Below are 123,874 nucleotides of genomic sequence, written 5' to 3' on the forward strand. Positions count from 1 at the left end.
GAAAGTTTAGTTTAGAAATTTGTTAAGAAGTGCTCCCTTGATTGGTCAAATGACACAGCAACCTTTTTTATTTATTTATATTTTTTTTACGTTTTTTTCACATTCTTTCGCAGAGCTTATACTCCATTCTCAATCTCTCTAATTTTATATTTAAACATTTCTTACAATGTAAATATTATTAATTGCGACATCGTAAGCAAAAACGGAGAAGAAAAGTGATTCGCAGAAATTAACTTTTCAAAATAAGTGGTTAACGCTTGCGTGCTAAGACTTGATGAGATGAATTTCGAGGATATTTTCCTGAGGGAACGTTCGTAAGGCCTGTATTCTATGAAACAAAACTGAAAAAAAGTAGACTGGTTTCTGAAACATACGAAAGAGCGAGAGAGAAATGAAAAACCTTTGTTGTAGTGTAAGTGGTCATGAATAAGCTCTCCTAAAGATAAGATGATTCCTAAGTATTGTTTAACAATAAGGCTTTTGTATTGGATCAATTGAAGCTAAAGAGGGCTTTATGGATTTGGCCTGTGGTTCGATTTGCCTACCCTTGAAAGCGACACTTCATCCTATGGTTTGAATAATATCCCTAATTATAATCCATCAAATATTTTCGCTCGCGCGCGATTGGTCTAAACGCCTCACGTGACCGAATATACCCCAGCTAAAACTGGGGAATATCCGAGGATATTCCCCAAGTGATATTCCCCAATTTCAAAAACTTCAAGGAGCGTCAAGTTTGCAATTAAAATGAATGTCAAGATGGGGGAACGGTTTGCTTTTGTGACAGAAGAAGAGATAAACCTGCTGGTCGATAAACCAGTACCAGAAAACAACATACGCTCTAAACGTTTTTGACGGTAAGCTGTTCGTAAACGAAATGTTGAAATACTCAAGCTCGTATTTGCGACATTTTCTCTTGGTTTGAACTCTGTTTAACAGTCCATGAATTAAAAATGTGATAAAACTGAAAAATATGAAAGGCGAAAAGTTTTAGCCCATCTCATTTAAGAGTATTTATGGTTTTCTTTCAGTCTGGCGAAATGAGAAAGCCATCAACAAGCTATTAAACGAGTTTTATTAATAAGCTCGAAGCTCGCTCACACGACGGCAAATATTACAGTTGTAATTCAATGAGAGTAATTCGTGCTGGCCTGGATATAAGGAATTTAAATAACGAAAACATAAATTTCAGTACTATTACTGACAGAGTTCAAACAGGTAAAATGATGCTATCAATGCTCACCTGGTCGAGATCGCACGCGAACATAAAATCTCGTCCACGAAACAAAAACCAGCCATGATACCCCGAGATGTCGAAATTCTCTACGAAGAGAAGCAGCTTGTCCTACTCTCGAGCAACAAGTTTAATCCTCAGTGATTGTGAACGACTTCGTTGCTGGCTCCATTCAATGTCAAGTTAGCAAAGAAAGCGCTTTGATGGAATCCAGCAAAAACAACCGGTGGCGTCGTATTCGACTGCAGGTTCAGCTTCGATTTCTTCACAGGTCGTTTTCGGCTAGCAAATTCCACAATTGTATTTTCGATATAAAGTGCTGCTCCAATTGAACACGAGATAAAGGAAGAGAACGACAAAGCGCCGGCTGTTTCGTTGACGGCAGTTTACACTTTTTACGGAATGCGATACTTTACAGTTTTTCGCTTTCAGTGATCTTTAGCTTGTTTTTGAGAGATAGTTAGATTCCCTGTAACGTTATCCGCCACTTGTATCTTGCTTTTGTCTTTCACGGAATTAAACAAGTTTACTTTCCTTTCAAATGTTCTACCTTTTCCCCAAACAAACGCTTTCGACCTGAAGCGAAATCTGACGTGGAGATTTTGGAAGCCAACTGACAAACTTTGACGTGATTGACATATGACAGAATGGCAGATCCTGCCGATTCCCGCGAGATTCCCGCATGTTGCGAAAAATATTTGAAGGATAATAAACACAATAGCCTCCATTTGACTTTAAAAATATGCTCAGATATTTGTCCTTGGACATAATCTGTTCCTTGAAGCTCACAGTTTTCCTCGAGCTTCGCTCTCGGAAAACTGTTCGCTTCGCGGAACAGATAATGTCCGCGGACAAATATCTGAGCATATTTTCGCGCCAAATGGAGGCTATTGTTTATATAACCACAAATATCGAAAGAATATAACTTGTCTTGAACCAGAAAACATTCCTCTGGCGAATTATCACGAAGCTATGACAGCAAGCGACTTGGCTTTGTTTTTGAATCTTGATTTTAAGACTTGTTAATGCATGGTAGAAATGTCAATTCACCTGCAAGTCCCATCCGCTGACAAAACGCCAAATTTATACTGTCACGTTGCTGCCACAACTGTGTCCTATAATTGTAACGTGTTAAACCGAAGTTATTGCACAAAGAATTTGATTGGCCGATGCGAAGTGAAGCGATGACGCGCCATTTATTATAAGCGAAGGAGTTGCTGGTACGAGATGCTAATATAAACTTTAAAATTACACATAACGCTCATGAGCAACTGTTAAACACAGCTGTTGTTTAGCAGTAGGATTTTTAACCTATCTGGGGAGTATTCCTGCCTGGGAATTGGCAAGCGTACAAAAGTCCACTGAGTGATTCAGTCTTTCATCGAACAAGGCTCGGTAAGCTTATCCTTAAACAATTCAGTCAAACGACAATAGCTGTCCTTTTCGTTTTAGATTTTCTTTCGTATGAGCAAATTATCAGTTCGATCTTATTCATTACGTTTACAGTGGTTCGTGAACCGCAGTTTTTCGACCTGACTTCTAGCACGGAAATGGTCTGGCTGATATCGTATGTCCCTATACGTCAAGGCCCGCGTTATGTCTCAGACACACTGGTTCACAGTTGCTTTGTAGTGTTGCAACCAACATTACCCTTAAGGATTCTCATACGTCGCCGTGATTGATTGGCAGACAACCCAAATTGAGACCGCTCGAGAATCAAATGAGTAGTAAGGTTGACTATTTAACAACAAAACGTATAATTCATCAGAAAAGCACAGGCGAATGAAAGAGAAAAGAAACAAAAAAGATTATTAACAATGGAGTAATTCTAAATGAACGTAATCCAAAGTAAAGTAGGTTTTTACTTTTGAAGTTATCTATCACATCGAGGACAGCATAAAGTAGACCGAACCGTGTCCTTGAAATGTCCTGGTGAATGGCGCAAGCCGACAGGAGCTGATTTCCGAAAGAGTCCAGTTTTTATGTACTGCAAAGTAACCCAACACGACTTCCGTGTTAATTCAATCTCAATTATTTTGTAGAGAACTTTATTTAGTATGCGTTTGGTCCGTAATACTTATAGAAAATGGGGTTGAGCGCGAGCGTTTTGAATCGGGAATCAACAAGTGTAACTTTTTTCTTATTCTTCACCAGCATCGTTCAACGAAAATTCGCTGATAAAAGGATGGTACTTCAGGATGACCCAACACACAAACTCCTGGCGAGTTACGTCACATAGAAGGCGTTAGGGACCGTTCGACACCCACAGCTAGAGGTAGCGTTCGATTTACCGTATTCTTGAGTGGAAATAAACGAAGTATTTCTAGATTTCTCCGTTTACTGAGGTCAATTTGGAAAAGCGTCTCAAAAAAACTTTTGCTCACTTTTGCACGATTTTCAGGACCATTTCGCATTCTAGTAACTCCCAAAATTTTTACAATGGAGTCACTTTGTATACGGCTTAAATGGGAAGTATCACTCGAAATTCAAAACGGCTTCATTGTTTTGTAGAGACCATTTCGTATAATTGGAGGAAGGTTAGTTACAACCCCAATATGCGCTTCACAAAAAGCTGACAAATTACGCATTTCTTATCTATGAAAAATATTTTGTCGAACCTTCCCCGACATTATCGAGGATAATTTAACTCTCATTATCAATATTGTTACCATTATCATTATCATTAGACTATAAGGCTTGATTCCTACTTTCAATATAACGATCATAATCAAAAGAGCCGTTGATGTCGCTTACGTTCATAAGGACACTGATGATCATAATCACAAGAAAATGATCGATCATTTTATTATGATTATAATTATGCCTGTGGTTGTCTGTGTTGCTGTAGATCATAAGAACCTTCTGGTCGTGATTTTGAGTTAAAACCATGTTACAATTGGTTCATAATCATAGTCAATTGTAATCTCTACATTTGGAATTTCTATTGTTATGGTGTTGTCCAGGCTTCCGTTTGTATTGCAGACCATGCTAAATTTTACAGCTGTCTATGTTAGTAAAAGCATTATGACAGAATAAGGACGGTATAATAACCAAACATCAGTGGGCAAGTCCACGAATATTTGCTTGTCTCTAGTCGCTTTTTCCGAACCCAAATTTCTCATTCAGTTTTTTGTCGAAAGTTTAGCAAAGAGCATAGTTATAATAGAGCGGTTTTCAATCGAGTGTCGTAAAACCATAACCAAAGTAATTACTCTGGCCAATCACAACAGACACAAACAGCGCTGTGAATTTATCAGAATTCAAAGCCAATACATGAAACCAGCGTCAAGCGCGGGAAAATGCGTGCGTGCGAGTGATGATTGGTTTTGGTTTTACATCTCATTGGATGAAAAAGTGGCGCGGGTTTTGTCAACCAATCACAGAGCGTAGTAATGCAAAACCAAAGCAAACGAGCAACTACTTTCAAAACTCAATGAAAACCACTCTAAAGGGCAATAGATATAAAGGCAGACAAACTTCTGAGTTATATACGTCTTGTTATCATTTTTCACCTTTACCGTGCACAAATGTGTTGGAGCAACTGATCAATAGAAACGTTCCTATTAAGATCTTCAGCTTTAGTTTGAACGTTAAAACAAAGAATTGTGTACGGTCGCGGCCCTTCCAACATAAATTGCAGCACCATTGTTAGATTGCAAGGTTTCATAACCAGAACCTCAATTAACTATGGATAGGAAAGAATGAATATGTTAACGTCTGTAAATCCATGGCACGCTATACTGCTCCCAAAGGAGAACTAATGTGTAAGTATGATTTTGTATTCGCAAATGGGATCCTTTACAACTGAGTAACAGCTTGTGCGAAACTCGTGCGCAGCCATTTATTTGTTTATTTTCTTCTGCATTAGCATGTTGTTGCAAAAAGTGTTTAAATTTTTCTGACCTGTTGACCAATATCTTACTCGCAGCAGTTTTTCTGGACTGGAAGGGTGGAAGTTTTGAAATTACAATCTCGCATAGAAGATAAACTTTGATCTCTTTCATACTACATCATCATTTCAATCTATGATCAAATTTAATTTGCTCATAGGTTTCCAAACAACAACTATTACCATAGCAACGGTCACGGATAGCCTCTCATTTCAAAGATAGTCGATTATCTCGAAATTTAGTTTGACACTTTATGACGAAACTTTAGGGATTTAAACTACTCAATCTAGACAACTTGTAGACGAAATTAGAAAAACAAAAAATCTGTAAGAACGTTTTCAAGTAAATAATGAATCAATTTTTACGAGGTGAGTGTTGTTTATTCCCGCATTTTTCACCAATATCTCTGGCAAAATAAAAATTGACACTTTGTCTTGTCTGTTAAAAGGTCTTTCCTCATAGAAAAACATTCTAAATGTATATTGAGCTTCATGGGTGTCTACGAATTTAAGATATTTATGTTTGAAAACAGTTAAAATAAAGGGCAAATGAATGAGAAAGTTCATACTTTGCATAAATCGAGATATCTTTAAAATGCCTCCACAGATTTTTCTGTTAAATTGCAAGCGGTTAGAGTAAGAATTCTTTTCGACATAGGGCCCGAGAACCGAAACCGGTGTTAGATAAGAAGATTGAATCTTGGGCAAGTTTCAGTCGTTATTCGCTTTCTCCGAACACAAGAGTTTTATTTTGTTTTCTGGATCTATTTCACATTTATCATAACGTGAAGTCCGTTGCTGTGTGCATGCGTGAGGTACTGGCCATACCGCTAAGCTGAGTACGGTAAAAAAACTAATGTTGCTTCTTTAAATTGCAAACGATTTCAGTAAAATCCGTTTTCATTTCGTTGGTTTAGAATTCATGTAACTGAAAGCAAACATCTATAAAAGTTCACATAAAAATAAGTGATTTTAATTCCTTTTTTTAAGCCAAACAGCTATTAATTCGTGAAAGCTTACTAACGCTGGTAATTAGTAATAGCTGCCGTAGAGTCTGATCCCTATCCCCGCTTCATTTCAACGAGATCTTTGTCGCCTACTTAATCCCGTAAAATAAACATTGCATTTTAAAGGTGCAAAAATTACCGTACGCATCATACCTCCGTTTCATTGTGATTTTAATGCTTTTTGTCTGCCTAAAATCCTTCAATGTTAGGAACAATGTTAAAAGCTTTTAGGAAATATGTCATGAAACAAGAAGAATCGTATAAGTAGCTATATGCAACCACTTAGCTTGGCTGTTTTTGGTGTCCATTGAAACAATCAATTAGAAGAATTGAATACATGCGAAATTGATGTCTGCGGTACATTAGTGGAACATCAATGGACTGCCACGGTTATTGCTGCAAAGTAGAAAATTCAGACTTAAAAGCATTAAAAGTCTTATTAATAATGCGTCGGCGAGCCGCCCAGTCGATTAAGGTGTAGCTAGCAATTTTCCGCCGAAGGATTTAGTGGAAAAGCGAGCCAAGATACTTGTTTTGTCATAGAAGAGCGCAGGTGTTGGTTTTCAGATTTGCGCAATCGGTCGCCACAGCCATAACTCTTACACGATTCTAGGGGAAAAACAAAGATCAAACTGATTGCCGTTGATATTTTTCAACAGGGCGAGGTAAGGAATTAGTTTGAGCTTTGCAAGCAAAGTTCGAGTTGCAGCCAACAAAACGTCTTAACTGATAGGTATTAGGGGATTCGATATTTATTGCGGACAATTTGAACTCCAGTTGTGAAGAAACACTTGTGGTCGTTAGCTGCAGTCTAATAACTTTTTATTGATCGGATAAGGCAAAATGATTACGGCCACTGACAAAATAAATATGGCCGAGATCAAACCGTTTACAATGAGAGAGTTGTTATCAAAGAATCCAGGCAGTGCGAAGATGAGTGTTTATATAAACAAAAAAAAATAATGATTTCTGTGACAAAACGATCATTTATATACACTTTAACCTAATAAAACTAAGGGTTCAGAAGGGATACTATGTCGTTTACAAGAAAAGCTTGTTTCATTTTTCTTGTTAGTCCTAAATGTTGAAGTTTGTCAGAAGTACACAAGGTGTACTCCTCCTTAATTACACATTGTAAACGCCCTGAGGGCATAGAAGGGACAACACGACCGGTAATCAAACACTGATTAAGAGTTCACGTAAATCTCCCTAAGGCCCTGTAACGGAAAATATTTAAAATTTTAAAGCAAAGCCTGATCATAATATTTTGGTTTTTCTGTTCAGTGTTACATAAAGAGGTTTAAAATTCAGTGTGGAACGTTAATTGGGCCTTGTTTTATTTTATTTTTCTTTTTTGTAACTTGTACAGCAAACGACCGTCTTACACAATACGTTTTCCAAATTCTTTATTATTTAGGTAACAGGGATGGCGTAGTAAGTGGTGAGAGCACTTGCCTCCCACCAATGTAGCGTGGGTTCGATTCTTGGACTCACGAAATATGTGGGTTGAGTTTGTTGTTGTCTCTTGTTCTTGCTCTTGTTCATTTTGTATGTGATCTGGTTTCCCCTCTCCTCAAAAATCTACCTTTTCAAATCCCAATTCGATATGGCAAGTGTCCCCAATTAGTCAGTGCTCTGTGCTAAGTAAAACGACATTTTCAAATATAGTGATTTATTTATTTATCGATTTATTTATTTATTTATTTATTTATTTATTTATTTATGTATTTATTTATTTTAACTCCAAATTCATTCTCATCTCCGGAATGTAAGTTAACGTGTGTAAATTCTTTTCTTTGGCGAAAAAAGGTTTTAAAATCGAAGTTTTCGCTTCTATCGCAGAAGCTTCATCAGTGAAAACGGCTTTTCGTCTCACCTTTTTATCGGATCACGTGATAAAAGGTGAAGCAGCCAGGGCACTGGGGAAGAAGCTGTGAAAGCACACCAAGCAACCGCTATCGGCGGTTCGAAAACACCTGCACAGAACGGGACACCCAGTTCACTAGGAACAGACAGAGAGCCTAGGGATTTCAAGCGCGAAAAAAAAAAAAGAAGAAGAAGGAAAAACCAAAAATAAGCGATCTTTTTCGATTAGGAGGAACACCCTGAACTGAACTGAGTTGAAGTCAAGATAAAGGTGTCCGTCCGTTTGACAGAGGTAGTTTATAAGTAATTGTGGGGGGAAATATGGAGCGACTTATGAAACTATCCGATTAATAGAGGGTGTCCACTTAATACAAGTTGGACTGTATTTATTTATTGTTTAGCCTATAGTCAAGATTACAGACCAATTTCCTCCTGCCTACCCAGGAATTACCCTTAGTCTTAAGCCCCAGAAATTAGGTCTTCCACAACCCCAAGTTTTCTTACAACACAACTGAACCAAAGTCAAAAACCTATTTTCTGAAAAAAAAATGCTTTATGTAACACAGTAGCCGAGGCAGGAACTGCGTCTTGTCAGAGTTTTTCGTTGACTGCACAAAACGATATGTCCTGATAAAAACATACTTTCGTGCGGCCAACCTTCTGAGTTCTGAGTTGGAGCCGAAGTTACACCGATAATCTTGTGCGCGTGGTTAATCGCCTGAGAGAGAATGGAACCGAGTGGGGTGGTTGCTTTGCGTGATGCGGAGAGTTTGGAAAGCAGTTTATTGTTAAGCCTAATTAACACCTGAACGCCCTATTCTCCAGTCGCTTTTTTTATCTTTTCAAATCAAATCTCACTGGCGTCTCACGAAAATTAAAAACGCTTCAAATTGTCAAAAACATGAGCGGACCAGAATACGTTTTTGTGAGGAATCTATTCTCCAATTCAATTTCAAGATCTGTTATCAGTATTTTCAGTTGAAACACAATTTTACATTTTGAATTTTTTCTCTTTTTTTATCACTTCGAGTTACCTCTAGCACGAGCACCCATATTTGATAAAAATGTGATCTGCTAACAAAAAATCACACGTTGTATTTGACTGCACGCGTGCTCCCCCGCGCGGAAAAGTCTTTGATAGTTTGTTTTTCTATTCCCTGCCGTCTCACAACAGACAAAATAAACAGATGTTATAGTCCTGCTCTTTATTACCTTACAACTTCCTACCTATTACTTATTTAACGATGGTCTGTTTTTTTAGTGTAAGAATAGCTCATTATACTTGCCGTATCAACTACCACTCGTGCAAAAATTGACAGAATTTGGTGAAAACATTTGACTTAAAAGCAACCGAGGTAACTCTTTCGTTATGAAAGCGGTGCATTTGCAGGGGTTAACAGTCGGTTACTCATTCACACGGCGCAGCCATTCCTATTCAAACAGGGAGCTATTTTGCGGATAAAGTGAAACGATCAAACCGATTACTCTCGTCATCTTTTGACACAGGTAAGAAAACGGTTGGAGTGTTTACGAGTTAAAGTTGGAGTTTGTCTTAAGAACTAAGAAAAAAGCCAAAAAAACTGCCCACGATTGGAGCTTCTTTTTCAGTAAACGCTCCTTGCCGTATGTGTAGACTTAAAACCTCTTGTTGATAAAAGATAAGATAAAAAAAAAAACGCTTCAGGCAATTGATTAGCTGAATATCGAGGTCTAAATACAAGAAAATATTTATTATCAAGTTGAATATCAAGTTTATTATCAAGTTGAACAGATTTTTTTACAGCATAGACTGTCATAAAATCGCATCTTCCTACATATACAATTCAAAGTCATATCATGACATCCCGACAAAGCCAAAGGGACCATTTGACGCGTCATATTTGGAATTCAGGTGGATAGTTGCCTTAAAGGGGAAGTATCACGCAAATTTACTGTCATTTCAAAACCCAAAAATGTTTGTCTGTCAGCAGAAACAACGAAATAATTGTCAAGTTTATTATAAATTATCACTCCAGTGCAATAAAACTGTTGATTAGTGCCTCTGGCCAGAGACAGAGTAGGCCGGTATGGATTGAAACTTGAAAAATGTTAAGCTTATGTTTTTCAAGTTCTCGTATTTTTGCTTCCAAAATGCGCTAGAACAGGTCACGAGTTGTTCCTTTCAGGAATTGAGTTGATTTCTTTCCTCTCGTCATTCCAGAATTATTTGACAGCTGATTGAACGTCTTATTTCATCATTTTTAAAAAAAGATATTAAAAACCCCGTGATACTTCACCTTTAAGTTGAAGCGCTTTTCAATTCAGGTGTCGTAAATCCCTTGCATTCTCTTTCAGTTAATTCTGTGCTACTACACGCTTCGAGGTAAGGCGATTTTCAAATCAGTGTCGCAGGTCATTACGTTTTGCTTTACCTATCCCTGTTGACGGGCCTCTTTTCCGACTAACTGGAAGAGAAAACAACACCAATCCCGGAGATCTGCTTGGCGGAGTTTTGGAAAACACCCAGGCTGAATTCGAAGGAAACCATTTTTATTGTTTATTGCTTGTTGGCATGCCCGTTCGCAAATTTTGAAGCTGTGGATATAACGATTCCCTTTAGAAGAATGGTTGTTGTAGTATAGTCTTTACTCTCTATTTCTGAACTGAAGGAAGTGATTCAGTTTACATTCCTTCTCCTGTCAACATGGTCAAAGAAACAGCAGTTCAAGGACTCAGTCCAGAGGCGAGATCACTAGATTCTATACTTGACAGTATTTGCGGCGTGCGTCTTGTGTTATTACAGTGGTGAACAAGGGAGAGGTACTGAGGCCCAGGGCCCCTATTTATTTTCAGCGAAAATAAGGCCTGGAGGATGACAATTTATTTCAACTGAAACTTTCTCACTCTCATATATTATTATTCTGTTTTGACAACTCCCTGCTGGGTTCAGCAGACTAAACACCGGATGTCACAACAGGTTTCATTACTTTACGTCTTCCTACTTAAAATACTTATTTTCCTTCTTTCATTGTTGTCGATATGAAACTTATTTCGAGGCTTTATTTAATATTAAGGCCAGGTTTTTAATTCAGAACAGCTTGACCTCGCAGCATCAACACCAGTCATAAAAAGAAGCTACCAAGGGGCCCTCTGGAACAACAACTCGTTTCCATTGGATACTGTTTCTAGTAATCTGCTTGTGGCCATCTCAAACTGTTTCTTTTCGTTTTTGTTGCTTTTTAGTGTTCAGGAAACGGAAAACTCACTGTCGACTTTCCCCGTCCGTCCTAACAATCTCTTGACTTCCCTTGCATGGGAATCAAATTCAGCTTTCATTCCTTTTCGTTTTATTTTTTATTCATATATTCACCAAGGTATTTAGTCATTCTGTTTGCTTCTCTCGTTCAAAGGGAATTTACATTTTAGCGACTCCAATTACTAATTTGAGTTTTCGAATAGCTTCAAATTCACAGCAATATTAGTGACGTGAGGCAAACAGCATTTATCATTAGCTTCTTTTTAAAGCTAAGCCCCGCTTTGTTTTTACTATAGTTACCATAACATAATGGTTTCTCAAAATAAAATTGGTCCAACATCCAAAAATTAATATGTGTCAGCCACTTGAATGCCTGCCAGGTGTTTACAAATTGCACTGAATTACCATTCAAATTGTTAGAACGAGACAACTGCAGCCGCTTGGGTCGGGATTAAACGGAGCGTCAAGTAGAATCTTGTTGTTTGAGAGGCACTGAAGTTCATCCTCAGAAATCACCAGAATACACAACCTTGTTTATCAGTTACTCGTGGATTTGCCATTCGAGCCATTCTACTCTCGAGGCAAGAACGAAAAATTAGCTTGTACATGGCAGTAAAAGATACTTAGATCTCCGGAAAATGAGCACCGAAAAAGGTAGGAGGTAGCCTTTCTCATCATCGATCAAAAAAGGTTTTCTTCCCAGTCGGGATTCAATTCTTGCGTCCTCTTGGAAAATACGCATTAACCAAAACGTATAGTAGCATCAAAAATTGACGGTTTGCCTTAAAGTAAGCAAAACATACGATAAAAATCCCTGTTTTAGGGCGTCCTACGGCATCTTCGACAAACAGATAATCAATAATTCATTGGAAGTGCTTCTGCGCTGTGAAAAAACAGCAACTCTTTACAGCTATAAAGATGAATTTTACGTTTCTTCTATTATCTTAGCGTCTATCTGTCCACTTCTATGCTACACGACAACTCATAAAAAACTCCAAAGTTGTTTACAGTAAACATCCGTGATTAATTTAGCTGTGTTAGAAATAGATCAGTTTAAGATATCGATGAAAACCTTGCGAGGAAAGTAAACTTTAATATAAATTTTAGACATCACTCTCTTGAAATAAAATATTGTTAGTCAATAAATACTTCGACGTGATGATTTCAAAGGTGGAGTTTCCGAGGAGAACTTCGAACTTTTCAAGATATGATACCCGGAAAATGGAACGCAAATCGTTGTCGCTATTGAAAGAGAACTTTTTTTCCCACCAATTGACGTTTTGCGACCACTAAATAAAATGGTGGTTGTTCTTGTTATGGCCGTGTGGTTCTTAGCTAAGTTGGTGCTGTGATGTTCAAAACTGCGAGCTAATTGTCCTGCCGATGTTGTGGTAACAAACACATAACAACTGAAAGATAACAAGTAATATGTGCGTGTGTTTTGCTCTGTCGTGGAGTCTTAGTGCCTGAGAGAAAGACTGTTGGGACTTTTGTCGGCTTAACTGTCACGTCATAGTAAGAATTTTTACGTGCGCCTTAGATTTATGACCACGAAAGTGATAGAAAACTAAATTGTCCTGAACCGAGTGCTGATCGCTTTTAACAAAGCTTTTATTGCTTTTCTATTAGGACGTTCGCAGGTGACCCTTGATTACTCAGTAGGGTTTAACTTATTTCCAGAAGAATTGCGGTTCTGATCTTATTGATAATAAGATAATGGCGGAGGCGCGACCGGCCGTGCTATTGGCCTGTCTTTAATAAAAACGGGGCACGCGCGTCGCTATTCTCTGGGAAAATTGCGTGAAAAATACCGCTGGATCAAATGTCTCCCACGATTGATGTACTTAATGATGATATAATACTCAAGCCTTATTAAGATTCTAACCAATTCCCAATGGATTTTTCCGCAGAACAAACGCTACCAGCGAGAGATAAAGTGGAATTAAGAAACATTACATTTATTATGGACATGGACGGCCACCGACGAACAAACTGTGCGGTTCAGCCAAGTAACTCGTGTAAAAGCGGCGCGGGAAAGGGCCCCGGTCGGAAGTGGAGTACAGCTCGAAAACCATCAACCAGTAAGCTTGAAAATTTTGATCGACAGACAATACAATCTTTTAGAGACGCCGACACAGCCAAGAAGTACTTCAAGCGGAGAGCAAAGATGTTGTCCTGTGCAGCTTGTGTTATGGGACTCTTCGCGGTTGTTTTGGCCCTCGTAGACATTGAACTTACAATCCGTGGCATAGATACCAGCGAAGATCTGTCACCAAACGATTTAGGTGTTATTCTCAATAATCCGTACCGACTTGCAGCTGTCGTAGTGAAGTCCCTGTTGTCGGTTTTATCGTTGTTGACCTCCATAACGATTTATCAAATGAACGTCAATGAGCTCAAATACTTGGTAGTGAAGAATATTTACCACGAATCGGAGAGCTTCGTCATGACCTCTCTGTTTCCAAGTTGTCTCCTGGAAGTGGCAGTCTGTTTGTTTCACGTTCCCCCTCTGTTAGACTACTACGGCTTGCCTTATAAACTTCAACTTTTGGTGTTCCTTAGATTGTATCTCATTGCGAAGTACGTGAGAGAACACAATATGTTCGTGGATAATCAAGCGACAGCGTTGTTCGCCTCTGTAACACAAACGGAGATTTCGTCCATCTTTCTCGTGAAAGCATATTTCCTCAAGTTTCCGTTCAGATTAATATTAACGTTTTACCTGCTCAACATTTTCTTGGGAGGTTATTTTGTTCATGTCATCGAAAGGACTCACAACACTTATTTGGTAAGTAGGCTAATTAAAACCATCCTACATTTAAAAAGAAAAACCTTTACCGCTCTTTAAATATTCGCGCGAAATAATACCATGTGTTTGGCTTCAGATCGTTAACGTTCTTGAAGGTCCAAGCTAGCTAAACGCTAAACGCTAAACGCTTACTATCTAAATGTCCTTTTAATTCTTCTCTATCGATTCCGTGGTCTGGTGGTTTGAATACAGGTTTTTAAATCAATGATAAATTTACATCTGAGCTGCTGTTGATGCTTATGTTCACAGTGCAGAATAAGACTCACTTTTATTGAGCACGCTTTAAAGAGAGTGTTATGATAAGAGGCAAACATTTGTTTTGGAAAACTAATGGTTTCAATTTCAACCCTTTTGACTTGACTCTTTTCACAAATTTAAAATTGCCCTCGTTCGGTCATCGAACTCTTTCTTAATTGCAACGGAAAGAGGCGAGTAGAACATTGCATGCAGACGCCTGTTTCGTTTCGTTATCTCTCTACACGGCTTTCTTTTATATTCTTTTGGTGTAAACACTTCGTGGTTTGGAAAGCGCAAAATGTTTTTGTCGAAGTAATCATAATTCGTTCACCACAGCTGGGCAAGATGTTATTAAAAATTGAATAGCACTTCACGAAACAATCTTTATTATAATTCTAATAAGTTCTTTGTGTGACTTCGAGGCAGCCTTTTATGTTGAAACAAAGGATTTCTCGCAAATTAATCGGCCCCACGTAAGAAGAAAGAAAACTTTTTGTTACCTACGGAAGTAAAATGATGGCTGTTTTCTTAGTTCAGTCCTGCTTTATGTATAAAACATGCCTTGTTACGTTACCGACTATCGTCAAACGACCTCTCGACAAAATAAACTTTGTGTTTTTGTTTTGTCGGTCAAAACTTGTTAACAAAAGAAAGCGACTGCAGTAATTATTTGAAAAATAGCGGCTTTTCAACTCACAATACAGACTTACACCTCGACCCGGAGTGAAAACGGTTACCAAACAATCCTCGTGAAATTTAACTATCGCAAAATTCCATCGTGAATCTGTTCTCATTAACAGAAAACATTGAAGATTTAGATCGAAAAACCATCTCGGAAACGTCAAATGTATCGGAACCTTATGGACAAACAATAGGGTCGTTATTCATTCCCTTTAATCTCGCTATTAATCACAGATCAAAGAAATTCTAAATTGTAAATGACAAGACCAAACACTGGGGACATTTGCAGGGTGCAATCCATTTTGATTCAAGCCAACAGTGCCAGTTTAAGATTTTAACACGAAATGGTAAGATTTCATGAATTTCCCGGACTGATGTAAAGATATTTAGTATGACTCATATCTCTGGATCAGTACGTAATCACCCCCAAAATCGTAATTAACGCATCTGTTGAAACGATCATGATGTGGGAACGTTAACTGACTCACGACTATGCACGTATTTAATATATACAATGATTACGTGACGATAAAGAGAGAAAGCTCTTGGCCGATGCTTTTAGATCATTAACCCCTGGATACACTCTTTTAGTGCGTTTTGGAGGTGCAGCTGGAAAGATAATTGGTCACCGACTTTGTGAAAGAAGCTTAATTGGAACACTCTTGTCGAGTGCTAATGCGTACACTAGAACAGACACAAGTAAAACATACAGGAAACAATGAGCTCACTAATTCTAAAAGCTTCCTTTGTTTTGCTAACCTTTTCTTAACAATGCGACGCCGAGTGCGGGGGCGATATCAGAAGATTTTGCATGCAAACAGGTTTCATAGTTGTTCGATCAACCTGCTGCGTTCGGCTTTGGCATTCACTGATGGGTCTTCATTTTGCCAATTACACAACTAAATTACCTTCAGCTACCCTGCACAAAACAAGAAAATGTTGATATTGTTGCATAGAAATCCATTCACCACAACGGGAACCAATAGATTTTTCCAGAAGGTGAAAAACATAAAACAAAATAAACTGACTAGATATGGAATCTAAAATATGTTGATGATAACGCGATCATGAAGTCAAATTGAGCACGTACACCAAAGAGTGCTTTTAGGGCTTTTGACACGTACGTGCGACTTTTCTAATCATTATTTCGTACTGTGAAACAGCACTAAGGGAATTGCCTCAAAAGATAACATACCACTGTTAATTTAACGAAACAACATGCAAATTATTCACACAAGAAAACAGTACATGTACAAGATAATAAAACGCTCTCTCTTATAAACAACATAACTGGTTTGATAACTAACGTAAACAGCACCAATGTGGCCTGTCTGTTTCTGCTTTGGAGTTTCCTGAACAGAATATCACAGTCTAAAATGACTTAAGACAATTGTGTTTTGTTTTGCAAACGTCTTGCAACCTAGTGTACCCTTAATTCTGACTAATTGACCGAGTTTTTGGAAACACCATGATGCAGTGTACTTTACAAGCTGAAAACATAAGATAAACTACAGGGGATTGTTGATAAGCGAACCGTGCATAACAAGCGCTGGTTAAAGCTACTTTTATATTTTTAAAACTCGCAAGAGAATTCTTTAGAAAATTTTTTAAAATGGATATACATATTTTGTCGTTATCAAACGCAAGTGATAATTGTCAACTCGCGAACTCGTTCGTTTCACCTAAGGTCATAATATGTCATAACATTTAAGCATGTCGTTCAGTAAATTTATTTTAAAAAACAGGTAGAGGGATTCAACGAGGGCAATAGACCGTATTTGTATTCTCGGTATTGAACTGGAACTAGCTTGCAAACGAGGCTTATGCGGGGAAATCTTTTCACATGCAAATGGTTTCTAATATATTCCCCCGCGAGAGCCTCCATTGCAAGCTCGATCCAGTTCAATACCGAGAATACGAATATGGTCTATTAGGCAAAGGCGCCATAGTTTGATCTGCTTCGGCTTCTTCGATGAACGATTAAGTACCAGGATATTTCAGGGCATTGGACTATACCCTCTTAATTGCGAGCTAATATTGCTGTCTTTCTAAAATTGTGTCGGGCATTTTTCTTGACCAAAACTCATTTTTATTCTTTGCAAACTGAACAGAAGGCCGTAATATACTCCAGGTTTACAGAGCACATGTCTGGTCATATCTCACCTGGGCGATTTCCTGCAGTCTTTTCTTTTTCTATAGCGTTATTGCTTGTTTTATTAATGTTATATCAAGATGCTCTTAATTGTTTCTATTACCTTTTTTAGGCTTTTCAATCAGTTGCGCGCTTTTAAAATACTTCATGAGTCCAGTGAATTTGTAAAATTTTTGCTGACGTGCGATTGCGAAATAGGGGTATCGAAGTATCTCGAATCTCTGAAATTTACTTAGAGAAAAATCCCCTAATCTATAACTTCGGTTTTCAGGGAAACCTTTTTTTTTTTCAGGGCAACTGAAACTTTCAAAATTCTTAAAGCCTTCTTATTTTTAAGATTTCTGTACAGCATTCATTTTTAAACAGTCGGTGTATTGTCACCTTCCCAAATCCCGGTTCACACTTGGGAGGGACATATGAACACAAGCACGAGCTGGCATACGCACGCTCACTGCGGCTGTATAAGAGTGAAAATTAATTTACCACAGAAGTTAGAATTGCAATCAAAGAAAAGTGGAAAATGTAAAGTGGTTAGAAATCAAAAAGGCTTATAGGATTATGACAATTAGTTTTAATCGGTGACCATGCTTTTAATTTTGTTGAAAAACTTGGAGGAAAATTATGTGTCAGACTGAGCAAATTCCACGTAAATGATTGCTCTGGCGAAGTGTCCAAACTAAATACAGAATTTTAGAGGAAAAAGCGCAAGTACAGTTAATTTTCCAAACGCTCGCCTTTTTTTTCACAGTAATGGCTACTAACACAAGAAGGCTACTAACAGACAAAAGCACTGTTCAATATCTTTTATTTGCATGATAATACTTAAAGATTTTCCCCTTCTTAAGAGAAATTGAAATACGCACAGGTGCACGAAAGCACTTTTCAGCAGCTTCAATAAGAGATAATGGTACTTGAATACTTCCCACCGGAAGATCTGAAATTAAAGCGGCAGACACCCCACCTTGAAGTATAGCTAAATAGCTTTCATTCTTGAAAACGGTAATACTGTTTCCTTTGGGAAACTAAAAAAATTACTGATCACACCCAGTAATCGGACGTAATTAGGAAATCCTGAATTTTCCTTTGAATGTTTTAAATTGCACGAGGAAGAAGAAAAGAATGAAAATTTTGTTCTATCGATTACAATATACTCTCTCTCTTCATATTCAAAATTATCAGATTGTTCTTTCATGTTATTTAACCCCCGGGCCGTTTTTACCGTTGAACCCCAGTGCCAGTTGCTGTTAAACTAACTTTTGTTCGAATAATCCGAAGTTAGTCAACCCAAACCTAATGGACATCATTGTTGTATTTCAGGTGAAGGTTTTATTTTTAATTTCGATGAATGATCGTAATGAAGCCTAGTTTTGCTTCCATCGCTCCTCTGAGTTTAATTCTGTAAGTTAATTTTTATAGATGGTGTTGGAGAGGAAACCGTCCTAACGAAGGCTTAACTATAAAATATTTTATCACCTTAAAAATTGAAGCTGAGTTTTGCTCTAAAAAAAACATGTCAACTGCCTTAAATACGTTTGGAAAAACTTGTTAACATTCTTTCTTGTCTGCTTGCTCTTGGAAGTAAAACAATCAATTGCTCGTAACAGTTCCCAGACAACAATACCCTTATTTTAAATACCCTTATTTTAGAAATTATTAAACGTATTTAAGGCAGCTTTACGGTGGGTTTCCTTTCCAAACTTGGCATGTCAGATAGCTTTCTCGTAACGTTTTTAATCCAGCGCTTCTTGGGACTAGTTTAAGATCTGCAAAGTGCGTTAGAATTTCCAGATCGCCAAGATTTTTTTTTTTCAAAGTTGAGACAAAACTGACCTACCATAATCTTCTTCAGAGACTAGTCCACGACTGTCTCCGATTGGTCGAAATTACAGTTAGGCATAGCACAGGCTCACATACGCCAAGTACAAATAACAAACAAGAATACAAACACAAAATGCAGATATTCGAAGATATATACCAGGGAATTCTCCCACGCAACTCTTGTGTACGTTCTAGAGTATTCATATAGAAGTTACAACCAGCAGTCACCAGACTTATCGGCTTTAAGTTTTTAAGTTTGGGTGTGCCATTGTATTTTAGTACAAGGAAGTAGGGTTACTTTGGCGATTTATTGCTGTAATAGGTAGACCACCTATCCAGCCATGACGCGCGAGCAAGACAAAGGGAGCTTAAAATGGTTGGAAATCAAGTGAAATTTCATTTACCATCGATGTAAGGGATAGTAAGATTAGACCTGTGTTAGAATATGCCTCGCCTGTCTGGGGAGGGCTGTCCATTTGCCTCGAAGAAGATCTACAGAGAGTGCAGAATAGATGTCTAAATGTCATAGCACTCCCTAGCGATACTGTTGAGTCACTAGTAACTATGCGTCAGAAATTGACGAGGAAAGAATTTAAACGTATTCTATTCTCCGAAGCGCATCCTTGCCAACGTTTTTTAGACAAGGCTGTGGATCATGGCCATAACCTAAGATCTTGTATGACGAACCCAGCGCACCTCAGAATACCTGTATCACGCACTACCAGGCAAAAACAATCGTTTATTCCTAGAGGTGCTAAACGTAACTTAACTTAACTTAACTTAATTAACTTGACATATTTTGACTGTATATATACATTCCGTGTTTTGACTTTCTTTCTTACTGTAATATTACCGTAATTGTTATCGCCAAAGGTAATAAATACTGAAAGTATTATTATTATTATTATTATCATTATCATTATCATTATCATTATCATTATCATTATCATTATCATTATCATTATCATTATCATTATCATTATCATTATCATTATCATTATCATTATCATTATCATTATCATTATCATTATTATTATTATTATTATTATTATTATTTACATGATAGGACATTTCCCAGGGAAAAGTCTCATTATGTGTGCTATTAAAAAAATAGCATCCTCAAAACTTGTTCTCTCGACTCAAACTGAATGACTCTGAATAGGTCCTTGGCCGCTTGAATGATGACTGACCCTATTGTGCCACTGTTCCCGGTACAGGTCCCTGTTACAAAATTAAAATTATCAATCAATCACTGGCCAAATAAGTCAAGTGTCACTACGATCTGTCCCTGATGTGTGCGTTCATAAGTAGTCCCCAAGACAACGTCTCACTACAAGTTCAGCCTGTTACCATTGCACTTATGTAAACACTACTAAAATGACGTAATGAAAAAAAATTCTACCCTTAGGACACGGTATGGATGCTTGTCGTTACCATGACAACTCTTGGTTTTGGTGACGTTGTTCCTAAAGCAGTGTTGGCCCGTGCGTTCGTTGGCTTTGCATCAGTGTTGGGAATATTCTTGATGGCCTTGTTTATTAGCGTTGTGCATGAGGCTCTTCAACTTAAGCAACAAGAGAAAAGGATTCTAGCAACAATGGAAAACGCAGGTAAATTCCTTTCCTTCTCATTCTGTTACCTCGACTGAGGAAACATGTCCACCATGGAAGGTTCAAGTCAACCTCTGTTATATTTGGATAAAACACAAACAAAACACAAAACAAGGGGTGGACCATTAAGAATCTTGAGAGAGCTGACAATATCCCCGAGAATCCTGCATGGTTGTTGAAAGACGTTGGTCAGCATAAAGAGAGCTTGTACGTTGAAGAAACCTGTATATAACTTAGTAAGGAAACAAATTCGTGTACCTAAAAAAATTTAATCCCGTTCCCAGCATGTCTAATGGTCTACCACTGAATTAGTTAAAACGGACATCATACCTGAAAAAAATGTTGCTAAATTTAGATCAGCAGGTGTTGGACCGTGTGTAACGACCAGTTGGACAACGAATGAAGGGCAAGTTAACATTTTGAAAGTTGTTGATCGCAATATGAACCTGCACTGTCTTTTGTCGACCAACAACATTCGACATGTTGATTTACCTCACTTGATCTTCATTCATAACACAGTTGGAGGAGAAGGCATAATGACGCATTTGTTAATAAACAATTCCAGCTGTACAAAATCTTGTATTGCGCTGGTTGAGTTTCATTGACTAAAAATCTACTCTTAATCTAGTTAATCTGTTTAATTTATGTCCAATTAACTCATGCAGACACCTTCTAAATGTAACACAGTTTTCACAGGCGGAAATGAAATCCACGTTTGAACTCACCAGAACTATGATAAAATATGAAGGTTTATGAGACTGAACTTGGCCGAAAACATGACAAAAGCCGAGTTGGTTCAGTATAGTAGTATTACAGATCTCCCCCTGGAAGGCATTAGTGGGGTGCTAGACCATTGTATGGTTAACTCTGGCATTTTGTTAGTTTTCTAAACTCACAAACTCACTATATATGTTACTATAATTGTGCAGACCACCTCAGTAAGAAAAAGAACTTGGCTGCAACCTGCATCCAGAGCACCTGGAGACTTTACCACTTTATGAAAGTGAATTTAGATACAATCGAGTGGGGTGACTGGTTCAAAACACAGAAACTTAGAATGTTCCAACACAAAGTGGCTGAAGACGTACGAAAGTGGAGAGTTGTGAGGCGAAGCTGGTCACGAGGTACGTTAGCTACAATGTACCATCGCAAAAAAGCAAAACATTATAAAATAGTTTTCCAACTCTTCTGAAAGCTGTACAAAATCAGCTCGTGAACTACAGTGCTAATACGATTTGGATGTGCTTCAATTTGTTTCAGGAACATTTAAATGTGATTACGTAAATAAAGGCAAAGACGCGTTAAATTTCCCCGTTTTTTTAAGGCACGGAGTTTGTAGATATAATTCCACATTACTTACGTCAACCCTCGATTAGGACAAATGCTCGCATAAGCACAAATTGATCTTTTTGTTTGGCTTCTTAGATAAAGTAATTCAGTTGTTGCAAAACAATTTCTGGGCGAAAATGGGGGATAAATCTATACTGGAAAGGCTTCAGCCACTTTCCAGTTTGTAACATATTTTTTTACAGGTTCAGTGTATCTTTAGAACAAATAGAGAGGAACTTGTAATAGTAAAGGAGACTAAGTCATCTTAAACCCTAAGGAAGAACGTCTGTTCTTACCCACCCCACCCTTGTTTTCTGTTTAATTACATTATATCAGAACATGACTCTACACACGATGTTTTCCAACAGATGACTACTGGAAGAAGTTCTTTTTGGCCGACGACATCGCCATGTTGCTGACCGATGTTGCTAGAAGCGTCGGCAACGTGGAGAATTTTCTCCAGAAACAAAACGGTGGGCGTCGCATCAGCAAAAGTTCATTCAAAAGAACCGGCAGTGTCATCTCACCACCTCCCATTGCCGAGGTACGTTACCTGATACTTCTTACATTTTATTATCAGCATTCGGTTCTCCATTATTAGTTTATAGTGTGAAGGTGCTTTTATATGCTTCATTGCAATGTATATTTGAATATTTTCCCTCAATTTTCTGTTATTTTATGGTTGACAGGAAGAGGTAGAGACCCCACCCTTGGAATCTCCACAAAAGGACAAAACCACAAAAGTTCATGCCGTGTTAGTGGACTCCTGGACCCAACCATCACCCAAACCCTTCAATTCCCTTCAAGGCCATTCTAGTTCCTCGACTCAGTGCCAGTACGTTAATCCGCCAGAAAAGTGCTCAAATGGCTACCGAAACTACATGTCTTACGGTAAAGTGACAGAGGTGAATGATAACTGTCGGGTCACATTACGTCCAAGAAAGGAGAGTGACCCTATTGATCGGGGTGTGACCCCAGCTGACGCGCTTCATGGAAAGGTGGAATCACTTGAGAGTGCTTTGGATCAAATTTACTACAAAATGAAGACGGAGCTCAGAGACGTTCGCGACTCATTGAAGTCGTTAAATCGATATTCCGATTCGTCCTCGACTCTACTGAGTCCTTTGCCGCTTCAAAGAAATAATAATACTCTTTCATTTAGCTACCCACGCGCAACAGATCACGTGGATGTATAGTGAGAAAGTTGAGATCCTAAGAAATGGCTCTGTATTAATCAGGGCAGCAGAGGAAGACAAAACAAATATAAATTATTTGTATTTTTCAATTTTCTGACTTAATACTTGGATATTATGTGCACAGAGAATCAACACTTCATACATTACGAAATTAACCTCGTCACCAAGTCCTTGGGAATGGTGCTGTCTACAAAGGAAGGCATGCTTTGGAAGTAACGAGGGCGACGTAATATAAGTAGCCTCTATCAGAGCTGGACTCTAATAAATTTTCAAAATTGACCGGCATAGTCGTAAATCAAATGCAGTGTACAAAGAAACGTGGAGCGAGACGTCAAGATGGCTGATAGAAATCGAAAGTGAAAGTTAACGGCGTAAGCCGATGCGCTCGTGATCAGATTCCTCGCACAATAATTGCAGCGAACGAACGACACGAACATGTTGCAGCTGAGCCAGGTGGAGAACAGAGGATTTACAACACTAGGTACTTTTAATACCACAACATTTTTTTGAATTTAATGTCAGAAGTAGTCAGGCAGGTGTCGTGTTAGATTTGCTTACAAGTCGAGCTCGGAGAGTGCGAAGCGTGATCGTGCACCTTGCTTAGAAGCGCGAAGGGCGATCGTCAGAGCTCTGGGGAGCGAGCACGGAGCGCGATCCGATCGCGCTCCGTGCTCGCTCCCCGGTTCGGCGAAGCGGAGAGCTGCTTCAGGTCTATTCATTGAGAAGGGAGCGAGTGACTTTGAGAAAGTCTAGTGCCGTGTTTGACGCATCTGAGTAAGTATTTTTATCCCAATCCACTGCAAAACGAAAAGCATTGGTGATTGGGCTTATGACCGTTTTTGCTCGCTTGATAATGTCGACTAATATTTCCTTGGGTCCTTGTTGGCCCATAACCAGTTTGCTTTGGTCATTGCCGAGACGTTCTGAGAATCACCTACCCTGGGTACCAGAGGCTTTTCTGGTGCAGTTTCCGGTTCCAGTCAAAGTCTCTTACTGTCTTCATTCTGGTACCCAGGGCAAGACTCACCTGCCATTCTAGTGTTGTGGCTGTCTAGGCAACAGCATGTCATGTAAGTTAAAAGTAATTTTAGATAACAGAAAAAGCTATTTCCAACGTGGAAAAGATCATGTGAGTTTCCTTGTGTGAAAAGATGAAATATATTACTATAAGTATAGATTTAAGGGAAATATCATAAACGGGTTACCCTATCAGATCGGCCTCGGCGTAGTAAAGGGACCTCTACACAGTTGTTTACATTCTGTTGGGCCACTGCTCTACCCGGACCCCTTTGGGCGGCCGTCGTAACTTTTAAAGGACACGACCAAGGTTTGCGGTGCTTTCCATTTTCGTCGTGGTTCGTTAAAAACACGTGGCGTTTTCCCTTTTTGTAAAAATCAAGGAGGACAAGCCTTCCTTGTAGTAAAGGAGTAACTTCTTTATAGGTAGCAAAACGTGCTTGTTTTGTACAACTGTATGAGAGCTGTTGCTTATTCTGTTAGGTTACTTAAAAGGATAAAGAAATTGAGAACTCTAGTGACCTAGAAGGTCGCTATGATGCATATTTTTAAAATAAGATAATTGTTATTACCATAGAAGAGTATTTTGCAATGAATAGTATTCACTTGGTGTACATAGGATTTATATGTTGTAAAATAAAGTAGACCATTGTACGAAGTGCTATCTACTTTTCATGATTATTCGTTAACATGCAGAAATTGTTTTAACTTGTGAAAGGACTCAGTTATGCAGGGATATCTTTTTAGATTAACTATTCTATAGCTTAATGTCAAGAGTTTCTGTCTTGACTGTATGGAATCAGAAACTTAACCAAAAAATCTTTGGCCATCAGTTTTCACGTGACCATCACGCGCGCATCTTACAAATTGCCTCCATTCTCGACCCCAGTGCTTACGCTCCTAACAATCTAAATAACCGCGTATGTCATGCGCAGAAGAGCTTTGGAGCCGAGAATGAAAGTGCCTCCGAAATGTTTGTTAGATGCGCGCGCAGCCAAAACGGTTTAGTGCAGTTTTTCCCACTAAGACCGTCAGGAGGTATCATCGCATCCTGATTGGTTTATCATTACATGTCACTGCAAATGGTTTGAATCCAGGAGTTATGTTATAGATTCGTAAATTATGATCATCCATGTGAGTGTAGTCCTGAGAAGGACTGTTTGAGGTTAGCTAAAGTCATCTTCAGAGTCAAGTAAATCGTGGAACGTCAGTAGACAGGATAAATGTCTCTGGTTGTTGACCTGATTGGTCAACGAAGTGGAGATGTTATTGGTCGATAACAATAACATCTCCACTTCGTTGACCAATCGGGTCAACAACCAGAGACATTTATCCTGTCTACTGACGTTCCACAATTTGCTTGACTCTGAAGATGACTTCCGCTCAGGTTGTCGAAACTTCATTCAGTAGGAGCTTTAGCAACGACGACAGCAACGGCAACGAAAACGTCACTATTAAAATGAATTCGCGTTTTTTCAAACGTCGTTGCGATTATTCCATTCCGCTTTAAATGTCAAATGTAGGCGAAATTGAACGGAGTTGAATTCTTGGAGACCGCACCCAAGTTTAAAAAGAGAAAGAAAAATTCGTCGTCGTGTGTTTACGTCCTCCATAAAAACGCCCCATCAGGAAATTCCACGTCCGAGTCGTGCATTTACGGCAAAGAAATGTACCAAAAAGTGTAATGCACGTGCAGAGTTGTTGTTTTGGTTATTAAGCCTACTACTTTTTTGACGTTCTCGTTGCCGTCGCCTTTGTCGTTGCTAAAGCTTCCTAGTGTCACCCGGATGACCATAATTTACGTACTTATGACATAACATATCAGTAAACACGCTCTCAACTAATCTTGTAGTTGGACACCCAGAGGTTTACGTAGAACACATCTTGTCTTCTCAGACACCGGAGAGTCGATGCATAGTACTATATTCTTCCTGCCATTACATGTATTGTTCATGGGTTAAATAAAGGAGAACGTCAGTAGTCATGAATGACAGAGATTGTCGCTGGTGGGGCGAATTACTTTTAGAAAAACACGCTGAGAAAATTGTACGGCAGGACAGGAACGCTAACGCCGAGAACCCAAAACAAAGTTAAAATCACGCCCGAAGAAAACTCACCGTTGGTGCAGAACACATATCGCCTACGCGAGGGTGGAAGGCGATATGTGAACGTTAATCATGCGTTCTATCATCGAAAGACCTCAACATTTGTGATACCTTGCAGGGTACGGCTGACATAGTGTCGCTAAACCAGTGGCAGAGAGCCATGGAGATAACGAACCCATTTTCATGGACTTAACAACTGCACAATATAAGCGGCCATGTTGAGTCTCAGAAGAATAAAAAGCTTGGTTTTTGCACGGCAAGCCTCGCCCAGCATTTTATTCTTCTGAGACTCAACATGGCCGCGCGTGACAAAGGTCCATTCAAATGCTGGCCCTTGTAACTCCTTTATCCCCAGTATCAACATGCATATTCTACCCAACACTCTCCATATATTTCCTATGACACTATTTGGGAGAATTTATTTCAACATCAAGACACCTCATCTTTGGTGATCACTTCCTTCATTCTCATGACCAACATGTCTGGTCATGTAGTAATACTGCTGGGAGAAATTAGATGCTCGTCACTATTGGGAATTAAAAGCAGTTGAGTCGTTCTGGAATGGTCGCAATTCTTTCTTCTCGAGCCTGAGCGTTCAGGGCTGAGTTGCTCGAAGCATGGTTAGCGTTAACCATTGGTTAAGAGGTATTAAAACCTATAGGTTGTTATGGTATTTAACCCGGGTTAGCGCTAACCATGCTTCGAGCAACTGGGCTCAGGGCTTAAATTTTCCTTATTTTCGGGTCATTTGGAGATTAAAGGTTATAAGGACGGTGCCTACTGACATAGAGGTATTTTTGCCCAGTTTATTACTATGCGGGAAAAGCAGATCTTAGCAAGGGCTATTGGGATCCAAAAAGAAAATTTGGGGTAACTACGCGTTTTTGAGAGATAATTAAGACACAATAATTCTAAAAAGTGCTAAAATACAAAGCAATGTATGGCATTTTTTTAAAAATCAAATTGAAGTTTCATTATCTCTGAAAAATGCATGGCTACCCCCAAATTTGCTTTTTAAATACCAAGAGCACTTGCCAAGTTCAGCTTTCTCTGCATTGTTTTAAACCGCGCAAAAATATCCCTGTATTAGTAGGCATCACCCATAGGAAACCCGAGTATCTCGAGATGCCTAGAACGTATGCGCAGAAACAAAAGTAGGCACCGTCCTTAAATGAAGTTGGTTGTTCAAAGTGCAAAACATTTCAATTTAGTTCAGACGTTTGGAGACAGCCCTCCTCTCAGAAGCATAGAATAGTCTCCGCAAGAGACTCCCTCGAGCGAAAAAACGGTCTTATTTTGTCCGCAAAAAGCGTGCTCCCAGGCTTCTCATAGAAAGGGTAAGCAGTGAAGTAGCCGGGTATCAAAGTGTAACATTAAAGCTCATAGAGCTCTTGTTTATATATTTACATATCTATTTGTGGTTTCATGCGCTATTTGTCGACACAAGATCGCTAACTTATTCACAAGACTTACTCGATTACCAGCCGCTGTGACTGACTTGCAAGAAAGCAGTGTTACTATCAGAATTCACGCCACCAACCTTTGTGGCACGTTTTCCTATTGTCTCAAAAGTTCCATCTCTCTCTTTCTCCAAGTCAACCGAAGACTTTGACATACTGTAGCCTGGCAGATGCCTTTGAACGTAAAAAATGTCAGTTTTCTTTAAGAAATAACTGGTGTAAATCCTTACTTTACAGAGACAAAAAATTGTCGAGTTCAACAATTTTTAGCTCATGTAGACGTACTAAAAAACAATATTGCGGGTGCACATACATTTTCATATCATGTGATCATTTTTACCTAAGGAGACCACTTTTTTTACTTGAGATCGACCGTCAGTGTGCAAACACTGCTGATGATTAACTGCCAGGTAATTTTTTTGGATATATAAAAAGATGACCACCAAATCATCGGCGAGTTTGGTGCTTCTCTTTTATGCAACAAAATTCTTCCTGCCCTTAATCACTGGCGAATGTCTGATTTTCGCAATGTGCAAGCTTTGTGGACCGATCCAGCTCGTAACGAAAATAAACCAAAAAGTAACATCTCGTTGTTTCTGGTGACCTTTTACTACGATTTGTTCCAATCTGTTACTTGTCATCTCTCCAAAAATCTTCGGAGCTCGCATTGCACCAAACTTTCCAACATACATCTGCACCATCTCTTTTTATCTACACATGGATTCTTCTCAGGGTAAAGCCTTTGCTATCATACCGTCATCTTTATCCATAGAAGCCATAACACAATATGGTAGATCTTACAAACAAACTCTTCTAACAGAAGACGATAATCAGGATGAACTCTTCATCCCTTTGATGTGATCGCAGTTGTTAGAATCATAGTCAACACTTCTTGGTGAAGAACTTTGCAATACCTTGAGGAAGGTATAGCAAGTGCGTTAACATTCCTTGGAGGGGACGGGATGGTGAAGCTTGCACTTAATCTACGTCGCGGGGAATGACTCGGTCACGTCGTGTGTTTTGTCCATGAAAGCTATGGTACAATAGTACATTATGCTCTTTTTATCAAATCTTCTGACTTGTGTATCTTAAGGGGCAGTGTTCGATAACTCATGGGGGTCGTGTAGTAACGGCTCGCCGTTCGTCCGCGGGCAGAGGGGGTTCCACATTCAAGGCGTAGTAGGCGGGGAGCGTGCTATTTTGTCAGGATCCTTCTCCTCGTCGTATATCAATGTGGGTCTGAGAGAGGCGCGTGCGAGGCCCCAGAATTTACTGGGTGATAAACCTCTCTTGACTGCAGTAAAACGCCACCCCAGGTGGTTCCCACACTGCGCACACTCGGCTATGGTCCATGCGTATCTGCACAAACGGAAAAATGAAAAAAAAAAAAATAATAAAATAAATAAATAAATAAATAAATAAATAAATAAATAAATAAATAAATAAATAAATAAACACCTCAACCGTTTTGTTTGTTCAAGTACCAACACTGTTTAATGTAAAAACAAGAGCCGAAGGGGGAATGAAAAAGGTTGCAAAAAAAGCTTTTAAACGTTGGTTAGCTCATTTTTCGAATAACGTCCTTAGCGCGTTTGTACAACAGAGAGACTTGCCAACAACTCAAGCTCCTGAAAGCGAAAACAAACAAACCGAAGGGAAAAATCGAGCGCCATATTCTCGAGAGAAGAGTGGAACTCCTAGACGGGAAAGTAGATTGATTGATTGATTGATTGATTGATTGATTGATTGATTGATTGATTGATTGATTGATTGCACCCAAAGCCTTAACTAAAGACATCTTCCATCAAAGCGGATAGGTCTGTGAGGCAGACATGGAAACATAGGAAAATGCAGACTGTTTAGAATACAAGACATTCATCTGGAGCGCACACGTGTTGGCGCTCAGAAGAGGACTTTGGTCCGGCAACTCTCCATGTCGTTGTGATCTCGGCTTAGGGCGGGTGAGGATGCAAACCAAATGCACAGTATTCACTTACCCGGGGAACCAGCTGTTCTCAGCCGTGGGTCTTCCTCTGAGCCTAATGCTTGTGGCTCGATAAAACGTGAGCGTCTCATGAACCCAGCCATTAGGGTTTACATATGCCCCTAACGGACCATCCAGGGACATGCTGAAGAATATGATTCAAGATTAAAACATTAGTTCTCCTTAATTAACTAATTTCACACTTTGATGGTTATGTGCGAATTGAGAATTCGGCGTTCCATCATGACATTGTCACAACATTGACAAATTAGATGCTTGTTATTGGGGAATTTTAAACTGACATCGGCCTTACCTGAACAAATCGTTTTTATCCACAATCTTAGTATCACACTCTACACAACACAGGACACTACACTGTGAAGAAAAAAAGAAAGATACCCTTGGTATTCATGCAAATAGTAGCGATCATTGGTAGAACACAAACCAACATGAATACAAGTAAAATCAAACGCACGGAAACCAAGTTTTGACTTTTTTGCACGAAAAGAGAGCGGCAAAATAAAAGGCCAAGGAGAAAACACCAAGAAGAGAGATTCACCAAAAAAAAAAAAGAAAAGAAAAAAGAAATAGCAACAAACGGCGATAAATGGTGGAAATGACATAGAGAACGAAAGCAAATTCAGACTCGATGTTAGATTAAATGTTAGATGAAGTATGAAGAAGCATGCTCACGTCCAAAAGGTTATATTTTCAAAAACCAAAAAAACAAATCTAAGTTACAACAAGAAAATTACCTTATGTGTAAGTGGAAGAGAAAGGCAAAACGTAAATTTCGACGCCACACCTGTTTTAAAATGGTACCTGGAGCACATGAACAGCGACAAACACAGCAGCACATAAATAGACCATTTCCAAGTTACTTTGAACCTCATTATGAGGTGTTAAGTTTTTATTATGAAAATTAGTTTTTATTCATATGCAAACAAAACTAATTTTCATATGAAAAGTTGTGCACTTAGCCTCGCTTTCATAGGTTCGCAGCGACTTGGAAATGGCCTATTGGTCATAATTCGCACATTCCCATACGTTGTCTTAAATCTAAACCTATAATAAGGATAAGGTTTTGGATGCCTAGCCTTGAAAAAGAGACCACGTTTTCAGACTAAAGAAACAAAAAGAAGCAAAGCAACCAATTCAAACACTCAGTGTCGTGCGAAGCAGAGAAAATTTTTAGTTGAAGATGAAGAAAGATCGAAAAGAAACATTATAGGGAAAGCTATTGAAGACAACAAAAATACTCCTTTAAAATCACCTTTCGGACAATCTCCAGCTCTCTTCGCAATCTCTGGGCAGGACAGTTGATGCAGAGTATTTGAAGTCTGAGGTTGTCGTCCAGGGGCATGTTGGCTGCCACCCAAAATGAGAAATCTGAAAATCAACAAGTCGCCAATCAGTTGTCATAGAAACTAGTTTGCACTCAATCTGTTTCTTAGTCATAGACGGAAATCGAGAGTCATGGAGTCGGCTGATGTCACCTCATCCACTGAGATCCCAAAACAAGCAGTTGGTGCTCAGGAGAAAGTCATCACAGAGAGAATTGAACTTTAAACACTTGTTATCAACATTCTGTCCTGGTGCACCACTACACAGGACCTTTCACATTGTATTCTCTTTGTTTTTAAGGTATTGTGTCCGTGTGGTCTACAGTTTATGTTTTGTTTTGTCCTTTTGTGCTGCTTTTCTGGCTTTTGAAAGATATACTTAGCTCCATCGAAGTAATAAACTACAATGGTTATTACTCAAGAAACATTTATAGTATTTTCTAGCCTATGCTTCGAAGTAGCTGAAACAACCAACCAATGCAAACGTTTCTGTGAAGTTATTAAAACTGTGTTTTACATGTAATAAGAAACAAACTATTGCACATGAAAAAAAGATTATACCTGTTGGTGCTTTGGGAACATTATCAATACGCAGTGTATCACTCCAACTTTTTAATTCCTTTTTTATAAGGTCCATCAGTACATACTGAAATTGAAACAAAAAAAAAAAAAGAAAGAAAGAAAGAAGAAATGTCATCCACTGAAGGATATATAATAAGGTAGCAAGCAAAACGGCTATTTTCATTCTCAATCTCTTAACTTTTGCAGTCGCTGAAATACATGTTACACAGATTACCACTGCAGATCCAAAGCACAAGGAGGTCAAATGATAAATGAAAAGATTGAAAGTTATGATACTTTTTTTATCACTTTACATGGAAATCCTGAGCCAGCTACCTCAAAATAATTATTATAAATTTAAGGCTGCTATATGCACAAGAGCACCAAGATTCTAATAATATAACTTCCTTAATAACTTATTATTGTTCATGATAATCAGAAGTCAACATCTCTAAGACTTTTACACAACATAATTATTCCTTTGATATGAACGTATAAGTTGTCACAACTTACTGGATTGTACTGGTCGTAAACCCACTTTGGCCAGGAACTTAGACTGACAGGTACCTAGAAACACAGGATAACAGGTATTGCAAACAAGCCTAAACATATATACGTTTAACTCCTGTTAGAGTGTGAATAAGAAAACTGCGAACACTTAAAAATTATTTTAATGAGTAAAACTTTGCAGCAGGCAAGCCATAGAGTGAGATCTTAAAGACAGGGCCTCTTTTTGCTACTTTAAATCTGGGCCCACTTGTTTAAACCCCGATTAAGCTAATCCGGGTCTAACGCAAATCCTTCCAAAAGATTTTTGGCCCTTAGTTTTGACTTAGACTTTTCTTTACATTTAGCTTGAAGTTAGCTCTTAAAACCATTTTCAACGAGCGAGATGAAAACCTCTCTTAACTTTTAATCGTAGATTAGCGTTTATTGGCTTTCGAACAACCCAACCCTGTTCTGCACATCTTAAGGTAGTCTGAGAAACTTAGGTTTCCTGAGAACGGTACCTATTAATACAAAGCTGTTTCGCTGGTGACGTGCGAAATCTCCTGCATGCATGTGTAAATGTATTTCACACGCACACACTTATTTGGACTATTTAGTTAAAGGGGAAGTATCACACGAATTTGATGTCATTTCAAAACCCAAAAATGTTTGTCGGTCAACAGAAACACAAAATAAGTGCAATAAAACTGTCAATTAGTGCCTCTGGCTAGAGACAGAGTAGGCCGGAATGGATTGAAACTTGAAAAATGTAAGGCTAACCTTTTTCAAGTTCTCGCATTTTTATTTTCAAAATGCGCTAGAACAGATCACAAGTTGTTCATTTCAAGAATGGAGTTGATCTCTTTCCTCTCATTTATTCTAAAATGTTTTGTAGCTATGTGAAGGTCTTATTTCACCATTTTTAACCAAACAGGTCAAAAACCCCATGAGATTCCCCCTTTAACATTCATAAATTGTATATTGACAGTCGACTTTCAGTTGTGATTGAGATTAGAAAGACTCAGAAGAGTTATGAACAGAGAACAGCGGCTTCCAGAGAGGGAACATTTCACAGCTGTTATATAGACGCCACAGGTTGGTTATCCTGTTTATTGTGAAGATTCGGTCCGTATCATTATTTGCCATATTTGTTTACATGTGTTTATATTGACATTTATACTGGTAGGTTTTGAAGGCATTCTACATGCGACTTTGATAATGGTGAACTGAGCAGCTACAGGGAAACAAAAGGTTTTTTTTGGCAGTTTGTAACTATGTGGGAAAAGTAGATCTTTGCAGAGATAATTGGAATCCAAAAGGAAAATTAGACAATTTGGACTGTTCGACCATGAAAAAAGGAAAAAAAAGCCCACCTTCTTGTGTTTAACCCTCCCTAGCCTGTTTTTTCCTGAAGTGGCCTGGTATGGTTTTTCAAGCATGCCACTTGTGGTTGCCTGGCAACCAAACTTGTGATAGCAGGACCAAAGTGCACCCTCAGGGTGGGATGGAAGGTTGACTTCTGGTAAGACATGTACTGTTGCCATTAAGATGCTGTGTTTTGATTGAAATGAAATAACGGACATTACATTACTTAAGGATTTATAACTATTCCCATGTCGATCACGTTTGCACAGTCATGCTCTAGTCATTTGAGTAAAAGCAACAAGCCAATCACAGCTTTTTTTGCCATTTTTTTTCCTAATACTAGCGATTAGGAAACCATATACACACACCCATAGGTAAAGTAACAACTATAACTAACAATATAATAATTGTTATTTTTAGTTATAGTTGTTAGCTTACGTATAAATAATAATTATTCCATGAACATGCATTGGATATGAGATGATACATAGCCAACAAGCATCAGGTTAGCTATAATCATTCCTTATAATATTTGAACAGGCCAGAGGAATTGAACACCACATGCAAAATACCTGTCAGATCTAATATAAGCCAAAACAACAAAAATGATCTTAAATGGATTATACATGTATGTCAGTTATACTCAAAGCGCTTTGCTTGCATCTTAAAAGACTAGTACTTTTATGCTACTTACATGTACCGGTATATAAGTAATCGTCCCTCAATCTCAACAGTCAACGTTTTCTCCCATTATATTCAATGCCTTGAATTTGTTGGCATGAAAGTCAACAAACTGCCTTTCTTTGCACTTTGAAAAGTAAATCCTTCTTGATACTTACCCATCAACTTGTCTTCGCAACTCTTTTATCTTAAACCTTTGGCGACCTGTAGCTTTGATTCGTAATGTACAAATCCCAGCTTCAGTCTCTTCTTTCATCGAATATATCTCAACTGTTGTACCAATGGCTGCTAAAAGCTGGCTTTGGTTGCTACCATATCTGGAAAATAACAATCAAAAAGTGAAATGTTTATGGTTATCATAATTCCACCCTGCACTTAGCAACATACATCCATTACCAAAAATAATGAATAATTGTACGCAATTGTATGACTTCAAAAGTACCACATACCGTACATCCAGTAATTTGTGTTTGTTGATAATCACTTGGCTTATAGACGAAGATACATTAAATTTCAACTCCTGTAGCACCAGGAAGAATTTTTTGGGGCAAAAATACTCAGCTATAAGCTAATTATAACCCCCTTTCTTGTTAAGATTTGACCAGTTCACAGTATTTGGTGCAAAAATCGCTTGGCTTATAGGCAAATAAATACGGTAACTTGAAAGAAGTTTACAAACGATTCTGTGAAATGAACCTTTACTTGATTAGGAAAAATCTGATCCAAACCCCCCCCCCCCCCTCCACCAAAAAAAAAAAAAAATCCATGGTATTGGTTTTCAGTAATTCCTGACCAATCACCACCATTTCGACTTGGATTTCTCCACACAGAGAATCATTATTACTGTTGCGTTTAACGTAGAAAGAATGGACTCCTAATTGTTTTTGGAGTCAAAATCGTATGGGACAATCAATTAATAAATCCATGGATCTTGGGACATGTATCTGGCATCCCCTGTAGATTTTGCAGGGGTGGATGACATCATCACCAACTTGGAGAAGGAGAGAGAGCCTGGGATCAAGATCATCCAACGCACTCCCTAATCTTTGATTATTACTAAGTTAAAATTACCAAATGAAAAAGTTAAATGTTAGTAGTAATTATCTTATGAACCTCCTTACCTGGCATTTACCAAGCCAAATGTCCTGTCTTTTTCTATGATATTCTTCATCATCACTACAGTCTGCAATACAAACAGATCAAATCCAACATTTAAAAACAAAATTAATAATAGTTATAATTATTATAATAATTTTTTAATAATAGAATGATTTTATACAAGATTATATCATTATGTCATATTTTTGACAATGATATGGCCATTTGCACAATTACATGCACTTGTGATAAAAAACGATTTAGAGACACATTTCATCAAGAAAATTAACGATAATAAAACAGCATGACGTTTCGACGGCTTCATGTCGTCATTGTCAAATGAGTAAAATGGAAATAACGGAAAGGCATATTTATAGGTATTGAAAGTGAGAAAATAAATTAGCATGAAAGCATTTCAGGGACGCGCATGGCTTAACATCTAACAACTTAATTAATTAAGAACTCTAAAGTCATAAAGAAATGCCGTGACAAATTTGAATGTTTGGGCTATGAAATACTGTGGATCAAGAACAAAAGACCAAAACTGAACACGCAAGCGGATTCCATTTGCACGAAACTCTTTACCTGAATGCTTTCATGCTAATTTATTTTCTCACTTTCAACGCCTATAAATATGCCTTTCCTTTATTTCCATTTTACTCATTTGACAATGATGATATGAAGTCGTCGAAACGACATGTACTTGACAGGCAGTACAATTTTTTTTATTTACCTGTGGCTGAAACAAATGAAGAGGTAATGTTTGTCCAGGGACCAGAACTAAACCAGGCAGCATCAACAGTGGAAGAGTAATGTGTGAACCAGGCTCATGATATGTACGACCACTAAACTCATCCATTTCTTCACCTAGATACTGGTGTGAACACAACAACATAACAACAATTACATTGGACTCAATATGTATAGAGTTAGCATCATGGACTGAGTTCTTTGGGCTTGTCACAAACAATCCCTTTTCTGCAAATCTCAGCATGTTCAGCAGGGCACAAGTTGATTTGAAAAGAGTCAGGCACTGGTGCCTCAGAATTTAATCTGACACCTGTGGATGGATGTAGATCTTGGAAATAAAGGTCTCTCTCTCAAACTTATACTGTCTAGAGTTTGCTTGCAGTAATTGCTTGCCAATGCAAACTGTGGAAACATTGGAAGCAATGAAAGCTAGCACTATGTTTTGGAGATTAAAAAATACACAATTATGAAGTCAAGTTTAATTTCACAAAATCTGACAAAATTAATGGCTTATCATTTATCACTCTCAAGGATTGGAAATTTCCTTTGTTTGGCAGATGTTATGGGTCATGGCATGATCATTGGAAATTCTTAGGGAGAGGTAGGGGGGGAGGGGTCTTAAAAGCCAAAATTTTAGAAGCAAAGTATGAAGATGAACTGGAATTTCCCAGGGGGAGGGGGTGCAAAACAAAAAACCTTCCATGGGGGAGTATGGATATTTTCTGGAGCTGCACAATACTAAATGTAATGTGAAGTTCTTAATGTCATCAATAAATAATAATACATGTGCCTTAAAAAAACTATTACCCAGCAATTTATTGTCAGGGTTACCTGATGCTGTGCAGGAAGTGATGGGTCAAAGTTAATGGCATCATGTTGTTCGTCATCGCTGTCTTGGACTATTTCAGCTGAAAATGGAAACATGTCAGCCAGCCAGTGAATCAAGAAGTGAACATGTAAATTATAGTGTTAGTATTATACTGCCAATAAGTAGAAATACACATCCTGTGATGAAAATAATATAAAATTCATGACAGAAACGTTTCTCAAGGTTAGTAAAGCTACATAATTTGACTCCTAATTTTTATAGACCATTGTCAAACTTGGAGAAAATATGCTTGTTAACAATCGCTAATTGCTCATGCATTTTATTAATACACTCCATCCTGTTACAGCTTAAGTGTGTATTCTACAGCCAGTTCATAATGAATGACTTGATGGATTCTGTATTTGACAGTCTGTGCAAAATACCTCTGCCAAGCATAATACTAGAATGATTACTATTCTAACATGATGTTTCAACATAACATCATATTTGACTGTTGACACTTTAATAATAATTGTGACACTGCAATTACAGTGTATCATGAGACTTAAATACATTGTGAAGTTTTAATGGCACCGTAAACACACAGCCAAATTGTGCGAATAACTTAAATAAACTTTAACATGTCAATGAACTGAGAACATTTTCCAACAACATTTTTTATTGCAATTGATAACAATTAATGAATTATCCTATCAATTTCAGTACAACAACTAAACTCACAAGCTTTTCCCTAATGTATTCTTATTGACTGCTAATAGAAAAATCGATATTAATTCATCAATTACTTTCAACAATTTATTTCAGTTAATTACAATAATTAATAATTATTATTGATTAATCAAGCAACTGTGTCTGTCACTATGGGGATGGAATAACTAGGATAAAGTTATTGAGATAACCTTGCCTCACTGTCAACTGAGTCACCCCACATCAAGTCAACTGACCTGTACTTTTGTCACCCAGCGACTTAAGTTATGTTGCTCCAAAAGATCAGAAAAGTTACTGAAGCTTACTTATATCTAATAATAATAATAATAGATATTTCTATGGCGCAAGTTAACATGTGGATATGATCAAATGCGCCTAAATAATAAAACAATAAAATTTTAGCTACGTACATTAAAGGAACAATGATACTCAATGTTGTTAGCCCTGAAACGCCTTTTATATATTTCCAGATGATTTAGTTGTTGCGATATTGTTTGATTACGTTAATATTTGCCAAAGTCACGCTCTCTGTTAGTCGTTGCGCAATTCATGTAGAGTCTAGTTACGTATTAAAATTAAGTTAGCTACTTTCTCAGATTACACGCTTATTAGGGTTTCAAAAGGTCACTTAGGTTAGTTGCTATCGAGAGATCGTCTGCTACGCTATCCTCGCTATCGAAAGAGCTAGAGATTGCTACACAGCTACGCTACCAAACCTTGCCAGGAGCTCTACCAAAGTAAGCGATTTTAGTTATTCTATCTAAATGTTATTGATTATTGTCGTTATTTAGCTCTATTTGATTCTATTAGGAATAGCTGTTCATTACACGTTGTAAGTTGTATCAGTTAGTACATTATTGTTACATAAGGCTTTCTTTGTTGATCGCCTTTTTTAGTTCGAACCACAATACAGCGTAATCGCCAGAACTCAGCTACTTCGCTACTCAAGCAAGCTATTTCACTAGTAATAAAGTTGTTGGCCGTGTGAAGAAAACCTTTGTGTGTTTGTGCGATTACTTGACCTTTGCTACCACGTGGAATCGAATTGAACTTTGTGCGTTTGGATGTAAGCTTCGGCAAGATAACCTGTGATCCTCTGAAGGTCACATTCGTTCGAATTTGACGAGACTCTTTGGAGTTTGCTACCTGTTTGAATTTTAAACTCGTTATTCCAAGGTAGATCAAATTTGGAGCCATTTATATCAAAGACCTTCGAGCATATGAATCTTGACACTTAGCGACAGTGGAATGGTTAACGCATTTGTTATGTAACACACAGTCACGTTGCAAAGCTCGCGCTCGGAAATTGGACGCCGATCGATCATGGCTTCTTATTATGAAACTGACGCGGATGGAAATCAGCAAAATATTAGGACAAGAGAGCGAAATCGAACCCTAGATTGGGAAGGAATCGAATCAGAGAGCCTACGGACGCTAAAACAATCGAGAGGTGCATTGAAAGGAAATGTTACCAAGGCTCAAAACGATATTCGAGAACTCATGCGTGACCTTTCAAACGTAGATCTGGTTAAACGGAAGTTCGAGGAATTGAAACAGATCGTTGACGACTTCAATAGGACTCACATCGCCTATCACGAAAAATTGACGAATGAGCATGACATAGCCGAGTCTAGCGAATATTTCAAGGCTGTGAATGAGTTGTTAGCAGAACTAGAGTGTGGTATAACAGACTGGATCAAATCTACAGAAACACCCTCGTCTCGAAGGCAATCACCTCCGACCCAGACAATTCCGGAAATTGACCCCGACGATTCTATCAGCAATGTTGGTTCTCGTCACGGTACGAAACTTACCCGCCTCTCGAAATCAAGTTCGAGCAGTTCGAAAGTGTCTCGGTCCAGTTCTCTTTCAGCCGCGAAAGCTCGAGCCGCTGCAAAACGTGCAACGTTAGAGGCGGAGGCTGCTAATCTGGAACGCCTACAAGCCATCCAACAGGAGGAGCTTAACTTGAAAATGAAAAGAAAAGAATTGGAACTTCAAACTGAAATTGCGAAGGCTCATGCTGAGGAAAATGTTTACATCTTGGCAGAATCAAGTCAGGTGGGAAGTTATGCAGACTTCGACTTAAGCACCCGCACCCCCAAGAAATCTTCGCTGATCCTGGCTCCAGATCTCCAGCGAAATCCAGTGCAAGAAAGATCAAACCTTCCACCTGCAGCCATGCCAGCTAAAACAGTAACTTTAAACCCAGCAGCTAAGAGTTGGATTCCTGAAGAGAATTTCCAAAGCGACCGAAAGCCCCCAAGGCCATCTGATATTCCTCACGTTTCAAGTTTCAAAGAATCTCCGGTTTACGTTCCAAGTATCAAAGAAGCCCAAGTTAAAGTGGAACCAGATGAATCAAAATATGGTAATCAAGCCCTGATTGGCTCCCTTACTCAAAGTCTTTTGGAAGCTCAGTACCAGCAAGATCGTCGAATGCAAGAGCTGATTTGTCGACAGCAGGAAAGTACCCTAGCTCTAACGCTGCCTCAACCTGAAGTACCGACATTTAATGGAAATCCTACGGAGTACTGGAAATTTATACGGGCCTTCGAAAACCTCATCGAACGAAGAACTACAAGCGAGAGTGCTCGATTGTATTACTTGGTCCAGTATACCACTGGAGAGGTCCGCGAACTCGTGAAAAGCTGCCTCACGATGAAAGAAGACACTGGATACCAAAAAGCCCGTGATTTACTGAAATCGAGGTATGGCCAAAGCTATCGGATTGCCAGCGCATTCGTCGACAAGCTGGTTAAAGGATCTGCCATCAAGGCAGAAGATGGCGAGGCGCTAAGAAGATTCTCTATTCTTCTCACCGGTTGCAAAAATACACTTCAAGATATCGGCTACTTGAACAAAGTCGAAAATCCAGACACCATGAAAGCCATAGTCGGCAGGCTACCTTTCGGTCTTCGCCAGAAGTGGCGCGATGTTGCAGACAATATCACCGAGAATAAAGAAAGGGAAATCACTATTGGGGACCTCAGCAATTTTGTCACCTCAAAGGCCAGAGCAGCTACCCATGCTGTATTCGGTGACCTGCAAAGCCACCCACCATCATCTACAGGAGGTGTTAAGCTAAAACAGAAACCTGTGCCGCGAAATGCATCGTCCTTCGTGACACAAACTGAGCCCAAGCGAATCAGCGTCGACCTGAAGAAACATCAGCTTCAAAATGACCGGAAATGCCCTCTCTGTGGTTTGAATCACTGGCTATCCCATTGCAGTGCCTTCAAAGAAAAATCCTTACGCGATAGGCTATCATTTGTTCGGTCAAAGGGTTTATGTGACAACTGTCTTGTTCATGGGCATATGGCGAGTTCCTGTTCGAAGCCAAGGTTCTGTAGAGTGACAGGGTGCACCGGGAATCATTCTAGCTTTCTACATCCCAGAAGTGTGGGCCAAGTCGCGAGTCCGTGTGCAGGAAACCTTGCGTCAACCGAGAACAAGCTACAAAGGCAAGACAGCTCATCAGAAGCCTTAAATGGATACGTGAAAGGAAGAAGCGAAGAGGCGAGTAACAACCAAAGTAAAGTCTCTGCTATAACTGGCTTGGCAGTGGTCCCAGTGAAAGTAAAAGTACCAGGAGGCGACGGCGTTGTACAGACTTACGCATTCCTAGGTAGCAGCTCCAACACTACCTTCTGCTCCGATGATCTTGCAAGACAACTAGGGTTGTCAGGCCAGCGAACAACGCTATCATTAACAACAATGGACAAGGAGAATAGTAAAACGGAAAGCCTTGTGGTAAGCTTGGAAGTGCTGGATCTAGAGGAAGAAAATCTCGTACAGCTTCCCATCGTCTTTACAAGACCGAAGCTGCCTGTATCAGTGGCAAACGCAGCTAATCAGCAAGATATTGATCGATGGCCACACCTCGCGGGTATCAGCATACCGAAGATTGAAGCAGACGTCGGCTTGCTAATTGGAAGCGATGCTCCTGAAGTACTGGAACCGAGAGAGATAAGACCGAGTCAAAATGGTGGACCATACGCCTCAAGGACCGTGTTTGGATGGGTCGTAAATGGTCCTCTAGGCAGGACCCAAAGCTCTGCTACCCGTACCGCCAATTTCATCAGAACCGATGTCAAACTCTCTGAACAGTTTCGCAGCTACTGTAATATGGAATTTAACGACTCTATTCATGACCGTAAACATTCCCTTTCACAAAACGACAAGCGCGCCCTGCAAATAATGAATGAAACGGCCACACTCAAGAACGGTCATTATGAGATTGCGTTGCCGTGGAAAATCAACCCACCCTGTCTTGACAACAACAAGCCTGTTGCGCAACACCGATTGCGGCTATTACAGAAACGTTTGTCAAAGGATCAAGAACTGTTAAAGAAGTATAAAGAGTGCATGGAAGATCTTCTTCAAAAGGGTTATGCCAAGGAAGCGCCAGTATCTGAAACCGCGGGAAAGACCTGGTACCTTCCCCATCATGCAGTGTTCCATCCAGCCAAACCAGGAAAGGTGCGCATAGTCTTCGACTGCTCAGCAAAGTATCGGGGAAGCTCTCTAAATGACCAGCTGTTACAGGGGCCGGACCTCACCAATTCCCTTATCGGTGTGTTGACGAGATTCCGTCAAGAAAACGTGGCTCTAATGTCAGACGTGGAAGCTATGTTTCATCAAGTTAACGTCAATCCTGACGACTGCAGCGTGTTACGTTTTCTGTGGTGGCCTAATGGCGACCTAAGCTTAGAGCCAGAAGAGTACATGATGACGGTGCACTTATTCGGGGGATTGTCTTCTCCTAGCTGCGCTAACTACGCCTTGCAGAAAACCGCAGACGACAACAAAGGGAACTTCGCCGCAGAAATCGTGAGTTCAGTGAAACGGAATTTCTACGTTGACGACTGTCTGAAATCGGTGAAATCAGATGAAGATGCTATTCGCCACGTGAGGGACTTGACAGAACTACTCAAGAAAGGAGGCTTCCGGTTAACGAAATGGCTATCAAATTCCCGAACAGTTGTAGAGTCTGTTCCTGAATCAGAGCGAGCGATGTCAGTGAAAGACCTGGATTTTGACCACATTCCGATTGAAAGAGCACTTGGCGTGCACTGGTGTGTGAGTTCCGACACATTCAGATTCAAGGTCAACATTAAAGACCGCCCAGCTACCAGAAGGGGAATCCTCTCAGTGGTGAGTTCCATATATGACCCCCTTGGTTTCGTTGCTCCTTTCATTCTTCCTGCCAAGATACTTCTCCAAAACCTGTGTAAGAAGAAACTCGACTGGGACGACAAAATCTCTGACGAAGACCTCGAACGTTGGAAATCTTGGCTAGATGCATTGCCGAAGCTCGAGCAGTTCTGCATTGACCGGTGCTTTAAGCCCCCTGACTTTGGAGAAGTTGTCTCATGCCAACTGCATTACTTCTCCGATGCATCTGAATTAGCATACGGCGCTGTGGCCTACCTCAGACTGGTTAACGCAAGTGGCGCAGTACATTGCTCCTTTGTCATTGGAAAATCCAGGTTGTCACCTTTGAAGACGGTTACCATTCCAAGACTGGAACTCTCCGCCGCTACGTTATCCACCAGATTGGATAGGATGATTCGAGAAGAGATCGAGTTGGCAATTGATGAATCATTTTACTGGACAGACAGTATGTGCATACTTCGCTACATCGAGAATGAAGAGAAAAGGTTCCAGACGTTTGTAGCAAACAGAGTGGCTGCTATACGCGAGCAATCCCTACCAACTCAATGGAAGTATGTTGAAACAAAGCTCAACCCCGCTGACGATGCTTCGAGAGGATTAGCAGTTGACGCCATAGTAGATAGTAACTGCTGGACGAAGGGTCCGGATTTCCTTTGGCAAAGCGAAGAAATGTGGCCTGTGCGTCCTGTTGCCATGGATCCAGAAAAGGAACAACAGTGCTATTTAGAAGAGAAGAAGGCCACCTTTGTCTGTTTGGCTCGTGATGAGAGTGCCAGGGTCAGTGAAATTTTCGAGCGCTTTTCATCATGGCTTCAGCTGAAAAGAATTGTAGCCTGGATCATCAGGTACAAGAATGTGCTCCGAAATGCTGTTAAGAAGCGCAAGAAAGGAGAACCGTTGCAGTTTCTATGCAACAATAAAGCAAGCCCTTTGAGTATCAAGGAAATGGAAGATTCTGAGAGGGCAATTATCAAGGCAGTACAAATCCACAGCTTCCACGAAGAATTGATGTCTTTAAAAGGTGGCCACTCAGCAGTTAAGAAGTCAAGCAGAATCGCAAAGTTAGATCCAGTGCTCGTGGATGGAGTTATACGTGTCGGAGGTCGTCTCCAAAACTCTCCGATCAAGCAAGAGTCCAAACATCCCGTGATACTCCCTAAAGACCATTACATCTCTGCCCTCATCATACGTCACCATCACTTAGTCTGTGGTCACTGTGGCCCAGAGCACACGCTTTCATTGTTAAGGGAGAAGTACTGGATAACAAAGGCAAGGCATTCACCGCATCCTAAGTGCGTGCTTCGACTGCAGAAGAAGACAGGCGCCTGTAAATCAGCAGAAAATGGCCAGCCTGCCGGAAGACAGAGTTAACCCTGCAGGACCCCCATTCAGCTATGTTGGAGTGGACTGCTTTGGTCCCATAGAGGTGCGGCCGGTGGGCAAGCTAGTGCTGTTGGAGGAGTCATGAACATTTGTGCTATTTAAGTACTTAGGACATTGTTTTAGATTTAGTCACTTAAGTTGGACATCCCTCGTTGTTATTGTTTTTGCGTTTCAAGCTGATTGAATTACTTTAGTTAAAGGCTTAAGCTTTGTACACCTTTAAAGGGGCCGGAATGTTAGCCCTGAAACGCCTTTTATATATTTAGTTGTTGCGATATTGTTTGATTACGTTAATATTTGCCAAAGTCACGCTCTCTGTTAGTCGTTGCGCAATTCATGTAGAGTCTAGTTACGTATTAAAATTAAGTTAGCTACTTTCTCAGATTACACGCTTATTAGGGTTTCAAAAGGTCACTTAGGTTAGTTGCTATCGAGAGATCGTCTGCTACGCTATCCTCGCTATCGAAAGAGCTAGAGATTGCTACACAGCTACGCTACCAAACCTTGCCAGGAGCTCTACCAAAGTAAGCGATTTTAGTTATTCTATCTAAATGTTATTGATTATTGTCGTTATTTAGCTCTATTTGATTCTATTAGGAATAGCTGTTCATTACACGTTGTAAGTTGTATCAGTTAGTACATTATTGTTACATAAGGCTTTCTTTGTTGATCGCCTTTTTTAGTTCGAACCACAATACAGCGTAATCGCCAGAACTCAGCTACTTCGCTACTCAAGCAAGCTATTTCACTAGTAATAAAGTTGTTGGCCGTGTGAAGAAAACCTTTGTGTGTTTGTGCGATTACTTGACCTTTGCTACCACGTGGAATCGAATTGAACTTTGTGCGTTTGGATGTAAGCTTCGGCAAGATAACCTGTGATCCTCTGAAGGTCACAAATGTTTCCTGTTTTAATACTTCAGACACAGTCCTTCAGTTTATAGTCTGGTTCTCTGCATTGTAACAGTTTTTTTTTTTTTTGCATTTTCTCCTACCGTCTTGAACACCGGCTACCTTGAACTTCTTCGTAACCCTTGCCACAGTAATTTATTTCTGAATATCTGAAGTACTCAGTTTCTGAACAAAAGGTTCTGATTGTCCTCAACGATTTCAAGACAGTGTATTAAATATCAGCATGTCAAACACAATTGTATGTCACATCTTCTATCTCATGCATCGAAGATACTTTAATACACATACAACAGAACTCAAGGTGCTTACTACCCCCTGATATACATACTAAAATCACCAGTCTACAATAGTAACCTTCAGGAAGTAATGTCAGGGCTCTTCCTGCTCGCGAGCTAGCTTGAAAAACACCAATCGTTGTTGTGATTTACAAGACATGCAAACATTAGATTGCATGCACTCCAAATAAACTCGCTTCATGGTTTTCGACACAAACTCACTGGCTCAATTACTCCGAGTTAAAGTTCTACGCTGTGTGGATACAAGGAAATATAGATGTAGCTTCTCAAGTGAAAGGGGACAGATTTCATGTTAACAAAAAAAGACTGCTGGAATATTGTAAGCTAGAGACTTAAGCTCATATGCATATGTCACAAATGCAGCTGATTCACAACTTGAGGGCAATAATACTCCACTTGAGGTTCTTCCAGCAATTTCCTCTACAATAGTAACATTACCTGCAGAGTCACTATTATCAGATCCTGAATCATTCGGAAGGAAAATGTCCAGTTCTCCGTCGTAGCCATTTTGTATCTCGACGTCTTCGTCTGAAGACTCGTCCGCCATGCCGACAAGACGGCAAAGAGTTGTGGGTAGTCAGTAGCCCTTGGCGGAAGTCATGCGTCATGCTTCTCAACTGGCCAATCACAGAGTGCTTCGTAGGTTTCACTTCGAGGGAAACGTTCGACTATCAACAAGGCTACACGTTTGCTTCGGAAGGAATTTTCACTGACAACCGTCTACGAACCCAACTTCTGCGTCTTCTAAAGCTTAACGGTTAATTATCCGTAAACTGACTGGCTGTATAGTCTTTATTACTGCCTGCAAGACAATGAACTGTGATAATCTGGTACTACTTGTCACTGCAGCTTTCAGCATTCTCGCAAGCATCGATTTGGCACTTGCCAAGGACTATTACAAAATTTTGGGTGTTCCCAGAGATGCGAACGACAGGCAAATCAAGAAAGCTTTTAGAAAGCTTGCTGTAAAATACCATCCTGATAAAAATAAGCACAAAGATGCAGAGGCAAAATTTCGCGAGATAGCGGAAGGTAGGTAGATCGAAGATCTGATATCGCTCTCTTATGCAATGTTTTCTTTTGGAGAGGCAAAAAACAAGAAAAAATATATTGAGCTTAAAGATTTTCAATTTCGCCATGGTTCAGCTGGCATCTATAGGCACAGGCTTTGCATGAGATACGTCTTTTTCTTCTCACGGTAACAATAAGGAGTGTTGAGCTTAATTCTAATTGTTGGCGTGATTTTGCGGATCGTGTAGTCAAGCGTATTTTTCAAACTGGTGACTCCCTTGTTGTGTTTGGTGGCCGTTTTTATAAGAATAACACTTTCAATAAGTGTCTAACCTTAGCCCTGTGTCGCATGAAACTCATTTTCGATATGTTGGTTTGATTCGAGTTAAAGTCATGTCTATTTTTATCGGAAATTGAAGGCTTTTTAATGTCTGTTCATGTATAGAAAATGTACAATTCACGTCAATCCTCAATTGTTTTCATTACACGGTGCATGTGGATTTCATAACAATATGTTGCGGCATTTTCATTTTCATTTCACTGTGTTTTGTTACCCTGGAGTCAGTTGATTTGTAATAATTACCATAACTTAAAAGCTTAAAGTTTGTAGTGTTTTTGAACTTCCTGACCAAAAAAGGACTTACACTCTTTTTGCAGCAAACCTCCCATTACTGACTTATATCTCAATACTTTGAAGGACTTCAAGTAAAGCAGATCCTGTAATGCTCGCAGGAATGTGCTTTATAGGAATTGTTCATATCAGTTAAAAAGCACATTCTTGCAAACAGCAAGGGAGGGCCAGCTTCCTTGAAATCCATGACTGTGTTGAGATTGGTCAGTAATGTTTAAGCTGCTAACATAGTAGTTTATTTGAAGAGGAGAATGTTCTACAGATGAATACACACAGCTGGTCAGATCTTATGGGCACAGTGTTATATCTAATGTGGGAGTCATATGACATTGACTCATTCTATATATGCTTGATGGAAAAAAAATGTTGGTTCAAAGGTATAAACCATAAATGATGCAACCTGATAGGAAGATTGAAGTATGTACCTTTCTCATTAGTGTTTTTATTCGAAGAAGTGATTTAGAAAAGCATTTAACTATAAAAAAATTGCGATAAAATATTTCTTAAAATCATTTTAAGATTAAAAAATTTGCTAAAAAGCAGCGAAGTTTCAATGTTAGCTAAACGTCATTATCAAGTCAAAATATGTTTGTTAGTTGCAGTCTACAAATACTAAAAAAAAAAAATATTATAAATGCATTTGTTTCCTATTTGCATGTGTAAAAAATGCATTTATCCTTATCCTGCACTTCAAAATTAGGGAATTTGCCTTCTGAGTTGTCATTTTGCTAAAGTTTTTGTGAGGCTTTAAAGAAATAGTGATATGGCATGTACACTTTTATGTACACAGTTTCTGAGAAATACTAGTAAGTTCATACTTCCAATTTTTCCCAGAAATCTGGTGGGTTGTATCATCCATGGTTTATAGCTTTCTCCCAACAACTTCTTTCAGTCAGGTGGGTATATCATAAGTCGGTACAGCATGGTCATTGAGGCAAGTAAAGTCTGCAGAAGGACTGCTGTTGGTGACATACTATGTTCAAACAAACTTACTGTAAGATAAGGGACTCTTGGACTCAAACTGTCAATATCTTGATCTATGCGTAAGAAAAATAGAAGACACTCAAGCGACTAGTTTCAGATGTTTTGGTAGCTTTAAACATGCAGTTATCAGTAGTCTGAATATTGCGCTGTTTTTACAAAGTTATGGGTTTAAAATCATCAGAAAGGTCATGCAGATTTTGTATACAACTTGTGAAGTTGCTGAAATCAGTATTAGGACAATTGTCTCTCACAAATCCTTCATTTAGTTTGGTTCACGTTCATTTAATAATCATTATTCTCTTTGTTTACTCTTTCAGCATATGAGGTCCTATCAGACGAAAAAAAGAGACGTCAATATGACCAGTTTGGATCTGAAGGCATGAATGAGAATGGATTCAATTTCCATCATCAAGGTTTCCAAAGCTTTGACGACATATTCAAAGATTTTGACTTTGGAAATGGACATGGAAATGGCAAGGAATGGAAGTTTTCTTTTGGGGGTGGTTTTGATGATTTCTTTGATGATGAGGACGATGAGGACGATGATGATGACTTTTTTGGAGGATTTAGATTTGGTGGTTTTCAAGACTCTTTCTTTGGGGATGATTCAAATTTCCACACAAGCAGACATAGGGAAGATGTTTATACAAATGAACAGGGACAGAGATTTCACAGAAATGTTAGACATACAGAGTTTCAGCAATCAAGTAAGTATTATTTAGAATGTAGTAAGTTTTTAGCATATACAGTCGACTCCCGATAACTTGAACCTTCAAGGGAAATTGAAAAAAGTTCGAGTAGAGAATAGAGAATTTATGTTTTCTTTATGTCCCTGAAATTGAGTGGTTCAAATCTGGTCTCTGTCCTCATGCACATGCTCTGTTGATTCAGACAACAAAGTTGACTCTTACCTGATAGCAGCATTTTGGGGGTCTAGACTAATAAGAAACTTAAGGAACTGAAATGCCACTTAAAATTAAATTTGTGTTCTTTGAACTACTGTAATTTATTCAAATCATAGAATATCACAGAGTATCCAGGAACTAAATTTCCAGGGGAATTTCCAACTTCAGTTCAGAAAGATAGAGAATTCACTGTCATTGCATGGTCACATTATCCATGTAACCTTAAATTTGATAATCACAGGTCATGACATTTTTTGTTAGACAAATTCAGATAAATGTACCAAACTGCATAATGAACATGCAAGGATGTTAAACCTACTGTCCTTACGTTCGTGTTTGCCTACAACCAGGCTATGGAGGGGATGTTTCAGTGTGACGCTCCTAACCGTGGCCACACAACAAACTTTTTAAATTACAAGTTAGCCAGTCAGGATATCTTCCTCCTTGTTCATAAAATAGAAATGATCACGCCTCCTTTCAAAGTCCAACAGGGAAGTGACGCAACAATGAATTATTGAAAACATGTCATTTTGTATTTCATGAACAAGGAGGAAGATATCCTGATTGGATAACTTGTAAAAAAAGTTTGTTGGGTGGCAACGGTAAGGTGCGCCGCACTGTAATAAGTGGTACCTCTATGGGCCATGTGGACAATTAAACTTTCCTGATACTGTCACACTTTGAATAGGCTATGACATAGTTCAAATAATGGGACTGTACTTTTTTTTTCGCTATTGGCAAATAGCTGATGTACTAATCAAGGAGCGTAGCAAATGAAGAAATATGTTTCTTTATGAAAAGCAATCAGATAGAAATAAAAATTGGTTAGAAGTTTAATTAACTAATAAGCAAACATTAGTTTGTCTCTTTGTACTTCTTGCACAACACCAAGATGCTTATTCTAAATCCATTTTTAATTGTCTTTGCAGGTAGAGGTAGAACATGTCGCACTGTCACAAGGAAAGTTGGAAATATGGTTACAACATTCACGGATTGCTCATAGGTGTTTTTAGTTTAAAAGTACAAAAAGGGAGCATTTCTCTCAGACAATCCTGTATCCAATTTTGTCAGTTAATATGGTTTAGATTCAGATACATGTGACCTGGAGAAAAAATCTGCAAAAAAAAAACAAAACAGTAATACGTGTTATATGGGCACCAGCTTGAACAGATTTAATGGAAGGAATGAACCAACCTGATTCCAATTGGCAATGTACCTTGCTATATGGATGCTTTAGAATATGGTTTCATGTTTCCTCATCTATAAACAAAACCGCTATGGAAGCCTAGAAGTGTAGGGTGCCACAGGAACTGACACAATTGTCTAATGTTTGCATAATACGTGCCTAACATTTCACAGGCTTTTCCTCCAAATAAATAAATAAAAAATTTTGAGTTTTGGATTCCTAAGAATTTTTTTTTTTTTTTCAAAACTTTTGAGCACAAAATTTAGGATACAGATTGGGTGATAGGAATGTAAGCTCATGTAGTGTGGAATAATGTTAATAGTAACAATTTTTGGGGGAGGGGGGTTGTTAAGGGGGTTTTCAAGAAGAAAAGCTGTTTAACCACTGACTGTATAGTTGAGGTGATTTAACACAGTTCTGTGTTTCTGTGTAAAAGTTCATATATTTTGTAAGGTAAAATGATAGACAGCATGGTGGCTTTGTCATTGAAGGTAGTGGAAAATATCAGAGTCTAATTACATGGAGGATTGTAGCTACACTGAGATTTAAGATTTAAGACTGTCTATGTGAACAAATTCTGATTAAAATATTTTGCAATAACATGAAGTGTCAGACCAGGCTGAAAATTCCAGCCAGGTTTTAGCAAACTGCACTTGTCTGGTTCTATTGACATTGCCTTTTATTGTGCCCACACTGAAATATTCATGGCATAACCTGAAAGAAATCTTAGGTCACTTGCTCTGCTAAAATTTTAGCCCAAGGGATAACATTTGCCATGTTATGAGGTGTCATATGTTTCAATTTATTGCATAAAGGGTTTTGCTCTATCACACTATGTAAAGGGCGATTTAGATGGTACGATTTTCTCTTACGACTGTCGTATGCCATTTCTAGAGCGCGCGCTGCTTCCGTCATGTAAAAATCGTACACAACTCTCGCCACTCAACATTGCCTTTACCTACGATTGTCGTGTTTTAAAATCCTACGACATTTTTTGTGTTGCTTGCGTCTGTCGTAAGGATGTTGTAGGTTGATTTACACGACGCGATTCGTGTTGTAGGCATGGCGTAAGCGTGTCGCATGCGACAAATCGTAGGCAAAATCGTACCGTCTAAATCGCCCTTAAGGTGTGCACTGATAGATGTTTCTTCATAATGAAAGTAGACACAAGTCACTGCAGGGTTTATTCAGCTTCTTAGGGCCCAGTAAGCCCTTGTCAGAGATTTTAGAGGGCCTTTATTCATGAAAAAGGCCCCAAGATATTTCAGCTTCTAACACAATATACAAATTAATGATCAGTTGGTACTGAGATATGTTAAAGTGCTACTATGATGAAATTCACGTCATTCTAATCTGAGTCATTTTAAAACATAAACAAGTAGTCTGTACGTGAAGAAGAATGCTGTTTACTATTTTCAAATATCTCTTTTTGTTCCGGAGATATTCAAGTTTTTAAAATATGCAAATTAGCCAAGTGATGACGTCATAAACTCAACCGAATTTTGATCAAGTATTATGAAAAAAGATATCTCAGCCAATTTGTATCAGAAATGCTTGATTCTTTGCAGTTACATTGTTCTAGGTGCGCTCCACAATATGAGCCTATCAGTTTTGTTACCATGGCAACATACTGGGTTCCAGTCCTCCCTGATACTTAAAGCTTTGCTGGCCACCTTTGGCGTTCTATTTTGATATTTGCCAATGGTGCCTCATCTGCATGATCCAGCAAGTGTATAAATATGTTAGGTCGAGTTCGTGGGCTTGTTAATTTTTTTCAAGCTGAAAATCACTAAAATATTGAAATCAGGTTGGAGGGGACTGGAAAAGAGTGAGTTGCCATGGGAACCAAATTTTTTATAGCCGTAGGTGTATTGCCTTTAGAACTATTAGCCTGCTAGGTTTCAATGGTCTCTGCTGTAAATTGATTGAGATAGCTCTATTTATATACTTGATGTTATATTGAGTTGAGAATATGACGTCATCAGTCATCTAATTTACATATTTTACACATTTTTCAATCTTAAATATCTCCGGAACCAATGCAGATTTTTAGAAACGGTAAACGGCGTTTTTAATCTTTCCTAGAATGCTATGTGATAAACCTTAAAATTCAAGAGGTAAAATTTTGATCATAGTAGCACTTTAAGGAAATTTTTAAAGCTGCTTTGATAACATTCAATTTGTAGTAATGTTTTCTGCTCTGTAGTCCAGAATGAATCTAAAAAAAGATAGCCATGTTCTCAAAGTGTAGTCAAATGTCTGTAATAGTAACATGATCTTCCTTTGAAACTTGAGTGCCCTGCAAATTTGTGGTTAAAAATGATCTCACAGTGCTTCATGCTAGAGTAAACCCTGCATTGTATTGGTTATTTTCAGATCTAAGATGTCGTGAAGTGGCCAAATTACCCTGCAGCTGTTGTGTAATTAAAGGGAGGGTACTGTGGCAAATGGTTAAAAACATAGTTTACTCCAGCAGTAACAAATAATTATCCAGTTGCAATTCAATCTAAGTATCCTGGGATACAAATGATGCAATTGGATTCCCACCAATAATATTGTTCCTGTTGGGAAATTACTGTTAGTAGATTTTATTTTTGTAAGGAAGAAATTTTCGGTGTTGTTACTCAACTGACTGTCAGGTGGCAAAACAGAGGGAGATTTAGTAATTTATTACCTCACTGTAATATTTAGTGTGTTTTCACCAGCGAGCACTGTATAGAACAATAAGCTATGACATTGCATTGGCTTGTACATAATTGTACATGGAATAAAAACATTTCCTACAATTTCGTTTTTGGTTACATTGTGTCTAGTGTGTGCTGTAGGTTATTCACGGGTGGGGTGATCCCTACTGAAACTGAAAGCTGACTAAGAGGTGTGAATGAAGTGTCCAAAAAGAAAAGCTTGCTGTTGTCATATTCCATTTGATGTCACATGGACATCAGCTTGTTTTACTGCATCTACTTTTGGTTGGTCTTGCAATCTTAGTTATGTTGACCTCAAGATTTTGCTACATTGAATTTGCAGTGAATAAATTTTCTACAAACATCTTCAGTTGCATCAGAGCTTGAGCAGTCACCAATGGCAACAGAAGTGTCATTTAAAAAATGTTTTATGTTATTTGCATTACTTTGCAATTATTCTGGATTGTTCAACCGTGCATGATGTTTCCAAATAATTATTCTCCAGGAACTGAACTGGTAGGTATGGCATTCAAATTTAGAGTGAAAATTTCAGAATTTGCATTTGCCCATGTTCACTGACAAAACTTTTAATTTTCTTCATTTCACTTATAGACAGGCAAAAAGGTACCAGAACATGCCAATAATGCATGCGCATTGTTACTGTTTTCTGGTAAATAAACTCTTTGGTTAATGATGTTGTTGTTGTTGCCTCCACCATTGTAGTGGCCAAGGGCCCTAATGTTTCCTGCAAAAAAACTGCTGACTCATCTCCATGGGGACATGGTAGCCTCCCATGCAGTAGAGGAGCATTACCCGCCTCTCCACAAATGTCTGACTAGACCTAGACCGTTAGACTCCTCGGGGGGGGGACACAAACTCCCCCCCCCCCAAAAAAAAAAAAAAAGACTGCGTGGGAGGCTACATGAAAGATGGCTGCTAATTAAACCCAGAAAGGGTGTGTTCACGACAAATCTTCATGGCCACATTCAGCACTACACAGGAAGAGATGATGGAAATGAATTGGAATTGTATGGAAAATATGAGGGACATTTACAGCCAAGCTGTCTTTTAGACAAAATCCAGACACCCCTGAGGTAACTTTATGTATATCCTTTACACTTTTTGTTAGATTTCATCCTATACAGTGAATTAAAATAAGCAAAAAAAGGAGCGATGTTACGGTGTCATCTTGGTACCATTATCGAGTAAAGAATGTAACAGAAAAGATAATTTTATACACAAAGTAAAGGTGTGAAATATTTCACACCTTTACTTTGTGTACATAAATTATCTTTTCTGTTAATGGTAATGGTACCAAAATGACACCGAAACGTCGTTCTATTTTACGATTATTTTTCTAGTCAACTGTATTTCTAAATTTAATCTTTTCAGACAGTGAATAAACCACCAAAAGGCTTTTGTTAATTAATTCAACCAGCACCAGCAAATCAGGGAATCATTTCCAGAAACATTTCAATTTTTAAATATTGTAAAACTTATCCATCTTTGACTCTGGAAGTTAATGTCATCTATTGCTTGTACCTTGTAGGAATTCCCAATCTTTTACCGGATACAGTGGGTGGGAGGAGAGGTGGAAGCTAATTTTCTCTTTCTTTTTGATGCTCATAATTATGACTTATGATTCTAAGGCAATTCCACACTGTGTAACCAATAAAGTATCAAACAAACATTATTAAAACTTTTTGAAAACAGTTTATTTACAAAAAAAAAAAAAAAAAGTCCAATCAACAGAGTTTATGTATATGTAAAGTATATGTACAAAGTTCTTAAAATGTTATGTTATTCCTTTGCAATACAATCAAACTGTGTATTGTTCTTGATACTTTGCAAAAGAAAACTAAACATGCACTGTACACTTGTATTGTAAGGAACTACACTTAGAATTCCCCGCAGACAAACAATATTAGGCTTGTGTTCACCACAGGGTGTTCCTTGCTAGCTTTGTAGTAATCTTTTGCTAGCATCATCAAGCTCTTCTAAGTTAGGTAACCAGAATGCCTGAAAAACAAAAATTCAAACTATGAATTAAAGCAGAATAACAAACATTTAAAGGCTGGTTTTCACTAGCGACGGAGTCAGAGTCGGAGTCGTAAGCAGAGTCGTAAGAGCGCTTATGACCTAGTGAAAATCAAAAATCGGAGTCGTAAGCGGAGTCATAAGCGCAATGGAATCAGAGTCAGAAGAATCAGAACGTTTCCATTTTCTTCCGACTCTGCTTACGACTCCGTCGCTTAGGTTCTGCTTAAGCAAAGCTGTTTTCACTAGATCATAAGCTCTACGCTTCTGATTACGACTCCGACTCCAACTCCGTCGCTGGTGAAAACCAGCCTTAAGAGAGATACAATGCTTCACGCTTTTCTTAAGTTTTGAGTCTTCCACGCTCTAAGCTGCTGGGAACAAGGAACAGAATGCAAAATTTAAGTGAAGAGATTAGGAAATATGGCAAAGGTGACCTTCCCTTTTGACACTCATTTCCTTCATATTCCATTTTTTGTTTACTTGCAAATACAAATAGGAATACTTTATTTAAGGTGGTAAATACACTTAGCTAAATGGATATATCACATGTGAAATGTTGCAACCTGTGGTAGCTAGTTTTCACATGATTTTTTCATGTTTCTATGATTATTTTGTTAAAATGTATGTAGAAAGGAGAGGTCAACTGCATCGCTGATATGTGGTTACTATATTTTTTGGGCATTACTACTTGTTTTGTGCCTAATAGAGAAAAAAAATATACCAGTCCTTATTAGTCAGTAGAAATGCCACTGATTTAGCAGGTTCCTCTAAAAATGGTGCAGACATCTAAATTGAAAAAAAGATAAAAATTGAAGTAAATCTTACCATGTTAGTACAAGCAGAAGCTAACATCATGTACTTAGGGTTAAACCCAATACACTGAATAGGACCAGGATGATTCCCCTCTAGCACAGTAAGCTTCTGGCCACTGTCTGATGCCCACACATGGACCCGTCCATCCTGTGAGCCTGAAAATTAAAAACAATATTTATTATGAATTGAGTTTCTGTCAGTCAGAAGGTGGGCTGATTACATGTAGCTCTGTTGGACCAGGGGCTTTCAAGCCACCTTTCACTTCACTTCCAATAAGGTTGAATTTACTAGTCCTACAATCTATGAGTTTTAAATTCTGAATGAAAATGTGTTGTAAGCCAATTCAAACATAAGCAAATTAATAAAATAAATGGTCTTATTCAGGAATATATCAGTACTCCAAGTCTCAAATGCATACGTCCTTCTCATGACAAGCCATCCCTTATATAAGCCCATGGACTTGCAACGATAGCTTTTTAGGCTTTTAAACTTCACCCTTTTTCATTGTCAACCCAAGACATTTTAAAATGGAAAATTCTGTCCAATAGCAATAAGCTAAAAGAGGCCCTTGAATATCAGCCCGAGGCTTATTATTACGTGGAATTTGAAAATAATTTAAGACAATCACCACAAAGTCTGGACATGCACCATATAATGTATTTATGGTGTCATGAAGCCCCATTTAAGATTTCAAGTGAGTAATTGGGAAAACGAGCAGCCAGTAGAATATTGATTAAGTGTCTGGGGAAAGGTAAAGGAATTTCCCAGTTTAAGTCATGTCAGTCACTCACTACATGTAAAATTAATATGTCAAGTTTGAAATCAAGTTAACTGGAAAATTATCTATGGCGGCTTAAGTTGTTTTAACTTAACGCTGCCCCGTTGGCACTTCACTTCTTATGCTTCCTTTCTTTTCTTTTTTGGTCTGAAATATTTCAACAAAAGTTGTAAGCATATTGCTCCAAACCATTTACACACCTGATAAGACGTATTGTGCGTCAGGAGAGAAACAGACTTCTACTGGGGTGGTTCTTGAAACAGCATGTCCCTAAAAGTAAGATAGGTAGGTAAGTAAAGGTAAAGTGATTTTATGAGCCAAGGCCTATCACACTGGTACCTCCAGTTGCTGGAGAAGAAAGGAATGTATACCTGTTAATCATACGAGAAGGTGCTAAACAGTTTAACATATTAATTGTTGCCTGCTGTACAAGATCTTGCAGCTTAGACCATGGTGTTAAGAATATGGCTCAACCAATTACTGTAAGTATCTTGTTACATTTCATGCAACTTTGTAGAACGAACATGTTAAAACAAAAGCAAAGTGAACAATCCAGACAAAATTAACTAATCATACAGTAACTAACCGCCGCCCGGTTAGCTCAGTTGATTGAGCATCGGACTACCATGCGGGAGGTCGTGGGTTCAAACCCCGGCCGGACCAACAGTCAGGGTCTTTAAATAACTGATGAGAAAGTGCTGCCTTTGTAATGACATCTGCAAATGGTTAGACTTTCTAGTCTTCTAGGATAAGGACGATAAACCGTAGGTCCCGTCTCACAACACTTCAATGTTCATAACCCTGTGGGACGTTAAAGAACCCAGACACTAATCACAAAGAGTAGGGCATGGAGTTCCCGGTGTGCTGGTCTGGTCTTCGTGCTGTTTCATGATTTCATGGGTTGGGTGGGTAGGATGAGGTTGCTAATGGACAAATGCTGATGTAAACCGCATTTAAATATATATGAATAGAAAATGCGGTATATAAATGCATTACCAAAAAAAAAAAAAAAAAAAAACTCAGGTAGATGGTCTATTATTAAAGCATAGGAAACGTGCATGACAATCTCAAAAACTGGTTTTGTTTACTTCTCTCCAGAGACACACTTTTTTTCACCAATCAGAGAACATTGTGCTGCAGCAAAACCACACAAAATGCAACATTACTACTTTCAAGACAATTGAAAACTACTCTTACATTAATCAGAAATTGTACATGCACACTGTATTCAATAACAGTATTGAACTCACTGTAAATGCATGAAGTTGTGTTCCTTGAAATGCATCAATCAAATGAATGACTCCTCCATTTGTGGCCAGTAAAATCATTTTACCATCTGAGCTAAATTTCACACCAGTCCACTCAATGTTAGGATCATTTTGAATGTGGAAAGTGGAAAATGGACCCTATTAAGTAAATCACAAGGAGACGATTCTTTAACAAGATATTCAGAACTTTTCAACAATGATTATTTTAGTAATGTAACACTGCAATACTCTGGCTTCAACAAAATCAGTTTTCAAACTTTGGATAAATTACAAATTAAACATTATTAAGGTTGCTTGGTTAGCATCTGGTAACAGTTGGGAACAGCACATTACAAATGAGGAACTCTATGGAGATCTTCCTAAAATCTCAGACAAGATAGCGGCTTCATGACTCACCCTAGCAGGTCACTACCATCAACATCCACAGCTCCCTGCTAAAAGTCATCCTATGGGAGCATTTTGGATCACTTTAACTACTTAAGGTCACTACAGACCTTCAATATTAAAGGATTTAATTTGCTGTTTTAGGAGTAAATTGAAGGCACAACAGATGCAACTTGGATATCCTCTTTAAAAACAAGTGCAATCAATGATTATTCATCTGCCCAGGTATGGCTGCCACCTTTACTCTAACTTACATTGGAGACACCGGAATAGACGTTTATTAGTTAAATAAAGAAAATTCTATACTTTTTGTTTTCTTAACTTGTTAGAATTACCTTGTCAAATGACCTTAAGTCATAAAGCTTCACCATTTCAGAGTCAACACCAGCAGCGAATATGAGACCCTCAGGATCAAAAGCTGCAACAGGTCTTCCATTAACATGCATCAATCCCTGGATAAAATTTCACATCATTTGAGAAAACATTAATCCAACTAGGCAAGACTGATATGTACAGTGGGAGAATAAGGAAGTTAAAAGTATGTGTACTAACAAATCTGTTTCACTGTTACAATTAAGAAACAACTTCTGTCTTTCCAGAGAGGCACAATAAAATCAATATGCTTTAAAGGTTTGGGATAATGAGAAACAATAAAAATATTGCGCACACACAAAATGTAATTGACTGTATCCACTGTTATTTTGAGATTCTAAACTTCTAAATTTATATCATTTAGCTAGCAATCTTTTCATTATCCATCTTAATTAAGTATGAAATACAACGGATTTAAAAACAAATCACTGCGTAAAAAATCTAAAAGTTACTACTATCTAACTGCATACAAATATAGAATTGTCATGTGTAAAAAGTTTCCAAAAAGTTTTTACAAAGAAGAAAATTAAAAAGAAAAAAATATCTTTCCGTAAAGAAAGTTCTAAACAGTTACACCACTGTTTGACTGCTACTTCTAACAATTCTGTGGAAACAAAGACAATTTGTTTTTATTTCCTTGCAAAACAATAACCCTGTGAAAATTTACTGCATTTCCTTTGAGGTGGCTGATTGGTTAATCAGAGTACATGCCCAACAAAGTTTTTTCTATAACACATGTATTCTCACTGGAACATGCCTGTCCAACATGTACATTACAAACAAAAAATGTTATGCAGTGTCAAAAAAACAGAAAAAAAAAATTATTTGTGCAATTATTTACCTGGCAATTTGGGGATCTCAGGTCCCACAACCTTAGCGTCCTGTCTAATGAACCTGACACAAATGTATCATCCATTGGTGACATGTGAAGGGTCATTACTCTACCAAAGAAAGTAAGCTGGTGTTAGCTGTCTGTATAGAATCTGGCATTGGCAACAAAAATAAAGGGCACATACAATGAATGTTGACACAAACGGTGGATCAGAGATTTAACTGAGCTGCAGTGTGTATTGTAGTGCTAACTGAACTCATGAATTTTCTACTATTAAGCATTTGCCCTACACACATAGGAAGAAAATAGTATACTGCATGAGCAAAGACACACTGATCAAATTTGGAGGTTGTAGGTTTGAGTCAAAGATATTGATTAGCAGAATTTACCTACAAGGCTGTGAGGGACTTGGGATTGCTTTAAATAAAAAAATATATATTTCAAATTTGTGTACAAATAGTTTTGACTGGTCTCACCTTTTTGTGTGTCCTGTAAAGTATCTGAGATACTTGTTATCATGGAGGGAGAGATAACGAATGGTGTCTGTTATGAGACAACAAGAAAGATGTCAAACTACACCATGTAGAATGATTCAGTATGAAACAGCAACAGACTCAGAAGAGTGGCGGATACTCTTAAAAAAGCTGTATATTGAATGTTTAATTATATAATCTGGTATATAATCTGTACAGTGTGCAGTTTCATACTACAGTCAACTCTCTTGTAAGCGACCACCGTTGGTGCACGACAAAGTGGTCGCTTACGGGAGGTGATCGCTTACGGGAAAGATCAATAAAATAAACCAAATGCTGAACTGATAAATTAATTACCTTAAAATATTACCCTAGCAGCTAAAATTAGGCAAATAGAAACTAATTTATTTGATTTTTTCACATCTATTCATTCTTCTGACGAAACTTTGTGTAACATTTTGGAACAGATCACTGTAACAATTCCCATTTACCTACAGATCTAATTATAGTAATCTTCTCTGTCTGTAAACTGTCAGTTGTCCGGGGCAGCGTCATTAAAAATTGAACTTTTGTTGCTTCTGAGTAATTGTTTACTCAGATCATACGCGAATATGTTGGGTGGTTGCTTACCGCAAACAGAAAACAAAAGAACATGTCAAATATCTGGCCTAAAAAGTGGTTGCGGTCCCTCAGAAACTTGAGTGGTGGTCGCTTATGAGAGAGCTCTTGTAACAGTATTTAACTGAGAAACAAAATGGTTGTTTACGAAGTGGTCGCTCATGGGAGGTGGTCGCTATGAGAGAGTTGACTGAATAGTTCATTAACTCAGTTTATTAATTTTACATGTGTTGTATATCACAGATGCTATTTAGTACTTTCCCCAAACAGTGCCAACTAAAACTTCAATCGCTCACCATCAATCTTTGTAGAAGTGTGAATGACTGTGTTTGTAGCATGTGTGTACTGGATATTAGCTACACCATATTTCTTGCTGTAAAGAGTCCTTTTTGGCCTGTAAAAAGATCAGCCATGAACATCATCAAGATTGTCATCTTTAGTTTGTGTAGAATGAAGTACAAAAAATATTCTTGCAAACAAATGTGTTTGCTTTCTGGCTTAAAATGACATTGGATTAAGTTATTACTGTCAGCAAGTTACATGTAGAGCGGAATCTCGATATAACAAACGCAATATTGTGTGTGATTTCGCAGGGTAACTATTTTCAAACATTGCTCAGACCAGCCAAAGTTACAGTACAGTCGACTCCCGATAACTCGAACCCTCGCTAACTCGAACCTCGCGCTAACTCGCACCAATTTTCCTTTCCCTTCAGGTCATTTTCTATATAATTTTACCCTCGATAACTCGAACTCCCGAAAACTCGAATCTTTTCCAATTTCCCTTGAAGGTTCGAGTTATCGGGAGTCGACTGTAAAATGTAAGGAATGGAACCCAGATATAGCGAACTATGGTGTTATGAAATCCCAGTGATAACGAACATTATCGACAAACCCAAATTGCAAAATATCTAACCTGATCCGATGAGAAGTTGCATGTGAAACAGATCAACAGAGATAAGATTCCATTTTAATGCAAAAGACTATGTCGCTCTCAACAGCCTATTATATTTTAACAACAGTGTTTATGTTGAGTGACTGTTGGCTGATAGTTGCCCTGTGTAAATTTGGGTTCTTAAAACAAACATTAGCCCAAGAGGTGAAGAATCAATGTCTTATATGCTAATTTTAAGAACATTAAATTTCCATGGGCAAACTATCAAACCAACAGTCCCGAGACGGAAATACTCTCTTGTTTTTCTTGTTCACCACTAAACATTCTTTCAAACAAAAATCACTGAGACTCGAATATTTTCGAACTTATGCTAAATGATCAATGTACAAGATAAATGAATTAAAAGAATAAATGGGAGGGGCTTTTTTTGCGGCTTGGTAAGTTTAACAGTCATGTAAGATTTTATCCAGTCTGCAGTTCCCATTACTAATCATCTTCTCCACATTTTACAAATTAATTATTAGCCAAACCCCTATTTTGGTCTTTTGTTCATAAATTTGTGTTTAAAAGGAACACGTTTCCCAGTCCCTTACCGCTTCGTTAAACCTTTACTAGGTTACACTGGGTATTCGTTACACTGTACATGAAAAGTTGATCTTACTTTCCCTCGAGGCAATCATAAATCACGATGGAATCGTCATCGCTACTGGAGATTAGAGTCTCTCCGTTGGGTGCGAAGTCCGTGTGATTGATTCGATCACTATTTTCTCGAAAGACTTTCGCCACTCGAAAGCTTCGAATAGTGCTGTCCACTAGTTTCATTCTCGATGTCACAGAAATGTGGCCGCCATTTTCAAAAGAAATGCATTCCGACGGCGTTTTGTGAGTTTTACATGCAGTTGGAAAAGAATATACCGCTGAAATGATCGCGTATTCATCGAGGCCAACCGCTGGGAGGGGAGGGCAAGGGTACTCAGTCAATGGTTTTGGATCAGGGGGCTATGACTCCTGTTTTGAATAGATAACCGCTTGTCACACCAATCTCGTTTCTAGAGAAGTAGAAAGAATTCTGGGGATGTGGATGATTTGAAATTCGAAAGTCGCACTCGTACTCAATTTCATACTCCGTCTCGAAGGTCCCCATCGATCCACCGTCTTCCACAGTCCGGTCAAGAATGCCGGGTCCATTCTAATTTTTCGAAGGACGTCAAGAATCTGACCACGTGATTTGGTTGTGGCTCAGATTGCAGCGTGTGGAAGCCGTTCGAGTGGGCAAGAAGCTCGTATTTTTTTGAAACTGTGAGTATACTTTGATCGTTATGGCTCAACTGAAGTTTGGGTTGCTTGGTTCGGTGCTTGCTCTGTATTATTTCTTCCATTTGTTTCACCTCCATTTCACTGCAAGGTCGCAACAAACAAGCTAAAATTTGTACGTTTGTCAACTGACTCAATCAATTCCATCTCCGATCTTCTTTTCAATTCAATTTTATTCACGCTTATTACAACGAAATACAATATATTTTATAGGAAGAAAAAAAAAATTGGAGGTGCGGTTCGTTATCAAAGTTCCAGGAGGGTCAAGAAATGATTGTTGGTTATTCTGCAGATCTTTACAGTCTGCTCGAGTGGAGAATGGCGGGCTTCTTCGATGCGTTGGGACAAGAAGTCTTGCTCGCTCATGTTTATTCCAAACTGTGAGTATTTGATTGTTATGATTCAATTGAAGTTTGGTTCGGTGCTTCCTGTGTTGTTTCTCTCATTTGTTTCATCTCCTTTTCGTTGCAAGACTGCAAGATCGCTGCAAACAAACTGACATCTGAAGTGCAGTTCCTAGTTTGAGGAGGGTCTAGAGATGTTGTTTGGTTTGCAGATCTTTTCATGCCAGTCTACTCGAATAGAGAATGGCTGGCTTCTCATTTGCGTTGGACCAAGAACTCTTGCTTACTGCACGCAAGTGCCCCCCCCCCCCCCTCCCCTGGTCATTCTCTGGTCATTCGCTGGGGTACGGTAAAATTCATCCACTGCAAACCTTTATAAAGAAGGCTGCACTTGAAAATTGTGAAGTGTACACATTCTATTCTAATCTTATGTGGCAAACTGAGGTTGTTATCCCCAATCTTCAGGGTATCGTTTGAAAATCTCCAGGTTTGCACACTGGTAGATTAGCAGGTCTCTCAAAGTCGGATACTGTAGTTTCACAAAAGTTCCAGATTCCAACCATTAAACCTTTGCTGACCAGTCATGCCTCGTTTGATAGTGATGTTAATGATGTTTATGAGACATGTCGCAGCCTGGATGGAACTGATGATGATTAATTTTGTTTGCAGATCTAGAGTAACTGCAGAATATCCAGCCTCTTCATGCTTGATGCACACACAGATACAGATTGAGGTGTGCTGGTAAGCATCTTTTGTTGTTAGTGCCATAAAATTATAAGAAATCCACTTGTGTGTGCATTAAATAATATCCAGCATGCCGTTTATTGCCCGCTATTAGGGGGATTTAGCAAAGACAACGTGACGCCAAAGATGATGGCGCGCGCATAGATTAAAACTGAGAAGGACTAGGTCGAGACGCCGTCACATTGTCATTTCAAAGTGATTTAGCAAAGCCATTTGACAATTGGCAGCTTGTTCTCGAATACTATGTCTTTACCTCATTCATTCGTTCAATTCTAAGTGTAGTAGCCATTTCTAAAGGTCATATTTACGTCCTGGAATACAATTTCCTGCTTATGAGAGACTAAAGATGTTATGGAACTGGTTGAGTGAATCCGACCAATGGAAGATTCTTGGAATTAACATGAAATCCAAGTAAGGCGCTTACCACAGAGCTTTAGCTAGTGGTGGGAATCGGTTGAGATTCCGCAATCGATTATCGGAAATAATCGGATTGCCCCACCCGATCGATCATTGATTATAATCGGAAAAATCTACCAGTAAGCATTCCATGTATTTTTCACCTACATAGAAGTCAAAGTGATAGCTTGAAGTTTTTAAACTGTTTTCAATGTTATCACGACTTATTAGTAATCATTTTGATTTCAACTTTAACAAAAGCTACGTCACCACTAAAAGTGTGTTACAGTGCTGTAACTGGATGAATAAACTCAATACAGTGTTCTTTTACCAACTCAGCTGTGTCTCTGAGTAATGAAATTGTGCTCGTGATCCAAATGAAACTGCAGGTTGGTTGTATTTCCTGCGATGAACAAATTTGAACTTAGATAAGGGTTAAGAAAAAAAATAGCATTTAAACATGTTGTAAGCTTAGTAAACTCAGGCTGTGCATGTTATTAAGTTCAAGATTACATTGGAGCAGTTCAAGTGAGACTGACCTGAAATCAACAAAACACACGTGCCACAAACCTTTGTTGGCGTATTGCTTTCTGAAGAGCCTACAGATTACCTTCGTCATATCCAAGTTCTCCTTTGTTTTGGGCCCTTCCTTCATGTGATAAAAACCAAAATATTCCCACACTTTTGACCTGGGGTTTCCAGGATAACGACGATCTCCAACTCGGCCATTTCAGCCCCCATGTTGGACTCGTGAGCAACATGTAAGCGAGGCAGGTCAGAAAGAGGCGACATTTCGCTGCGATTTTGTTTCTAATACCTTTCATTCGCTAGTAATAGTAGTGATACTACAAACACGAGACAATGAGCTTGTAATTTATGTTTTGGTTCAGTTGTTCATGAAATACAAAGCAGCTTAGTATGCCACATCTTTCAAATAAGCGTGGTGTATTTGAAGTGACAACAACACAGTGTGCAGGGTACGCACAGGTAAACACATTCAATCTTAGATTATATCTGCTGTTATGACTTAGAAGTTAGGAGTCCACGAAAAAAGACAACTCACACTAAGATATTAAACGTACATTTTTATTGATTTTAATACTTTTATTTGTCCCCGATAAATTTTTAATTTTTCCGCAACAATCGATTATGAAAAAAACATAACCGATTGTCGTGTCGCTTGAACTTTTCGATCAACTTTCGATTATAATCGATCATCTGCCCACCACCCACTAGCTTTAGCTAAATGAGAACTTTTTCGTTGTGTTTAACACAAAATGCACTGCAGATTTTTCACATTCTGAAGTGTAATATCGTGTAGAAAAATCTTGTGGGAGACTAAAGTTCTAAGAAGTGAATTATTGCTGGCGAGCGTTAGCGGGACAGCACACTATTCTTGTCAATAGGGGTAAAAATCCAAAATTTTGTTGGATGTAAGACTCGAAGCTTGCGCAGTAGAGCATTATCCGGGATAGTTGAGACGACAATCATGTGCAAATCACATGGCTGACATATAATCCGGGATACACACCTCACTTTGCACTTGAGAATCGCACGCTGTCAGACGCTTTTGGTTACGAGGTGCAGTTGACGTTTGCTTTTGTAATCATTCATCAAGGTCACGAACGGAAAGATATCACTTTCCACGGGATTCACCATTGATCCATTTCTTGACCTTGATGAATATTCACAAGCAAATGAAGACATCTAGCAAATAAAAATATTTAGAAATACTTACCTATTTGTTTTATGGCAAAGTCAACTGCGCCTCGAAACCGTCTGTGCGTAAGATCGTGGTAAAATTTTTCCGTGGAAAGTGATCTCAATTCTCAAGCGGTGGATCTATAAAAGCAGGCAAACACAAATTGATCTCTTTCCGTTCGTGACAAAGGTTGTTCGTGACCTTGATGAATGATTACAGAAGCAAATAAAGACAGCAAATAGAAAAAATACCGTGGAGGCTAATAATTCAAAATCTGCGAACCACTCAACTGTGAAATCAAAGGACTCGTACTTTCACACGAGTTCTTCGCCCGTGGAGCCCAATCATTCAAAATCTTTGGAGTTTGTGCGGGATAATTCGACCGTTGAGTCATGCTTTTTCGGTCTGCAAGTGTGTCTGTTGAGGTAAAAGAAATGAAAACATGTCGATCGCGCGTCGAAGCGAACTGTGCAACTGTGAAATCAGATGATTGCTTCACTCTGAAATCAAACGACTTGTTGCACTTTCACTCGAGTTCTTTGCTCGTGGAGGCAAATAATTCAAAATCTGTGCCGTTTGAGGCGGCTGATCCGTCCACTTCACCAACACCCCCATCCCACAAAAAAGAAGCGTTTTCAACGTTTCTTCCCCAATGTGGGTTATACAAATCACTAAACCTGCCATGACCCATTTTCAAAACCAATGCTTGCTGTAGTCATGATTTTTACAACTCATCCAACTGAAACCTACTCTCCCTACCCTCAAAGTCAACCCCCTTTTCCAAACCCATTCACTGTTTAATTAAATCCCCACAACTTTATCCCACTTCGCCAGCACCCACTTTTATATTGAAATCACTAGTATTTTATATTAAATGAAGTCATTTTCAAACTGGTGTTTACTTTTGCTCTCATCATGCTGTCGCAACAGGAAGAAAATTTTCATCTTCATGTCATGGCTCATGGTGGGCTTAGAGCTGTTCGTGAGGCCGTAATTTTTGCAAATGCCAAAGAGATTATTGATGATGAAGATTTTGTTCTCTTGTACGATGCTTATGTATCAAAACCGGTTTTTCCATATTGGAAGTTTAACAAGTTTGATCCAAACTGGAGTGATACAGAGTGCTGAACAGAGTTGAGATTTGATAAAGACGACTGAGAGTTGCTATCAGATTGTCTTCAGATTCCAGCACAATTTAGATGCCAACAGTGAACTGTGTGTCATGGAAAGGAGGCACTATACATTTTGTTGAAGAGATTAGCCTATCCATGTCGATACACAGATATGGTACCTCGCTTTGGATGTAATCCAAGTCAGCTGTGTTTGATATTTAATGAAGTTGTGGATTACATTTATACCACACATTGCCACCATCTTCAGTCCTGGGGCCAACCATTCCTCCAGGCGGCTCAGCTGTTTACAGTCAAGGAGCACCCCTCAGCAATTGCTTTGGGTTTGTTCACAGCGCAGTATGTGGCATTGCACGACCAGAACACAATCAATGTGTTATGTACAATAGGCATAAGCATGTCCATTCGGTGAAATTTCAAAGTGTGGTCATCCCAAATGGCCTCATAGCAAATTTAAGTGGCTTATTTGAGGGTAAACGTCATGACAGTACAATGCTGTATGAATCGGGTCTACTGATTGACTTGCGCCGTGTTGCAGTTTACAATGGGGAGCCCCTTTGTATTTATGGTGACCTGGCTTACCCATTGGGAATTCACCTGCAAGGCCCATACAGAAATCCAAATACGCCAGAAAAAGCTTTATATAATGAAGCAATGAGGGGAGTGAGATTTGCAGTGGAGTGGCTTTTCGGTAATATAACCAAATATTTCAAGTTCATCGACTTCAAGAGACAAATGAAACTAAATCTGAGTGCAGTAGGCAAAATGTATATTGTTTGTGGTTTACTGCAGAATGCCCACACTTGCCTCTATGGCAATCTTACGTCAAGCAAGTTTGACCTTCAACCTCCATTTCTTGAGGAATTTTTTTGGTAATTATAAAATGGTTGTCAGGGCATAGTCAGACATTTTTTGAGTCGTTAAACCAGAGAAAGTGGTGCTGTGGTATTTTGTATTAGCACGAAAGACCATTTTTCTAGGGGGGATATGGGACATGTTTTAGAACACATTGTTGGGCCAACATTGAAATTTTTTTCATATTTCATGTTGTGAGTTTGTTGTGTTAAACAGACAAACTAAACAGTAGCAGACTCTTGCCATTACTAACCTAAAAAAAATCCCCAAATATTCCTTAAAGGCTGGCTACACCCCTGGTTGTGATGCAGAAGCAAATCCAGGATTTATGAAAGCAAGATCATAGTTGACACTATTTTACACCCTTCAATGGGTATTTGTTTTATCATTATTTTTTGTTAGGATTTATGTGATGGCTGTTCACGCAATCCACTCCTTCCAAATCTATCCCTACATTGTGTTCTTCCAAAAATATCAATAACCCTCAACCCTGCCCCCACTCCTGTGGAAATTATTTTTTTTGCCCCTCCACATCAGAATTTGATATTACCTGTTTTGTGGTGATGCAAATTAATCGCTGTTGCTGTACAGCAATGTATGTGAATATTTCATGAGTTGCATAGTATTTTCCTGAGCCTTGCAACAAGTGAAATCATTTGCAAGTTTTTCCCTTTTTGAGTGGAATAATAAATTTTAATTGAATTATCCTTTAACTCTTCCTAGTATATATACCAGTATGCACATGTGTTGCTTGTTTGCTTTTTATTTCTTAAATGGTAGGGTTTTCCTCTTTTTTCACCTGTTGTAACACCTCCACCTTTTCTTTCAACCACTCCTTTGCTTCTCTGCCTGTTCTTCTTCTTTTAGTTGTCGTCTTTTCTGCCTCCTGTTCATCATCGTTCCTTTTCCTTGTTTCTCCGAATCTATCGCTATTGCCTGTTTTTTCTCATTTGCCATTGCTTCTTTCTTTGCCTCACTCTGGTCATCTGCTCTTTTATCACTTTCCTCTCCCAAAGTCACCAACTCCTCCACCAACCTCTCCAACTCACTCTGCTTTTCATCACCCCCACCACTTTCCTTTAATTCCTTTCAGAATTTTGATTTCACCAAGGCTGCTGCCTAAGAAAAATTTTAGGGAGCCCTTCGGGCTCCTAAAGTTTAAAGTTAGGAGCCCGAGCCACATTGTTAGGAGCCCAGTTTGAAATCCATGTATTGTTTTTCCAAGATCATTACATAGGTTATAGAGGTTCTTGCACACTTTAATAAGAATTCGCCGGGCCTAATAAATAACACGTAAACAAGAATTAACCGAATTATTTACTTTCATTTATTAATTTATTCAATTAACTTCCACATCTGTTGTGTTCAATGTGACCTAGAAGAGCCTTCAAAGAATTTTCTAAAATGTAACAATTAAACTGCTTCTTACCTTTCTTATACACATTCATGAGCCGGAAAAATATTTGAGGGGCTTAATTTGCGTGTAAAAGGAATTTTCACAATTTTCACAATAAAAGAATAACATAACAGTAGGTAATTTCAACTCAGAATTATTTACTTGACTTTCACATTTGTTCAGTAACAGTTGTGTTCCACATGACAACTTAACTAGTCTTCCAAAAACTTTCTAAAGTAGACCAATCCTCTCCTTGCCTTTTTTATACATGAACAGGAAAAACAGAACAGAACATCAAGTGCCTTATGTAAACCTTAGCCTGGATGGATCTCATTAAATGAAGTGCTAAACATTTGAGGAATCATTTAAATTGAATAACATTTTCCTATCTGATTCTGTGCTATAAAAGAATTTTATGTCAATGTAACTACATTGTAAATTCAAAAGATCATTTTTTTAAGTCTTATAAGTTCTCCAAAACAGCTCGGAGTTGTCCAAAACAGCTCCATTTTAGAAGAGCTTAATTAGCCCCTCAAATAGTACTGTATTTTACTCAAGGAAAAACTCCCAATTTTGGGTCCAAAACAGATCCTTTGAATTCACAGTGTAGTTTACAATTAAATCACAGCATTGAGCAATGTTCATCAGTCTTTTGGTTTTGTCCCCTTAAGAGAACTCCAGGTTCTAGCCTCTGGATGTTTGTCCACCCAGTTCTCTCGTCGGGCTCTGACACTGTTTTCTCGCCAATGCTTGACTGCATTGGCAAGGTGCCCAGATTGAGCGAAGGCCTTGACTCTCTCTGATTTGTTCAGGCTGTGGTACTTAACTGAGATACGCAAGTTGTTGTCCAGTGTCCTAGTTGCAAGACTTGAACGCTGAATAGTTTTAGTGCGGTTCATGGAGCTGAAACCTCGCTCACAAGCTGCGGTGGACAAAGGCCAGGTGAACACAATCTCGGCAATCAAAAGGAAGTTAGGAAATTCTTCTTGTTTAGAAAACAACACAGAGTAAATGTCAGGTGTTGTCTTGTGCTTCATTAGACTCACAAGGCTCTTAACTCCCTGCCACTCACTACTGACAGACTCAGCTTTAAAACCAGCTTTTTGCAACTGCTCTTGGTACCTGTTAGCGATTACACAGAGCTGATCACAACCATAAGACGCTAACTCTTCAGGATCTGTAGGCCACGTGTCTGGATCTAAAACTGAAGAAGCCTTTACAACTGGGTCGTTAAAGAGGTAATGGAATCGCTCTCCCATGCTCTGTCCAATTTCATCCAAAACAGACTTTCTGATCTTCTCAAATTGTTCAATATCATTGTCTTCCCTTTTGATCTCAATTTCTCTGAACACACTGCCATCCCCTGCTTCTTTCAAAAACGCCTCAAGTCTTGGACCATTTAACGACTTCATATTAAGACACTGTAATTCAAATTTTCGAACTGCTGCCGCTGCGGTTGTAACTGTAAGAAACTCAGCTTGAAAAACCTTACTTAAATGAGCTGCTTCCTCCGCAATGTCCCACAGAAAACTGGTAAAGAGCAACCCTCTGAATGAGGTTAAGAACTTGACCGAAAATGATGCTCGCCCCTGTCTACCACTTGATCCTACACGCATCTCTCTTGTGTTCTGGCAATGCATCATGAGAGTTTTATATCCCCGAAACAGTACCTGGAGTGCGGTTTGAAGATGTGGCAACCATCTAGCTCCAAACACATTAGTAGGCTTAGAGATCTGGTTATCTAGTGCTTCAGCTAACTCTCTTAATTCCCTGAGGGCCTTGGCGCTGTAGTGATATTCCTGGTATAAACTGCGAAGGACATCACGTACTTTCACAAAATCTGGGTATTTTTCTAGGCACTTGACAACTGCCAATTCAAGCTTGTGTGCTCCGCACCAGAATCCCATAAATTCTCTATTTTCTTGCCTCAATAAACCAACCACTCCGTTCTTCTCACCTGTCATTGCCGCACAGCCATCAGTTCCCAGGCCTGTAATTTTCTCCTTCCAGGTGACTGAATTCATGTTGGTTACTCTTTGGAAACAGGAATCAACCGCATCTAAATAACCTCTTCCAGTTCCAGCCTTAGGTTCTTCGATTCCAAGATATGCAGTGACCGGTCTTCCAACTGACTTTTCCAAGTAGCGCACATACATAATGGCTTCCTCAATGACACCATGATCTGTACTTCCATCAATCATTAGGGAGAAAAAGTTACATTCCTTCAATTTGTCTGCGAGATCCTCCTTCATAACAGAGCTTATGTGCTCAATGAACTCAGTACATGCAGATCGTGTTAAGTAAGTTTCACCCAGCTCCACCCCATTTAACTTTTGAAGCGCACAGAGACTTTCATAGTCATCTAATGGCCGTTCTAATGCTGAAATGTAGAAGGCTGTTTTAAATTTCTTCTCCATTTTTTCGTCTTCTTTTTCGTATAACTGCTTACAGCACTTGTACATTTCAGTTTTTTTCGGATCATTTATGGCTTTGTCCGCAGCAATACATTTTTTATGGTTCTGGCTTGTTTCATGTTTTTTTAATGTCCCGTTTTTGAAGTTGCTTGACCCACTTCTCTTAGCTATTTCACTGTCCTTTGATGCTAAAGAAGGGTGCTTCGAGCAAACACCACAGTACATTGATTTCACTGCTGTTCCAACAGGTTGTGAATTTGGGTAGGGTGTGTTAGTAATGAATGGCTGCATTGTGCCTTTTCTTACAAGGTTTATACGCAACCAAGAATGGGCTTGAAGCCACTTCCACTGAAATGACCTTGTCCGTTTTTGTTCATATTCCTTACGTTTGTCCATAGCATTAGCGTGATTTTCCCTTGTCCTATCCGATTCATCCTTTCCATCTTCTTCTATCTTCCTATTCACCTCAATCTTCCTTTTATCATCCATCGTCGTTGCACTCTTTACCTTTCTTTCACCCTCCATGTTCTTTTCTGCAGCCATTTTTCTTGCATCCATCTTCCCCTGATCATCCTTCATTTTCCTCTCATCCTCCATTTTTCTCTCATCTTCCATATCTGTTTCGTCCTGCATCTTAAATTCATCTGTCATCTTCGTTTCATCCTGCATCTTCAATTCCTTTTCCATCTTCATGTCATCCTGAATCTTTAATTCTTCCTCCACCAGCATTTTTTCCTTCATCTTTATTTTGTCCTCTGTCTTCTTTTCTGTCTTCCCATCATCCCCCATTTTCATTCTTTTATTGTTTATGCCTGCTTCATTTCTCTTTTTCTTTTTACATTCTGTTGGAAACCAAAAGTCTTCCAAACTAAACGACCTTTTCGGGGGGGATGCTTTTTTAGTGGACTGGTCAGCAACTTTGCGGTAGTCTTTAGCAGTTTTGACTGCATGATCGGCATATTCCTTTTTAAAAAGGGGGACAAAGTGGTTAGGAACATAAATAGCATTTGGGCGGCTGTCTAATCCACCATCCCTTGACCACAGAATATGAAAGCAATCATTATTGGAAAACACGTCTGGCCTGTTAATACGTGGTTTCACTAAGCCATGTAAGAGGGGGCGAATAGCTTCTGCACAACTTGGATAGATTGTAAAGACAGGCCTGGAAATCACTGTGGAAAGTGCCATGATGTGCATCAGCGACGACCATTCACCTAGCTGACATCCCCCAATTGCCTCACTCTGGATAGCAGACTCACGGTTGCCACTGTGCTCCCACTCTGCTATTCCATTTTCTTTCAGTGCGAGCGTGAAAACGGTGACTTCTCCAAAGGGACACCCACATTGAAGAGCTTCCCGGAATCGCGGATGGTTTCCATAGTAGGCAGTATTTTCAAACAGCTCAATGGCTGTCAGAATACGAAGACAAGTAGAGTATTCTGTTGTACCCACAAGGGCCAGAGAAATGGCGTGGTACAGGCAATTTCCATCCCCAGCGACTTCATGAGCAATAAGGCCAGTTGGTGCATCACACGGAATAAGGGACTGTGCCAGTTGGTCTTGTTTTAGCTTATCAGATCTCGGGAAGGACTGGTTAAGGTTTAATTTTCGCGAATATTTGTCCCTTAACTTGCAACACAAATCTTGGTTATTGCTAATCAGGGCTTCTTTCAAAGTTTTTAAGTCAGCAACCTGAAATATAAAGAAAACCGGCCCACTCTGTGAACTGTTCAAAACTTGTTATATTTTATTTAGGACCTTGGCCTCAATGAGGCTAGACCAGTTATACACAGTGTAGCGTTACTATAAAGATATCAAGTGGCATTTCATTTTAAAATATCTTATATCTGTCACTAAAGGAATAAAGATTCCCGCGGCCAAACCCCGAAAGATTTTGTATTTGTAAGCGAATAAAAATATAGCCCAATTACAAGTCAGTATCAGAAGAAAACAATTGATAACCGAAGTACCGTATTTATTCACTTATAAGACGCACCTTTGTTTACGAAAATTTGTGCTTGCTCGATAAAAATTTTCTCAAAACTCGGGGTGCGTCTTATAACCGAGTATTTTCCCGCAACAAAATTTAACTTTGCCAAATTTCCTTATAATTGATGTTCAACTAAGATGAGAATGAATAAACAAGACATTCATCGTTGCATGGTCATCTTGAAGGTAAATTCCTGGTTTGGTTATGGAAAAGAGAGATTCTCCATCTGAGCCGTCAGAACTGGTTACCTAGCACGTGATCAAAATCTGCCCCGATCAAATTTCCTTCCACGACAAAAATAGCCGTGTCACGAAAATGATATTTGTTACATTTCAAGCGCTACTGTCTTAAACTTTCTGCACTTTTCTGTGAGCATGTTCCAGAACCAAACTCAACATCAGTGTATCGAAGCTGTAGAAACTGTACGCGAAAAGAAGCCGTTTTTATTATAAGTGAAATATCAAGCTTACAGTATCTTTGATCTCAAAACAAACGCGGTTCAAATTTCATTAGTCAAAGAAAATTTGCATGAATTTGCGAGGCAATCACAGACAGCTACCTAGCTGATCTGCTATTTCGTTTAGAAGGTCAAGAATGTCAAGTTGTCACTACGGATTAAATAAAACCGCATTGAATATAGGTCAAATGAAGGCACAGCATCTTCGGTTGTGTTTTAAAAGCGGGAAATATATTTTATTGTTTTGAAAGAGACAGTTTCCAAATCGTTATCTATATTAATATAAATGTTCACATACGGAGTCGTAAGAAATAAACATTGCTTACCTGTTGCGAGAATTCCATTGTAGTCACTGGGCTTAAGACAAATTGCTGAAACCTTTGTCGATTTTAGCGAGAAAAGAAGAACCTTTGCCGATTTTAGCGGGAAAAGCAGAACCTTTGCCGATTTTAGCGGGAAAGGGCGCTAAGCACGTGCAGCAAGGCAGAAATACAACCAACACAAAGTTGATCATTACTTTAATTTCTTTATTCAAGGTAAAGGCATCACATTACAAATATGAAATATCATACTGCGTTCTCTGGCGTGTTGTTTTTTAAAGTCTCTTGAAAATGCTGATACGTTGCAAACTGGTACATGAAATCGAACATCAAGCACGTCCAGTCGATAGCACGCAAGATAGCTTCCCATTCTCGCCACAAAAAAGTTATCAAATCGACGATAACCCAAGCAAACGATGAACTGCACGAATGTCAACATAGGCAACAAACAGCCCATAATTTTGCTATTCCATATTTGGAAGTCAAATCTCAGACCCAGTCTTCAACTGCCATCCGGACTCGGAAACGATGGCTTCGTTCGTTTCGACAAAGCTTCACAGTTGAACACGTTAGGTTTACATAATTTACGGTTTACTTGTGGAAATTTTATACTGCCTAATCGCATCATCGCTAACCATATCAACAGTTCCACTGTTTAAAGTCCTACTCCAGCTAAAGGAATATAATGTACAAGGAGGTTAAGTCTAATGCCGTGTGTTAAGTCAGGCGCCCGCGCGGGCTCCTTGTACCGAAATTTGAGGGCCGTTTACACGACCGAAAAAATTGGAACGGCTCGGATAAAAAGACGAACGGCTCCGACAAAATTTGACGTGTAAACAGTACTTGAACCGTTCCAGTCTTATCCGTTCCGTTCCTAAAAAGGTCCATAGGCGGCTATGGACCCCTTTCGGAACGGAACCGATAAAAAACGGTTCCGTACCCACATTTTTGTTTTCTTTTCAACGTGTAAACGCTCGCCCTTTTTTCGGCACCGTTCTGTTACGTTTTTTCTGTGCCCGTTGTACTCCATGTCAGTTGTTTAGCATACCATTGATCGTTAGAGCAAGGGCTGTATGCAAGATCAAACCAAGCGCTTGTTCTTGGAATTTGCCACAAGCTCCGTGCGACTGTGAAGTGCGATACAAGGGCTGTTAATAGGAGAACCGTAAGCCTTGTTTTTCTCCTAATTCGGTACATTCTCTCAGAAGCATTTCTTTGAAGAATCACTCGCCCTCTCAAACGTGAATTTCGTGTTCTCTTCTTCAGAAGAAACCAGAAAAGTGCTTGTAAATTTATGATAGTCGGAGATACGCACAGTGTACTGTATGTGTAAGCACATAGGAACAACTAATCGAAGCAGTTTTGTTTAATTATTGCGAGCTCTATCGTTACCGGTCTCGAAGAAAACAACATGTAAACGTTTAGTACCCGTTCCAAGGGGCTCTCAAGTACCGTGCCTTTTTCTGTTAGGTACATTACAGAATTTGTACGTGTAAACGGAAGATTTCGTCTGGAACCGGTACTTGTTTCTAACCGAGCCGTTCCTTCTCTTTTAACGTGTAAACGGGCCTTTGGTCGCCCATGCTCTTACCTTGGGCGCCCGTTAGGCAGCAGCCTTGTTCACTCTTTTAGCTAAAATGTTAAATCTATCCCAAATGGATCTAGCCAAAACACAAAATGACTGTGTTGTATTCGCGTTCAGGCTTACAGCAACAGCTTGCCATGCTTTCCCGCGTTCTAAACTCCCCAACTTCCAATGGAACATACCCTCCGCAGCTATGGTGGTAAGCATGATCACATCTTTTTGTTCCATATCATGACAGATCTAAGATAGAAAAGGTTTAAATTATTTTATAATTATTATAAAAGATATTTTTAATTATTACATAAATTATTATGAGTTAGTTATAGCAAAGGTTCAAGATTGAAAGGCTCACATAAATCCCCAGGGCACACGATTTCATTGCTGTAAATTAAAATTGTAAATCTGTATTGATATTCTGTATAAAAAATTTCAGGTGTCTAAAATCTTATACAAACAAAATAGTTGTATTTTTACACCTGATTTAATGATAAATGAAAAAATGTATCAAGAAAACAGAACTCTGCCTCTTATGTGTATAAAATATCGATAAACAACATTTATACTAAATATATATGACAACATAAGAACAATATAAGGTGATGGGCGGTTTAAGGAAAAGAAAGAAGTCAAATTACAAACAAGGCAACCAATAGACCGCGACTCTGGCTCAGTGTGAACAATGTTCACCGAAAGCAAGTTGCTCAGAGCGACTGAATGACTATTATTCGTCTGACGCAAAGATGACATGTCAATTAAAAGGCTTGACCAAAAGGAGCTTAAAAAATAAATAAAAGCAAAATGACCTATCTTGCAGGCCAGCAAGAAAGCAAATGCGATGCAAACCATTGGGTGCCCCCCAGCAGAGAGCTCAAAGGTTGCCCCTGAGCCGTGACGAGAGGCAACGGCTGACCTGCATTGAGCTGACTTTAACCTTGCCTAAATTACATTTAGCCACATTTAAACTTACAGAACTTGTCAAAAGTTAGTTACCACCCTTGCAATTGAGTAGCATGCATCAAGAATTGCATAGCGTGTGAAGAACTAAAAACTAAGTATTGTTGCGTAAAGTTCTTGTGTAATGTTGATGAACTTTTATAAGGTGCTAAACAACTAATGCAAGTGCGACGAGATCAAGTAACATTGATTTCCAGGGAAAACCTGCTGAAAACAGATAACTGTTTAATACAATGGCATTGTGTTTACCAGATGTAACAGAAGGTGGTTAGCTCCTGGTTTGGTGCAGGTGGTGTCTACACTTACTTTCAGGGAATTCCTTTGGCTAGCACATGTATTGGGCAAACTTTGTTGCAGAATATTTCCAGCTTTACTGACCATGATTAACTATGATACAATTCATGGATCAAACCAAGAACACAACTTCATGTACATTCCATGTGCTTACTTTAATAATCATCCTGAATTGCCCATGTCCGTGACAATATACATATAGTGTGGGTAGGGAGGGTAGGTTGGCAACATGTGTATACTACATTCCTCCCTTCTTTGAAATACATGTTGGTTTGAACAAAACCTCATAATAACAAAATGAAATCTAAAAAAACTTAAAATGCATGCAGATGTCTTTGAAAATCCTTCTTTATAGCATGGATAATTAGATTTACTCAAAGAAAAGGTATAGACAAAAATCTAACAAACAATAAACAATTCAGTCCAGACAAAGTCCAATACATGTCCTTTCCTGGGACCAGCCTAATACAGCCAGGAGCGTAATCTTTTTATCTGGATCGTAGTATTTTAACTCTGGAAGGACGTTAGGTGGAGGTAGAATCACTCTGTTCTAAAGTAGAATCTGCTGGTGTATACTCTGGCGAGTTGTCATTTTCTGATGATCTGTAGCTCGTGTCAGCAGGTTGATTTTGAGCTAGTTGTCAAGTTTCTGTCTCCAGTAGCATCTGATGACTTATCTGTGAGTACAACATCCTCAAGCTCTAATACCGCTTAACGTGAGTTATGTTTTATTGTAAACCGTCACCTTCAACAAGAACATTGTTCCCATTCTACTGAACAACTGTATAAGGAACTTGTTTGAATGGTGTTGACAACCTGTTGTCTCTCTTCTGCCTAGTAGCACTTTGGTACCTTGATGATGTCATTTTCACATGCATTCCTTTTGCAGTCTGCATACATCTTCTGTTTCTCCTTCCTCTCACTGTTGTGGTCTCTGACTTACTCTCTGGTGTTAAACCCCACGGGAAACTTATTCTTGGAACTGAATTTGCCGTAAATGTCTTGTTTTTAACATGTCTTGAATGACATTTTTGTCTCAAAAACTGCAAAGCAAAAGACAAAACAACTTACAACAACCCCTTCTCCCCCCCAAAAATAATTAATTCTAGACCTTAATTACAGGAAACAATTAATTTTGTAGTGAATTTTAGTAAGTTAAATGTTGAACAGATCAGAAAATTTTCATTATTTACGCTGTACTTGACAATCGCTTTGCAATTAAAAGGCCTGAAACTTTATAATAATTATTATACAAGTGAAATCTAAAACAGAACTGTAAATTTTTAATAAATATCTTCATGTACAATAGAATAAATGTCAAACAATGTCAAGTCCTGATTACTGAATATAAGAATAAGTTTAAGAAAGTCATCTAAACTATGTATGATGCTAGGAATCCCTCATTCAGTGCATGCTACCCACTCCATTGCGGTACTGAAGGCCTCAAAGGTTTTACATGAGCTAGCACTTCCCATGGGGAGGCTGCAGTCGACATAGTATTTCCCTTTCCATTGCATTCCAAGTAACTGGTAGTCTAAAGGATGTATTGGGATGATGCAGAAAACACTCCGAACCAGGCTTTTAGCTAGGATTTTGAAAGTGGGAGTCCAAATTTTATGTGGGCCGAAGGCCCACATAGCATGGCGCCACAGGCACCATGCTCCTAGGGGGGTCTGGGGGCATGCTCCCCCACAAAATTTTGAAAAATTGAAGCCTCTTAGACGTGATTTCCGCGATTCTGACAACTGTAAACGTCTTTCAATTTACCTATTAAACCGCTGTTTTTCCTTGATAATTTTACTAAGCTATCGTTTCCTCAACTTACCTTGTTTAACATTGAATTATATTTGGGACAGGAACTCCAGTTGTTATTAAGAGTGATTGAAATTTGAAGTTGTCAAGTCATGATTTACACGAAAGAACAGATATGCGTGGCTTTGTTGGTCGAACTGCATTCTGGTCTAGTCTCCCAATCTCAGAAATGCAATATCTTTTATTATTTTCAGTAAAGAACTTTAATTTATGTGTTGTGTAGTCATTATTTACATTCAGACAATTGGTGGTGCAAAGCCAAAGACCTTTTCGAAGAAAACAAATCTACTCAATTACAACTGTAAGTCAGTTTAATAAACCAGTGTAAGGCCTAAACTGTCGAACTGCTTATGGGCCTAAATTTTGCGTTATTTGGATTTTATATTCTTCGCGGTTGGCAGTCGAAAAATACTCTAGCTGCCTCGTCGTCGATGTCTTCAATTGGAATCCCAGCGTAGACAAGACTCGTATCCTCATAAATAATCACCAACGTGCGTATTTATTTATAGCAGCCGGCAAAGTAGCCTGGGGACGACTTGGTAAGCCAATATCACTGAATAGCGGCTTTGCCTGTGAAATCCCTTCGCTCAACTTTGATTCATTTGATCAAAACAGAAAGGAAACTCGCTAAAAAAGTGTTAATATAGAAGAAAAATACGACAGCAACACTAAAACAACTCTTGAGAGCAAAAAGGAATGTAATTTTTTTAAATTTATAGACAATGTTTTGTTACATTAAGCACAGAAGTTCATAAATGGCCGCCCAAAACAGGCCGACGAAAATCTTCCATTTCTGAGAAGTGGCCGTCCTTTGGACGGCTGGACGGCCGCCTGGCTAAAAGCCTGCTCCGAACACCTACCTTAGATAAGGTACAGCCTTCGCCTAACAGTTTGATAATCCTAATTGTGTCATCGAACCTGGCATATTGTACTGAGCGAAACTCTGGTGGTATAAAGTCATTAACTGAATCTCTGAAGGGTAGGTCCCAGGGTGCCCCTTGTATCTGCCTAATGCTAGGAAAGTTCTTGTCATAGAACTTCCAATTTGCTCCCTGGGAGGCCAATTCCCGAATCACTGACCCATACTTAATGAGGGCCGAGGTATCATGAGGGGCTTTCTCTGAATAAATGGCAACAAAAACCTGTAAGGCTGAGACCCACTGCTCTATGGATTGAACTGTCTGCCACTTGGGATTAGATGCTGGAATTAATGCTGGTTTGCCTCCTTCACCTTGGTCTACCCTCAAAGTGTAATGGTCATTTGATTGAGTGAGGCTTCTATTTAACAGCAGTGCAAAGTCTACACACTCATTAACCCATATTTGTTTTTTAACCTTATTGGGCACTCAATGAGTTAGTGAAACAGCAGAACACAAAAAAGTGTAAATACTTTGTGGTGAGGCTACCACACAGGGCAGCAAGGAACTGGTTGTTATACTGTTGTGTTTATAGTGTTTTGCATGGTTTGGTCTGTGTTGCTAGGAGGGGATTGTTTCTGCCAGGTCTGAACCTCCATTTACTGCTGAACCAGACCCTTGAGGAGGATCGGGAATGAACTGCAGCTCAGGGACTGCTGCTATTGCAGATGGGGGACTTGGGTGACATTCTGCGAGGCACAAGAGACTACTGTTGTGATTGTAATCGAAAGGGTTGCCAAAATGTCTTTGGAAATGGCAAGCTGTGTTGGCACTGGTACAGCATGGGTGGGATCCTGTAACCCGGACTGGACCGGTTGAAGGAATGATGGGTGTGGGTGCACTGCTTCTGAAGCGGTAGTACTATGGCCAAGTACTCAACGTCTCTTAGCAACTCTCTCCGAGTCGCTGTGTCCTCGAAGGTGGCATTCTGGCAACTAAAATAACTTTGGGATATCAATATGTGTAAACTATAAAAACTCAAGTGTAAAGCTCTACTAAGAGCTTGCAAGGACAGTCGCAAACTGTGAATGCATGAGAAAAGGAAAACAGCCACATATTGGTACCCTAAGTTGAACCATAATATAACAAGGGGGGATGTCAGATTCATAAACATAAACACTCTGACAGACATGACATTACTATAACACCACAAGGGAGGCATACATAATAATGCAAGAGCATTACAGTACATGAATGACCCAGAGCAATGGTGCTTCTGCCCAATAAGTATCATGACCGATGCTGACTAAAGACAGAACCGTATGTCCCTCAAAAACAAATGGGTGGTGACAATCTGGCCACCCAAAAAATAAACGCTGGGGCTATAGAAATTATTGCCTTACGGCCCAAAACAATGGCTGCAACAGTTCACATGGTGCCAAGTACTACTGACTAAAGTGACATTTCTCATAAATCTATGTATCATGCATTTAAAGATGAATCTAAACTCTGCTACACTTGGGACAATGCCCACAAAATGGCTCGCCTATAAAGGGCCTGGTGACCCATACTGTTTAAATGGATGCCATTGTGTGCGTACACGGCATTATTCGTTGGCTGAATCAAACCTCAATGCTGCCAACACTTAGTTGCCGCATAATGATTCCCTCAGGTGACCATTCAGATGAGCCGCCTTTTGGTTATATCTGCTGAAAGGCTCATTCTACCCTGCAATGACTTCACATACACCTATAAACAGCAAATTCAAGTCTGTGAGTAAGATCTCTGTTAGGGCGGCTGTGGAAAGTGTGAATGACTCGGGGTTGCTATCCTTATTGCATAAATCATTATATCCCAGCTTGAGGATAACAATGTGAGGGTCAGTGCTGCGATTTTTGTCGACTTGATTGTCAACTGTCTCCCCCTCCCCCCCTGATCCCGTGAAACACTACAGAACAGACCTTAGACAATTCTAAGTGAAGGTCATATGTTCCTTCAGAGTGAATTTGGACCGCAAATTCCTGTAATCTACAATCAAAAGAATGACCTAGCCAAAGCCCACGTGGTTTCTCGATGCAGTCGCCATGTGACTCGGTCAATAAGACTTTGATGGTGATAAAACAAATAAACACAGCCTACTTAACTAGTTCTTCACCAGATGAAACGTCCGATTCTCTTCTCCCTCCGTCTGAAAAGTGAACACGCTTGGAAATTTTTGCTCGAAATTGGGCCAACTTTCAATATGGCCTCGCAGAACCTGGGGTGAAGTATAACTAAATCCAAGTTGGCGGATCGATGTGAACCCAACAAAGAAGAAATAATATTCTCAATAAAAGAGGCGCTCAAAGATAAGAAGTCAGTATTTGAGCGAAGAATTTCGAATGCCCATAAATTGAGGGATCTGAATATCACATTCAAGCGACTAAACAAGATTGCTGAGTTAGTTGTGAAAGGCATTCGTGAGCAACCTAAACATAAACTTGGTAAACTATATCCAATGCTAGAGTGTTGTATGATTCCAGCGAAATCTGCCTTTTGATCGCTGGCTATCTCCAAGGATGAGTAAATTGCACCTGTGGATGGTCATCTTCGATCTCCCTATGCCACAAGAGGTTTTTAACTTTTAACACAAAGAGGTTCTTGGCCGCACAAGGTATGGTGTGGAGGTAGAAGAAAAACCAGGTTCTGTCACCATTACTTTTTCCAGTCTGAAAAGACTATGTCATTTATTTGACCAGTGTGAAGATTGTGGTGAATTCATCCAGCAGCTTGGCGAAGGAAAGGGGGAAACCAAGCTCATTGTCAGTGCAGAAAAAAAAAATTATGATCTACAAAGAAAAATCAAAGTGCTTACAAGCATAATTCCACTACGGCTATTGGAATTCTTCTGGCATTAGCCAACACTAAATACAGAAAGTCAGTGGTTTATTTCTACATTTGAAATTGCTTAATTGTTGTTAGTTAATGATTGGAGAGAGAGAGGCTTCATTGATGTATGCAGTGAGTCTAAAATGGTCAAAACATAGACAGCTGATAATGTAAGGAAAATATAACATGTCATCTTAATTGACATGCATGCAGTTTGAAATAGTTAAACAACAACAAAAAAAATTCAGGCCCGGCCATTCTTTTTTTTTTTTTATTTATTTAATTTTTTTTTTTACGTTTACTACGTGCAAAAACGTTTTATTAATTAGTTGAGTATGTACACAGTATGTTCTGTACTAGACTGTGACACCCGGGAGGAACTCAGTTCAAGCTTGATAGCGGATGGCATTGTGTCCTCTGCAGCCTCTTGTTTCAGTTCTTGAACAGATTCGGCATGTTGTGGTGCATCACCTTCTATAGCAACAACCTCTGGCAACTGAGCTGTTGGTGTGGGTGAGGAAGCAACAGTTGAGAGCAGGAAGCTTCTTTAGCTTTCTTCAATTTTTTCCTTTAACCACTGCCACAACTTCCTGGATAAGTGCAGGTAGCTCCTTTGATTCCTGCTTTGGACCATTGATGGAGATCTGGAGCAATAGATTGTGGAGGTCTCTCTTTATTCGTGCCCGCAACCTACTTTTCTGCCATTTCAGGACACTGGCAGCCCTCTTAGGCCAAGCATTACTCACAGGGCAACTGAAACAGACTTCAGCTCTAAACGACAGCATTGGATAGTGTGACCGATAGGTTGGCTGTAACAGTCTAGAGATGCACCAGTCCGTAGCTGTAATGAATCCAGCTCCCTCATGGATGGTTTGGGGCAGTTCGTTCTCCTTTCACTGAAGCAGGTCATACTTACCCTTTTGCCATTCAGCAAGGATCTGTTGGCGGTCGTCTGTATGCTGAGACCCTGGATAGTAATGGTCCCCCAGCTTTGCAATCATGTTCTTGCCATATTCACAAATAATAGATATAACAAGGAGATAAGACACAATAACTATGAACGTGGTCCTCTGGTAAACATTATTGAGAATGTTGTTTAATTTTTGATTTAGGAAAAACTTGTAAAAAAATCCACATTAAAAATAATCTAACGCTTTAGAAACCCACAAAATCACTGTCTCATTCATGTGCAAGATTTATGGTATTTTAGTTTATGATAGTGACAGTGTTATTAAAAATAATGATAAGCAGTCAATACCTGAAACCATCATCAGTTTTAGCAGGAACGGAGAGCACATAAAAAATCCTGAAGGAATCAAGTGCATTGGACGACTCCTTAACGTGCTCATCAATGTTCTTTTGAGCTGTGTTTCATGGAATGATGTGGGCAGAGATTGGTCTGCATCAGTGTCCCTGCCTCTTAGGTCTGCTAGAACCAACTGCAGGCGTCTTTCAGGCTGCAAGTCCTGCAATCAATATTAAGATGAACACTATATATGTTAATTAAAAAGCTAACAGATTTTATGTTTTATTTGCTTTTTTACATGTTGTTTTTGTGTTTACCTGTTTTAACGATTTCTTTTCGTTCAAGAAGAAAGAAAACGGTGACGCTATATCATGTCCAAAGCTTAAAAGCCTCTGCTAACTTCTCTAAATTCCATTGTTCCCATGATAGGTATCTGCGCACCAAATTATTTGTTGTTGCGGGAAGCTTATTGAAAGTCATGGAAACATAACCATTGACTTGCTCAAGTTTTCCTGCTGGGGTTGTACACAGAACGTTAGGTTGTTGATAAACTCCTGAATGTGGTGCATGTTTGGAATAGTTGGCAGCTCAAATATTTGACGTGTATTTGCCTTAATAAGTCTTGATTCCTTTCGTTGTTTATCCATTTCTATGGTCTCTCGCTTTAAAATTGCAGACCTTCTACACACTCTTTTTGTACTCTGAGGTCAAGGTAGGACTTAAAATAGGCGAATTTCCTTAACATTTGTCATTGTGGCAAACTGATTCCAACTTTTGTTGGTTTGCATAGCTTACAGAATATACTACTTGAATTTCGTCTGGTCCATTCTCCTAACTATTGTTGCATTAATATCCTTTGCCACTTTTTCACTTAAGTGTAAGCAAGAATGTTTAGATGCGGGGAAGCTGTTTGTGCTGAAACCACTGGTGAGGTTTCTTTTCAGGCATTGGTGAGGTGAAGACTTTTTACTGTTACACGGGAGTCTTACATGGCGTCTGGAAATTGGAGTATGTCAAAGATTGTGATGGCTTCCCTGCCAGAGCTTATCACTACAGATTTTATAAGCCATGCTCGTGAAAAGGTGCCCATAATTCAAAAGAGATTTCTTTAAAATGCCATCAATCCACAAACAACCATTGCAGGTTGTGACACCACAAACCTAACTGTCCTTCATCATTTGCTTTGCCTCTTCACACATCTCACCCAGGATGTTTTTAATGTGAGGGAAAGCGATATCAGAAATTTCCAGATAGGTCTTAAGACATCATTTGGCATCTTGACTCAGATGCTAGGTGTCTTCTTCAATAGTTGACTTCCTCTCTCCAACATCCATTACATCAAAACAGGAGCTGTATTCCACCCCAATTCTTTTTTTCGTTTGTGGCAACAAGTCGAGTTTGCCTAAAAAAGAAATACATATAAACTGTGACAAGGTAAATAATGGAAACAAAATTGTTTAAGGGGTCAAAGTTATTACAAAACTTAAGTGTTTTCAGCAGAATTTCAAGGTTTTGATGACTTATTCATTCTCAAAATCAAGTGAAGAAATACGTATATGAACCAAATTGAAGGGAAAAATAATGGCATCACCTATCCATGTGATTACATCACTTAATTTGGAACTTTCGAGTATGTGTTTCTCTCATGGAATTGTCTTTGATTTCAATCTGGAATGTAACTATTATTTGTCAGACATCAGTAATAATAAATATTGGGGATATTTATTCAATGGTTTTGAAAAAAGTAAGATAATCACCGTTATGTACCTTCATAATTGTGAATACCTTTCCAATATATTGTCAGCCATGTAATACCTTTAACAACAGATTTTCTATACTGTCTTCTTGACCAGGAAATTTTTGATCGACTAAGCTATTAATTGCTCCATGCTCTTTATAGTTGTGCCTCAGTGTGGCATGAATATCCACTTGCCATACTTGTGGTTACTCTTACTCTTTATTTTTGGCATCACCTATCCATATGACTACATCTCTAAATGTGGAACTTTTGAATATGTGTTTCTCTCGTGGAATTGTCTTTGATTTCAAGCGGGAATGTGGCTGTTATTTGTCAGACACCACTAGTAATAAATATTGGGGATAGTTATTCAGTGGTTTTGGAAAAAGTAAGATAATCACCGTTATGTACTATAATAATTGTGAATACCTTTCCAATATATTGTCAGCCATGTAATACCTTTAACAATACTGTCTTCTTGACCAGGAAATTTTTGATCGGCTAAGCTATTAATTGCTCCATGCTCTTTAATGTTGTGCCTCAGCGTGACATGAATATCCACTTGCCATACTTGTGGTTACTCTTACTCTTTATTTTTGAAAGTTATTTCCATCTAGTCTTAAAACCTGTTTTTAGTGAATACTGAGGGAAACCCCTCCACTGTCTAAATGTAAGGTGTTCATGGACTGGAAACGAGAAGTTCCTATCAGGTGACACTGAACGAGCTGTCTTTTGTGAAACTGTTTTCTGGAGGTTCATTAAGCAGAAAGTGATTTTTGTCAGACCATTAGCATTTTTTAGTAGTTACAATAACCAACTTTCTTGACAGTGTTCTTGCATCTTGGTAACAGTATGGAGTACTTTTGTTGTACAATGGTATCCTTAGCCCTATTGTCTCTTGACACCAGACCCTTAGCAACCCCATCTCCTCTGCACACATTTCTTCTTACATCTTGTGTTGCTAGGGAAATGCCATGAATCAAGCACCATATGATAAACTCTGATGTTCTTTATCGCAGTCTGAAGGGTTTAACTGCATTGAATGGTCGGGTTATTTAGCTTTTTTCAAAGTAACTACATCAACTTTGCTATACCCTTTGAAATAACGTCTAACAATTGAAATAAAATCACCAGTTTACACCTGCTAAAAATTATACAACTTCCATTCATTTTATCCTTGAAACACCCTCCCTTCCAAGAGAAAAATTTCTGGGTATACATGTTGATAGGGCACATTTTTACAAACTCTTCACTTCACTTTGAGTAAAAACAAAATTTTATCATCAGGTTATACTGATTATCCTTACCTTAACTGTTTTTTTTTTTTTTTGATCGATTACATGCCAAGAAATGTCTGGAAACAGGAGGATTCTTGGAGAACTTGATATACTTCTCCGGCTTCATTTTTTTACTGTAGAAAAAGAAAAAAAATAAAGAAAAGTTTTTCATAGCGCACAACTCAAAAAAATTGTCCGTGGTGCTTTACAGTAGATAAACAAATTAATCTTCAGGATGCAGTACATACCTTTTCCGTAATGTACGGCTCAAGATTGGTGTGCATGCTTCTTCCTGTCGCATTGCTAAAAACATTTGCTTGCAAAAGATAAACAATGAATGGTGCATCTCGTCTAAACAGCAGCGTTGCCACATCTTCTGGGTCCATACAGGCTTCAGGGATTGTCATGAAAGGGGGTAAAGAAGACAATGGGGAAGCTTGTTGGGAAGGAGATTTACAATGAAGATATGATATATGCATTGAACCATTTATGTTTTCTGTCCTTTGATTTTTCGACAATTTTCTTTTCTTTGATACACTGTTTCCTTTTAGGCCCATGAGATTCCTTTCAAAGGTCTTCTTCTTTTCCTTGAGGGTTTCTATTTCCTGTGAGACCTGTAACTGGTTTAAACTTGCCGAAAAATGGTCTTGCCAACTGCAAGTTTTGGTGTTTGTATGCGATGGGCATGAGCAGCCTGCTCTTTCATCTCAACCTTTCTGAGGTGATGGAAACTGGCTGCTTTATGGTGCTGTTCTTTAGGGAGGTTGGTGGGATTGTCCACTGTTGGTATTTCATTTGAAAGTGGCCTGTTGAATAATAGTTCTTCTGGAGAAACGCTTGTTGTTGAGTGAGGAGTAGAATGGTAATCAAGGAGGAATGGATAGAGAGCATGTGCCAGTTATGCCCTTCAATTCTTGCTGTGCAAACCGCTTTGGTCAAAGTTTACATGAATCATTCTGCCAAACTGTTTTCTTGAGGCCAAAGCAGCGATAATTTGTGATGGGTGTCGTCTTTGAGCTTCATGTATCCTGCGAATTCTTGTCTTTGAAATGGGGGTCCATTGCCCGAGGTTGTCTTCTCAGGCAGACCATGTGTGGTAATTATGCGTTCTTGTGCTAGGGTAACCGCTTGTATGCATTTGTGCTTTGTATGATTCTTACCTCTAGAAATCTGGAGTAGTCGTCTATCACAATGAAGAGTGTTTTAATGGAACACAGAAATAATGTTCATTCAAGTCATACTTTCCAGAATTGAAGCCAAGAAATGGACGCTCTTTCATAAAGTCTTTAAGTCTTTCTGTTAGTTTCTTCAAAGGGTGATCTATTTTCTTTTTAGCTTATGGGCTGTTCAACCTGTGTTTATTGTCTTCATAGTCTGATTATCATCAATCCCTTCTTCTCGTTCTCAATCACTTGGTAAAATGACAGCCCTTGCTCTTCCACCTCATCATTTACAAAATAATCTGTTTTCATCATCAGTCATCATCTGTTTATATCAGATCTTCTCCCTCATCATCACTACCTTCTTGCCCATTCAGGGCCATGTTACTCTCTGTGGTTGGTCTGCAACCTAATTGTTTCAGTTCTAGTTTTTGGTCAACTGTATTGAATATGGGGCTAGCTCTTGTTTCATATGAAGAGCACTTTCTCCACTAGTTTTTGCTAGGTAATCCATTCCACAATGCTTTTGACAAGTTATTTTGAGTCTCTGTCGAAAACAATACACTTGGGTTGACCTAACTATGGCACAGTAGAACAGACATTGATACTCAGCAGTATATGCTTGGCAATACAGGTGAGTTTCTCTATATTGTTGAGACTGATGTCTGATCTCAACATGCATTTATAGTCAAAGGTGGCTGTGGAAGGAAAGTACTTGGGTTCTGTAGGAATAAAGAAGCCTTAATCTTTGAGCAGCAGGAAACTGGTTGGTGGTGTCTTGTATGCACCGCCAGGAAACATGTAACAGAATTTAGCTTTGCAGGTACGCTTATGACAACATCATTTTCCCATGTGTTTCAAAACTTTTCACATCTTTAGCCCAGCTCCCTTTAAATTTTTCTTGTTATTTCTGAGGGTAGTGCCTCATCGTTTCTGAACATGTCCAACACATTCCTCTTTGACAACTGAAAATCTATCTCCATAAAGTTCCACCATTTTTGACTTGACTCTGCCAAAACAGCTACTAACACCATCACAGGCAAAGGTGGAATATATAAGTTTCCTCTTATCAAATATGGCTGAATATGGCAATGGCCCCTGAAGACTCTGTCTTTGAGGAACCTACGTCGTTCACTTTGCAATCAATCCTGTGTGACTCTTTCCATGTAAGATAGTCTGCTGATTCTGTATCGCAGTGTTCATGAGATCAACATTCTTTGCAAATGACGGATTTTACCTCGTAGTCAAGAATTTCTCCTGTCATTACTTGTATTGCAAAAACCACACCAATGCTAGACCAGTGTTAGAGCTTCTCACTTGTCTGTAGAGTTTTGATAGTATCACAAGATGAGCATTTTAAATACAGCGATTCAGCAAGGTCATCTCTGCTGGAGTTTTGGTTTTGAGTGTCGGCATGAGCTGCAAATAGCTGATTCGCTAATGCACTGTGATAGAAGCTCAGCATCTTGTAGCTTGAAGCCATGTGCTTTTTCATCATTGTAAAGCACGCGAGAGCATCTGTTTATGATTCGCGCGCTATATAAATAATAAATTATTATTATTATTATTATCATCATGCATTCCTGAACAGCTACTTTGTACTTTGAGAGCGAGTAAGGTTTCCTTCTTGCTGATCCAAATTCGCGAAAGAACCGTTCATAAGTTTCAGTTCTGACATATTCCTTGGTGCAGTACCTGCTAGAAAATCGTTGTACTCACCAACCTTGGAAATGCTTGGTTGTGGTTTCAAAGGTGTTTCTATGCTGATGTCATGTCTGCCATCTGCTTCTGTTTCCCTTCGCTTTTCTCACGCTTTTTCCCTGTGATCACAATCAGGCTTATTTACTTTGGTATTCATGCAAATTTGCATTCATAGAGGCTATGCACTCTCTCCACACCTTCTCTAATACTGCTGTTTTGTCATATACAGGCATGGCATGTCTTTTAATATGGTCCAGTATTAGCGCTGGTCTTGCTTTGGACTCATAAATCACTTTTGCCCTTGAGCTCTTTGGGGGCAAATAGTATTCTCAGGGGAGAACAACACATCAACCCTTTGGTTTTTGGTCTTGGGTCCGTCTGTTATTAATTCTCCATTTGTAAACTTGCAAAGGTCACTAAATGAGCATGGGTTAACAAAGAAATCGAAGGTAAATTTTGTTCCAACATGGGTTAAAAATGAAACTGCAACACTGCAAATAATGTTGTTTCCTGAATATTGCACGTTTAAAGACGAAAATATTGGCACACTGTAGAGTTTGAGATCACTGCTGTACTTCAAGGTGGGGAGTTTATTCACCAAAATACCGCGCAAAATAGTTATTATGGGCATTGCCTGACAAGTCAAATGGGTTGGGTTTGCATAGGCGGAAATTGTAGGCGTGGTATTTCGTAGGGTATTTGAGACTGATGAAGTATCTGGATATTTCCCATTTGTTTACAGCGAAAAGCTGTTCATTCCATCGAAAAACTCTCTAGAGGATAGAAAACAGTCATTCAATGGCCAACTTGCTCGTGAAATAAAGAAAAAGCTTTGGTCTGGATGGCGAGAGGACCCTGATTAATGTTGAACAAGATGTTTTCATGGCAGGTCTTGGGAGTGTTTTGCCCAGCTTTCTTCAAAGATTGAGGATGGTTAAACAATTGGAGTCAAATAGGGTGCTTGATTCATGTCTGGGGCTGAAGTGGGATGAAAGAATTTTAAATCCAGCTGGATATTTTGCCTATGTAATTCCACTAACTATTAAGTATTGGCTGGGACAAATAAGTCCGATCATTGAATACAATATGCTAGAACAGAAGTTGAAAACTGCTACTTTATTACATTTTAGTTTGTGAGAGGTGATGGTAACAGGAACAACTACCATGCCAACAGATGAAATAACAATCCATTATATAGCACCACTATATAGCATCTTGGCCAAAAACTTGAGATTCATAATCAAAAGTTCCAATATTATTTTACAGTTGTGGCTGAGTTGCCTGGCTTATGGCTGGAAGCGAGACTGCTGGTAAATACAGGCTAGTTAATTCATAGGCCGGGTCACCGAGTAAACAACTGTAAAATGGCCTATTTTGGCAAAATAAATTAACCCATTGCAGCCCACGTGTTTTTGACATTTTCACAAATTAGCATATTGTTAATAATTAACCCAATGTGCAGTAAAAATTGACAACTTACTGGGTCAAAGAACCAGCACTCCTTTGGTCTGGAATAGCTAGAATTTCTAATTGTCGAATAAAATACCCTACCTGCGAATTAAAGATTACCCAAAAAACAAAGCTGAAGGTAAAAATTTCGAAAATTTGATGAAATTTGATCCTCGCGTCACATGGCAGTAATTTGATCCGCTCTCGAGGAGACGTGTTTGTTTACGCAAGATTAGGCAGTTATCACGTTTCATCAATGAAAATAGAAAGAAAAACAGGCAATAAAGCTTTCCTAATTAAAACATTTATTCAAATAAGTCTTTGTATAGGTCTTAGAAGAAAACGCGTATAATTTTGGCCGCGAGGCGACCGACTCGCAAGCGATTTGAAGCAATTGCGAGTCAATTTTGAAGCGAATTTATCGACCCGTGCGGAGTACGAAAAACGGAATACGAAGAATCGATCAATTAGAATAGTATTTCAGTACAAATCCACAATCAAACTTGTAATTCTTTGTGAGTTGTATTGCGAGAAACGCTCTAACATCACCAAGAAAGTCCATGGCGAAAATAATGATTTGAGATGTCCGCCAGCTCGTCGCCTCGGTAAAACTACAAATTTTCCTCGAAGCATAATTTCTTCGCCGTTAATGCTTGGATTTCCGCTGTTGAAACTGTCGAGTATTCCTTAGAAGTTCCTCTTTCGATTTACCGTTTCGAAAAGGTGTGTTTTCCTTCGGAAAATGCGAAATTGGCGTCTTGAATATTTAAGCGTAAAGCGCGTGGCCCGCCATTATCGATGAAATCTGATATTTTCGGAAGACAAAAACCTTTTTGTGTCTAGACCCCCCTAAGACCTAAAAATATATGCGCAGACGATAGATTCTGATTCGTCAGTCTTTTCTAAAGACAATTAGAACAATAGAGGACAAAATTATCCCTTCTAGGGGAGGCAGGAACCTAGCGCGGACGTGCGAATTTTATCGGCCGGTTTTGGGCGCCTCGGCCGTTAATGGGTTAAAGGTGATATTTTAAGGGGTTCTAGAAGTATTAAATGTTATGACCCTGACTAACATTGTGACCAAACTAAGGGGAGACCAGGGTCAGAAAATCCTTCCTCAAGAACTAAATGACATTTTATAACATTGTCAAACTAACTCTGGTTAATATTGAAGCTAGCGTCTGGGCATCCATTTGCCACCTTCCTTCACAAGATGTGCACGGCAAATTGGAGCTGGACAATTTTTTCATGATGATGTGCATGTCTTGATGTTGTGGCCTTTGTTTGAACAGTTATTGCATTCGTAGGTGCTCTTAACCCTTTCATAGCCTGCTACCTCCAGGAACTGAATCCTGTTTTTCTTGCAAAACAGTTGTTTGAGGGCATCAACCCCTTTGTGATTTGTGGATTTGAAGAAATCTTTTGAAGCTCTGTCATTGTATTTTTCCAAGCCTTGCTGTGTGTAATATGCCATGTTCTGATAAAGTGACAGGAACTCAGGGACATGACAACGTAGTGCATGCATTTAGGGAGTCACATCTTTTGCTTGGTAAACTTCGAGAAAGTGTTCAAACCATGATTTGATATTTCTGTGCAGTTCAAGAATACCCTCTTGAACTAGCTTCAAATCACCAATTATGTCCATAAATTTAGCCCAGATCACTTGTATTTCCTTGTTTTGACTGCAGTGAGGGAAAAGCACAGGAATGTTTATATTCTGAAAGAATATCAATTTGTTTGGGTCCAGTAAGATCTCTATATTCCAGCTTTTTGCTCTCTTTGCTGATTCTAAAGTTAGAAGTGATTCCCATACTTTTGACAAATTCTTCATGACTTGCCATGTGTTTATATTTTTCTCTTGGGAATCCATCAAAGGTTTTTTCTTCTCATTAGCATCACTTCATCTCAGCTCTCTTCTGAGCAAGTCAATCAAAACATCTGAAATCCTCAGAAAAAGATGTAAGGTATCTATGATGACATGGTCCATAGATATAAAATCAAATAATGGTTGTGCCTGACAGTTGAATCTCTTTCCAGTGGAAAACTTTGCTATTTCTGCGACAGTTCTAGCACCAAATTTGGGGTCATTAATTGACCATGGTTTGCTTGTGTCCTACCATTGTTCCCTGGGACACTTGCACCGCACGCAAGCATAATCTTCATTTGCCTTGCCTAAACCACATACCGGTGCTAAAAATTGCCAATCTCCTCCTTAAAAGTATTCAATTCTATAGGTGCAATTATTTGCACTTATCTCCTTTAAGTTTGACATTTCCATTTGAAGGTCTGCTAGACTCTCTCTCAGATTATCATGGTTTTTTTTAACAGCAAGTACATAATTTTCCTTCTCACCCATTGTCACATCCTTTCCATTGAGAATAGCAAAAGTGAAGTTGACAACTGTAAGCCGCCTCCCATTTACTGACAGGGGTCAAATCATCTCTGCCAGAACCACTTTTAGGCTTTTTGTTACCCTTAGCTCTTTCACGAGAATGCTGTGTACAGAGACCTTCAATTTTCCTTTGTTCTTCTGCACCTGAAAATTTCAATGTTTCATGAATGAAAACTGTGTTGTTAAGGATTACTGCTGAAAACCTGTTCTTTTAAGTGGAAATTAATTTGATATTTTAACTTGTTTTAATAGTTGACTTGCATTTGTTAACGGCTATGTGTTATTAAAGCAACAATTAAATTTGCAGCTTTAATATCTACACATTGTTGCATGACTGTACACTAAAAACTGACCAAAACTCTTGAATCCCTGCTTTGCTGACATAAACAGAAAGAAATAAAACATGAAACCTAAAGCTTAATAATAATTAAAACATCACCAGATCATAGTTATAAGCTGATGATTTACTTTTTTTTCACAACATTTCTATCATGTCATCAACTCAAATTTCAAAAATAAAGCTTCTTCTTTAAAGCGACAGGGAAACTCGCAATTAATGTAGAGGAGAAATCATGGAGACAGCAGAAAGCATGGCAAACTATCACCTGAACTAGATTTACTCACTCGTTGTTTCAAGTTTTGCTGCAATCTCTACCAGAGCTTTTTCTCTCATGTCATGATTGTTGTGATCCTTTGATCTTATATCGTACAGGCATGGAAAAGTCTCATACAGATTGATCAGTTGACTGGTGTTGTCAAACCTCCATTCGAACTCAGCTGATTCAAAATTGCCAAATTCACCATTGCCTGCATCTCTGGACATAAGTAATGTTTTTGTTCTTCAGAGATGAATAGAAGGCAGCGTGAGGGGTAGTGTTGTTTCCTCTAGCTTGTCCAGGCTGTTGATCCACTTGTAAGGAAAGAAACCTTTGGTCTGCTCACACTTGTATGCTTTTAGGAACTGGTTGTAGGTGAACCCGGGAGCGAGATAGTTTGTGATGTCCAAAACTTGAGGTATTCAGTCTTGAGGCACATGTGGTTGCCGTTTCTTTTTTACAGTAAACTTGACTGGCTGTGTCTCAATGAGGTAGGGAAATAAAAATTCTTTCACAGCGTTGAGATCATACTTGCCAGAATTGAAGCCCAAGACTGGCAGTTCTTGAATGTAGCCATTCAGTTTTTCTTCTAATTGACAAAGGACTTTGTTGTTACTGGTGTGTTGCTCTCCGATTAACATATCTTCACAATCTGGCATTTCTTGTCTTCTCCCCTGGTCCAACTCTACGTTTAATCTTCTATAAAACGACGGATCGTTTTCACTCACTTCGTCATCTAAAAAGACGCGATCTTCTTCGTTCTCTGGCTCGATTTCTTCCTCATCCTCCTCATCATCGCTCGCCATTAAATCAATGTCTCTACTTTCATCTTCGCTCTCTTCTTCACTATTTTCATCTTTGCTAGACTCCTCATTTCCTTCTTGCATATCCACTAGCATTTGCAATAACTGATCTTCGTGCGTCTCACCACGCCTAGGTACAGATGCTTGGACAAGCGCTTCAAACACGGGTGCGTACTGTTGGCGTAGCAGAGAAGAACTTTTCGTGCTTATGGCGACCATGCACTCAACAAATTTTCTCATCGGCTCTTCGGAGTTGCCCTCCAGGACAAAACATTTCAGCTCTTGGTAACCAAGCATGTTACTGCATACATTGAAACTCAAGCGCACACGAGATGACTGCCAGGTTAACTTGTCTGTGTTTTTCTCTTGGTTAGCATTTTCCTTGCCAAAGTAACATTCAAAGTTGAAGGTGGCGTGGTAAGGGAAGTAGCGGAATTCTTCCGGAACATTGATCCCTTCCTCTTCTAATTCTTCAAAGATAGTCGTCGGGACATGGTAGGCTCCGCCTGGGTACTTAAAGGGAACTTTCCCATCACAGTTCTTCTCGTGTTGTCTCAAGTTATGCACTCGTTTCCAGTGCTTGCCACAGTGAGAACATTGAAATGATTTACTGTAGCGGGCCAGGTCTTTGATGTAAGAAAAGTGGTTCTCATAGAGGTTGAGGAATGGAGTGCTTGGATAGTGGCGATGCGAGCGGCGGAGGAGCGTAGCAGCAATGTCAGGTTCGTCTTCATTGTCTTCTGTTTCGTCTTCCCCGTGTGTTTGGGTGGGTGCAAGACTGTACACTTGAATGTTGACTTCAAACAACTTTTCTAGATCGTCTAATTCACTTATCTTGACACCATGAAATTTCTTTTTTCCCAACCCAGCATCTTGGTATTGTTGGTAATAGTATTGCGTGTCTCTCTCTAAATTCTTTGTGTGGCATCCGTTATGGAGGGTCAGACATCTGAAGAAACAGAGGTTATCTTCATAGGGTTTGCCTCTTCGGATATCGCAATCGAGCGGGATAATTCCACCGTTCTCTACAATGTGATGTGGGAGATATTTCCCTCGGCCGAGGGGATGATCGCGAATCTTTGTGATAAACCAGGTGACATTCGTAATGAGATCGACAACTCATTTACTGTTTGGTTTCTGCTGGCGTATCCACTCCAGGAAATCGATGTTGTTTACTTGTCCATACAAGCGCTCTAAATCATCTTGATTGGAGACCAGGAAAGGCTCTTCTAAGACCAGGTTGTTATTGGCAGACGGGTTGTGATATTGGAGAGCCGCAGTCTCTGTATTGCGCAGAATGAAACCAAACGAAAAGTTCACTTTGAAGACTGTCGGCTGGTCGGCAAAGATCCGGCTCAATTGTTCGCGGAGGTTGGCAGGACTGAGGGTTAAGAGGCGAAAATTATACCAGTCTCGTAGGCGGTTGTGTCAGCTAAAGCGGGTACGAATTTGCGGCCAGTGCTGTCTGTACATTTGGGCAATGTTTTCTTCACTACTGGCAACAAGGTTGGATTGAATAAGAACTAGATCAGGTTGCCAACTTGAAGTAGTGATGGTTTTTTTAGTTGTGGGGGCTGGTTCTGAAGTGGTACTCGTACTTGCTTGGTCCGACCTCTTAGATCTTTTTGCGGACGGAGCATCTGATGTTTTAAATTACTTTAAAGAGAGCACACTCGCGTAAAAACGAAGTAGGTTTTTTCCGCTTCTAAAGGTTTACAAACATTCCGCATCCTTACTGCGCCATATTTCAACACTCTGGATGCCGCCGATGTCGACAGCCAATAGAATTACAGGAGATCTGCTGCTGAGTCCCCTGAGATTACTGATGTCCTGCCGGAAAATAGTTCAGTGCGTGACCGCAGCTCTATTACCAGTCAGAATTTCTCGGATTTCCTTGCGAAATGCCAGGCAGAAAAAATTCTTTGAAGAAAAGGAAAACTGCAGTTACCTCGACGGTGAGCCCCATCAATCCGAAAGAACAGCTGCAGGCAGAAATGTGGCCACTGGGGTACGTTGAAGGCTATTTATACATACCATTATCCGTGCGAATAAATTGCCGTCGCAAGCTTGCTGTTCAATATCCGAGTTTTTCTGCTTTGCAGGTTTGATGGAGATATTTTCATTCGCAACCTGGATGCCAGCGTTGAGCGCAATATGTGGGGAGGGGAAGGGCCTCAAAGAACTCGTTATATCAATTATTGTACCTGGGCTTATGCGCCATGCGGTTATGCGGTTTCGGCAAGAGTTTTTTGCCATCCTTCATCGGAAACTTTCTTCTTCTTTTTCTTAGGACCAGTTTTCTTCTTAGTTTTCAACCACGGACTCTTTCTTTCTTATTTTTTTTCGCCATACACGATACGCAAAACAAACACAAGCGAAAACTTGGTGTGAATAAATCACAAGTTGCAAACATAAACGAAAGGAAGAGAGGCGACATGAAATGAACGAGCCCGGATGTTTTACCGCGAAAAACATCACAGGAAGCCCTGATGCTGACACATTTTAATTGGCTTATAGCACTCTGGCGGGTGATAGAATTTCATTTGAAAAAACTTTCTTGTTGATAATTCGCGCACGCCTCAAGATTTGAAATATATATATTTTTAAAATGAAGCGAGACTAGTAATGTTTAATTTGGCCTTAAAATTTTTTTTGGCAAAAAAAACGACTCTCGAAGGTATCCGGTAACGTTAATTGGAGCTTCAAACAGTGATAAAGGCCAGCCTTTATTTCTGTTCTCATATTTGCCACAGCTCTGTCTCGTTCTTCAGTTGTCAAGATATACCTATTGACATTGTTGCGGGCAGCTTTTCCATAATATTTCTTAAGTTTTTGTATTGCAGTTTTGGTCAGCATTCCATTTCTACCTTTAGTTTGCCATCCTTCAGTTTTGTAGCGGACTTCTGGAAATCATAAAGGGCCTTCCCAAGACGTTTCTGGGTGTGGCCTATGTAATCAAGTTTAATAATTTGATTGCAGTTCCTTGAAGATGTCCCTCTTCCCATTCTTTGTAATCACTTGAAGCTTTCCACGAAATGTACTCCTTAGAGGTTGGTTCCATTGTCTCAAAGTGATTGCAAGTGTCACATGCTCCATGTATGTTCCATATTGATGAATATGACTTTGAGTCTCCCTCAGATATAATCCACTTGTACATTAAGCCATATTGTTCACTCTTACCCCATAATCACGTTTATGGTGTGGAGCTGAGTTAATGGCTGCCTGCAGAGTTCAAACGTCCTGCGGATGTACCAAGTTTCTCTCAGAGTACATTGTCGCAATGAACTTGCAAGCGGCTAGTACACAGTCAGAGACAATCTGAAGGAACAGTCTGACAGTGTTGTTTACAAAATGGGTGTGGATCTTCACCCCAGAAAAGCAAAACATTGAACTGTTTCCCAAACTGATGAGAGAAGATACTTCGCATTGAAAACGTTCCCGCTTTTCTTAGTCAAATAACCAACGGTCAGGTTTATTTTCAGGTCAATTTGTCTAACTCGATGGAGTCGAAATATTTTGAAACAATTTCATGACAGCTGGCCAATTAGATTAAATCCTCGGTGTCTCAAGAGACCTTTTAGATAAAATTCCGACACGCACATGTCACGGAATTTGGAGAAATGGCGCTTTATTTCCCAAAACTGAAGAATCATACATGTTCTAGTTGGAAATGTTTTCTCAGTGCATCGTTGTGTACACGCAAAAAGGAACCTTGGTTTTTCGCTTTTGATCGAGTTAAAGAACTGAATCGAGCATTAAGGTGATATGTGCTACAACGGTTTCTGCCACAACCTACCGATATATTACAATATTTAGCATTCCTGAATGGTTCTTTGTACGTATTTATGTATTTGATCTGCACCATCGACAACTTGCAACTTTCAGAGGGGCAACTGTTGTTAGACACATTAAGAGGGTGAATAAATTAAAGCGAACAGGTATGTGTTGAAATTCTATAGTGTTAAATAGTTCTATTTTTGATGTAGATGTTTTCAAATAGAACACAAATAGTTGTTAAGGTTGAAAATAGGCTTTAAATAGAGGTATTTAAATTCTATTTTCATGTTTGTTAAATTTGTATAATTTTGAATAGTTCTATTTTTGATCTAGATGTTTTTAAAAAGCCTACAAATAGTGTAAAGGTTGAAAATAGACTTTAAATAGAGCTACTTAACTTATATTTACATTAACATGGTAACAGTACCATGTGGTAACAATGGTGGGACATCCATTAGTCACCCAGATTCAATGGGTATGTGCAAACAATGAACTGTTATGCCCATTGAAAAATTTCAAAGTTAATTTTAGCTGTCGAAAAACAATATGCTTCTTCTTTTACCTACATTAGCTTCAGCTAATTTCTTCAGTAATAGCTGCCGCGCTAATGCAACGGCTTATGCAGTTTGATTTTGTGTGTACGTGTGTTTAGTATCTGCGTTTAAAATAAACTTCTGTCATATAGAATAGTATAGCCTGCGAGCAAGCCCCCCACCCCCAAGCTAGAGAGCTTGCTCGCAGGCTAAGAATTGTAATACGGTAATATATTATCACAACTTTGTAATAATAGTAGCATTGTAGTTGTTGTATTATTATTATTATTTTTTTTTCTTTTCTTAACTATTTGAAAAGTGTAATAAGTATTTATGTAGTGAAATAAAGTTCTTCTTCATTAAAAAAAAAAAAAAAAGAAAAAAAAAAAAAAAAGAAAAAACTGTTATGCCCTATTTAACCAGTAAAGTTAAAAGAATAACAGCGAACCTGGAAGCAATGACTCCTTTTAAAATAAAGGTATTAAACTGTGCGTGGAGAGGGATGTACCTTCCTCCTTGCTGAAATGAAAAAAAAATTACTTGCAGTGTTATCCAAGAGGCTGATGAAATCTAAAGTGATGACTCTGAAGTGTCTTTTAGTATCAAAGTCACTGATAATGTATTATGTTAATGTAGATGAACTAAACAAACTCGACTCCTGCAAAACAAATACGGTCGTACAGTGGCTCACCAGTCACAGATGACAAGGGATCATTCAAATCAGTAATGTATAAATAAAGACAAAACAATAAGAGCTTAAATTCTGAAATCAAAAATATTACTTTTAACAATCCCTAAACAGTACTACATTCTGCATTGAGCAGTAGAAATAAATGAAAGTGGCATGTGATCAATATCACCAACATCATTTACGGCAGCATAACAAATGAATGCATCTTAACTGTAATTATTTTGTTTCCTTTAGTACATGTAGTCACCGTTATAATGGAAACCTTTTCAACAATTAAATTTAGTTTCTTTTTAAAGTGAATAATTAATAGTGCATGTACATTTCCTTAAGATCCATGAAGTAAAACTTATTAAAGGCTGTTAAAACTAGTACCACTGAGTGGTGTAGCTTGAAATGCAATACACTGCAGTGACCTTTCGTTTGTTTATTTATTGCCTGGGAATGCTGATGTACTAGGATGGTTTTGGTTTTGGGTTTGAGGTGGAGCTATGCACAACATTATTCCTGGAGTCTGTATTTTCTACACTTCACCCTTTATTGATTAATTATTGATGCAAAAGTAGGGGCAATTACATGAGCCAGATTGGTTATGTGTCCTAGTAAACTGAGCCAAGATGTTACACGTACAGGTGTTGGCAAAAACTTAAGCATGTTAAGGCATGGCTTGAATACTTGTACCTTACCCCCAGCAGCGACCCTTGTGGGTTAACCCGTTACAACTTCTCGTAGCGGGATGTGATATGAAAAAAACAAACATGGAGGCATAGAAATGCGTCTTCTTGTGTTCTTAACCCTCGGTAGTTTAAGTTATTTGGGCAATTTACTACTCCTCTAAAAAATTTTTTTTTATAAAACACGTGATCAAGACCTTGTATACTTGTCCATCTCAATATGCACTAAAAATTGTTACAAGTGAGGGTAAAAGTTACCCAGGTTTAACCAATCAGAACGTTGCATTTCTAAAGCCGTCACAAGCAAGTAATATTTACCGGTTAGAGTAGACTTTGCCACCGTCAAAATACCAGATGTTCTTGAAATGGCTTTTACCTCTTACTGAAATCGATAAACAAGGTGGGATTAAGATTTTCCCTAGCGACATAAGGTGTTCTTCCAACAAACCGTAAAATTAATTTTTATCCACAGAGGCGATGGCGGGCTTTTGAGCAACGTTTACCCCATAAAGTAAACATTACCAGCAACAAAACACTCTAGCAACCAAGTGTTTTTTCGTATATTGATGGATGTATATTATAGATGGTACTTCTATTTCTCTTTCTAAGGAAATTGAAGTATTCCCTGGCGAAAAAATTGAATAAAGGTTTGCACAAAATGCGTGGCATAACAGACGAAAGGTCACTCGTGAGTCAACTGACGGGAGTAATTATCAATGATCACATGTAGTTGAAGATGGTTACTGCCACGATTACATGCCAAACAAAGTCGTTTCAAGCAGTATGTTACTGCTGTTTAGTTTTTAATGAATACACACAAGGTAGTTTTATCTACTAATTAGAAATCGGAACTCACAGAATTCTTTCTGGCGTCAATTTTTTTTCTGCTGGGACAGTAGCTTGACTTTTGTGCATAAGTAATTTGACACATTTAACCTGAAGGAAAGATAATATTGTTGTCGCCAAAAGTATCAGGTGTTCTACAAGAGGCCATTCGCCAAAATGTTGAAGAAAGATACAAAATTACGTGCAATTAAACTCTTCAGTTTCTAAATGTTGAATGGTACTATTAATTTTGACAATATATGATGCTTGCCTTTTTGCAGACGTCTCATATCCTGTCAAATCTTTGTTTTGCTCCAAATATATTTCAAAGAGTGTAAAATCTCATTGTCGCTGCGCTTTGATTTGACCTTGTTGAACTACACGCAGCTTATTTTCTTAGTAATCGCCTATCAGTTCCCACAGACAAATTTTACAAGAGGAAAGAAGCCCATTACTAATTGGGAGTAATTACAAAAATTTAGCACTTCTCAATTTTAGTAAAATTGCACTGTTCATTGTTTCTAGTATTTACAAATGCAGTGTACAAATTATCTGAAAACAGAAATTGGTAATTGTTTATTTTCTTTGACGTTTTGTTTCCTTTTTCTTAGCTTTAGTTTTCAATGTTTGTTTCCTCTTGTTTCCAACTTGTATCTGTGTGAAATTAAAAGTAAGAAAAAAATTAACACACTAGAAGCAGAACTACCTCAACAAATTGGCAATGACATATCATAATCGCAATTAACTTGTAAGGTTTGCAAGGTGAATTCAGTCTTTTCGTGTTTTGGACGGATCCAAAAACAATGTATTTGACAAGGCTTTCCATGAATGAGACACTAGGTGCCGTTTGTTTTATGCTTTTGTTGTAAAACGGTGATACTTACAGGTGGAAAGAATTTTCTTTGGCTAGGAGTCGCTCCAATTCTTCCTCATGCCTTTGTGGACCTTCTGGTTCTGCTTCCCTTTTCGTGTTGTACTTCATATACCGGTGTTGGCTTGATAAATCCTGGACTTCTCTTTCTTCCATTTTCACTGTTTCCTCCGTTCTTCCTCCAGGATGATAAAGTTTTCCCACCACTGGTGCTGGCCATCGTCCATCCTGTGGGAACTAGATCTCAATTTTGACCGTAAGTCAGTGATTAAAGTTGCCTCCTTTCCATCTAGAGATGGTTGTATGAGGGTCTGTGTTCCCACTGGGAGGTTGGGAAAAATAATGATGGAGGCGTTGTCAGGTTTCCAAGTTTTGTCCTGGGCTCAATTCTTGTAAACCATCCTGGCTTTTTCGTCTCCTCCATGGAAGAATTTGAATGAGTGTGGGTAAATGTGGTTTTTGAGTTTAACTATGTTTTCGTCCATCCACCCAGAAATGTCAAAAACCCATTCCACAACTCGCGTTTCTGGAGCGGGAGTGTATGACTTCGTAGTCGTTGTGTGCAGCTCCAGCACTGCCATCACGTTTCTTGTTTTCAACTTAACAGCAATTCTACTGAATACCTGCAATATAATATGACTGATACAGGAAATCTTGTTGCTTAAGCACTGTATAACAATTACTATTGGTTTTTTCTACAAGGAAATTGTTTCGTGGTATAGATGTACGGTGACCTGTCAGTTTCTTCAAAATTGAGCTTTGATTTTCAATACAGGAAAGTCGAAGAAGGTCTGATACCATTCTTAAAAAACCTAGATTTAAAGATAGTACTTTTTATTACTCGTTGGTTGTATTGTATGCATACATGTATGTTTAATGGGGCTAGAATTCCTTGTTTATGACAGCTTAAGTTACCCCTTACCTGGTCAACATCTTTGTGGGTGTGCCCAACCATCAGAAATGACATTTCAACCTATGAGGAGAAAAGTACAAATACACGTTTATTACGCTATTTACACTCACATGGTAAAACTTGGTAAATGCCCCACAGCATCTTTAAATATTTCCTTTACCACCAGCTAAGCAGCAAAGGCCATGATAAATCTGTTTTTATTTTCTCTATAGCAATTATCCATTTGCAACAGCAAGCATTCTGGAAGGGGTCCTTCCTAAAACCAGTAAACGGATACAATTACGGTTCTGTAACAACGTGATCTCAGGCTATGAATTGTTTTTCGTTGTAAACAAAAGGTAGGGCTTCCGCTTTCATAGAGAATGAAAAAGGGTTACCTTGCTCAGCTTGGTTAACACTTGGAGAAGGACGTTCATAGTCAAATTTGAATCATGCTTCCACTGCAGCAGATCGAGGAAACACATTCATTTTGTCTATGGCAAATCACACCAGTAATAAGAAGTGTGATGGCTCGCTCTTACCAAAATGTTAATATGGGCCATATGTGGACCAAAATTGGAAATTATCTGGAGCAAAATATGGGATTGTTATGGGATTTACATGAGTTTTATATGGCCATGTGAAAACCATATTTTAAAATTTTCTGATGTTGTCATACTGAAGAAGTATGGGTTTAATATGTATTTGGACAATTTCCAGATATTTGTCATATATGGAAAAATATGGAGGAAAACTAAATTACAATCAGTCAGTTGCAACATTTCCAGATATTGCCCATATATGGAGGAAATATGGAAGAAAAATAAAAAAACAACAGGTATCAGACCATCCCCAGATGTTGCCCATATATGGAGAAAATATGGAAGAAAACGAAGAAACATTTATAATTGTACCACTGTGCATAGACATGCAGGTATTCATGCAGCCTGGCCTTTTATAATTATAACTATAAAATTATGATATCTGATTTTGATTTAAGCATTACATGGAGTAATTAAGTTCAGGCCACCATAAGGATCCCATATAATAAAGCAACTGGTCTGCAAATACACTATAACTGGAAAACATATCAATTCTCCCTTGCATATTTCACCACATGTTGATTAGCTGCTTGAGAAGAAAGTAACTCTGAGCACAGTATAATACATCAATATCGAACACTTTAATAACTGGATTAATATATATCTTCATACATTTAACAGATCTACTCAAATACTTTTGGAAGAAATTATATTGTCTGTAAACAAAATCATGCATGGAATTGGCTATATATAGATACATGTAACAAAAAAGTACATTATGTTTTTAACAATCTCATGAAACAAAATAAGCGCACAATAATATTATAAATTAAGCAATGTGTTTGGTTCAACAAGAACCAAAAAATTTGGATTCACCCTATTATCTCCATATTATCATTTAAGAGGAATTATACAAGCAGTTAAGCCATGTTTCAGGAGTAAGATACTTTGCCATCATGAGTGAATGTAACAATTAATCTTATAAGAAACATTAAACTGAACCACTGAAATTGCTTCAATCATTTCCATATGTTATTCAGTTACACGTAGCTGCAGTTGATAACTGAACTCATTTAGGTCGCCGAGCCTCTGTGCACTTTTGGTTTATTTTAATAGTTATTTGAGCGTTGGGGGAGGCTGGAATCTTGCAAAAACTTTCCCTGTAAATTAAAATGTATACAACAAAACGTCATTAAAATTCGATCGAGGGTTGTCTTGATATCTGAATGTCTGAGTTTTCTTGGGTCTGAGGTCGGAGTTTTCTAGACACCCCACACAAACCATGCAATTATCAGTGAATTAAGAAAATTATTGATATTTTGTAAGTTAGTTGTATAATCCGTGTCCTTGCATGCTTTTAATTTAATGCCAGTTTCTATCAATAAATTTGTAAAAGAGCTGTTAAATACATTAACAATGAAAAAAAAAAAGAGTAAATCTGTGATCGTACCAATTATAGCATCAACCATGGGCTGACAAAGGGGAAGTGTCCTAGTTTCTTGCCCCTCTTCAATCCTCTTGCACATGATGTTTTTAACACATCTTTGGAGAAGAATACATCAACAACAGTGTTTACGTACTCTTCCCATTTTGTACAAGCGGAACATACAGCTCGCTGGTTTGTGTACCAGTATACCCCACTTCCTTCAAAGAACACTTTCACCTGACAAAGAAATAGTGTAGCAGGAATTAACCGAGAATATACTTTGAAAATTGTACTGTCTGACACTATTCATGCCGCTTTCAAACAGCAGTTAATAAGACGTTTTAATGAAATGTGATTTAAAAATTAGTTGTGGGTAATTTAAATTATATAAAAAGTGACTTGAAAATACATTTGGTTACAATAATGGTACCCTCAAATATAAAAAAATTGGTATTGAGTTTAAACAAATAGTCTTCCATGTCATGTAATTATACTGACTGAGAGAAATTGTTTGATACAAATTATGACGTCATTGGTTACCATGGGAACCATGCCACGCCCCTAAAACCCCTGTTTTAAGCCTCCACTTTAACAGTAATATCTCTACAACAAATGAACATTTCAACTTAAAATTTTCAATATATGCTCTACATTCATAGACCTGTGATATAAACCTAAGATTCCACCAAACAAGTTTTTGTTTGTTTTAATTTGAAGGTGCAAATCTATGGAACCAATTTTATAATGACACACCGTAAATCGCTGCCCAAAAAATATTATTCAAATACAAGATCATGGTTTGTATTTAGCTTCATATCATAACTACAGTATTGATCAAAAGTTACAGCAAAATTGAATGGCTCATGTTAATTAGTTTTCCAAGGAGATATGTTGAGCCATTTTCAATATGGTCAAAATCATTTGCTTGAGTGCTTGAGAAAAAGAGACTTAAAGTTCAAGTATGGTTTTCACAAGCAACAACAAAACTGTCAGCTGCTAGAGTTAACTAAAACTGTCCTGTAGCATAGGTAACTCCCTCTGATTGTTTATTTTTGTCCTCTTTTCTCTTTTTCTTTCCTCTCAGAACCTTTCTTTGCTTCTTGTTTTGCTCTTCACCTTTGTATAATGCATTATACGCATGTTCTGCATCTAGCATTTTGCATCCTTCCTCAGTGTACTTCCCACTAGGAATTCCTAGGGCTCCATACAATTGCAAAACAGTTTGAGCACCAACATTAAAATGGGCTACAGCATCAAAAAGGCCAAATTTTAACACATCTCTTCCAACAAACACTTCTTTGGGTACTCGCTGCCAGACCAGACCATTCAAACGTTCATTTCTGTTTTGCGTTTTTCCATGCAAACACTTTTGGAGGAGTCCATCATCACTAAGTCTTTGATAAACAGGCTTGACCTTTGCTATGACTTCAAGAGGAAGCCCAGGACCATGCTTATAATTTGCTCTGTCACGGTGGTACCCACACCAGCTATTGGCTCCAATAGGACAGTAATCATGGAGATGTCGGGACTCGCTTGATGCACAATGAAAAAGACTTGCTAGGACTGCTTTTTTCATTCCTTGCAAGTCTCCCACATTGCTTCTTATTGCAATACCATAGTAGTTTTGTAGTTTATCTATCATAGAATCTGTCAGTTTACCTTTTCCGCTCAACCCTGGGGTGTCCTTCTTCAGCTTCCTTAGTGCTGTTCCCACTCTCTTTTGAACATGCCCAATGCATTCCTGTTTGGCCACTTCAATACCAGCTGCAGCGTATACATCTTTAACTTTGTTATAACTTTTACTTTCACCATCTCCATACAGTTCCGAATACCTGAGTCTGTGAGTCTCCGCTGATCGCCTAAAGATTCGCTCAGTTCCTTCAGGTTCCATGGCTGGTGCAGATCCCTTATAGTTTGCAGGACAGTTATTACTGTGATCTGCCCAAAATAACTGGTACTCTACACTGTTCTTGTCAAGGTGCGAATGCAGTTCACATCGCTTACAACATTTAGACATAGCTTCAGCATCTAGAACTTTACCCGTGTCGATGGAGATGACAGCAACACATCCATTATTAGACGAGAAGCCACGCTTTTGCCATGTGCCATCACATGACACAGGACAATTCACCATATCATTCTCTTCAGCATTATTTGCATTTCTAATCTCAGCAGCAGCATCTGCCATACTCTTTTTTGCAATAGCCTTAATGTTTTTCTTGATTGTATTGCTACTCTTTTGGAAGGGTTTTGCTCCTGAAGGTGGTGGCATGTTCATTAGAGTGCAAAATTTCTTTGCACCACTGTGCCCTTTTCCCAAAGACCTCATGGTATAAACAAGTCGTCTATTTACCTCAAAGCTCTTTGTTTGCTTCTTCGATGAGAAGAATTCGTTCTTCCAGCCACAGTTTTCGCAGAAAATCCTTAGACATGAGGCACAGCCACTTCGATGGAAGGGATTCTCGTTTAGCGTCAAAGTGAGGAATCCACAATCAGCACATCGTAGCGATGAAATCACACTGCTAAGTATCTCCATATCTACCAATCTGTACCCGGTAACGTAACTGGAGCCCTTTTCGTCGCCTTTGTTGGATTCTCCTATCTTTATTTCCTCGTCAGCAGGCTTTGGCAAGACCTTTTCAGTAGACATTGAAGCAATATCATCCTCAAACTCGACGAAGCTACTCGAGGCAAGTGGTTCTCCGCTTACATCACATGTATCACTTTGTGTCGACTTGGGGCGCGAGTTTGAGAATTGATTGCCACAGAATCTTCTTTTTGGACGTCTTAAAGAGCGTTGCTTTGGCATTACAGAATATTTAAACGATTTAGAGTGAAAAGTTCCCAAGATGAACAGATTTTTAACCTTCTCCAACAGATGATAACAACCGAAAGCAAATGAAAGCAGACTTTCGGTTCCAGGCTATCCTGGCGCAAGCTTACTTTTCTTCATGTAAGTTGACACGAGGTGTCCTTATCAACAAGATATCGCTTCCAGCCGAAAAAATCGGAGTTTCACACATGTTTTCGGTCGTTATTGTCAGTAAACAAGCTGTAAACAGAACGGTTGCCCATGGCAACCAAAGAGTGAACCTTGGAAACGTCTTGGAAAAATTGTAAAATCTTCTATTCTTTGCAAAAATAACACTTTCTCAGCACTCCAGAATAATCAAAGATTTGAAACATCTCCAAAACTTTTTTTCCGAAATTTCACAAAAATCGTTGAAAATTAGGGTACCATTCCACCTTAAAACAAGCGACGAGGTTTCAACGCCAGCTTAATTAACGTCATTTAATCAAGTCAAAAGCGTTTGTAAGTTGCGATCTATAATGTCATTTCAACGTCTTTATAGATTACAACTTATAAACGCTTAACTTTGACTTGATAATGATGTTAAGCTAGTGTTGAAATGTCGTTGTTTTTTAGCAATTTTTTTAAAATATTGTGTTTTTTACAATCAAATTCAAAAATTCAAGATGAGAAAAAAAAATCAATTATTCAAAAATTCAACTGAGAGTTTGCAATGGATATTACTTGACTTGTTCATGAGTAAGTACATTCTTTCTCGCACAGCACAAACCAATCCCCCATTTTGCAGCAATGTTCGTCAATAAAATGTGAGACTTAAGAAAATTACGTGGTACTCGGGAGCAAGTTCTCTATCAATAATGCCTGCAGCTGGCTTCCCTTCCATTATTGAGGTTGGTGACTTGGCTTTCACTGCAAGTTTACATTTTCAGATAACGTTTTTTGTTATAAATGTGACAGAATACATTTTGTACCTAAACTGAATAAATGTGATTGCCGGAGAGCTTGTTTATAAATTGTGACTCCAATATGTGATCCACAATTCTGATGTTTTGTGGGTAAACCTCACATTCAGCATCAATTAGAGAAAATGTAGAAACAACCACGGCAAAAAGTCAGATCTAGCTATTAAAATTGAAACTTTTGAAACCAGATGCTAATCAACATAAGCTGTGACTCCCCACCAAAGGTCAAAATGTTTCTTACAAAATATCGAGTGTACTAATGAATTAGACTACGTACCACCTCTTCTACCTGTTCTAGAACTGATGTTATAATTTGTTTTATTTATAACTCTTTAATTACCTGCAATGTCAAGCCTCCTTTGTTTCTTCTTTAATTTTTCTTTTAGGTTTATATTTTCCAGCAACAAGGCTTTACAGTCCACGTTGTCACATGATGTTGTGATCTGCACAGCCTCGTCACTGTCAACTTCACCATCACTTACAACGTGGGAAATTGTTTGCTTTTTTGCAGATGTTTTGCTGCAAACAGATGTTGGTGTGTCAACAGTGCAGGTCGTTTTGGTCTTATTCTTTGGTCTGCATGGTGTCTTCGGGGTTCTATTGACTGGTTGTTTCTTGCTAGCGCTTGATCTGGAAGGATCATTCGATGTGTTGGACTCTGTCTAAAAGCTGCCGGGCTAAGGGGATGGATATCGTCATGATCAGTTGGCTGCACATGCTGCAGATTACCATTCTGTTGGTGCTGAGAAATTCTCTTTTGGTGCCTGTGGGGTTACGTTCTGTTTTTTATTTGCGGGTTACTCTTTGCTGGATGGATCAGCTGTGCTCAGACTCTGTGATCTGAAAGCTGGCAGGCTAAGGGGATGGATCACATTGTTGCCTTCTTGGTGAGGTTCAGCTCACAGATTAGGAGCGTCATTTTGTTGCTTTAAAGAAGAAATTCTCTTAGCAGCTTGCGCAATTCTGGCTGCAGTTCCTGCATCCCTCCTTTTTTCGGCCTCTACTTTTTCTGCCTCCCTTGGTTATTTGGCTTCTTCTGTTTTTGCTTTTTCTCCCTCCTTCTACTACTCTGGCTTTCTTTGATCCTGATGGCTGTTTAGGGTTAGGATTAGACGTTTTGGGACTCTTCTTTTTTGCAGAAGCATCGCCGGCCAATGCTTTGCCAACTGCACTTTTTTTAAGACTTGTTTCGAGAACTCTTCTCTCTTTAAGGAGTTCGCTCTTGTCGTCTTTAATATAAAAAGTAAAAAAAGATAAAAGTTTGTTAGCGAAAACAATGTGTTCATGTTTGATTACCCAACCATGACATATATCCAGGCTGTTTTCCGTAAAAAATGTGAAGAACTGTGATCTAGGCTAGATGTGTTTGTTGTGGTCAACCTGCCTTACTATTGAGCATAAAATTTATTATTCTGAAAAAAATGTGCATGTTTTTGTGGTTTTGATTCAGTCATGTATTGGTTAAACTGAAATTTAAAGCACTACCCACTGGTTCTAATCCCTCTGAACCTCCTTCCACCTCTACGCCCAACTAAATTATAAAACACTCACCACTAATCTTTATAATTTGCGCTTTGTAGAATTCCTTGTCCGCTGACCAGAAGGCCAATATGGTTTCACCTTCCTGCATTTCGTCATTATCTTCAGGGTCGAGATACTTCACTTCCCTTTGATTTAGTACCCAAAAGGTATCTGTTTCGTCTTCAAACTGAACTAGAAACCACTTTTCTACAAGAAGAGATTAACCTTGGTCAGAACAAACTTTGTTTATACTGTTCTACCGAGACCTTTACTTGTATTTTATACATTTTATGTCTTGTAAATGTATAAGTTCTATCTATCAGAAAAGCCCGGGAATTAAAGGTGGTTAAAACTTGATGAATATCTCTGTCTAGAAGAATAAAGTGCCTTTTACGAGAATTTTTGCCCCCTCCAAGAATAATTTCTTCAACTAATTCCTAACAAGTTGAGTTTTTCATGGTCATTCTTGAATCACGCATTCTTGGTTTCATACACTGCAAACACAATCTCCTCCGAAGTAATCTGTGCTCCTTTTTTATTGTTCCTTTTTGTAAGCTGCATTCGTTTTGGATTATACAAGAATTTAACAAAAAGAGACGAGTATCACATGATTGGTTTGCCTTAACCAATAGTTAATTAACCGGACATGCCTCTACATTCCGCTAATGGGTCCTAATGGAAAGTCTTTACGACAATTTGCAAAAATGACAGCAGTCTACAATCTCACTGTTTCAGCTTTTATCAACTTTCACATATTGCCACGCAATTGCGATCACGAGCATTTGGTGTTACATCAAAAAATGCAAAATGTTTTTTGTATCAACAGAAACCTTAAAGTATTGCTCAAATCTGTTGTAGATTGTCAGCCCAGCTAGTGTACTAAGGCTACCGTATCGTTGAGTGCCTCTGGCCGCAGATGCACGGCGTTAGGATGGAATGAAAAAAGTAATTAGGCTAACCGTGTTCAAGTTCTTGCCGATCACTTCCAAAATGCTCTAGAGGAGGTCATGAGTTGTTCCTTTCTAGAGTTCAGTTGATTTGTTTTTCTTCATGTTCCAGAATTATTGTGTAACTAAGGGAAGGTGTTGTGGCACCACTTTCACGAAAAAAGATAGGTCAAAATGTAAAGAGAAAGGATAAATGTGTCAAAATTCTAGGAATATTTTTTTAAAGCAAGTTCTGGTGCAGTCCAAAATTATCAAGTGGAGGAGACAAACATCACGCCACGTTTTTAGCATCTTTTTCTAAAAAAACCGTATCGGCAAATTTTGTCTGGTTTGTTTTCTATTTAAACAGTTAAACTTTGATGCTTGAAGAAACATCACTTCTCGTAATTGAACTTTTTATACCTTTTGAATGGAGGGAACAAATTTTGAGATAAAGATGTAAAGAACTTGTCACAATGTTCGTCTTTTCTACGCAATCATTTCCGACTGCATTGAAACTTTAATAATAATAATAATAATAATAATAATAATAATAATAATAATAACAGCATTTATTTAAACACGATTAAAAGTTCAGCAAAGCTGATGTGGTCGTGCACAATCAATAAAATTAAACTTCCTAAACTAATCACAATAAAACTAATATAAGAATTCTACGTATTGACAATATATGTGTCTGAAAAGTACTCTTGAGTGACCTATTAAAAGCGTCAATGTTGCAAATTGATCTCATTTGGTTTTCCAGGGCATTCCACCGAATAATTGACTTGTATGAACGTGATTTCTTGATCATATCAGTCCTAGGCCTGGGTAACTTGAAGGACATTTTCCTCCTGAAATCGTAGCTACTTACATACTTTACAGAAAGACAGTTCATAGGACATGGTAAAAGATGATAATAAGCATGATGCGCTAAAATTACCACAAGAGCCCCAAACGAACATACTGTACGTAACAGAGGGCAAAATAACCGCAAAATAGAAATCAGTTCTCGCCTGACTAGGCAGGAAGTACAGTGATTTAAGTAAGTTCAACTTCTGTGTAAACAACTTCGCTAGTTCCTAAGCATCTTGTAGAAACCACCTCCTCGATAACATAATCACCCATCTTAATAGCTCGTTCGGCCCAGTCACTTGCCCGCCTCCACTGAGCAGCATATATATGATTTTGTGAACCACATACTTTAGCAAAATGATCACTATAAATTCGACACATTCAACTTCTCTCTCTAAAATAGTTAATATGTTTTGATAATCTTCAAGTGATGAGCTTTAGGAAAATATATGGTTTGTTGGGGTTTTTATGGAAAGTCTGGCTGTAAAACAGTGCAAATGTAAATCGGTAATTTTGGTGTAATCACTCAATGTGAATGTAGTCATCCACGGTCTTACAGAAGCATAAAGATGTGACAAAATGCTGTCTCTCACCAGCTGCCCGATTGATGTTTGAGTGGTTATCCTACCTTCAAGAAATATGCCATCTGTATGTCAATGTCCCAGGGTTTGTGAAGCGTAGACAAAATCATACCCCTCCTACTATCTGTTAAAATGGTAAAACATATATTACATTTATGTAACCATAATATTAACAGTGTCCAATTTACATCTTTTGTACACCCAAGGCTGTGCTCTAAAACATATTAGGGAGGCCTTCAGGCTCCCAACCATGTCAAGTAGGCTGCCTATACCTCAAGTTTAAAGTTTATAACCTGCAATTGCACCAATGTCTGGACGTTTTGTCTAAGTACCCAAAACTATGAAATGCTAGGTGCCGGCGCGGCTTAAGAGCACAGCGTTGAGGCCCAACCTTGCTTACAATATCCAATTCTCTGGGAGAAATACAACTTAAATTATAGTTAGAAAACTTACCAAAATCAAAATTCATCAATTCTTCATCGGTCTCCTTTAGGCAGTCTGGATTGTTTTCCTTGGTATACTCTCAGGCCTAGTCGTAGTTGTTACATTTTGTCACAAGTTGGACTTCTATCATTATCTTAAATTGAAGACAATTATGGTTTATGTTAGAACGAACCCAAAAACGTTTTTTTTATTCTGATGCTTCTTTTCGTAGTCACAAAATGTAACAATGCTTTGGGTGCAAATACTTCACCATTTATAACAAATGAAACATTGTTGATGATGCAAAATTTTGCTCTATTGAGCAGGAAAATCTTTTTGAATAAAGGCAAAAATATTCTGCTTCATGAAACATTTTTCCACATTTTTTCCATTGTTTACCTCAAGCAGACACCATTATATATTAATACAGATTTTGTACTCACTTGATTATATGTCTTGAAGCCTGGATACTCTTCCAGGATTTTCTTCACAGAGCCCTTTCCTGTTAGCTTTTCAATATACTTTCTTCGGTGGGCCAGAGATGGTGTTAGAAGGGCTTTTATTTTTTTATGATTGGCTTTTCAGCAATCATTTCAATTTTGAGCTGCGAGTCGTGTCCCTCTGCTGTTGAAGTGGTCTGTTGGGTTGATGTTCCAGTTGGTCCTTCCTTGTTTTTCCTTGGATTTTTTGGCTTTCTGTTGTAATAAGCGTTCTTTAAGAGGGACAATGCTGTTCCCTGAAGCAATGATATTTACAAGGATATTACAATATTGATATCACAAGGTATTAACTGGGCCAAATCATTTGATGAGATTTTTAGGATACAGGCCATCAATTATTGTTAAACAAATTTTTTGTACTCTTAGATATTATTTACAAAAACAGTGGCAGGTGCTTCCTCAAGTCAGTGTAGAAACACAGACTATTTTAAATTGTTGATTGTAGATCAACAAAATGATTGTATTGATGCTAGATACAGGCAACAACTGTAGACTACAGGCTCACTACACTGTAGTGAGAAGTACATTGTACAACTACATGTATTTCTTACACTCAACTGGGAGACATGCCAAGCCGAACTGCGCAACAAGAGAGCCAGCAAGTTAGGCAATGAGGAACTCTGAACCTGACTCCTAGCTGTGTACGAGAAAAACATTTTCTGCTTCACACATTCCTCAGACAGTGGAAAACACACTTATACCACACAACAAAAATGGTGGTCCTAACCTACCATTCTAGGGAATACTGTAGGTCTTGTTACAATTAACCACCCAGGTAAATGCTATATAAATGAGACAGTGATCAATTATCTATGCTTTGCTTAATTGACAACACAATTCCTGGAACGTTTACAAGTTTTATCTCACTGTACACACACCAGCTCATAGCTGGTTTATGGAATCTTAATCATTATTGTCTTAAAAGTGTAGTGGATCCTTCAGTTCGGGGATGAGGTTTACCAACTTTTGTGCACACAACACCAATTCACTGTGGGAGGGGTTTACCCTCCCAATACTCGCTTGCAGTATTATAAGAGAGGATTTGATTGTTTCATTTCTTGCTTTTGTAGAGAGCTCTTTCAATCCCTTGTTGCGGCACTCCAGAACTGTACTTGGGATAATTAGATTCAATGATTTCCCAAGTGCTTCTACGTCAGTAGCTTTGTCCATGGTTTTCATGGATGAGGCCAAGGTGTCTGTTTCTCTTGGCGTGACCTTAAATAAAAGAAATATTAAGGAATGTTAAGATCCCCAGTGGTGATGTTGAACAAATAAAACCACAATTAAAATTCAGTCTTGTCAGTACATTATCGTATTGTATTATATTGTATTTTATGTAACTCGTTAATTCAGTGATATACTGCAAGAGAGTTTAATAAACTGTTATATTATTATTATGTTAACTGTTTCTTCTTCATTACATTGCCTAAGCAAAACTAGTGTACCCCAGTAGCACACACGATTCCAAGCACCTCCTTGTATAATAATGTCACTTTATGTTTTGATTTGTTTCTCTTTGTTTCATTTCTTACCTCTCCTCTTAGCCTTAGCTAAAATAGTATAATACATTGGTATGCCCAATGTCATTGGTGTGCCAAAATAATGTGATTAAACTGCAACTGAAGCGAAGTAAGCCACAAACCATTATATTGATGGAAAACTATCTTGCAAATCAATTTGTTACAAAATATGTAAAACACTTACTGGGGCACTCACTCGTGGTAGCTTTTTGCTACACAGACTTGCACCTGGCAGTGGAGAAGCTAAGCGCTAGAAATGAAGAACAAACATTGCGCAGTTAGAAAGATACTGGAGAAGATTTGCTGACACCGTTCTCGTAATCTTGGCAGCAACGTTCCTTTAGAAGCGATTCATGTTAACCTAGAACTTACCGTTTTCGTCCCTTTCTTTTCAATGATCTTCATATATGCATTTATGACCTGTTGCACAAAAAGATTATTTCAGATTTAAGGTGACCTTTTTGTAAGCAACAGTATTGTACTTTCAAGGTCTAAATAGTCCTGCATTTTCCTACCTCGTCATTTAGCCACCCAGGTGTCCATTCTATGTCTACTTTGAGAAGGGACAGCATATTCGTTGTTTCAAGGTGAGTCATCTCTTTCTGGATCATTTTTAAGTCTTTCAATAAGACACGCCCCACCTTGGCATACAGTGTATTGTTGTTATCCCACACCTGTTGCACCTAAGATAATGAAAGAAGCAGTCCTTCATCCATTTATTTCTCTGATTTGCATTCTTTAACATTTCTCGGTCTTCACAGGCATCCTGTTACTAAGAGGTACAGGTTCCCTTAGACTTCCGTTTTATTGTTAAAATAACAGAGCAGATATGTAAATTGCAGCAAACAAAATTGCTAACAATCATTGTAGGTATTCTAATTATTATTATTTGTACGTTTCATGGAGAAACTGCTGCTTACCATAGCTCTTCTTCTTGCTGCAAGTAGTCTCAAGTAGCATATTCTTGCATTGCCATCAAGTTGGCCTTTGTTGGCGATAATGAAACATTTCGGGTTGTTATCGTCATGTGTTACCCTGACATTCCATTCAAACACCTGCTCTTTCTCCACATCTTCAATTATGAGCTTCGCAGGCCACAAGAAACTATTCCCTTCCATCTGCTTCATAAAACTTATTTGCACCATCTCTTGTTCTTGTAATATTTTGCCAATGAAGTACTGTGGCGTGTTGTTATAGGCCACCGCCACAAGGCACTCTCCAACAATTCCCTGCATAAAAGAAATGAAATGTCATGCGATTTAAAGACTGGAAGTAAGGTGAAAGGTTTCCTTTGCGACTCATGGAGGGTCAAGCGCTTAAGGGGGTACTTGCCAGGATTATTTTGAACATCAAGTCTGAGTGCTTGACTTTGATTGTTGAATAGCACTACTTTCATGCCATTCTTATCCTTTAATTTAACGAACCTTCTCATTGCTATCCTTTGTTAATATCTTCACATGTTTCTCGTCATCTGCCTCTTTTTCGTTTTCCTCCTATTTCAACTAAGAGAAAAAATTGTCAAGTAGCTTATACAGCTGATTTCGAAAGGGTGATTTTAATATTGATGATTACATTACTGGATAGACCTTTCAGAATAGAAAATTGGGGGCGATATGTTTTTACAGCCTGTATCTAAATTTATGCTAGTACTTCATGCTCTGAAAGTAAGTCCAGTGCTTGACTTCTACATTGAATCATGAAACAAACTGAGGATATGTAAAACAAAACAAATCCGGACACAAGAAAAGGATCGGTTGTTAATCTTTTAAGCATCAAGCTAAAAGTAACTATGACTAGGAGGAGAGAAAATTAGCTCACCAACTTGAACTTTTTAAGGCTGACTCCCTTATCCTCCCTTTGTTTCATGCGCCTTTGAAGTTTCAGCTGCAGAGGAACTTTCAGCTGCAATAGAGTGCCAGTTAATTGAAGAATTGGAATAAACCTTAAATATTCAGGCCCATTTATGCAAAACCACTTTAAACCATCATTGGAAGATCATTCCCAGACGCTTACTTTGCATGCTGAAATCGCTCCTGAAACCTTGCAGGTTTGAAATAAAGGAACAGTCAATTCTCATAGAGTAAATCAGACCTAAGTGATCTCGTCTAAAGATGAGGACTTAGTCTAGCGAATGTCTAATAATAATCGCTTCCTTTCTTATTGCATTTTGTCTGTTTCCTCTTGTTCCCTGTCTACAATGAACTGACTGGGGATCTCACAGCCTTAGATGACATCATTTGGGAAACAGACATGCCAATTGAGAGGTAGACCTTTTATTATCCCGTACTCTCCTATACATTTCAATACATGATGGTGATCGTGGGAAATTTTTTTAAAAACCCCTCAATAAATAAATTAATTCTCGATCGTGGGTGTGGGGTTATGGTTGGTAACTGACTGTTATCAAAGAAATTAAGTGCGGCAGTTTCCATTTTGCATTTCTTTCTTTATTATTATTATTATTATTATTATTATTATTATTATTATTATTATGTTTTGGTCAGCTGTTCCATGAAGTACAATTTGATGTTTTTTGTTCTTGGTTTTTCCCCATTAGCCAAGTGATGGCAAATGCCCGGCCGAATGTGACAGTGTAGTCGCCGTTAACGTTACCTCAGCGAAGGTAATTGCATTTACAAAAAATTTCATCAGCGTCGTATTCTGCGCAAGAATTTTCTGATGAGGAAGACTGATTTGACGTTATTATTGTGAGTGACAATGAAAATGCCCCCATGGAAACGTAAGTACTGTGTCGCATTCTAAAATAAATGACAATACAATCACGTCAATTTCCATATGTCATATAGAGAATCGGATTTGAGTTTTGAATGCCTTTGATACTGTTCTGTATGCGAAGTGTAACAGGACAAAACAGCTCCTTCGATTTCAAAAGTAGATGCAAGGGAAAAAAACAGTAAAAAACTAGGAAGCAGAGATGCAAAACTGAGAGGCCAACAAACCGTTGTCCTGCGATTTTTTAATTTCTACTTATTATTCAGTCCATATTCTTTTCAAAAATGAGTATGTAGCTCTGGATTCTCCTCCAATTGTTCCAGGTGGTAATCGTGCATTTCTTTATGTAATTCAAAGTCTTCTTCTTTGAATTTGTCCTGAACCTCATCAAAATCAGCCATACAGTGATGGCACTTTCTCTTTGCCCCATCCACAGATTCCTTGTATCAACCCAGTAACTGACTGGCCGGAGTATCAGGAATTACTGCAAACAAAGCTCCTCTGAGATGCACAACCCCATTTTGTAGCTGGAAATCATATCCCATGTCACCCCCAAGCATCATCAATTCATCAGTAAATGGTTTCAAAATGGCATCCATACCATACTTTTTCAAGTGTTGACTTTCGACAATTGCCTAAAGGTTAATTGATTTCAGTTTAGATCTGTACTCTGAATACAAATTTCCCTACTGGAAATAAAACATGGCCAGTTTGTGTCTCCCCTTTGTCTGTCTGTTCATTTGTAATTTCGAGGTCATCGTAGTAGAGGATTATGATTCATGATTGGTTCATCATCAGTTCATGATTTTTCATAATACTCCCATCATTGAAGTCACATGCAGGCTTGACTGTTGCTCTCCATTCCTTGGTTCAGCAACCATGTGCAGAATTATTTGGTTGTTTAGAAATACTTCCAATGAAGCTACAAGTGAAACATAATAAAAGCATTCTGGATGTTCTATAATTCTTCTCTTCCCATTTCTCAGGTTTTTCCAAGCTCCCCATGTTCCCAACTTAGTTTCTTGTGGTGAGATGTTGGGGAAACAGGTACCGAAATCACTAGAGTCAGTCAGTTCAATAGCACCATGTTCCCAGGTAGATGGGGAGAACACATCTTCAAGTTCTGGTATTCTGTTGTGGTCAGTGCCATAGTTACGAAGAATTTTATAAACCTCTTTTTTGCTTTGTAAATTTGTGGCTTTCAAGAGTGAAATAGCAAGTATCCGGATCCTTTCTGTTGCTTTCGAGCTTATCATTGCATCCTCTTTAGGCTTAAAACAGAACCTGTTTAAAATATCCAAAATCAGAAGTGAGGAATTTTCAGAGTCAGATTCCCTGTCTAAATCACTGAAATGACCACTGTTATCTTCACAATCACTCTCTTCTGGAAATGGGATTTCATTCTGTGATTTGCTACCAACACTAGACAAATCAACCTCAGGATATATGGGAGAAAATTGCTCGGAATCTGCAATTAAAACAAAATAAAGAATAGAACTGGTAAGAGAGCTATAAGGAAAATAGTCAGTGCGGTTATTACAATCGAGTAAGAAACACTGAACATTGGAGAAGGGAAGGTGGGGGTACAGATACAGTACAACATTTTTACTTACCATAACTGAAACCCCTAGTCTCCTATGCAGCCTGTTATGGATCGTCACGCAACGCTCCTCTTAGTGGAGAGGAGTGTTGTGTGACGACCCATAACGGCTGTGTAGGAGACAACGGAATTCCCGTTCTGGCAGAAACGCCTGTGACCACCCCCCCACCCCCTTTTACCTGGGATTTTGTCATCTAACTGAAATGATTAACTGTTACGTACCTGTTTCATCAACACCTTTGCGGACAGTCTCGTATTTACAGTTCAATGGCGCGTGGTGACTAGTGCGAACATGCTTGATCAAAGAATTTGTGGACGTGTAGTCTGTCTTTGATAAGCATCCAGGCAGCCGGCATTTTTGACAAAAATCGAGGTCATCACGGTGTATATTTTTTAGATGCGACAGTAGCTGGCTCAGAAAGAGACAAACAAATGAACAAATAATACATTTCCACCGGTCTGCCATTATAATACGTACACTGTTAATAAAGGTTAATTCAATGTTAACACGTGTCGCGACACACTCCGAACCAACTAAAGGCAGAAGACACTGATGACGACGATAGCAGGACCTTGGAAGAGAACAACTTAACGCTAGCAAAAAGCGAAACGTCAAACTGAAATAGACATTTACCACTTTTTTTCGATATTACACGGTGCAATCTCGGTATTATAATTAGGCATTGTTAATTTTTCTAAATGCTTTGTGTCTGCGTAGCATTACATATGCTTCAGCTAGGTGATTCAATGTAAGTGTTGCAGATTCTTGCCATGTTGGGCTTCATTACCCGGCCATATGCGGATGCTTTCCGTTCATCTGTGGGACCTGAAAGGTAACTGTTGTAACCGAGAAAATGAGCTGTGTATAGCTAGACAATGCATACAGATCAGCCAGTGCTGTTGTATGTTTATAATGGCCAATATTGATTACATCAAGTAAATTTTCCAAGACGCTGTAAAGCGCTTGAAATAATCTGCAAAGTCTGCTCTGTTAAATAATAAATAAAAAATGCCAAGACTTTTGAATGACATAAATATTTGCTAGCCAAAACGAAAACCGATCATTTCGTTATACGTATTGTAAAATTTCAGTCTAGAGACAAATAATAGTGAGAAGTATGTCATTAACATGTATGTCAGTGGTTGCATATTACCAAGCGGCAAAATCTGGGGTAAACATTACCCTGTTGAGTAACAATTACATCAGGTGACTGAGACCTTCTGCCTTATTTGGCGCATAGATCTCTTGCTGAGAGAAATATGAAAATGGAAATACGTTTAGTTCATTTTGCCATAATATAACACACGGCCAGTTCAGAGCAAAAGAGAACTCACTCCCTAAAGTGCATCGCGAACAATTTGAGAAATCACCCCTTTTAAAATCAGCTGGGGCAAAAATTAAACCAGCGGCACGTTTTAGTGGTGACTGCAACGAGAGTTAGAATGAATGCGCGGGAAGAAAGTGCATAGGCCATGTGGATGGTCACATTGGATTTATGTCCACGTTCTGTCAAAAAGAGTGAACACAACGAAATGGAGTGGAATAACAGTCTATGTGTTGAAACATATTCCCTGGAGTTATTACCGCCCCCAAGATGTATTGTTGAGTGTTTAAAAGAGAAGACATCAAGAGTTCGGAGTCACATGCTTCAGGCTCAGACGCCAGACATCACCCGCTGTCAATATCGTCAATCGTAAGTTGAGATGTAAACCATGATTTAAAGACTAAACAGCTGATACGAGCCTAACGCCTAATGCAATTGGATCATACTGCATGTTATTTGTTCGTGAGTTTTATGCCATTCGATCGTACCTCCCTGCCATTTGATCGTACCTCCATGGCATTCGATCGTACCCCACCTTGGATCGTAAATAGCTTCCGCTCGTAGTTAACATTTGGTCAGCGGTTAACCAAGAGAAAAACAGCCTCGGTGCAATGTTGATGTAGCGACACAAGGATTACAAGTACATGACGTAGAGTTTGGAAGTTGAGTCGATCAGGAAATGGAAGGTCAACAGCAATGCCCGTTCAAACTAATAACCAATAATGCGGGAAGTATTCTGCGTGATGTTGTCAACAAGCTTGAGTGTGGAGATATTGATAACAATATTGACTTTATACGGTACAGAGTGGGCCGACTTTGTTCCTTGTTGTTAAGGCTTGGAGGGAACTTAGAAGAAAGCCTTCTGCCAAATCTATAAGAGACCCAGCAAATGCTTGTCATTTTAGACGGCGACGAGTACTTTAGCTGTGCAAATAATTCGCCCCCAGTTCTCAAAACAGGCTTATGGGGGCGTCATTTCAAAGGAGCAGCTTGAGTACTTTATTCATGATGAGCTTAGGTCGACAAAAAAATTTATGCTAATGAGCTCACGGTGAGTTGAACTCACCAATGGCTTATAATTAACTGTAACAAGAGTCACTTTTTCACAGCTCTCCGTGTTGTAGCGCATGATCGGAATGTTCATTTTTCACACATGTTGATTTACTGAGTGCATACAGGGAGAAAAATTATTGTACAAACCTGACACGAAAGAATTTTTTTCCAGACATTGCGGTTTGCATAACTCGCTTGCGCAAGGAATTCTCTCGTTTTGCCCACGCGAATAGCATCCAAGCTTCGTGTAATCAAACATATCAAAAGAGTGTTATCACTCAGTTCCTTTAATTTCTAAAATCGAGCTTTACGGTGCATTTTTAATTATGTTTATATGTCCTTGTTGGCAATTTTTTACACCAAGGATCAAGCTCAACAAAGCATAATTGTGATAAAATGCGTTAAATTAATATCAACCACTCAAGGTCACTCACATTCTGTGACCAGTAGAAATATGGAAATTTCAAAATACATCAACATATAACGTCATTTGCGAAGGAAAACTTGAACATTTTAAGCTTTATCAACATATTTTGACGGAACTAAGGTACAGGATATACACATGACTACGAAATCAATTCAGTGTTCTCAACCAAGGATCAAGCTCAACAAAGCATTGTGATAAAACGAGTAGAATAATGGACAATGGAGTAAATATCAACCGCTCAAGATCACACATTCTGTGACCAGTAGAAATACGATTTAAATGTGGAAATTTCAAAATACATCAACATATAACGTCATTTTCGACGGAAAACATGAACATTTTAAGCTTTTAAACATATTTTGATGGAACTGAGGTCCAGGATATACACATGAAATCAATTTTGTTCTCAACTGGCTACAAATAAGTGTACATAATAGCGCCAGTAAATTAATTTCTGCTAAGTGAAGAGTAAAGCAGCGTTATGCAAAATTTATTGCCTCAAAAAGATAATGTGCTTTATGTGTTATTGAAAGATTCTAATCTAAATCAAAATTGTCGTTGCCCATAATAAATTAGTCACTCAAAACATTGAGAAGTTTGTTAAGGCTGGGGCGTTTAGCCGGATCATCCCTGATCGCTTTTCTCTCAACTTTGAGGGACAGTGAAGTCGCCGTTGGGAGCAAATCCAATACACTGAGCGCTGTCTTTCCTACAGAAAAAAAGTCTGAGGCCACGCCTTGCCTTCCTTTGCCACACACAATTTCAACTGCAATATGTGGATACTTTTTCTTGTACGATTCTTGACTGGACTCAGACAAAGTCATCAGTGGCTTGGGATCAGTACTAAAACGTGCCTTGCTGAAGTCAATCATAGGATTCCACTGATCTTTTCGCTTTTCCAAAGCAATGTTGTTCGCTTTTAAATCATTGTGAAGAACGCAATGACGGTGAACGTGGTGAAGAGCCTCGATTATTTTCCTTACGATAAATAACCAAGAACTCTTTTCCATTTGCCAAGGCCCGCCAAAAGTAAGCTCTCCATCCTTTCCCTGTCTGGAGTTTTATCTTTGTCGCAGTGACCAAGGACACACATCTCCTGAGTCCAGGTTTCAAGTATTTGGAATTTCAGAGGCACATATCCAAGTGTGCTCTTTGTCTTTTTTGTGCTTGACCCTTCAAGTGCTCCTCCAGGTCTGCGCATTTTTTAATTGGGGTTACCTTGTTTCTAACTTGGGTCTTCTTTGGATGTAGTTTGGAAATAATCTTGGGAACTATAAAATTCCTAAAGTAAGATTTCAAGTTGGGAAATGGGAACAACTCCTAAGTTATTACCAACCTAGGTTGTAATAGGGAAGTATGAAATTCACAATAAAGACCCATATTTGCCCCAAATATAGATCTTCTGTACCTCCGGCCGCCATGTTGTTTGCAATGATGTTATGACAACATTCCATTTCAAGTGCTTACCGCTGATCATAAGCTATGGCTTACGAGAAACAAAAAGGCGCCCAAAAAACTTTAT

General features: G+C 38.7%; 7 protein-coding genes, 2 long non-coding RNA genes and 4 pseudogenes across 15 annotated transcripts; 4 read left to right on the forward strand and 9 right to left on the reverse strand.

The window, feature by feature from the left end:
• The first annotated feature begins 2,522 nt into the window (after positions 1-2,522).
• On the forward strand, positions 2,523-24,739 carry LOC146484228 (uncharacterized). 3 transcript variants are annotated; one of them, XM_085105025.1, is made up of 6 exons: positions 2,523-2,629; positions 13,142-14,019; positions 20,337-20,538; positions 21,468-21,662; positions 22,236-22,411; positions 22,557-24,739. In XM_085105025.1, the coding sequence occupies exons 2-6, from the start codon at positions 13,195-13,197 to the stop codon at positions 23,061-23,063; spliced, it is 1,905 nt and encodes a 634-aa protein (XP_084961151.1). In that variant the 5' UTR covers positions 2,523-2,629; positions 13,142-13,194; the 3' UTR covers positions 23,064-24,739. The 3 variants fall into 3 exon arrangements, with proteins under 3 accessions (XP_084961151.1, XP_084961150.1, XP_084961149.1); XM_085105024.1 differs by lacking the exon at positions 2,523-2,629 and adding an exon at positions 6,668-6,795; XM_085105023.1 differs by lacking the exon at positions 2,523-2,629 and adding an exon at positions 11,663-11,885.
• A 2,806-nt stretch (positions 24,740-27,545) lies between these two features.
• Positions 27,546-45,771, reverse strand: LOC146484229 (protein cereblon-like). Its single transcript, XM_085105026.1, has 12 exons — positions 45,658-45,771; positions 36,748-36,824; positions 35,900-36,040; positions 35,190-35,251; positions 34,227-34,385; positions 33,396-33,573; positions 32,047-32,100; positions 31,534-31,618; positions 30,903-31,018; positions 29,943-30,004; positions 29,643-29,774; positions 27,546-29,004 (listed from the first exon to the last, which is right to left on the reverse strand). The coding sequence occupies exons 1-12, from the start codon at positions 45,764-45,766 to the stop codon at positions 28,815-28,817; spliced, it is 1,365 nt and encodes a 454-aa protein (XP_084961152.1). The 5' UTR covers positions 45,767-45,771; the 3' UTR covers positions 27,546-28,814.
• Positions 45,772-45,872: 101 nt separating this feature from the next.
• Positions 45,873-50,172, forward strand: LOC146484230 (dnaJ homolog subfamily B member 9-like). Its single transcript, XM_085105028.1, has 3 exons — positions 45,873-46,251; positions 48,163-48,552; positions 49,680-50,172. Exons 1-3 carry the CDS (start codon positions 46,032-46,034, stop codon positions 49,751-49,753), a joined length of 684 nt encoding a protein of 227 aa, XP_084961154.1. The 5' UTR covers positions 45,873-46,031; the 3' UTR covers positions 49,754-50,172.
• An 887-nt stretch (positions 50,173-51,059) lies between these two features.
• On the forward strand, positions 51,060-52,726 carry LOC146484231 (uncharacterized). The gene is made up of 2 exons (XR_014863673.1): positions 51,060-51,256; positions 52,084-52,726. It is a non-coding gene; the product is annotated as an uncharacterized LOC146484231 (long non-coding RNA).
• Positions 52,727-54,310: 1,584 nt separating this feature from the next.
• LOC146484232 (WD repeat-containing protein 82-like) lies at positions 54,311-61,980 on the reverse strand. Its single transcript, XM_085105029.1, has 9 exons — positions 61,754-61,980; positions 60,495-60,592; positions 59,584-59,650; positions 59,117-59,216; positions 58,239-58,355; positions 57,502-57,657; positions 56,452-56,521; positions 55,486-55,628; positions 54,311-54,639 (listed from the first exon to the last, which is right to left on the reverse strand). Exons 1-9 carry the CDS (start codon positions 61,912-61,914, stop codon positions 54,577-54,579), a joined length of 975 nt encoding a protein of 324 aa, XP_084961155.1. The 5' UTR covers positions 61,915-61,980; the 3' UTR covers positions 54,311-54,576.
• Positions 61,981-62,324: 344 nt separating this feature from the next.
• Positions 62,325-118,622, forward strand: LOC146484233 (uncharacterized). 4 transcript variants are annotated; one of them, XR_014863675.1, is made up of 6 exons: positions 62,325-62,391; positions 62,699-62,786; positions 63,420-63,491; positions 115,742-115,801; positions 117,772-117,954; positions 118,384-118,622. It is a non-coding gene; the product is annotated as an uncharacterized LOC146484233 (long non-coding RNA). The 4 variants fall into 4 exon arrangements; XR_014863674.1 differs by having other exon boundaries at positions 117,772-118,622; XR_014863677.1 differs by lacking the exons at positions 115,742-115,801; positions 117,772-117,954; positions 118,384-118,622 and adding exons at positions 97,730-98,824; positions 109,275-109,408.
• Positions 69,456-73,113, reverse strand: LOC146484234 (zinc finger protein 862-like). The gene has a single exon (XM_085105030.1). The coding sequence runs from the start codon at positions 72,582-72,584 to the stop codon at positions 69,618-69,620; it is 2,967 nt and encodes a 988-aa protein (XP_084961156.1). The 5' UTR covers positions 72,585-73,113; the 3' UTR covers positions 69,456-69,617.
• Positions 77,476-89,443, reverse strand: LOC146484235 (uncharacterized; annotated as a pseudogene).
• Positions 80,278-83,996, reverse strand: LOC146484236 (uncharacterized; annotated as a pseudogene).
• On the reverse strand, positions 92,260-94,310 carry LOC146484237 (uncharacterized; annotated as a pseudogene).
• On the reverse strand, positions 103,492-115,619 carry LOC146484238 (uncharacterized; annotated as a pseudogene). The gene is made up of 8 exons (XR_014863667.1): positions 115,587-115,619; positions 115,399-115,464; positions 114,807-114,909; positions 110,440-110,616; positions 109,957-110,117; positions 109,229-109,550; positions 108,753-108,835; positions 103,492-105,351 (listed from the first exon to the last, which is right to left on the reverse strand). The product of XR_014863667.1 is annotated as an uncharacterized LOC146484238 (transcript).
• On the reverse strand, positions 106,121-107,935 carry LOC146484239 (uncharacterized). Its single transcript, XM_085104959.1, has one exon. It carries the CDS (start codon positions 107,921-107,923, stop codon positions 106,121-106,123), a length of 1,803 nt encoding a protein of 600 aa, XP_084961085.1. The 5' UTR covers positions 107,924-107,935.
• On the reverse strand, positions 109,419-110,629 carry LOC146484240 (uncharacterized; the record flags this gene model as incomplete). Its single annotated transcript, XM_085104967.1, has 2 exons — positions 109,419-110,117; positions 110,440-110,629. Coding segments are annotated over 2 exons (474 nt in total), but the record flags the coding sequence as incomplete, so codon positions are not given.
• Positions 118,623-123,874: the final 5,252 nt, after the last annotated feature.

The sequence above is a fragment of the Pavona decussata genome, unplaced genomic scaffold (assembly GCF_977016875.1).
Source record: "Pavona decussata unplaced genomic scaffold, jaPavDecu1.1 SCAFFOLD_36, whole genome shotgun sequence".
In the NCBI taxonomy this organism is placed as follows: domain Eukaryota; kingdom Metazoa; phylum Cnidaria; class Anthozoa; order Scleractinia; family Agariciidae; genus Pavona; species Pavona decussata.

Bases quoted from the DNA above. Each gene is read 5' to 3' on its own strand.
- LOC146484228 (XM_085105023.1), top strand. The intron at 21,663-22,235 runs GTACGTTAGCTA...GTTTTCCAACAG, and splicing joins GAGGCGAAGCTGGTCACGAG to ATGACTACTGGAAGAAGTTC. The intron at 22,412-22,556 runs GTACGTTACCTG...TATGGTTGACAG, and splicing joins CACCACCTCCCATTGCCGAG to GAAGAGGTAGAGACCCCACC.
- LOC146484229 (XM_085105026.1), bottom strand. From the start codon at position 45,766: ATGGCGGACGAGTCTTCAGACGAAGACGTCGAGATACAAAATGGCTAC. The intron at 33,574-34,226 runs GTAAGTATCAAG...ATCAAAACACAG, and splicing joins TTGCGAAGACAAGTTGATGG to CATCTTAATGGCAACAGTAC. The intron at 31,019-31,533 runs GTATAATCTTTT...GTTGATTTTCAG, and splicing joins TGTTCCCAAAGCACCAACAG to ATTTCTCATTTTGGGTGGCA.
- LOC146484230 (XM_085105028.1), top strand. From the start codon at position 46,032: ATGAACTGTGATAATCTGGTACTACTTGTCACTGCAGCTTTCAGCATT. The intron at 46,252-48,162 runs GTAGGTAGATCG...TTACTCTTTCAG, and splicing joins ATTTCGCGAGATAGCGGAAG to CATATGAGGTCCTATCAGAC. The intron at 48,553-49,679 runs GTAAGTATTATT...TTGTCTTTGCAG, and splicing joins TACAGAGTTTCAGCAATCAA to GTAGAGGTAGAACATGTCGC.
- LOC146484232 (XM_085105029.1), bottom strand. From the start codon at position 61,914: ATGAAACTAGTGGACAGCACTATTCGAAGCTTTCGAGTGGCGAAAGTC. The intron at 60,593-61,753 runs GTAAGATCAACT...ATCTTTTTACAG, and splicing joins TATGATTGCCTCGAGGGAAA to GCCAAAAAGGACTCTTTACA. The intron at 59,217-59,583 runs GTGAGACCAGTC...TTTCTTTGGTAG, and splicing joins TTTACAGGACACACAAAAAG to AGTAATGACCCTTCACATGT.
- LOC146484234 (XM_085105030.1), bottom strand. From the start codon at position 72,584: ATGCACATCATGGCACTTTCCACAGTGATTTCCAGGCCTGTCTTTACA.
- LOC146484239 (XM_085104959.1), bottom strand. From the start codon at position 107,923: ATGCCAAAGCAACGCTCTTTAAGACGTCCAAAAAGAAGATTCTGTGGC.